At 47.7% G+C, this 144,179-nt stretch overlaps 5 protein-coding genes and 1 pseudogene across 9 annotated transcripts in view; 5 read left to right on the top strand and 1 right to left on the bottom strand.

Annotated features, from left to right (window-relative positions):
* LOC136468457 (phospholipase D delta-like) overlaps positions 1-954 on the top strand; it is a 4,443-nt pseudogene extending 3,489 nt beyond the window's left edge.
* Positions 955-42,958: 42,004 nt separating this feature from the next.
* LOC136468456 (uncharacterized) lies at positions 42,959-45,976 on the top strand. The gene is made up of 3 exons (XM_066467029.1): positions 42,959-42,963; positions 43,008-45,270; positions 45,360-45,976. Exons 1-3 carry the CDS (start codon positions 42,959-42,961, stop codon positions 45,615-45,617), a joined length of 2,526 nt encoding a protein of 841 aa, XP_066323126.1. The 3' UTR covers positions 45,618-45,976.
* Positions 45,977-48,336: 2,360 nt separating this feature from the next.
* LOC136470946 (uncharacterized) lies at positions 48,337-50,273 on the top strand. Of its 3 annotated transcripts, XM_066468673.1 has the most exons (5): positions 48,337-48,741; positions 48,806-48,866; positions 49,196-49,229; positions 49,473-49,544; positions 50,058-50,273. In XM_066468673.1, exons 1-5 carry the CDS (start codon positions 48,642-48,644, stop codon positions 50,136-50,138), a joined length of 348 nt encoding a protein of 115 aa, XP_066324770.1. In that variant the 5' UTR covers positions 48,337-48,641; the 3' UTR covers positions 50,139-50,273. The 3 variants fall into 3 exon arrangements, 1 of the variants encoding a protein (XP_066324770.1); XR_010761884.1 differs by having other exon boundaries at positions 49,178-49,229; positions 49,473-50,273; XR_010761883.1 differs by having other exon boundaries at positions 49,089-49,229; positions 49,473-50,273.
* Positions 50,274-55,551: 5,278 nt separating this feature from the next.
* LOC136475553 (serine/threonine-protein kinase STY46-like) lies at positions 55,552-114,415 on the top strand. Of its 3 annotated transcripts, XM_066473048.1 has the most exons (15): positions 55,552-55,657; positions 109,188-109,276; positions 109,384-109,503; positions 110,396-110,450; positions 110,738-110,848; positions 110,978-111,028; positions 111,347-111,522; positions 111,603-111,710; positions 111,891-111,964; positions 112,064-112,239; positions 112,552-112,647; positions 112,743-112,823; positions 112,939-112,992; positions 113,769-113,903; positions 114,067-114,415. In XM_066473048.1, exons 2-15 carry the CDS (start codon positions 109,236-109,238, stop codon positions 114,136-114,138), a joined length of 1,350 nt encoding a protein of 449 aa, XP_066329145.1. In that variant the 5' UTR covers positions 55,552-55,657; positions 109,188-109,235; the 3' UTR covers positions 114,139-114,415. The 3 variants fall into 3 exon arrangements, with proteins under 3 accessions (XP_066329145.1, XP_066329146.1, XP_066329147.1); XM_066473049.1 differs by lacking the exon at positions 110,978-111,028; XM_066473050.1 differs by lacking the exon at positions 55,552-55,657 and having other exon boundaries at positions 109,425-109,503.
* Positions 102,312-102,794, bottom strand: LOC136468455 (uncharacterized). Its single transcript, XM_066467027.1, has one exon. It carries the CDS (start codon positions 102,792-102,794, stop codon positions 102,312-102,314), a length of 483 nt encoding a protein of 160 aa, XP_066323124.1.
* A 26,357-nt stretch (positions 114,416-140,772) lies between the features above and the next one.
* The window catches only part of LOC136468454 (phospholipase D delta-like), an 8,942-nt gene continuing 5,535 nt past the window's right edge, over positions 140,773-144,179 (top strand). Inside the window, exon 1 of the mRNA XM_066467026.1 lies at positions 140,773-140,892. Coding sequence (XP_066323123.1) covers positions 140,773-140,892 — 120 coding nt within the window. The remainder of the gene's footprint in view (positions 140,893-144,179) is intronic.

Genomic DNA, 144,179 nt, shown 5'->3' with positions numbered 1-144,179 from the left:
GGCAGAACCAGACCATGGAGATGATGTACAGGGTCGTCGCGGCGGCGATGCAGGAGGGGAAAGGTGGCCACCCGCAGGAGTACCTCAACTTCTACTGCCTCGGCAACCGGGAGCCGGCGGAGGACGACGCGGCGGCCGGCGGCGACCGCAATAAATTGGCGCCGGCGGATCCGCCCGACGACAGCAAAGCTCCGCCGCGGCGCGTGCGCGGCGGCACCGGCGGTTCATGGTGTACGTGCACTCGAAGGGGATGATCGTGGACGACGAGTACGTCATCATCGGCTCCGCCAACATCAACCAGCGCTCGCTGGCGGGGTCGCGCGACACGGAGATCGCTGTCGGGGCGTACCAGCCGGACCACACCGGCTCCTGCCCGCGCGGGAAGGTGCACGCGTACAGGATGTGGCTGTGGGAGGCAAGGTTTTCATTTTCAGAAATTAAAATTTATCGAGGTCACAGATAAAAAGGATAAACAAGATATATTAAAAATATCGGACTAAATTCAAATAAAATTTAATTTAAATTTAAATACATTTAAACAAAATTTGTAAAAAAAAGATAGATATTTCCTTATCGACACCTACGGATAAAGAGGATATATCGGAAATATCCGGAGATTTCGGCCGATATTGGAAACCATGGTGGGAGGAGCACCTGGGGAAGGATGCGGTGCAGCGGCCGGAGGTGCAGCGGCCGGATTCGCGGGGCTGCGTGAGGATGGTGAACCGGATCGCACGGGAGAACTGGAGGAGGTACGCGGCCGACGACGTCGACGGCGGCAAGGGGCCGCTGCAGGGGCACCTGATGAGGTACCCCGTGCACGTCCGAGCCGACGGCAGGGTGGAGCCGCTGCCGGGGCACGAGTTGTTCCCCGACGTCGGCGGGCGGGTCGTCGGCGCGCCCAACAATCTGCCGGATTACCTGACAAGATTATATTTTGATGCCACTGCATAGGATTTTACAGAAGACCTAAAGGTAACCACTTTTAGCTCTCTTCGGAACGTTATTTTTTTTTTTCAAATTTATGTGGTTTTCTCTTGTGAAAATGGACTAATTTCTATGAAATTTCTATACGATTGTCTATGTTTCAGCACCGATAGCCTGCCACGGGGTACCCGGGGCAGTATGTTTCGGGCTTTGGCGTATGCTGAACTCGACGGTAAACGCAAGAGACAGTCGATTTATCCTGTTTCGGGCCCTCGATTGTGATCGAGTAATAGCCCTACGTCCAGTCGGCCTTAGCCTTTACGTTGGATTGATTATCAAGTGTCGTACAGTTGTTGTTCTCTGAACTCTCTTCTAAAAACTCCCGATCTAAGGAGCTCTGCCCTCCTTTATATAGTCAGGAGACCAGAGTCCTAGTCAATTTACAATGTAGAGTCCTAGTAGGATTAAAGGGTAGTATTACTACTAGGATTACATGGGAGGATTCCTAATCAAACTAGATCTCCTCTCTTCCTTGTGGGGTATCCTGTGGGTCCCGCATCGACAAGCCCCCGAGCACTTCATGGTTGAGCTCTGGAAGCCTCGTCTTGTTCCTTCAGGTCTTGTCGAGTAGGAACAAGCGTCGTCCGAGTGCTTTCTTAAGTGAAACCATGTAGCGCTTCTTGGGATCTTCGAGTGGTGAGTGCTTTTTGAAAAAAGTTCATCCATCTGGGTGTAGCCCCCGAGCCTCTTGCTATTTAGAACAAAAAGTTGGAGGGTCCTGAATCTTTATGTTGTTTGAAAATTCTTGTTCTGAAGAAGTCTTCTGAGTGATGTGCGCTTTTTTGAAGAAAAAGTGCACTCACTGAGTGTAGCCCCCGAACCTCTTGCTATTTGGAACAAAAAGTTAGAGGGTCTTGAACCGTTGTCTTGAAGAATTTGAGTGATGTGCGCTGTTTGGAAGAAAAAAGTGCACTCATTGAGTGTAGCCCCCGGGCCTCTTGCTATTTAGAACAAAAAGTTGGAGGGTCTTGATTCTGGGTTGTTTGAAGAATTAAAAACATTTCCTGTTGCAGCGCCCGAGCACATTTCCGGGTTCTTTTATTCAAAAAGAACTCGGATACAGGGTCTTCTCCTCTTCTTGCTTCTGGTGGTCCGTCTTTGGATGATGACGTGGTGCAGCAATTTGATGCCACTCATCGATTGTCGGAGCTGACCACCGCCTAGGGGACCTTTGCGTCTTCTTTTGGCGAAAAACTCCAGGTAAGTTTTTCTGAAGTTCTTTCTCTGGATGTTCGCCTTTCTTCTGTTCTTATGTCTTTTTTCTCTTTCTCCTTTTATTCAGTCTTTCTCTCGGGATCATACCGACTTCTTTTTCTCATCTGAAACCGAGAAAAAGTTGTCTTCCGAGGTTGTTGCCTTAAAAACAGAGCTTGATCTCTGTCGGGCCAAGATGGAGACTGAGCGTCAAACGCATCAGAGGGAGGAGCAGACTATCCGTGCCTGGGTGGTTGAGGCAGAAAAGCAGAGGGATGCTGCTGTCCAGGAGGCCTTGAAGAATGTGGAGGCCGTGAAGAATTTGGAGGCCATGAAGAATGAGTATAAAGGTATTGCGGGTTCTTTTTTATTCTTTCTGTCTTCAAGTTTCCCTTTCTGCTGACTTGTTTTTGTTTCATTGTCTAGCTCTCCGAGTTGAAAAGCAGAAGCTCTCGGAGGATATTGAGGAGATGAAGACACTTGTTCGCAGTAGTCAGAATAGGACCGAAGAGGTAATTACTCATGCTGAAGAAGAACTTGCGCTTGTCAAGTTGATTAGGCGTGGAGCTGACAGGGATCTTGTGCAGGTCCAAAAAACTGTTGAAGTCTTGACTAGCAAGTTGGCGACGGCTACTGAGAACTAGAATGCTTTGTGGAAATCTTTTTGGTCAGTAGCCGACCTTCTCCGAACTCCAGCAGATGATGGCCAATCTTGGGCTTAGTTGATTCCTCAAATTCCGACTCGTTTCCAAGAGTTCGTGAAGAGGTGCGCCCAACTATGTACCAAGAATGTTCTTGCCCAAGTCCAAGTTCTTCTCCGGAGGTGCCTTTATCCAAGATTACAGAGGAAGCCGAGAGTCAAGAGTATATTGATGCTGTTGAAAAGGTGGAGCCTGAGGTCAAAGATTTAGCCAGGAAGATTGTAGATAATCTTAATATTGATATTTCTTCTCCTGATGATGATGCTTGATGTAATTGACCTTTGTACTCCAACCTTTGTAATGGGATATTATACTTCTTTTTGAATGAAGATTTTTGTTGATGTCTTCTTTGTCTTGACGCTTTGTTTATTCTTTGAATGAGTTGTCCAAGTGATCAGCATTTTTCCAGGTAGTCGTTTGTCTGGCTTTCGTCTGTGCTAGGTGAACAACTCGGTATGTGTAGATCGTTGTCTTGATAAACTTTCTTATTTCATTGAGTGCTTGTCTGGCTTTCGTCTGCGCCATGTAAACAACTCGGTATATGTAGATTGTTGTATTGACAATCTTTCTTGATCTTGTTGGTACTGAAAAGTCTTAGGACTAGCGGGTGTTAGCTTATTAGCTACCCTCATCGGCGGGCTCAAGCATCTTTTGAGCTCTTTTGCTCTCGGCCGGAATGCTCAGGCATACTATTAGCCATTTTGCTTTTTGGTTCGGGTGTTAGCTTATTAGCTACCCTTATTGGTGGGCTCAAGCATCTTTTTAGCTCTTTTGCTCTCGGCTGGTATTTTCAGGCATATTATTAGCCATGTTGCTTTTTGATTCGGGTGTTAGCTTGTTAGCTACCCTCATCGGCGGGCTCAAGCATCTTTTTAGTTTTTTTGCTCTCGGCCGGTATGCTCAGGCATATTATTAGCCGTGTTGCTTTTTGGTTCGGGTGTTAGCTTGTTAGCTACCCTCATCGGCGGGCTCAAGTATCTTTTCAGCTTTTTTGCTCTCGGTCGGTATGCTCAGGCATATTATTAGCCGTGTTGCTTTTTGGTTCGGGTGTTAGCTTGTTAGCTACCCTCATCGGCGGGCTCAAGCATCTTTTCAGCTTTTTTGCTCTCGGTCGATATGCTCAGGCATATTATTAGCCGTGTTGCTTTTTGGTTCGGGTGTTAGCTTGTTAGCTACCCTCATTGGCGGGATCAAGCATCTTTTTAGCTTTTTTACTCTCAGCCGGTATGCTCAGGCATATTATTAGTCGTGTTGCTTTTTGGTTCATGAAATCAACTCAGGGAAAGCCATAATAGGACATGTTGTCGATGAACACCATCTTTATTGATCTTGAATGAAAATTATAATAATACATGTGTTGTCAAGGAACATCATCTCTATTGATCTTGAATGTTGATCTCTTGTGGCTTGTATATATATTCTTCCTTGAGTTGTTTTCATACGTAGAATCTTCTTAGTTGGCTGATGTGCCATGTATTGTTGACTTCTTTTCCACCTTCGGTTATCAGCTTGTACGTACCCGGTCCGGTGACTTTTGTGACAATAAAAGGACCTTCCCATGGACTGAGTAGTTTATGGCGTCCGTTAGTTTTTTGTATTCTTCTTAGTACTAAGTCTCCGATTTGGAGTGATCGAGGCTAGGTACTCTTGTTGTAGTGGCGTCTTAAACCTTGGAGGTATCTTGCTGATTGAAGGGTAGCGTTTACTCTGACTTCTTCTGTACTGTCGAGTTCTAATCTTCGGGTGTGTTCTGCTTCTCCTTCATCATATTGTTCTATCCTTGGTGACGTCTAGATCAAGTCGGCAGGTAATACGACTTCTGATCCGTAAACTAGGAAGAAAGGTGAATATCCGGTGGCTCTGCTTACTTGAGTTCGTAGCCCTCATACTACTTTGGGTAATTCTTCAATCCATTTGGATCCATAGTCCACTAGTTCTTCATACAATCTTGGTTTTAATCCGGCTAGTATGAGTCCATTAGCCCTTTCTACCTGTCCGTTGGCTTCTGGATGTGCGACTGATGCGTAATCTATGCCGAAACCACAATCCTGTGCCCAACTTTGGAATTCTGTAGCTGTGAAGGGAGAACCCAAATCTGTGATGATTCGATTGGGCATGCTGAAGTGGTGCATAATGTCTTGGATGAACTCGACTGCTTTGGCTACGCTGTATTTTGCGAGTGGTTTGTATTCAATCCACTTTGTAAACTTGTCAATTGCTACGAAGATGTACTCGAAACCGCCCTTTGCTTTCTTGAGAGGTCCTACTTTATCCAGCCCCCAGCAGGAGAAAGGCCAAGCGGGTGGGATACAGATAAGATTGTGAGCTGGTACATGATTCTGTCTTGCGAACATTTGACAACCTTTGCATTTTTTGATGAGTTCTTCTGCGTCTTTTAAAGCGGTTGGCCAGTAGAATCCGGTGCGGAATGCTTTGTCGACTAGTGTTCTTAAAGCGGCATGATTCCCACAGCAACCTAAATGTATTTCGTCTAAGATCTCTTTGCCTTTTTGGAATGAGACACATTTTAGGAGTACTCCTGATGATGCGGCTCTTCTGTAGAGCTTGTCCCCTACTAGGACGTAGTTCTTGCTTTTGCGAACAACTCGGGTAGCCTCTTCTTTTTCTGCTGGTAACTTATTCTCTTTGATATAATCAATAAAGACCTGGGTCCATGATGCTGTGACCACCAGAATCTATGCGCCTTTGGCTTGGAGTTCAGGGGTTATCTCACCGGGTTGTTTAATAGATGGAGCTAACAACTCCTCTATGAACACACCTGGTGGGACCCTTGCCCTGTCTGATCCGAGTTTGGCGAGGACGTCTGCTGCAATATTGGAGTCACGCATGACATATAGAATTTCTAATCCTTGAAAATGTTTTTTGAGCTTTCTTATTTCAGCACAATAAGCGCCCATGTTTTCTTTGGTGCAGTCCCAATCTTTGTTGATTTGGTTGATGACTACTATCGAATCGTCATATACAAGTAATCGCTTGATTCCGAGGGTAATTGCCACTTTGAGTCCGTGGATGAGAGCTTCATATTCTACTTTATTGTTTGTAGCTTGCCACAATATCTAAAGGACATACTTGAGTTGTTTTCCATCTGGAGAAATGAAGAGGACGCCTGTGCTGGCACCACCTAGCTTGAGTGATCCATCAAAGTACATCTTCCAATGGTCAAGGACGGTATTTGACATAGGTTGTTGAATTTCTGTCCACTCGGCAACAAAATCGACAAGGGCTTGAGATTTAATTGCCTTCCGTGGTGTGAAATTGATATTGAGAGCACCAAGTTTAACTGCCCACTTAGATATGCGCCCTATAGCGTCTTTATTGTGTAGGATGTCTCCGAGTGGGAAATCCGTCACCACGGTAATCTTGTGGCTTTCAAAATAGTGGCGAAACTTGCGTGAACTGATTAGTAGGGCGTAGAGTAGTTTTTGCACATGCGGGTACCGTATTTTTGATTCTGACAGTACTTCGCTGATGTAGTATACGGGGAGTTGTACTTTATATACGCGCCCTTCTTCTTCTCTTTCCATGACTATTGCTGTGTTGATCACAGTAGAAGTAGCCGCAATATACAGCATCATGTTTTCGTCTTTCTTTGGAGGTGTGAGGACGGGCGAGGAGGTGAGGTATTCTTTAAGTCTTTTAAAAGCTTCGTCGGCTTCTTCTGTCCACTCGAACTTGTCTGTCTTCTTTAGTAGTTTAAAGAAAGGTAGCCCTTTTTCGCCGAGTCTTGATATGAAACGATTGAGGGCCGCCATGCAGTCTGTTAGTTTCTGCACATCTTTGACACTTCGAGGAGGGTCCATCTCTGTTATGGCTCGAATTTGCTTGGCGCTGGCTTTGATTCCCCGATGACTGACCAAGAATCCGAGTAGTTGTCCTGATGGAACTCCGAATACACACTTATTTGGGTTCAATTTCCACCTCCACCTTTTCAGGTTTTCGAAGGTTTGCTTTAAGTATTCAATTAGTGTATCTGGGTTCTTTGTTTTTACTACTACGTCATCCACGTATGCTTCTACGTTTTCGCCGATCTGTTCACCAAGGCATGTTTGGATAGCTCTTTGGTAAGTGGCACCAGCATTCTTGAGTCCAAACGACATGGTCTTGTAGCAGTAGGCACCGAAAGGAGTGATGAAGGATGTCTTGCTCTGGTCTTGTTCCTTTAATGCGATCTGGTGATATCCTAAATAACAATCAAGAAAGGATAATAGGGCAGATCCTGCTATTGAATCAACTATCTGATCAATGCGTGGTAGTCCGAATGGATCTTTCGGGCAGTGCTTATTGAGATCTGTGTAGTCAACGCACATGCGCCACTCGTCCGTGTTCTTTTTCTGTACTAGAACTAGGTTTGCTAGCCAATCTGGATGAAGGATTTCCCTAATGAATCCTACTGCCATTAGCTTTGTGATTTCTTTTTTAATTGCTGTCTTCTTGTCGGGTGAAAACCGTCGTAGCCGTTGCTTCACAGGCTTGGAGCCTTCGTTGACATTGATTTCGTGCTCAGCCAACTCCCTTGGGACACCTGGCATGTCGGCCGGCTTCCAGGCGAAGATATCTTTGTTGTCCCGAAGAAAGTTGGTGAGCGTGAGTTCCTATTTTGCCAAGAGGTGGGCGCTGATGGTTGCTGTTTTGGAGGGATCACCAGTGCCCAAGTCGATTTGCTTGACGTCGGCTTCTTTTGGTGGTGCGAGGATGCTGGGCTTTTTAGCCGGTATCTCTAGTTCTTCTGGGCTTATTTCTGCGGTAATAGTAGCTATCTCTTTTCTTCCACTGGCGGTTTGTGCTTTTGCTGCAATTTGGATTGCTTGAACGTCGTAGTCAAAAGCGCGCTTCAAATCACTTCGAAGGGAAAGAACACCGTTAGGCCCTGGTATCTTAAGCAATAGGTATGGGTAATGCGGTATTGCCATGAATTTTGCTAGTGCTAGGCGCCCGAGGATTGCGTGATATGATGAATCGAAGTCTGCAACTTCAAATTTGATGAACTCTGTATGGTAGTTTGAGGGAGTTTCAAAAGTAACCGGTAGAGTGATTTGCCCAAGTGGCATGGCCGCCTTGCTGGGTACTATCCCATAAAAAGGGGTGCTTGTTGGTGTAATCATCCCGGTGAGTTGTAGTCCTATCTTCCTTAGTGTTTCTGAAAATATGATGTTGAGTCTGGCTCCCCCATGGATTAGTACTTTTGTGACAGTCATACCGGCGATAGCTGGATCTAGAACCAGTGGGTAATGGCCTGCGTTTCCTACGCTAGTCCATTGGTCTTCTCTTGAAAACTGGATTGGATACTGTGACCAATTGAGATATCTTGGAGTAGCCGATTCCGCTGCCATGATGGTTCATAGAGCTAGCTTTTCTTGATGTTTGCTTCTGGAATCTAGGGCCCCAGCGAAGATTACTGCTACTATCCCCCTAGATTTTTGGAATCCTTTGTCTTCGTGGTTGTCTTCATCTTTTTTCTGATTGCCTTCTTTATTGTTCCCCTTACTATTTTTTCTCGTGTATCGATCTTTGAAGGTGTAGCACTCTCCGATTGTATGATTTGATTTAGGGTGCCAGATGCACTGCATGTTTTCAATGTCATCATACCTCCTAGGTTTAGAAAACGTCCTTGCTTTGTCAGCTGTCGCTACGGTGTTGTCTGGTCCACGCTTTCTTTCCTGATGTCTGCTGTTTCGATGATTTCGCTTGTTCGGGTTGTCTTGGGCGTTTCTATCCGGGAACCTTTCTCGTGTCTTCTCCTCTGCAGTAATCATTCTTTCCACTGTGCGTCTGAATTCTTCATTGTTTCTCGGGTTTTCTTTGCAAAAATCCTAAAATTGCCACCTAGCCATGATTCCGTGAGAGAAAGCTTCGATTACTTCTCGTTCGGTGATGTCGTGTACTTGAGCATGTAGTTCGCCAAATCGTCAATAGTAATTTCTGAGACTTTCGCCTCCTTTCTGCTTGAGTCCTTTTAATTCTGTGTGGGTGATGGGGTGCGTAATGATACCTACGAAATTTTCACAGAAAGATCTTTGTAAGTCTTCCCAATTTCTGATCGACCCTGGATTCAATTTGTCGAACCATTGGAGGGGCATGGTTTCTAGGGCCATTGGGAAGAATAAAGTCTTGATGTCGTCGTTTCCTCCGGCTAGTTCGATTGATTGCGATTAGATCCTGAGCCACTGCCTTGGTTCGGTCTTGCCATCATACTTAGAGTGGTTGGACGGCTTGAACTTATGAGGTAGTCGTATTGAAGCAAGTCTGTTCGCAAAACAGGGGAATCTATCGTGCGCTCCGGCTTCTTTGTATTCTGATTCGCCACCTCCTTCTAGCCAACTGTCATCTTATCGAGAGTAGTTCTGCGTGGCTGTCTGAATGGGTACTTTGCTTCTGATCTTTCTTGGTTGTTCGACTCGGTAGTTTTGACTATGGTCTCTTCTACTTTCCTCGTTGTGACTTCCACTTGGTCCAAGTCTCTCGAAAGCGGACTTCCTTTGATTTTGATCTTCTTGCGCATGAGATGTCGATCTGGCAGGTAGTTTTGAACGGGTTCTTCCGTCGTGCGTCCTTAGGGCTGTTGACCGGAGCTAGTCCCGGAGTTGTTCCTATTTTTCACTGGGATGTGAGATTGCTCTGAGTTCTTCTAGTGCTTCTCGGATCCTGTCGTAGGGTGTATTTACCGCGCGTCTTTCTTCGACTTCTTGTTCTGAGTTTCTTCTATCGTACTCAGCTAGATCTGACTCATATCTGATCCATGCTTCCTTGCGCTGCCTAGCACGGCGTTGGCGTCCTTGTTTCAATTTGTTTTTTCTTTCTCTAGCTTGCTTTTGATTTTCGGTCTCACCATCGTGCCCTTGGATAAAGGGTGATATGTTGGACTCAGATTCATCTGATGACCTGATGTCGGGTGCTTCTGGGGGGCCAATGGTGATCGAGGATGGCGAATCATGAATACTTCTCGTGCGTGAGTTGTTCTGTCATCGGCGTTGGTTTCTGTACTGTCAGACTTATTGATAACTTCAGTAGGGGCTTTAAGGTCGTAGATCGAGTCTCCTTCTTGGTAGGGTAGAGCTATTGTCATTGTTGTGTCAACTAGCCGGGTACTGCTATCTTCAGGAACATAACCTGGCCAGTGGATGATGCAGTCTTGAGATGTTACGATTAGTACGAGACCTTCCTGAGCTCCTGTCAGTGGTATTCCAAGCTCTGGATTAAGAGATCTTTCGAGCTATGCCTGATAAGACGTTGCCCTGTTGCGGAGACCGAACAGAAAAGGACCCGTCTTCTTTAAAGTACTCTGAGTGTACTCCGAGTTGTATTCTTGATAGGTTGATGTCGTGTTCCGGAGCCTTATCGAAAAAGAACTTGGTTTTCCGAAAGAACTCGGATAAGACTCCGTCTCGGAAGTGGAGCCTGAGTTTGAATCGGATGCGTGAAGCCGCAAAATCTGAGTTGGATTGGACATCATGAGCTACGCGAATCTTCCGGCAAGCTGATCTATCGTTGTCGCCGAAATGGAAAGGTCTTGATGATGATCCGAATCTTCGAGGAGACAGCCTTGGAGCTTGTCATCGTCGCCTGCCTCGCAGATCCACGAACCGAAGATGAAGGTTGATCCCTTCGAAAAAATCATGTTGTCGAGGTTCGTCGAGCTCTCGGATGCAAAGTCACCGAAAGCCCCTACCTGGCGTGCCAGCTGTCGATGTTTCACCACCGATAGCCTGCCACGGGGATACCCGAGGCAGTTTGTTCGGGCTTCAGCGTATGCAGAACTCGACGGTAAACGCAAGAGACAGTCGATTTATCCTGGTTCGGACCCTCGATCGGTGATCGAGTAATAGCCCTACGTCCAGTCGGCGTTAGCCTTTGCGTTGGATTGATTATCAAGTGTCGTACAGTTGTTGTTCTCTGAACTCTCTTCTAAAACCCCCGATCTAAGGGGCCTGTCCTCCTTTATATAGTCAGGAGGCCAGAGTCCTAGTCGGTTTACAATGTAGAGTCCTAGTAGGATTACAGGGTAGTATTACTACTAGGATTACTTGGGAGGAATCCTAATCAAACTAGATCTCCTCTCTTCCTTGTGGGGTATCCTGTGGGTCCCGCATCGACAGCGATCCTTGTGAAATTCATGCGAGCTCTTATTGTTATTGTTCGGGAGGTTAAGGGAAATTCTTTTCTTTACTTCTTTTTTACCTATTTGGTTATTCATTCAATTGTAGATGATGTGTTTGTTCTTGTGCTTTGTACTCCCTCCGTTTCAAATTACAAGGCATTTTGGCTTTTCTAGATATATTGATGTTACTATATATCTAGACATAGTGTATATCTAAGTGTATAGTAAAAGTTATATATCTAGAAAAGCTGAAATTCTTATAGTTTGGAATGGAGTGAGTAGTTTTTTTTATAAGATTGCCCCTGTTGACATTTAAATTGGACCCAAGGCCGATTTTAGAATTGATCCATGTCAATTTTGGCTAAATTCAAGAGAAACGCTACAAAAGAACATAGAATTGTACCATATTGGTATTCTAACCGGATAAGACCACCCCTAATGTGGTATCCAACTACACAATCAACAAAACAATCTATTGTCTCTCTTTTGCCCTTCAAACCACCATGATGTTGTTCATCGCTTGATCTGATGATCAAGGATGATGCTATAGACTTATTGGCCGCTTGGCCGATCTAGGTCAACCTGTCAATGCCCTTGCCCCGACGGGGTCCCTCTCGAGCGAGAGCGTCGACGGTTCCTTTGCTAGTTTTACCTAAAAAATAGTCGTTCTTTGCCACGTAAACACATGATAGCTATCCTCGATGCCCTTGCCTCGACGGGGCCCCTCTCGAGCGAGAGCGTCGACGGTTTCTTTACTAGTTTTACCTGAAAACTAGTCGTTCTTCGCCTCGTAAACACATGATAGCTATCCTTTATTGGTTTCCTTGTAAATCTCGCCGCTCTACACCGCGAAAACGTGTAGGTTATTCCCTGTGTTATTCGGTCCGTGACGATTTGGACGATTAGTTCTTACTAGTGTGATCGATCTCACGTCAACATCCTTCAATCGCCCTTGCTCGGCACTGCAGCACTTACTTGGTTGGCGCGTCAATGGCCACGACCACAGCTGCATTTCCGTGGCAGATGATGGTAGAAGAAAACATGCTTCCAAGTGTTTAAGTGCGGTTTGACAGTTAGCATTGGAACTATGTTATCTTCTGCGGTTCGATCTGCCCCACCTAAAATCTTGCATTAGACGACCAGAGCATGCATGACGTTGGTTGTGTGCATCCAGTCTTGTTCATGTTGATGAATTCCGATTGGATCGATCACAAATTTTGCCTTTGATTTGTCTGCGCTAATCAAGTTGGCAAGTTCTGGTGTAATAATGTTTTAGCTTCGTGGACAAAGAGCGTGGAATCATCTCTTTGTTGTCTGCGCCTTGGGCCGTTAATTCCTATAGGAACTTTGTGCTGGCGCGTGAAGGCCTAGCCCAGCTGTCCCCGGACTAATCAGATGCATATATTGCATTGGGCCTCCGAGCAGAGGTAAGTCGTACCTGATTCGGAAGCCGGCAGCGATGATATATAGGTCTTGTTCGCTGGTCTGTTTCTAGCGAACCAGCCGGCTGTTTCTCCTCTGCACAGCCAGTTTCAGCTGCTACAGTGTTTTTCTCTCACAACAAACTAGTTGGAACAGTATTTTTCAGTCAAGTTTCAGACCAGCGAACGGAGCGTCCTTATTTTTTACAATTTAACCCTTTTCTCGAAGAAAATTTACATTTGGCCCTCTGAGAAACTTAAACTCATCTTTGGACCCTGGGGTCGGCGCCAGGACTTATGACGTTAAGGTAAAACGTCTCGGCGACACAGATCTTGACGCCGAGATCGAAGACCAGATGATAACATGGCGCTGATGTGGCTCCGACGTGGCGCCGATCTCGACGCTATAATACATGGCGCCGAGATACACAAGGCGGACTGCAGACTGCGGCGTGCGGCTGCTGCAAGCGCCCTCCCTCGGGACGCGTGCACGTGCAGTGACTGTTTGCGGTGGAGGGCAAGTGCGTGCACCTTTGCTGCTGGTGCAGTGCTTGGTTGCAGGCCTAGTTTATTGTGCGCTCAACTGTGAGTGTGGACTTGGCTGGCTTTCGCCGACGAGCGCAGGCACAGAAGATCTCCTCGATCAGTGAAACGAACACAACACATATGCGTCACTGCTGCTTGCAAAGTTGCGATTATAAGTGTTGCTTGTCATATTATAAAGAAAAGATATGTTTTAGGGAAGAAATTAATTCATATATTAAAAAAACATAGGTTTACGTCCGCATATCTTTATCGACTTGGCATTTGATTCATGCCAAATATCTACGAAGATTTTGCAAACTGAACCACCCCATTCAAAGCAAGACAGGTGTTCCCAGCCATAACATTCAATTCTCGTAAATAAAGATACGTATATCTATGAAGATTTTGCAAGCCCTGCACCAGCAGCAAAGCGTGCGGTGGGTAGCAGGAACAGCAGAGCGCCCTGCGCAGGCTGGTGTTGATTTTACGTGAGAGAAATACCGTTCGCTAGCTGATTTGAACTGATTGAACAACAAACGAACAGGGTGGATGATTGTTTACGGGTAACGTCTCCACCCTGCCCTGACCCTCTCTCTCTATCGCTGCGCCTGCACCCTGCCCTGACCCCTGCAGCTGCGCGTACGCCCGCACTGTGCCGCGCCTGGACTGCCCTGCCCGCGCGGGTCTCGATGCGCTGCTCCTCGCTAGCCGCGGCGCCGCGCGCCGAAAGTTTCTTTTTCTTTCCCGTGCCTGGGTCGGCTGCAGCCTGTAGCTAGATGTGCCACAGTACTGGGCGTCTGGGAATCTGGCCGGCAATGCATGCGCCATATTCTACTGGTCCATCACGCGCGCCCCTCGCGCGCGTAGGTAGTCGGTTGGAACTGCGATAGCAGATCTAAACGTGTCTATATATTTTTTAAGATCAGAGCATGGAATCAATGGGACAATAAACAATGAAGGCCACTGCATATAACGTTTTTAACAATGCAGGTTTATTTAGCAGAGGCTAACTGGAAAACAGACCCATGATCATAGCAATTGGTATGTATCTCATAAACCTGTGGTAGAAAAATCTGAAGCAAGGCTGTTGTAGTTGTACTACTGGAACAAAAAAAATTACTTTCTTTGTTATAAGGAAGTTTTTGTCATGCTTGTCCTAGAAAGACAATTGAATGATGCAAATTGATTCTGGGGGTGTTTAGATCCCTTCCAGTTTGGAAAATGAACACTGTAGCACTTTTGTTTTTATTTGACAAAAATTATCCAATTATGGACTATTTAGGCTTAAAAGATTCGTCTCGTCAATTACGGGCAAACTGTGCAATTAGTTATTCTTTTTACCTACATTTAATGCTCCATGCATGAGCCGCAAAATTCGATGTGACGGAGAATCTTGGGAAACTTTGGATTTTGGGTGGGATCTAAACAGGGCCTCTGCTAGCATGGACGAAAACTTTCTTATAATAAAGTGCGAGCGCCCATGACGAAAACAATATAACAACGCTACCGTGGACGAAAACTTTCTTATAACAAAGCGCACGCGACCGTGGACGAAGCAAGAGCGTCGTAGTTGGACTACTGGAACCAAAAAATTATTTTTAATTTAAACAGTTGGACAAGCCACACACATGTCTACACTATTCTGAAAGTGCTATTCTACTCATCGATACTTTGGCTACAGACTTGTCATATAAAGATAGGTACCATGAAAGCCACAAATTGAAACTATACACAAGGGTACCATCCTAGGTACAACAAATAGATTTTAGGCTTAGTAACTATGCTTAAGCGTGAGAGGTAAATTGATGGTCTTTTCTGCAATAAAAAATAGCAAAACAATTCCTACTGTAAATAGATATCAACCCAACTGCAAACCTGTAACTAAAGCAACCTAAGCGTGTTGCAGAATAGAAATTTGCCTATAGCAGCCTACATAATATTTCCTCAATGAATCATTTAATGGGTAACTGATCCACAGGAACTCATTTAATGGAATAGAAATTTGCTTATAGCAGTCTATAAAAGCAAATGAACTCACCAGTTCACTTTCCAATCTAGCTGATCCACAGGACCTTATTTCCGGCTGTTTCAGACCTGCAAGAAAGTGGATTATGTAAGAAAGTGGACAGAGATGGATAGAAATAGATACATCATTGGCTATGGGGTGTGGTCAATAATAGAACAACCAACAAATCATGTGAAGACATCACCGACAATGGACCTATGCTCAGTGACAAATGCACAAAATGTAGCGAGTAACGAAAACGAAACAACACATGCAAAAGCACATTGGTAAGATATAATGACATTGTCATCACAAAACTAATGCAAATAACAAGGCTCATAGAAGATTGAAAGAACTAATCATCATTGCACAATTCCATTGTCTCCGTCTAAAAAAAAGGTCATCATCCCACAACCCCAAAAGCTCAGTAAATAACATGGAGAATGAAACAACTAATCATCATTGTACAATTTAGGATATCAGTTCTGCACATGGTCTGTGCATTTGAAAACAGTAAAGTGGAAGAAGCCAATGGCCTCTTAGGGGTGGGGCCAAGATCCTTGCAGTGAGGAAGGAGCTAAGGAAAGGGCGCCATGCACAATAGGCCAGATGCACCGGTGTGGGGCTCCTCCAGTGATGAAGGCCGGCGAGCCAGATCCACACATTTGCCCGGGCCTAGCGTTTGCAAGGAGAGCACGCACTGGAGAAAAAGGTCTTTTCCAGCGCACGCAGCGCAGAGAGCTCACTCGTGCCACAATGAAGAGGAACGAAGGGAAGCCTCATACCCAGTATTATACATAGGTCCGGTGAGGAGACAGACAGAAAAGCATAAATTTTGGCCACACACCAAAAGAGCACAGTAGTCACCTAGGTGGCTTAATGGAAGGGTGCAGATTCGGTAGGCCTGGACCTGAACGTAGCAACGAATAGACGTTATATAGGTATAAAACAAGATAGCAATGATGCTCTTAAGTATAAGAAACCAGGAAGTATCCAGCTAACGATCCTGCAATTCTATTGATTGAACTTCAGCACATAAAATTCAGATGCGTTGTAGACTCTAGAAAGTACATATATATCGGTGCATGGTACCTCAATTCTGGAAAGATCAGAACAGCAATAAATGATCATGTAAGAGAAAAAAATACACATCACACACTACAGTCAGAGTTCCCATTTAAAATCAACTATTGGAATCATTTAGGTTTCAGTAACTAATTAAAAAGCAAGGCATTCAGGTATGGCAAGGTTTGAACACAGAGGGCTTTGAAAATAATGGCATCACAGATGGACCGATGGGAAAAAAACAATATTATATTTAAACTCCAGAATGTGTATAAAGAATCTATTTGCTTCTTAGCAATAAAAAATCTTAATTCTAAACACGGAGCAGACACACCATGCACATAAAAAGCCATCTCAGTAACTAATTTTGGGAAAATACTAATAGTTCGCTTGGTGAAATAAACCAGTGAACAATCAACAATAACGATATTGCTCCACGGCATACAATTTTAATATTTATGTTGAAAAAGTGGCAGGTCATGCTGAAGACATTCAGCCATGACAGTTTGAAGACAAGGAGATGAAAATCATCATGGACTAAATAAGAATTAGGCACCTTCAGTAACACATGAGATAGAAAAGGTAATAAGCATCATGTATAAACAATCACATGGATTAAGATGGTAGCTGCAGTCCTGTACTCACCGATGCAAAGTGACTAAGGCCCTAAACAAAGTCCTAAAGTCACCTATTTCCTGGAGATATCCTACTAAGATCATGTTGGATAGCACACTCCAAGAACCCATATGCCTTGAGAAATATTTCAACAGAAGCTCATCTGTTCTTCCGAAAAGTGGATGGAATTGACAAGAGTTTAATTAGCATAATGCGAATGACAAAAACCACAGCCGCTGATATCTGTAAATGCAAATCTGCATACCTGTAAATGCACCTATGCATAATTCCAAATATTGTTCATCTAATTCTTCTCATACCTAATACGAAATTAAAAAATCAACAACGTAGAGCCGATAGAGAACTTGCTCTCCTTTAATATCAGCATGTTATATGCGTATGTTGAATTCCCTTGTACACAGGCTCATGAATTTTCTGTTGACCAGAAGATCTAACTATTACAAAAGGTATGTCTTTTCTATATTCTACGAAGCATGAAAGGCTAGATCTATGAAAGCAGATTACAATATTGCCATCCATCACCACCCTTTGATTAACATTTTCAAGCAACCTGGCCTGTATCAATATTGTGGGGACAATAAATTTCATTGGTAGTTAATTCTAAGAAAAAGGGGAAAAGCAGACACATAAATACCTTGCTGACTTAACTGAACAAAGATGAGGCCTAATAATATATTAACAATTCCTATTCGCTCATGACAATTAGACATGTACACACATGATGCAATCATTAGTTGGCTATTGCAAGCTCTATGAGTGCAGAATAGCTATTTAGAATGGCTAGATATATACTACTTATAGACATGGAATTCCGTTCACTTTACGAGCATGGAATTTACTCATGACAATTAGCTATCCATATAATTTTGTATGCATTAAGTAAATATAAAATTGCTGTAAAAATTATCACTACAGGTAAGACAAATGTTTATAAATTATCAAAGCAATTTTATAAACGTATTAGTAATTTATGACGCAGGGTATATGCTCAGACTTAAATAATTTGTTCAGACTTAAATAAATGGTTTTATTTATATAATTAGCAAGGGCAACTAATATCATTAGTAATTTAACCTGCGACATATTAAACTCATATCATTAGCAAGGGCATATGCTCAGACTTAAATAAATAAAACAGCACCATAGTCACACACTTATAATCCAGAAGAGGCACATAAAATAAATTTATTTCCAGGTAGGCAGTGATTAACTATTTTGGCAAACTTTTTTGCACAAGACAGTGCGCCTGTTGTGAACTGTACATAATTTGTTCAAACATTAGCAGATGAAAATATTAGTGGCTGCAATATTTGGCTCTCAGCTAATAATATGGTGCTTCAGAATTCTGTGGAATGCCAGAAATGCTCTATAAATATTAAGAACTATTTACAAGAATTAAAATATGGCCATACATTTTGAAGCTGATGTTGTAAGACACAAGGAAATGAAGGACTATTTCACAGTTATGATCCCCTTAACCTATCAAAAAGTCTTGTCTCTGTCACAAGACTGGTATAATATAAGAGCATTGTCTTATATACTGACTGAAATAAGAAAGAAGCACCTTTTTTTTAATTCTGAAAAAAAAAACTGGGATGCAGAAATATTGCTGGCCTTTTACTTTTTGTACATCATCACTAATCTACATGCAGAGCACATATGGCAAGATGCAGCACCTGATTACTCGAGGTGGTGCCTACTGGCCAGTGTATCCATGTAGACATCTCATCAATCATCTTTAAGGCATTTCGCCAAATGCTGTACCTGGAGAACACATGTCAGTATTTGTGAAACACATTAAGAGCTGAGGAGGCACCAGCAATGAACCAGCACGCTAATGGACTCATTCAGCACGTGCTTTGATTTATGTTCGAATCATAAATTGTATGTAACCTTTATTGAAATTGGAAAGCACAGAGAAGATAAACCATCTTACAAAACACATGTTGTCCGTACACGTCAACCCAGAACACACAGTTAATCTAAGAGATGCGTAGTTAATATAAGAGGAAACAAACAACGGCACAGACAATAGCATTAAACAAATATTTCAGGAGACATGAAGTCACTAACCAATCCTGAGAGGCCCTAGGGAGCGATGCATGCAAAGAAATTGAGATCGAGATGATCACATTCAGACCTGTAAAGACCAACAACTGTAACCAATCTGATGGCAAACACACATCACTAGATACTACATGGGAAATCAAAACGAATAAGAACAAACATATACCTGTCAAATTTAGGGAGCACTACAGATACCTCACCCCGGCATACGAAACAAATTTAGGGATTTTAGTCACACCTTTCGGGCCCTCATAGTATACACTTGCAACAATAAAGATCAATTCGAGACCTGTGAAACCAAGCTTAAATGAGCTAATTGGAATATAAAACTGTCAAACTTGTAAGACCTGTCTTGTATGAATGCTTGTGGCATAGTAGTCAAAATTCACATAAAAGGAAGCACTACAGATACCTCAGTCTAATCTGTTGTATTACTCTGTAGTCTGCAGTACTAAATAAATATAGACAACAAAACTATCTTGAGCATGTAGTGCTTCCGGGTAGTTGACTGAAGAATCAATGGCAACAGCAGCACCAAGGCTGGGCCCGACTGACACCATAGGGCTTTTGATGTATGTTTTCCAGAGCTAGACAAACAAGATAAGTTGTAAGGGTCACATCACTGTAACCAAGAAAATAACAGATCAATGTAACCATTAGATAGCAGCATCGGTTCACGACAACTCGACAAGAACTGCCTGGCCTTAATTGGCTGGACTGTTAGGCATGGGGAGGAGCGGTGGGTGTGCTGTTCATATTGTCTGGTACGTTGTCTTTTAACGAAATGATAAGCAACTGTCGTAGGTGTTCGAGAAAAAAACACAAAAGTGGAAAATAAACTGAACACTATTGTAGCAACTCAGGAGAAAGTTGTTTATTTTATAGCATGCCTGGCAAGGACGGCGGTTCAGCTATTCTTATGCAAAGTAAGTTGTTACTCTCATGGTAAGTAAGTTGTTGAAATCAGCTACTATAACGCTCTAATGTTATAAGCAAGCTGTTCAAATCAGGTACTATCAGTACTCGAGTAGCATTGTAGCGTTTGCCATATTAGAATCAGGAAATTAGGTGACCACAAGGAAAAGGACACACAATGTGGCAATTAGCAAAAGGTACAGATAAGCGAAAGAGGACGAACAAGGAGAGCAGTGGCGTTGGGTACCGGTGATGGCGTGTAAGCGGTAACCCTAGCGCTCCCACGCGGGTCGCTGTCGACGACCGAGGCGGACGGAGGGGCCCAGAAGGCGACGGATCCGACCAACCAGGCGACAGATCCGGCCACCCAGCAGGCGGATCCTATGGAGACGGGGAGGGCTCGTGCTGGATCCGGCTGCTGGTCGCAGATCCACCGCGTCCGTTGGCTGCGCGAGGTCGACGCCGTGCTCTAGCCTCAGATCGCCCGCCGGGAGGGGCCCCGCGAGTGGCCGCTCTAGATTCACCGCCGAGGTAGCTGACGTGACCTCCCCGTCATCATGCACGCCCAGCACGGAGGCTCCTCCGCCGCCAGAGGCCTTCGGCGCGTCAGGGCATCCGCTGGCTCGCCGCGCGGCCGTGAGGACGACCGGCGACGGAGGGCGAAACCCTAGGCCGCGCGACCCAGCGCGTTGCGTCGCGAGGAGGAAGCGGCGTGGTGGTGGTGGTGGAGGAGGAGGAGGAGGAGGCAGAGGAGGGAGGCTGCCGCCGCGCGGAGGGCAGGCCACCTCCGAGGCCGTCCTGCACCGTCGCCTGAGCCGCTCCACGAGTCGGTAGCGAGGGAGGGAGAGAGAGAGAGAGAGAGCAGCGAGGAGGATTGTGTCGGGCCGTCGAGGGTTTCACAGCGGGCGGGGCGTGCTGTAGCGAAAAGGTGGAGCCAATAGGGGCCGTTGATGGGAGAATCGGACGGGCAGCGGGAATTCGGCCGACGTGGCCACGCTGGTTGGCGGCCAAAGCTTCCCGGTTTGATAATAAGAGATTCCTAAACTATGTTTATCAAACCATAAGAACTATAGCTGGATAATATAAAGGTTATTTTTCACCATCTCTGCACTTAGATTCATCCACAACAGTAAAATCGCCCGTCAGCTTGTCGCCGATGAGCCACGCCTTGCTGCTGCAGTGAAGATAGTTGGTGAGCGCATCGAGCCCGCGCGGGCAGGCCAGCGCCTGGCGGTATAGGCTATAGCCGAGGTCACTGAGCTCCCTATCAGCTTACGGCGCAGAGAGTTGGCCATCCCCCGCGCGAATCGAAGCATGCTGCATACCTGGTCACTAAAGGCCTATTTAGTTCCACCCCAAAACATCAATTTTTTCAAGATTCCCCGTTACATCGAATCTTTGGACGCATGCATGAAGTATTAAATATAAATAAAAAATAAAACTAATTACACAGTTTAGACGAAATCCACGAGACGAATCTTTTAAGCCTAATTAGACTATGATTGGACACTAATTACCAAATAACAACGAAAACGTTACAGTGCTCATTTTGCAAAAATTTTCGGATCTAAACTGAGCCTAAGCTCCCTAACAAGCACGTGGTGCGGCTGCTCCGTCCTGATGGAAGGGCACTGCTACACGCCTACACGCTAGTTTTTTAATTATCTGAGGTCGGTGCCAAAGTCCGTGGCGTCGAGGTCGGTGCCAAGATCTGTAACGCCAACCTCGGCGCCATGTATTATGGCACCGAGGTACCGGCCACGTAGGATTTCCTCCTGTGCATGGCCAGGTACCTCGGCGCCAAGATATGTGGCGCCGAGACGTGTTACCTCGGTGCCATGACTCATGGCGCCGACCCCTAGGGTCCAAAGATGAGTTTAAGTCTCTCAGGGGGCCAAATGTAAATTTTATTCAAAAAAAGGGTTAAATAGTAAAAAATTAGGTTTGGCAGTCTTGTGTTGCTTCATTCATCAAATTTAATCAGGAAACCATGTCTCAAAAAGAATTTAGCGACAAGTCTTTGAATTTGAGCGCTCGAGATGCAGGCAGTCTTGCACGTTTCTCGATCCCATGCCTTGCCACCAGTACTATAATTATAGGATATTAAAATATATCGACGAAATATGGTCGGCAGTCTACCTAGGGGTATGCCCAAGGTAGTAGATTGTCGGCAGATAGATGCGCAAGCCACAAACAAGATGGTGACGCAAGACAGGCACGAGGTTTTATCCAGGTTCGGCCGCCAAGAAGGCGTAATACCTACGTCCTACGTCTGATTGTATTGCTGTATGTCAATGAGAGATGTTTTTCAGAGGGGTCCCCTGCCCGCCTTATATAGTCTGAGGGGCAGGGTTATAAATCTGGAAACTAATCCTATTCGGTTACAATTGCCATAGGTGGCCTGATAAGGATTCCTATTCTAACCGACCAGGATCTTGCTTGATCTCCAAGTCTGTCTTGACTCCTTGCGCGGTACTTCGAGCAGATCGGTCTAGCCGCGCGTCGTCTTTCAATGGACCGGACCCCTTAGACTGGGCCGGCCCAAGCCTAGCCGTAAGGGTATAGGGGTTGATACCCCCACAGCTAGTCCCCGAGCACCATGTATTATGCTGCGACACGCCGTTCGATCTCCTTCGGCTAATGCGATCCGTCTTCATGTCATCTCCAACTAGTTGAAACATTGACCAAGCAAATGTGCCAATATTCTGGTCATAACAGAAAGCAGTAGACCACGATTGTAGCCGAAGATTCCGGTTGTCCGAAGAATGCATGGTGCTCTAAAAAAGAAAAAGATTTCTTTCCTGGTGAAGTATGCCCACTTGTATTTCTAAAAAGAAATATAAGTGATCCTCATACAATAGTAGTAATGGCCAACAGTCAAAGCGTAGGGGTTGATAAAATAAATGCATTCACCGTAAGGTGAAGTGTGCCCACTTAGTCCCCGAGCCTGGTAGTAGGTGACGTAGGCACGTGGTGCCAGGGTCTAAAAAGAATCCCCAGTTAAATTGAGAATCCAATCGTCGTACAGGCGATACGAGATGCACCGGCAGGTGTATCGTACCGATGTAGTCCCCGAGCTTGCTAGAAGGTGAAGTATGAGCCTTGTAGTAAGGTCTAAGTAAATGCCTCTTAACTGTATGTGAGTACAAGTCACATGTAGCTGAGGAGAGCTGTCTCCGAGCAATGTTTGAAGAGTGAGCGGGGCAGTCCCCGAGCATGATAGTGATCGGAACAGTCCCCGAACATGATAGTGGTCTGGCAATAGTAATTCTGGCAATCTGTCAAAGCGTAGGGGTCGATAAGATAAACACATTCACCGCAAGGTAAAGTGTGCCCACTTAGTCCCCGAGCCTGGTAGTAGGTGATGTAGGCACGTGGTGCCAGGGTCTAAAAAGAATCCCTAGTTAAATTGACAATCCAATCGTCGTACAAGCGATACGAGATGCACCGGCAGGTGCATCGTACTGATGTAGTCCCTGAGCTTGCTGGAAGGCGAAGTATAAGCCTTGTAGCAAGGTCCAAATAAATGCCTCTCAACTGTATGTAAGCACAAATCACATGTAGCCGAGGAGAGCGGTCTCCGAGCAGTGGTCGAAACAATCCTCGAGCATGGTAGTGGTCGAAGCAGTCCCCGAACATGGGAGTGGTCTGGACAGTCTCCGAGCACGGTAGTGGTCTGGGCAGTCCCCGAGCACGGTAGTGGTCTGGGCAGTCCCCGAGCACGGTAGTGATCTGGACCATCCCTGAGCACGAGACGTGCGACGAAGAACCAAATGCCACTTGTACTATTGTTTGGTGTATTTATTTATCTGCTTACTCTGTCTAGTCCAATCTGACACGTCTGGTCAAAAAAGTAGACGGGTATAACACGCCATACTGCCTTCTTGTCCCTTCAATCAAACAGTCACTTGACACCTGTAAGGAGGTGCGTCAGTGTGGGCCCTCTCACACTGGTAATGAAGAGGCGCATACAATGGCATAGATCTCAAGGTTGTGAAATCAACCATCTGCGACGCGTGCGCACGTCTCCCAAGAATCTCGGGCAGACAAAACGGCGAAACTCTTGGTTATTTATAATATAGAACTGTTAAGTTACTTTTTACCGATCTCCATTACCATTCGCTGCCGCAGCCTTCTTCTTCCTCTTGCCAACCCTAATACCTTCGAAATCATCACTAATCACCCTGCCACCATATCCACCTCCATCAGCAAGGGCGGATTCATGGCGAAGAGTGACGCCCAGAAGAAAACCGAAGTCATGGCGAAGGAGTGGTGGAAGTCAAGAAGCAACGAGCAGACCATCGAAGACCTTGTCTTCATGGGAGTACTCCACAACAAGGCACTCGCAGGATGGCGCATGCCGAGAGGAGAAGGGTACCCCGATCCACAACCAGGTGAGATTGTGGTTTTTGAAGATTTCTTCAAGCGGGGTTTTGGGGTTCCAGTGCACCCTTTCCTTCAGGGGCTCTGTTTGTATTATGAGATTGGGATTTGCAATCTGCATCCCAACTCGATTCTTCTCGTCTCCACCTTCATTCATCTTTGCGAAGCATATGGTGGCTTCCAACCCCATTTCGACTTCTTTCGCCATCTTTTCTGTCTGCGGAAGAAAGGAAGCGGCGGCTCGAAGATAGCCGGAGGTGTGTACCTCAATCTACGTGATGGGATGAAGGCCCAGTACTTGCACTGCCATTGGAACACATCGCTGGATGACTGGTACAAGAAGTGGTTCTACATCCGCGAAGAGCCGAACACGATCACACCGTGCGACGTAGGATTCATTCCGGAGAAGAAGAATAGCTGGTCGGAAAAGCCCGAGCACCTGAAACAGATCCAAGAACTACTTGGGATGATCCCGTGGAGGAAACTGGACGGTCCGAGCGTGGTCGGAAACTTCATCAGCCGAAGGATCCAGCCCTACCAGAGGAGGGTACATCCTGGCTTCGAGTACCAGGGTAGCGCAGATCCAACGAGGACCAGGCAAGAGGCGCTTGACAAGGTCAAAGTCAAAGCCAGAATTGGAGAGCTATTTAACTTAACTGATCCAAATTATGTCCAATTGAGCGACATCGAGCATGCTTTCAAGCTTGCCCGACCTCCCCCAAAGGTAAATCATTCTGCCTTGTACCCATAGTTTTATGTTATAACAAAAACTTACTGTGTTATCTCCTTTGTGTTTCCCAGATTAATGGTCATGATAGAGCAACGGTATATGTGTCTCCACCCCCCGGTGTAGATTGGCCGCAAGTACCAGACCCAACTGCCCAGACCAGCGCCGGGATCAAAGACGTCGACTGGGGCATGCTCGGAGTTAGGGAGGAGACAGCGACCAGAGCTGCTGGGAAACGATCAGCGGCCAGCAAGCGTCGTCAAGCGATCTTTACATTGTCGGACAATGAAACAGAGGATGCAGACATCTTTTGACTCGTCCCTCGAAAGAGGAGGAGGCAACTGGAGTCGATGGAGCAAGGTGGCTCCTCTGTGCCAAATAAACCCGCATCGCTGACCACTACAGTGCAGAGGACAAGCGACAAAGGGGTCGAGCATCAAGCCCCGGCGCTGATGCTGGTCGTAGAGGGAGACCAGGTGGCACCCGCAGAGCATGTGGAGCAGGCGCGGCCGAAGAGACACGCCTTCGCCACATCATTCCGTGGTTCCAAGCTGTAAGTATTTGTAACCTTGATGTAAGCTTACAATTTATCTTGAATACTGTTGTCTTCTGAACTTATCTCGGATATATTAGGTCGGCGTCCACCAAAAATCCTGACCAACTAGCCGGAAGCGGCGTGGCTCCGCTAGCAGTGTCAGAGAAAACTGCCTAGCAACCGGCTATGGAGGAACCTATAGCAGAAAATCCGCCAGAACCCCAGCAGACGAGCGGCCAGACAACAGTCCCCGAGCAGGTGGTCGAGGGGAGAGCCGAGCCAAGTACAGGTGCTCCGAGCACTAACCCTGCTGAGGGGGACACTTCAGCGCCAATAGTAATAGACCCAACCGAGGAGCAGCGATCGGAGGTGGCACAGAGCACATTTGCCGATGCTACGGCCCGTGGGAAGGCTATAGTGATCGCAGAAGCTGCAAACTTCGAACCAGCACCGCTTCCCGAAGAAGAGGCTGAAGAGGACGAAGTAGAGGAGGTCCTGGGCCATCCCCAGGACAAACGACAACATGTATATGTGTCGCGCTGGCGGAACGACCAATGGGTTGTGCATGAGGAAATCCCAGAGGTCGAAGAGACCATGAAAGTTGAACGAGCGGTAAAACGTCTGGTGATGGAAGTCCAGGTATGTTTTGCTTGACCACTTGATCCTGTTATCCAGTCAAACTGTCTGACTTAGCTTTTTTACATGCAGGACTTAATGAAGACCGCAAGGTACCGAAAGAAGTGCTTCGACCAGATTGAGGGGATCACAGCAAGCAACAAAGAACTGGCGGCCGAGGTGGAACGCTTGCGCCACCAACTTGAAGCCGCCAACCAAGAGAGGATGGAACAAGAGGCACAGAAACAGAACCTGGTCGTCCAGCTCAGTAATAAAGAGCAGGAAAAAACAAGTAAGTTGTCACTTTATCACAACAAGTGCATGACACGTGTTGTTGCATTGTTGGTAATAACAGCTGTAGTGCAGGCTTAGAAGCCGAAGTAGTCCGTCTCCAAGGGGAGAATAGCCATGTGGCCATAGAGTGTGGTCGCCTAAAGGAGGACAACAAGAAACTGGCGCACGACCAGTCGCAACTCCGGGACCGCACAACCAAGATGAAGGAGGAACTGAAAAGTAAGTGTTCTAGACCACCTTGCTCACTCTGTTGCCTGCCTTATCTTGTCGTGGCATGACATTTTTAATGTCTTGTGCGGTTTGTAGTTTTAAAAGTCAATGCCAAGAAGCATCTGGAAACCGTGATGAAAGATCGTGACGGCTGGAAGGCACGATGCCTAGAGATCACCGAGGATCGGGACACATGGAAGAACTAGTGCCAGGAAGTGGCAACTGGCATTTTGCTCGTCCTCAACCTTATCGACCCAGCGCTTACAGAGGAAGTGCCAAGGACGCCGCAGCTCGGACTAGTCGAGAGATGCCGAAAGGCATGGGGATGGTTCCAAGAGTTCGTGAAGGAGGCGGGTGAGTACACAGGCACACATGTGCTAAGCATGGTGCGTGCCCACTACCCCCTGATCGATCTCAAGCGCCTAGAGGCTGGGTACCCAAAGGAGGTAGACCCAGACAAGGCTGAGGAGCTTCGGATGACCCAGCTGGACCTGTCTTCAAAGATAATTGGCGACATTAACCTATGTGGAGGTGGGACAGCACCTGTACAGGGTACGCCATCAATAAGTCAGCTAGAAACGCCATCAGTTGTGAGCCAACCGGCGAAGCCTACGGTCTCGACCAGCCAGGCAGCGGTGGGGCCATCCTCTTTAGCTCGACCAGTACAAGAGTCCCCGAGACTCGAGCAGGATGTCGGAAGCAGCGAGTAGCAGGTGCCGTGTGACCCGACCAGTCAACAGGATAGGCTAGAGCTGTAGAAGAAGGATATAGTTGTGTTATTGTAAACTTGTACCTCTTCAGGCAAGTTTGTAATAACGTAACTGTATATCATTATAAGCTTGTTTGTTTTGTATAAAACATATTTAAGCTTGAAACCCGTGTTGGTGTAACTAGGTGAGAACATGTTACCGTTCTGTTTAGTTGTACCAGTTTACTCGACATGTCATCCTGAAAAGTTTGTACGGCCCTGATTTGCCATGTGGTCGAAGTGTGAGGTGCGTGACCTGTGCACACGTAGACGCGGACAAGTCAAACTAGGGGGGGACCTGCCGATCACCCGTAGCGTAGAGAGCAGATCCCATGCACGCGTTGGGAGGAACCGGAGACAGGGCCTGGTCCAAAAACCCGGGAAGGAATGGTGGTTGGCTTTGACTGGCAAAGTTAGAATAACCATAAAATTCGAAGTGACACATCAGAGTGGTCGGAGAAATTATAATAGCTTTATTGAATTAATTCGAAAGTACAAGAGGAGTACATATCTTAGTAGTTAAGCATAGAAACGCCTAAGCTTGTCGATGTGCCATGAATTAGGTACGTCCGTACCATCTAGGTGAGCTAACCTATAAGACGTTGGTCGTGTGACTTCCTTGATCATGAATGTAACACCCCAGGTGTTTATCACCAATTAAGCAATGGGTTTAAGCTCAACCATGGCATGTTAAGTGGTGATGGAGATGTTAGGTCAAACATATGAAATGAGCCACCACTTAAACTTGGACCATGCACCATTGCTTACATGTTGCCCTTTCCAAAAAAGTATGCTTGAGTAATACTGGATGTACTTGTTTCATGTGTCTCACATCAATATCCATCTATATTGATCCATGGAAAAGTTTCATAAAGTTTGGAATCAAGAAGTCACATGAAATGACGAGTTATGTCCTTGCCTGAATTGCTTTATAAAGTGAATGGAATTCTAGGTCACCAACCAAACCTTGCAACCTTGCCCAAATGACTCTAGATGAACTCTACAACAAAAGGCATGAAAGGTTCATGTTGAGCAAATGCCAAGAAAATGCTCCAATGGATCACAAAGGGTAATTTAAGCTTTATCGTGATGCTGCGTTGACATGGTTTGAACTGCAGCTTAGAGTGTTTCCATGGTAGTGGAACCTAAATAAAAGTTGTAGTCCATGTTATGTATAACAAACTTTGTTTTTGGACCAAGAGCTAGATCAACTTGGAAATAAGTCAAACAGAGGCTCGAAGATTGAATCAGCGGCTGTTTTCAGACTTAGAATTATTCTAAGGAATTCATCGTCATCGGTGTTGGCATGTCGCGTTCTCGTGTATTCGTTAAGCAACTCGATTTGGTCCAAAGATAAAAGTCGGAGTATACGTTGTGGAGAAGAGCGTGCAAAAAGGTAGCACCAGTTTGACTTTGGTTGGACGATCAATTTTTGCGTTTACTTAACTGCTGTCAACACGTTGATAGTGTCAACTTTGGACTTGATTAACCGCTAATCTACAACTCTAATGAATGTACACTTTAAATAGAAAATGTAGAGCAGTTCATGGGCTTCAAATTTTGTTTTGGGCCCGAGGTCTAAATCAGCCCAGATCTGGCCCAATCTGGCGTCCACCTCGCCCACTCCGGCGCCTGCCACCTGTTCGATGGAACGCCAACGTGGTCGCCATGCAGCAGTTCACGCCCCACCATTGCTTGCCCTGCTGCCATGCGCCCCTGTGCCTTGCTCGACGTAGTGGAGCACCAGAGCACTCGCCGAGCTTCTCTCCCACTCGCCCTAACTCCCTTTGGCACTCTCTCGCGCTGCCTCTCCCTCTCGCTCGGAGCTGCTGCCATGGCCGCCGTGGAAGCTCCGTGGCCACCACTCATTCCTTCACTACAGCTCAGCACATAGCCCGCTGCCACCACCGAACCCTCCTTGACCCTTCCTGAACCTTACTGCACCCTTTCCCAGTCTTGTCTGCCGCCGGCTGGCTCCGCCGACGGAGCAGCCATGAGCAGCGCCACCTCAGCGCGTGGCCGGGCCGCCTTGGACCGTCTCTGGCCGGGATGTGTAGCTCGGTGGGTGCGCACGACTCCCCTGGCCATTCCACGCCACTCCACCGCCGCCGACGAGCAGCCTCCGGCCGCAACAGCGAGCTCCGACGGCCGCCCCTGCTCTAATTCGCGTGAGGGGCTGCGTGCAACAATTAGAAGAAAGGGAAGGGCTAAACTGCAAACCGTAGACTCATATGAATAGTGCAGTAAAGGATCGGTTTGTTTGGATTTAATTTGTAGAGACTTCAGGGTCCTAGATGCAAGATTTATGTTTCCTTTCTCTGATTTTTGCAGATTTGAATGCTCCACTTTGAAAATTCGTAGTAATTTGTAGGAAAATCGTAAAATAGTAAATGAGGACTTTTTGGAATCCTTGTGAACTTATATATACAGTAGATCTATAATATAGCATGTTTTAGTTTAAATATTTTGCTGTAAAAATAGATTTATGCAGTTAGGTTTTTAATGTTAGTTATGCCTTGTCTTTTTCATAACTGCAGTTTTTATGCTCAAATAAATGTGAAATTTTTGTGGACTTCTACTAAGGTGATTTTTGTTGCCTAGTAAAAATTTCAGGAGTTTAGGATTTATAGTTTAAGAGTTATAAAAATAACAAATGCCCTATATTGCTTTGCTTCTACTCTGAACAGTTCTGCATGTTTGAATTAATTGGCTCAGTTAAGTTATGAATCATGACTTGGTGAAAATACATGAGTTGTGGTAATTTTATTAAGCTTTTGAAAAAGTTAAATATCATGATTTGTGTCTAAGTAGATCTTGAGTTATACTTGCTTAAATCTCTGTGGCTATTTCTGCCCAAAACCAGAGAGGGTTTCCTTGTTCTTACTGTGGGGCCTTCTTACTAGTAGAGTTAGCTTTAGCTGTTTACAACAAAGTTGTTTGGAATTTGCTAATCTTTCTAAAAAGTCTAGAACCACATTTATTGGACATGTATAACTCCATTTATAGCTGTTTAAAGTGGCATGTCAGTTTCTATCTGTGTTTTGGACAGAGGTGCAATTATTGGATTAATTGACCCTTCTAACTGTAGAATCATCTTAATATGAGAATAAGAAAGTTGTAGGTAACTTCCTAAGATTTTCAAAAAGTTATGGTTCATGTTTGTTGGAGGTTTAGAACTCTAGTTATACTTCTCTGAAGTTCCTATCAGTTTTCTGTACCACTGCTGTTGGGCTGCATTTGCAGTTTTGCTTGTGCAATTATTTTCGTGGTGTAAATGATGTTTGCTATGGTTGTAGTAAATACAAAAGTTGTAGCAAATTTCATAATCTTGCTTGTGTTCAAATTGTAAGACCATAGGCCTGATAGTTTAGGAGTTACATGACTTTTAAGTCTTCTGTCAAGTTTTGATTGTATTCGGAGAAGATCTGAAAGATGCTAGTGTTTGATCTAGTTAGGATTTGAATCACACCTAGATGATAATAAGAAAGTTGTATATAATTCATGTGTCTATCTTCTGTTAAAATTTGGTGTCATTTGGCTAAGTAGTTTAAGAGTTACAGTTGTTTAAAGTTGGGTTATACAATTGATTGCTCTCTGTCTTGTTTAGACCAGTTTCGGTAAATGTATAATTTCGACCTACTTAACTTGTGAATCATGCTATGATGGTTATAGATGAAATGTATATAATTTCATAAGATTTCCAGAATGTCTTCTTGCAAGTCATTTGGATTTGTGTAACTCCAGTTATAGCTAAATCTTGTAGCTGCTGTTTGCATGTCCAGAAATTGACATATTCCAATTATAGTTGTTTGCTTGTATATTGCTAAGTGTGGCTCATACCTTTGATGATGGTTGAGTTAGAGTACCTGAGATCTTGGGAAAACTTGTGTCATGCTTGGTGTTGTCGTCTTCTTTTCTATCGTGGCATGATAAATTGTGCGATATTTAAAGTAAGCAATGCAAAGTGCTTGTGCATGTTAACGTAACCTTGTGCTTGTCTTACTTACTGCATGCGATGCATTGTCTATTGCACTTCCATGTATTCATACACATGCATCTTGCATCTCATTTAGGTACGCTAGATGAACCACGTGAAGGACGTGAGGTTGGAACCGAACCCGAAGACGGTGTATGGTGGACTTTTCCCAAAGATGGAAGGATCCCTGGAGTACATGCCTGAGCAAGAGATGCTCACCAAGCGAGTGTCATCTAACAAGCACTAATCTAGTGTTGGATTCCAGGCAAGCCCCAGAGCATTCTAAGTCTCCCAATATTTTACAAATGATTACTTAAGTACTTATGATTGATGCATTAGGTTATAAGAGTTGAATGGAACCACTTGATGCATATAAATTCCTTGTCCAGATATATACACCGTTAACCCTGTGTAGGTCCAGGATCGAACATATGCGTAGCCATACTTAGACCGGTAGAAGTCGGGTGATTTCCTGTCACCTGCGAGAGATAGGTGAAAACCGGAGCACGGTTGGCTATATTTGCTACCGTGGAACAGAACCATGGGGTAAAAAAAATCAAGGCCAGGCGAAGTCTATGCATAGGTTGACTCATGTGATTCCGTCTATGCCGATTAAGGACCGTACCGTTGTTGGCGCTTCTGACAAGATTGAACGCATGCCTATCACTTAGCTGGCCGGATAACTCGTTCCGACCGCGAAGCCGAGTAGCTCAACTCAGGCCGGGCCCCATTCTGTTGTGCGCTCCTTGTGGGGGGCGATCAGACTGAGCCCAAGGGCAGGCTAGGCCTGAACGTCCTGGCATCTGGTGTCCTAGATTGTGCGGCGCGGTACGGACCCGCGAAATATGGACCTGAGTTGTACCAAAGGTGACCTAAGGTGACCGTTGATCTAGTCTGCCTGGGTTTGTGTTAGGAATAAATTCCCAGCTGGTTAAAATTGATTCGAATCACTGTCTCTCCCGGATAGTGAGAAACTTGGCTAGTCCCAACATCGTAGTAATTGGATTATGGAAGTTGATGGTTCGGATAAATATGGAATTACTACACCTGCTATGGTTACTATTGTATGCTCTAAAAAGATATACCACATGTTTGGCACAGGATAGTTGCTAATCTAGAAATGGATAGTTATAATTAACTTGATAAAAGAATCATAATTGTACAACTAAGTCAAACGCTTTTATGCAAAATGTTGTCAAGCTACCTCCACTTGTAAAGCCTTCCATACTCCTTGGAGTCAATTGTATTTCTGGTTTATGACGGGTAAGTCTAGCTGAGTACATTCGAGTACTCAGGGTTTATCCCACCATATTGCAGGTGAAGTTCTTGGCCTGCTGAAGATGGTGGCTAACCGCCGGTGGGCTCGGTGACTCTATAATTACTTCTCATCTACATGCTTTTGTCTGAGGATGTCACTTATGCTAGCAATGTATTTGGAACTTATATTAATGTAATCCTTTGAAAGCAAATGTTGTTTTCACTAATCAGTTTTGAAACCCAAACTTATACTATTATTTGTGAAACCATTTGTAATATTATTTCCGCTGCAACTCTACGTATGTGATGTATATTTGCTTAATCACGCGATCTTGGTTGTGATGTTGATTTACCGAGGTCCTGCGTGACACTCGGCGGACTACCGAGTTTATATAAGTGAAAGTATGCGCGTGTCAACGTGTTAGCGGGGACAGCCGTACTTGATCTTGTATAAATTGGGCGGTTCTGTCACAATGAAGGGCCCTTCCCATGGAGTTGCGAGTTTATGGACACCAGCCTGATTCATCTTCCACTTCAGGACCAGGTCCCCGACCACGAAGAACCGCTCTTTAACGTTCTTGTTGTAGTACCTGTGCAAAACAGCAAGGTATTTGGCCGTACGTATGCAAGAATCGAGCCGCTTCTCTTCTGCACTATTCACTTCTAGCTCCCATACTTCATTGACCTTGCCTTCGTCGAAGTTCTCTACCCGTGCCGATCTGAAAGCTATATCTGCTGGGAGGACTTTCTCAGCACCATAAACCATAAAGTATGGTGAGACGCCGGTGTTACGACTGGGCTAAGTTCTGAGGCCCCAGACCACGGCTGGTAACTCTTTGAGCCATCTTCCGGGAGCTTTATCGTTTTCTCTATACATCCTCTTCTTCAATGCGTCCAAAATCATACCGTTTGCCCGCTCAACCTGTCCATTAGCTCTAGGGTGCGCCACCGAGACGTATTTTACCACTATGCTCCTTTCATCGTAGAAGTCCCAAAAAGCATTCCCGGTGAACTGAGTACCTAGATCAATGATGATGCTGTTGGGTATGTCGAAGCGGTGGATGACCTGGTCGATGAACATGATAGCCTTTTCTGAAGATGCCTATACCAGAGGCATGTACTCTATCCACTTGAAAAAGTTGTCGATCAGCACCAATACGCATGTAAATTTCCCAGGGGCCGGTTTGAAAGGCCCGATCATATCCAGTCCCCAGCATGCGAAGGGCCAAGAAGTTGGTATTGTCTGAATCTCATGTGCGGGTACGTGGGTTCTCCTGGCGAAGAACTGACAACCTTCACAATGGCGGACTAGCTTTTTTGCACCGGCTACGGCTGACGGCCAATAGAGCCCTGCTTGGAAGGCCTTGCCAACCAGCGTTCTCGAGGCCGTGTGGTCACCGCAGGAGCCAGAGTGGCTTTTGTTTAGGAGACGTTCACCATCCTCCTGGGTTATACATTTTATCAAGATTTCCTCCTTCGCATTCTTGTGCCATTCCGGGATCTCTAGGTGGTCGACTAGGGTCTGCCTAGCGTCGAGCGTGGTCTCGGTCATGGGAATAGAGAGGTCGTGAGCCTCTGCTATTTTGAAGCTATCATCTTCGCAAGTGTAAGCTGCATATACATTGCCCCTGAGAGTTAGAACCCCCTTCTCAGTAGGCATCTTGAGCACCAAATACCTGTAGTGAGGTATGGCCATGAACTTGGTGAGCGCTGGTCGGCCTAGGATAGCATGGTAGGTGCCTTCGAAGTCGGCGACCACGAAGTTAACGTAGTCGGTGCGGAAGTGGTCTGGGGTACCAAATTGCACAGGTAGCGTGATCTGCCCGAGAGGTGTGGAGCTCTGTCTGGGGAGAACACCCCAGAACCGCGCCTCGTATGGCTTGAGATCAGCCTGGGTTATCTTCAGGGCTGGCAAACTGTTCTTGAACAGTATATCGATGGAACTGCCGCCGTCAATCAGCACTCTATCGAACTGAACCTTGTTGATACAAGGATCGAGAACCAGAGGAAAACGCCCTGGCTCAGGTATTGCAGCCCATTGGTCCTTTCTGCTGAAGGAGATCTCGCGATGAGACCAAGGAGGGAGCCGTGGATCGACGATGAGGTTGTCGGTATTGGCCATGTTCAAGCAAGCGTGGGCGAGCAGCTTGCGCTCTCGTTTGGTCTCGATAGACACTCTGCCCCCAATGATGGTGTGGACGCGGTCGGTTGGCTTGACCTACTGGTGACGGGAATCTGCGTCTTCATCATCGTTGTCCTTGTTACACTGCTCCCCTATGTCGTTAGGCTTGTCGGACTTATCCAGAGCCTGTTGGCGTGTGTAGATGGATTTGAGAGCACGGCAATTCTCCATGGTATGATTTGACTTGGGATGGAGCTGGTAGGATCCTTTCAATGCTTTGGCGTAGTCTTCTTCGCAGCTGCGTCGTCTGCCACCTTTTTTAACGATGTTGACCTCGCTGTCACCTTCCCGAGCACGCTTGCCCCTGTAATCGTCACGGCGATTATGCCGCTGATTACGCCGGTCGTGGTGGTTGCGAGAATCATTGCGCTGGTTGCGGCGATCAAAATTGTCGTTCTGACCACGGTTGCCGTGGTAGTCGTGGAAGCGGAGACCAGTGATGAAAGCTTCGATTGCCTTGTTGTCGGAGGTTGATGGTACCTTGATACGCATCTCCAAGAAACGTCGACTATCGTCCCGGTTGTCGCGGCGGTTGTCATTCCGACCACCATCATGACCACCGTTTCTGCCTTAGTCGTCTGGTGGGTCGCTATTGCGCGAGCCACGTTGGTTGGATGGCTGTGGATGACTTGGGTACTAGCGACTGCGACTTGATTCGACTGAGAGGGACAGAGCCCGGGCTGGGTTTGCAATCTCTTCGGTCTGGGCTATAGCAGCCGTCAGGTAGGCTTGTACATCATCACGAATTGCCTGGATTTCCGGGGTATTGGGTAGTCGTTGCATTGTCGCCATAGCAACAGCTACGTTGGCGCTTGTAGTGCTGAAGACCTGCTTTTCCCTTCTATCAAAGGCGTTGTTGAGATCACGTGGCTAGAACCTTATGCGTCGTGCCTCCTCTTCTGCCTCGGCGTCGGCTTGTCGGCGATTAAACCGGTCAATATTGCGTGTTTCGCGTGCTACCCTTTCTTATTCTGTTTCGCCAACTGCCGATGGTTCGTCATTACTGACGACGTTGATCAAGTCTCCTCGCCTTGGTGGGAAGGATGGGAATCGTGGGAACCCAGGGGCGTGGTCTGGGATATCCAGATCGTATTCAACGCCTTCATCGTTGTGATGCTGGAGCTCGGTGTGAACGGAGGCATTAGATGCGATGCCGGATGAAGAGCTTGAACCACCCTCTTGAACTGTGTGGACCGATCCTTCTTGATAATCCTCAATCCGAACCATGCTGACGAAGTTGCGCAGGCCATAGGGCTGGGCCTGGTGGTTCTCCATTGAGGCTTTGTACTCGGAGAGCCGGAGACCCGTCGCAGGGGCTGGCCGGCGCCGAACGGAGCGCCCTTCAGGAGTAGATGTGACCACGAGATCCGTACCGAGTCATGCAGGACGACTGGCCCGAGCTGGTCGGGTAGATCCGTTGTGGGTGGTGATTACCTGCTCATTAGGTTGACTTTGAATCGAACTTACTAGAGCTAGGGTTTCAGAAAGTTTGGTGCTGACCCGATCGATGGAGTCGAGCAGGTCGGTGTTGTCGATCTGCTTCCCTGTGTAGCAAGGAAGCGGACGACGAGTTGTCGGCGTGGCTGAAGATGATGCGGGCGTGGTCGGAGCCATATCCACCGTGGTTGGAGCCAGATCCACCGTGGTCGGAGCCGTAGCCGATGCAGGCGATGCAGTGGTCGACGCAGATTGAATCCGCATCTCCTCTGTGGTCATGGCGATGAAGTCATCGGAGCCAGTGGTCCAGGTGATCTGGCCGACGGTGAACATGAGGCCGTTCGGCGTAGCCATGGAGCCGGAGATGATGACCATCTTGTTCGCTTGGAGAACAGTACGCACACCCCCTACCTAGCGCGTCACTGTCGACGAAATATGGTCGGCAGTCTACCTAGGGGTATGCCCATGGTAGTAGATTGTCGGCAGACAGATGCGCAAGCCACAAACAAGATGGTGACGCAAGATAGGCACGAGGTTTTATCTAGGTTCAGCCACCAAGAAGGCGTAATACCTACGTCCTGCGTCTGATTGTATTGCTGTATGTCAATGAGAGATGTTTTTCAGAGGGGTCCCCTGCCCGCCTTATATAGTCTAGGGGCAGGGTTACAAATCTAGAAACTAATCTTATTCGGTTACAATTGCCATAGGTAGCCTGATAAGGATTCATATTCTAACCGACCAGGATCTTGCTTGATCTCTAAGTCTGTCTTGACTCCTTGCGCGGTACTCCGAGCAGATCGATCTAGCCGCGCGTCGTCTTTCAGTGGACCGGACCCCTTGGACTGGGCCGGCCCAAGTCTAGCCGTAAAGGTATAGGGGTTAATACCCCCACAAAATACTACAACGATTATAGCAATATTTAAATACTAAAAGCTAATATCGAGCTAAAAATTAGCTAAATTAAATTAGACTTAGACCACCCAAATAGAAGGGCTAATAGGTAAGTTGATTTCTTAGCTAAGCCTCCAACTAATTGTGTTAGTTAACTAGCTGACCAACTCCAACTAAGTGTCTGTTTGATACACATATAGCTTGTTACTAGTTATTAGGGTAAAAATTAGTCCCAATTAGCTATGATTGGCTAGCTAGTTGAATAATGACTAGTTAAAGACTTGGTTAAAAAATTAGACTACCTATTAGCTTTCCTATTTAGATGCACTAGAGCTATTTTTAGCTAGCTAGCAATTAGCTCATGTATCAAATAGACCCTAATTAAAGCTAATTTTTAACATCTAACGGGTGATTATACGCTTAGCTCATCCAAACAGACACGTATATATATCCACCTGTGGATAGTACTAGCTGGCTATGTATTCTCTTGGTCCTAAAAAAAATTGTAATCCTGCAATTCAAATCTTGTGAAAACAATATAATCTTGGGTTTAAAACTAACTTCTTTTAGGCTGCGTTTGGTACTTTGGGAATGGTCGTCACTAGGAAGCATTTCTATCAGGAATTCTTGTGTAATTTATATAGTCAAACTCCCACCAGGAACTATTCCTACCAAGAATAGCCTTAACCGAACAAGCCGTTGGTGAAACGCCCAGCTATTAAAAACCACGGCATGCATAAGGGAAACCACCGCACCCTATCCAGTTAGTCGGGCCGTGCGCTTTGCACCATGCCGGCAAGAGTTCGAACCCCCTCGGGGACGGATTTGTTGGCCTAAGGAGGTGCAGTTTATCTGTGCGTTAAAAAAATCTCCTCATCTACCCCACGTCAAAGCACAGGTCTAAGGCCAGCCCAGTCTCACGAGAGCTGCGGTTCCGCTGTGTATGGGTGGGGCAGAGGTTCGGGGGTTTTCTCGACCCGCGTAAGAATGTCTTCTTTTTAAGCACAATGCCTGGGATCTATCTTACCCCACGGGTCGAGTTTTTTTTTTATAATAAGGAGATCTAATCATCATCCTATTTTATTATTAGTGGCTTCAAATTACAACAACACGAAATTCCATGAAATATATAGTTATTATTGTGTTATTAAATTAAACTGGCCATACCTGCGTGGCACCGCTTGGCACACGACATTGGTGGTGAAGGTGTACAACACCTCGCTCATATCCACCGCCTGGCCCGCGGCTTCCGCGTTGCGAATGCGTGCGTGCGGAGGTGCACGGCGGTCGCAAGGCGAGGGCATGGTTGTGGGTTAGGGCAGACCCAGTACACAAAGAGTGAGGCCCCACTCAAATTTTTTGTTTCCAAAAAAAATATGTCTTTCACTACCAGAGAAAAGAAAATTAATTCCTGATTGCCAAAAACCGTTAGGAAACAGTTTCCTGACGGCGGCCGACAGGAACGACTCTACAGGACCCGTTTGGAACGCAGGTGAAACGAAGGAAAAGCGGAGGATTCAGCTTCCGGAGGAAAGGAATGACACAACCACGTTTGGAATACAGGAATTGGAGCCAAACTTTCCAGCTGGCCGTTAGAACAAGGCCGACAGGAACAGCTCGACAGTAAAGGTTGATTTTCCCCAAAGTTTTTTCCCCAAATTATAGCATATTTAAATACTACAACAATTATAGCATATTTAAATACTAAAGAGCTAATTGTTATTGAGCTAAAAACTAGCTAAATTAAATTAGCCTTAGCCCACCCAAATAGAGAAGGGCTAATAGATAAGTTTAACCTTTTAGCTAAGTCTTCAACTAATTGTGTTAGCCAACTATAGGTGACCAACTCCAACTAAGTGTCTGTTTGATACACATACTTAGTTATTAGTGGAGTAAAAATTAGCCCAAATTAGCTATCTATCGTTGGCTAGCTAGTTGAATAACAACTACTCTCTCTCCAAATAAATCAATTCTTAGAATCCGTGCAAGTCAAACTATCTTAAGTTCGACTAACTTTATAGGAAAGAGTAACGACATCTATGATATAAAATGATCATATTATGAACATATATTCTATGGTATATCTAATTATACTAATTTGATGTCATAAATCTTGATGTGTTTTTCTATAAATTCGGGTAAAGTTTAAAAAGTTTGACTTAAGACAACTCTAGAAATCTATTTATTCATGAACAGAAGAAGTAGTTAAAGACTTAGTTAGAAATTAAATTAGGTAACCTATTTGCTTTCCTGTTTGGAGGTACTAGAGTTATTTTTAGCTAGCTAGCAATTAGCTCATGCATCAAACAAATCCTAATTTAAGCTAATTTTTAACATCTAACTAGTGACTATAGACTTAGCTCATCCAAATAGACATGTGTATATATATCCACCTGCGGATAGTACTAGCTGACTAGGTATTCTCCTCGTCCTAAAAAGAATGGAATCCTCTCCAATTCAAATATTGTAAAAAAAATGTAATCTTGGTTTAAAACCAGCTCCTTTTAGTAGGACACACCTATTAAAAAACCAATGCATGCATACAGAAACCACCGCACCCTATCTATTCATCGATTCTCATACACGGTGTAGAGGTGGCCGCCAAGCTCCCTGCGACCATAAAATACTTTGAACTTCGACGACCTTCCAGATGCAACAATTGCTTTTGAGTTTTTTTTTTTGACTCAATTGCTTTTGAGTTTTCGTACGTGGAAATAGGATATATATAAGACAAGAGGATACATGCATAATTTTACATGTATACGATTTCTGATATAAAAACTAAAAGTCACATCACTACCGAAAACGTTAAATTTGCCGAGTGTTTTATGTTTGCCGAGTGTATTCTCTCGGACACTCGCCAAACAAGTTCTTTGCCGAGTACTACGCTAAAAACACTCGGCAAAAAAAAACACTCGGCAAAGAGGGAGTTTGCCGAGTGTTTTTTTTTTTACACTTGGCAAAGAAATAAAATCTTTTTTCTGGGAAAGAAGGAGAAGAAGAAAAAATAAAAAAAAAACTTTGCCGAGTGCCTAGATCTAGGACACTCGGCAAAGGAAAAAAAATCTTTTTTCTAGGAAAGAAGGAGAAGAAAAAAATGAAAAAAAAACTTTGCCAAGTGCCCAGATCTAGGACACTCGGCAAAGGAAAAAAACCACTTAATTAACCGCCGTCGCCCCTCCCCTCCCTCCCCTCAGCTCCCCTCCCTCCTCTCCTGCCTCCTCCCAAATCCGCCCACCCACGCCCTCTCTCCGGCGCCGCTGCGCCGCTCCCCTCCCTCCCCTCCTCTGGCGCGCCCCTCCCCTCCCTCTCCGGCGCGGCCCCGCCCTCCCCTCCCTCTCCGGATCCGGGCGCCGCCCCTCCTCTCCTCCTCCTCCCCTGATCCGGCCGCCGCCGCTCCCTCCCCTTCCTTTTTCCCCGCGGGCGCCCCTCCCCTCCCTTCTTCCCCCACCGGCGCCCCGGCCCTCCCCTCCCTTCTTCCTCGGCCGGCGGCCCGCCCCCCCCCCTCCCCCTTCTTCTTCCCCGGCGGGCGTCCCTCCCCTCCCCCTTCTTCTTCCCCGGCGGGCGCCCCTCCCCTCCCTTCTTCCCCCGCCGGCATGGAGGGCCAAGGCGAGCTCCAGGCCGACGGATCCGCGGCGGGTGGTCCTCGCGACGGTGGCTGGCATTGGATCCGGCGAGGAGGGCCAAGGGGAGCTCCACGGCGGCGGATCCGCGGCAGTTAGGCCTCGCGACGGCGGCATGCGTCGGATTCGGCTGCTGGGGCTCGGATCCGACGACGATGGGGTTGCGGCGGCCGGCGTGGGTCCGAGGTAGGTCAGCTCCCCCCATCTCCCTCTCTTTTCCTCTCTTCATCTCCGTCACTCTCTCCCTCGCCGGTGATCAGATCCACGGCGGCGGCGGGCGGATCCGATGGGGAGCAGCAGCGTGGAGGCGGCGGATCCGGTGGGGAGGTGCCCTCCGATGGCGGACCCGGCAGGGAGGAGCGCGCCGGCGGGCGACGTGGTGGTGGCCGGCGGCGGCGGCGGCGGTGGCCGACGGCTGTGGTGGTGGTAGTGGTGGCGGCGGCGGCGTGGTGGTGCCGCCGGCGACTTGTTTTTTTTCCCAAAAAATGTTTGCCGAGTGTTTTTTTGGACTCGGCATAGTCTTTGCCGAGTGCCCGACGTTTGACACTCGGCAAACAGCTCTTTGCCGTTAAAACCTTTGCCGAGTGTCGACAAACGCTTTGCCGAGTGTTTTTGGGCGTGTATCCCATAGTGCATCCTTTTATGGCGGGGGAGGGAGGGAGTATGTATGGTGCCATGCTGCCGCTGTCAAGCAGCCGTCTGTCCATCCCGCCCTCACGTGGCCATGCATGTGATGAAGAGAAATTGAAGAAGGTGGTCAACGATCGAGAAGCTGCATGCGAAGCGGCCAGTCGAGCCCGTCCAGTTAATAACTTAATACCACCCGCCCCTCCTGAGCGCCACGTATATACACGCCCACGTACTAGCAGTATACGTAGCATCACTGATTTTTCTACCATATCCTACAAATATACGTAGCATACTCCCAGCTAATACATTGTCAGTCGTGGAGACGACAATTGCGTGCTCTCTACAACTACACCAAACGACGGTACTAAGCTAGTTTGGATCCAACATATACTACTGCCAATTAACTCTCTCTTTTTTTTTGGAGAAAAGTCTATTTTTGGCCATCGAACTTTTGGCGAAGTCCGGGAATGACCATCGAACTCGAAAACCAGGAATGTTTCACCATTTATTTTCTAAAACCGGACACAAAAGGCCATGGACCGCAGTCCACCTACACATTCCTGGTTTTGACAGAACTCCTCCCCTTCTCTCATTCTTCTCCTCCAAACCAGCCCTCTCCTCTTCTCACGTTACTCTCTCCTCCCCTTGCTCTCCCATGGCTGCCACTCCCTAAATCCCCTCTACAGCACCAAATCCTTGGGGGAAACTTGCAAATCGGATCGAGGACAACAACAGGAGCAAGAAGAGGTGCATCTTGCATGTGGATCGGTCCTTCCCCATCCCTTCCCGTCGCCCTAGGGTTTGTGGCTGACCAAGGTGAGTTGGATTTCCCCCTTCTCTACACAAGTTTGGTGTTTAGGGTGGATTTTAGCCATGGGAATAGGTGGCCTAGTGGGGGAGAAAAGTTGCTTGAATGTTGTTCCTCGGATTTCAAATGAACAGTTTCTGCAGATTTTCTTGGGGAAACGATTAGGGCTACTTAGAGACCGAAATAAGTGTTTTGGTGAACTACAAAGTTGTAGAGGACCTTCAGATCTATTAGCTCGTGAAATTTCATGATTTTATCTCAAGCAGTTTCAGAGATATGTATTTTCGAAATTAGGTGTCATGCTGTGACGAAGTTCTGGACAGAACTGGATGTAGGGGCCTTTCGAAACCCTTAAATGTCTTATTAGACTTTCCAAATATGAGAAGCTTGTAGTACTTTCCATTAGCTTTTCAGATTGGTAAAGATTATGTCGTTTTGTTTGTTGTTTTGCTTGTATATCGGGTTGGGGGGTAGGAGTGCTAAATCCATTGTTTAATGCAGCCACAAACTTGTTTGTCATACAGGCAAGTGATAAAGTGTCCTGGGGATGAATCCATTTGAGTATCTTCCAGTCCGGTTCCATTTTAATGGAGAATTCATAAGAACAGGAAGACAAGTGCAGTACATCGGTGCTCGGATGGAGGTTTCCTTCATAGATAGGGATAAAGTGTCCCTGCCTGAGATTATTGGCCACCTAAAGGACCACTGCAATGTAAGTGAAAGGGCTCTTTTGCATTGGCTTCTTCCTGGGAAAGAGCTCAACAATGGTCTGAGGCTGCTTCTAGATGACAAAGGCTGCTTAGAGGTAGCAGGTACCATTGGGGATGGAGAGGTAGCTGAAATCTATGTTGAAGAACTTATTGCTTCGGAAGAAAGTGAATGTGACGAAGGCAGTGAATATGAAGAGGAGGAAGGAACAAGTGATGAAGATGACTCACTGAATGAGCAGGAAGTGCAAGAGGAATTGGATGATGAAGGACCTGAGATAGAAGAGGATACTCAGCCTGTGCATGCAGCCAATGAATTTTTAGGTGCAGCCATTGTTCCAAGTGGTAATAGAGCTAGGATCCAACAACCAATACAACTTGATGAGGGATGGAAAAATTCAAGGAAAGACAAAGGCAAGCAAGTAGTTGTCCATGATCCAAAGTCTGGGGATAGCAGTGACAGTGACTACTTACCTGGTGATGAGTGTTCTTCTGAGGATGATGATGAAGTTGTAGAAATTCTGACCAAGTTCAGGGTGTTTAAAAGGAGGTTAAAGGCTGGACAGGTAGCCAACTTAGATGAAGTCATATTGGACAGTCCCAAAGAGGTGCCAAATTTGTATGAGATAGAGGATGAAGGAAATTTGACCCCATATGATGGCAGCAGTGATGATGAGGATTCAGTAGAAGAGATGAGTGATGGGGATATTCAGAAGTGTACTAGTAAGTGTCCAAGATTTAATAAGAAGGAACCAATTCCTAAGTTTGAGATTGGAATGAAGTTTAGTGGAAAGAAACAATTCAAGAAGGCATGTATCAAACATGGTCTAGTTGAGAGGAAGCTTATCAAATTCTACAAGAACGAGGCATCAAGAATGATTGCAGTATGTGACTGGTCCACATGTAAATGGAGGTGCATGGCTTCTGTCAATTCTAGGAGTAGTAGTTGGCAGATTGCTAGCTACAATGCTGAGCATACATGTCCACCCAGAAGGGACAATAGGTTGGTCACTGCTGGTAGAATTGCTGCCAAGTATGAGAAGATGATCATTGCCAACCCTGCTTGGGGTCTTGACTCAATGAAAACAACTGTGCAAGAGGACATGTTTGCTGATGTGAGTTTTAGCAAGCTTAAGAGGGCCAAGTCCATGGTAATGCAGAAGGCATTAGATGCTACTAAGGGTCAGTATCTACTCTTGTACAATTACCAGCTAGAGTTATTGAGAAGTAATCCTGGAAGCACAGTTATTGTGAGAAGACAAGGTGATACAGACATTTTTCAGAGGATGTACATATGCCTTGATGCTTTGAAGAAAGGGTTTAAGGCAGAATGTAGAAAAGTTGTTGGGCTAGATGGGTGCTTCTTCAAGGGAGCTACAAATGGTGAGCTGCTATGTGCAATTGGCAGAGATGCAAACAGCCAAATGTATCCTATTGCATGGGCTGTGGTGGAGAAAGAAAATAATGATAGTTGGGATTGGTTTTGTGATCTTTTGTTTAGAGATATAGAGGTGTATGGTGGCACTGGATGGGTTTTTATATCAGATCAGCAAAAGGGAATTTTGAATGCAGTGCAGAAATGGGCTCCAGATGCTGAGCATAGGAATTGTGCTAGGCATATATATGCCAATTGGAGGAAAAAGTTCAAAAAGAAGGAGTGGCAGAAGAAATTTTGGGCTTGTGCAAAGGCCCCTTGTGTCACATTGTTCAACCTAGCCAAGGCAAGACTTGCAAAGGATACACAAGCTGGAGCTCAGGCTATAATGAACACTGATCCACATCACTGGAGCCGTGCCTGGTTCAAGTTAGGTTCTTTTTGTGATTCAGTTGACAACAATATGTGTGAATCTTTTAACAAATGGATTGTAGAGGCTAGATACTTTCCAATTATTACCATGCTTGAGACAATTAGGAGAAAAGTCATGGTTAGGATTCAGCACAACAGGACCAAATCAGATGGGTGGAACACAGTCATATGCCCAAATATCTTGAAAAAATTGAATGCATATATTAATTTATCTGGAGTTTGCCATGCAATATGTAATGGACAAGACCAATTTGAAGTGGTTCACTGGATTAACAGGTTCACTGTGGACCTGAACAAAAATGAGTGTTCCTGTAGATATTGGCAACTATCTGGAATGCCATGTCCTCATGCCATATCTTGCATTTTCTTCAAGACAAATGATCTGTCACCATTCATTGCTAGCTGCTACTCAGTGGAACAGTTCAAAAACACATATGACCATTGTCTATTGCCGGTGGAAGGAATGAATGCATGGCCTGTTTCAGAGAAAACACCACTGAAGGCTCCTGGATATGTAAAGATGCCAGGTAGGCCAAAGAAGGAAAGAAAGAGAGAAGCACATGAGAAACCAAAGTCTGAAAAGGCCTCAAAGGTGGGCACAATTATCAGGTGTACGAAATGCATGCAAATTGGTCACAACAGGTCCACATGTGACAAAAGGAATGGCCAGTCCCATAATGCTTCTCAGGTTTCAAGAGAACAAGGTGGAACTTCATCAAGTGCACCTCACCATAGCACTGCTGCATCCATGAAGAGGAAAGCAAATACAACTCCATGTACACAGAACAAAAGGACAAGGACAACCAAGGTATGGTTTCAAAACCAGTGTAACATTATTGCCAATTTATGATCCTCACAAAATATGTGTGTTCAATGATTTATTTTTTCTTTTGCAAGGCTGGAGGTTCAAATACATTGGCCAAGACATCTGCAAGTGCCAAAGTTGATACAACTCCTTCTGGTTCAGCAACTATGCACCTGCACTCCAATGTGCCATTTACCAAAGCTGGCTCAAGTGTGTCTATCACTATAAACTCAGGGAAAGCTGAAGTTCGTTTGAATGCTCAAGGACCATCCCCTCCAAAGAAGCTCCCGGTTAGAAGACCAGCCAAAGGCCCTATGTTCTTTCTGCCAGCACCTGGTGATGCCATCTGAAGTATCTGTGATGCCCATGTGTAATGCCAGAATGCTGGCTTAAGTTTATTTTGCTACCATCTGAACTATGGATTGTGAGGTGTAATGCCAGACTGTTGGCTTAAGTTCATGTTGCTACCATCTAAACTAGGAATTGTGATGTGTAATGCCTGACTGATGGCTTAATTTTACCTGACAGCATGTGAACTATGAATGTCATGTGTAGGTGGCGTCAAAACCGGCGTGGCGTCAAAACCAGGTGGACTGCAGTCGATGGTCCTTTGTGTCCGGTTTCAGAAAATAAATGGTCAAAGATTACTGGTTTTAGAGTTCGATGGTCGTTCTCAGACTTCGCCAAATGTTTGATGGTCAAAAATGGACTTTTCCCTTTTTTCGAGACTAAGTTATAGATGCAGACACTCAAATACACGAGCGCACACTCTCTGGTTGAAAGGGCAAATGTACATTTAGTTGCTATCTTCGTTTCTGAATAAATCAGTTTCCAAAGTTTTCTTAAGTCAAACATTTTTTTAAGTTTGATCGGATTTATAGAAAATAGTGCCGACTCTCCTGTCTCCTTAAGTTTCTTTCCCTACTGTCCATCCCCTCCCTCGGTGGTGCGCCCCTCCCTCTAATCTCGTCACCTACACTTCCCTCCTTCCATTTTTTTTTGAAATCCTGGCAGATTTATTACTCATAAGATCCCAGCTAAATCGTTGGTCACCAAGTCCTCAACAGAGTCAGGAACACCATCCCAAACAGTTCGCAGACCGCTAGCTAGAAAGATTACATCCAAGAAGAGTAGCTAAGCCACGTGCTACTTTGTTACAATCACGATTACAGACGACTCTGATGTTACAAGCACTAAATTCTGAATTCAATAGAAGTTTCAGCTCAGTGATCACGCCCCGCATCGCCGATAGCCGATACTCATCGTCCTCCGGGGCCACCTTTACTAGGGAAGCAGCGTCTGTTTCCACGCAAATGTGCTGAACACCCATGTCGTTGACAGCCGCCTCCTGTACACCAACGAGGCAGCCAAGCAGCTCGGCATGAAAGGGGTCAAGGTCCCTGCTTCCATTTTTGGCGCAGTTCCTGAGCTCCCCCTCCCTCCCATCCCATTGATTAGCCTCGGCTCCCTTTGGTCGTAACCGAGACCGAATGTCTCGATCGGCTTGAGATCTTAAAGATTGCATGAAAAAACGTGGCCGGCCCTTTTCATGCATGCACACTCCACGTGCCATGCAGTTTTTTTGTTTACCATTTTCGCGGCACTCCTATGTTTGGTGCTTTCACTAGGAAACCCATTCTTTGTCGAGGGCTTCTGGGTTTGTCGAGGACTAGATCTCGGGCACTCGGTAAAGGCTCTATTTGCCGAGGGCCAGCCCCAGGAGCCCTCGGCAACGGCAAAGAAATGGCCCTCGGCAAAATAAATCTTTGCCGATGGGTCACGGCGGCCACTGGCGTCAGTCTTTGCCGAGTGCCCGCCGTCAGGCACTCGGCAAAGATTTTTTTTAAAATTTTCTTTGCCGAGGGCCATTGGCCAGGCCCTCGGCAAAGATTTTTTATTTTTTTTAAATTTTCTTTGCCGAGGGCCATTGGCCAGGCCCTCGGCAAAGATCCCCTTTGCCGAGGGCCAGGCTAGGCCCTCGGTAATTTTTTTGGTTTTTTTAACCCAGTTTTTTTGTGGTGCTATAATACATTATTTAAAACTCAATTTTAAAATTTGGGCCAATTTTGACTTTTTTTGATATATTTTCCTAATTTATTTCTTTTCGTTGATTTTTTTCGAATATTTCAAATTTGAATTGCAGGTGGATGGAATAATGCAATTTAGTGATTAGAAAAATGTTATTCATGGTATTTGGTGTATGTTGAGTCCCTATCCATGAACTCGCATCAAATTTCGGGCATATTCTTCACGTAACATGACGATGAACTTGTTGGAAAAGTGTTTTTAAATTATATAAAATCCATACGAAGTCCAAAAATCACGAAACTTGTCGAGGTGTCATGTTATCGCATGTGTAGGCTGTGGTAAAAAATTGAGAAGGTTTCAAGCAAGTTGTGATGTCAGATGGCTAAAACCCAGACATCTCCACATGTGATCGCATGTGATCACATGTGGAGATGTCTGGGTTTTAGGCATCCGACGTCACAACTTGCTCGAAACCTTCTTAATTTTTTTACCACAGCCTACACATGCGATAACATGACACCTCGACAACTTTCGTGATTTTCGGACTTCGTATGGATTTTATATAATTTAAAAACACTTTTCCGACAAGTTCCTCGTCATGTTACGTGAAGAAGATGCCCAAAATTTGATGCGAGTTCGTGGATAGGGACTCAACGTACACCAAATACCATGAATAACATTTTTCGAATCACTAACTTGCATTATTACATCCACCTGCAGTTCAAATTTGAAATATTCGAAAAAAATCAACGAAAAGAAATAAATTAGGAAAATATATCAAAAAAGTCAAAATTAGCCCAAATTTTAAAATTGAGTTTTAAATAATATATTATAGCACCACAAAAAAACTGGGTTAAAAAACCAAAAAAAAAATTACCGAGGGCCTAGCTTTTCCTCGACGAAGGGGATCTTCGCCGAGGGCCTGGCAATGGCCCTCGACAAAGAAAATTTTAAAAAATAAAATAAAAAATCTTGGGCCTGGGCTACATTAGCCTTTCAACCGCTCCAAAAACGTGTGTGTTACTCCGCGGTCGTATAAAACCAGCGCCCCCAAACCGTAGCCCCACATCCCACACTCCGTCGTTCGCGTTTCCCGCACACCGCGACGGCGGCGAATCCGGATCCCTCGTTCCGCGGCGGCGCTACCTTCAAGCGGCGGCGCCCTCCCTCCCTCGGCCCCAAGCGGCGGCGGCGCGCGCTGCTAGGTGGGTGACGGCGGAGGATCCGCCTCTACCGTGACGGTGCGGCCGCGAGCGGCGGCACGTGCGGCTAGGTTGGCGACGACCGCAGATCCGGCACGCGCGGCTCGTCTCCACCTCGTCCCGGGCCACTCCAACCCTGCTCGAATGCTAGGTGGCGTTCGCACGCGCGGGCAGCTCCTCTCCGGGGCCGGAGGCGTGGTGGCTTACGGCGAGCAGCTCCTCTCCAGCGCTGGCCTCTCATCCTGTAAGTTCTCCATCTCCCTCTCTCGATTTCATCTTTCCTGATCTCATGTGTCTGATTTTTGTAGTTCATACGGTCTCTGTACTGATGACTTCAGCAAGCAGATCTCCGAGCTCATCGTTGCCAAGGTGAAGCCCACTCAATCCTCGTCACTTTTTGTCTCCGTTACCATTTGCTTTATGAGCAGCAACGGAACAAGCATCTAGTCCATTATTCACTAGTGAATCAAGTTACTAATTAGCCTGAAAGCATGAACGACTTAGCTGACTACTACATATCGTGGCACTTAAATAAGGCACAACGACAGCAGTACAAGTTGAATACATTCGATGCTTGATTTATTCTTGCAGATCTATAGGCTAGAGTGGTAAATATGAGCAAGAAAGAACAACTATAAGAAAATGATGAGATCAGTACTCAGTTTCTGAACAATTCTTAGATTTGGTTGTTGATGCAGTGTAAACAAAGCTTTATTGGAAGGCGACCTAGAGGTGAGCATGCTCTAGTCTACCTGCAAATCCTCATTAGTTTACTATGCACTAATTTCTGAGATAGCTACATATCAAGAGTGCGGTAGTACATTTACCTGTTCTCTATTTATCTAATTTTCTGAACATTTAATTTACAGCTTTCCTGATTTTCATACCACTTTATTATGATATACAGTGCCACAGGGATGGCATTGTATCCAATGAAATTAGTTTTAATCTTACAGATTTCTAATTTATGTGCAGTCAACATCTGAAATACTAAAACGCGGAGGAAAAGTTAGGCAACTCAAAGCTTCCAAGTTCTTGTGTCAGCAGGTATGAACTGCCTTCTACATATCTCAACACTTCTCATAAATGAAAATGTTGAAGTTTTGTTATTTCAAGTGACTGATGCTAATGTATACTGCAACCATTATGTATGCATTTTACCGCTAGTTCCTTTATTAATGCACATAGTTCCTTAATATTATTTTGAAAAATGCAATATGCATTGCCTTTGTCATTGGACTTCCTTTATCTTCACGGTTTAACTTTTTTTCTGCCATAGACTCACAAGGTCTGTTGATTAGTGATTATCTTGCATAGAGAAAACTGGAATAAGTGTAGCTGCAGAACTGAGACATTACTTAGTTGTTTTTCCAGAAATCACTTTCGATTGAGCATTTACTTAGTACTTGAGAAGTTGCGAACACAAGGTTGATATATACCTTTGTGGTTCGGATTTGTGATGAGTGATAGTAAACATGATTCATGTCCTGGGTTGAGTTTGTGAACTAACCGTGGTGTGAGTTGGTTTGTGCGACATGTCTCTTGGCTTGTGGTGCGCAGGTATGGAGCTCGGAGGCAGTGGTCGATGGCGAGATGAAGGCAGTTCACCACCGTCTCATAGGCTACCTTGATGAGGACTAGTGCTAGGTGATGTGGTTGGACTTTATTGTAATATTTGTGGTTTATGGTTCTGACTTGTGCTTGGATTTCATGAACTTGTCGTAATAAACATGTGAATGATGTGACTTGTCGTTGTAATATATTGTGATTTGTGGTTCACAATTATGGTTGTGATATATTGTGAGAAAATAGGTTCTGTGTGATATATATATATGTGATGGTTGATATATATATGTATATATATGAAATGCTTGTGTCGATGGAATGCAAAAACCAAATTTTTTTTTAAATTTCTGCCTCTTTGCTGAGGGCAATGACCAAGGCCCTTGGCAAAGAAGGGTCCTTTGCCGAGGGACGTCCCATTGCCCTCGGCAAAGATTCATTGGAAAAATTCTGGAACATTTCTTTGCCGAGGGCCATGGTTGGAGGCCCTCGGCAAAGATTTTTTTTAAAAAAAAGAATAATTCTTTGCTGAGGGCCCTGGAGACGGCCCTCGGCAAAGACTCCATCCCATGCGCCGTGACGGCTGTTTTTCTTTGCCGAGTGCCGGTCCAGCCCTCGGCAAAGGTTTTGCCGAGTGCCCGATAAAAGGCCCTTGGCAAAGACCTTCTTCGCTGACTCAAAATTCTCCGAGAGCTCTTTGCCGAGGGCCGCCCTCGGTAAAGCTTTTGCCGAGGGTTAATGGGTATTTGCCGAAGCTGCCTCAGGCCCTCGGCGAAGAGGCCGTCTCCGGTAGTGTTTCCTCATGCATGCTACAGTACTAATTTGTACAGATTTTTGTTCGTCGTAAAAGCAGAATGCATTATTTAGGTCTGTACCAGGTTGCTGGGGATAAAGAAACACATCATGTACATGAATGACTTTAGTGTACTCCACTAGGTTCGTTAAGAACATTAATTGGTTTCATAATTCATAATTGTGATACATAATAATATGACTCTTTCTAATTGAAATGTCATGATATTTAGTTTTAAATGACTTATATTGGGGGTTAGAGCGAGCATGTCTCATAATGCAATGGTGTTAGCTTTGTATTGACCTTTTTTCTCTCTCTAATGCTCTAATCTTGTATAGCTTCAGATCCGAGATCCGGATTGTATATGTACTTTTACACTAAATAAAATGATTTAAATATTTACATATTAATATCAATTAACTATAATCAAAATGATTCATCTAAATGTGTTCTCTGAGTCTCATCCGTACTTAAAGTCTAAAATATAGTAATCTTTGAATCTACATATTTTGATATGGGTCTGTTTAGATCATCAACTAAACTTTAGCCGGCTAAAGTTAACAACAAGGGATCCAAACGGCCTACCTAAAATACCAACGAAAGTTTAAAGTTAGCTTAGCTACTTCAACCCAACTAAAGTTTAGCTGAGTCTATTAGCTGAAGGATCTAAACACCATAGCTAAAATTTAGCTGTGATAACTTTTAGCTGGCTAAAGTTTAGCTTTGAAATTTTAGCTAGCTAAACTTTAATTGAGTGTATCCAAACAGGCCCAAAGAGCTCTGCCAAATAAGCCCCTTAATGCTGGACGATCCATGGAGTGCCCACCCAACACCTCATCGATAGTTTGTAAAAAAAAAAACACCTCATCGATAGACTAATTCAATTACACTAAGTACAGTGTCGGCTAAAAAATCAAATAATTAAATACTGACCATTTGAGACGCGGAGATCCGTTGAAAGCATAGGCATATTCTAATTTCTAACCCATCCAAGGCGGGCGCGCGTAGCGATGCTTATCCTCGAATAGATTAAAGTTTATTAACCGACCAATTAACTAATCACATTCTTAATTCATATATATATCTAATATACATGGAATGGTTCTGTGATGCGGCGGATCGGTATAAGCATATCCTCCACTACTCCAATTTTTCCCCTTTTTTTTGGAGGGGGTAGTGTGTCTGCGAGCGCCAAAGTCTTCTAATGATTTTATTTTACTCCATTGGATCTCACTGAACTGATTATTAGAAAACGAGAAGCATATACTAGTATAGATTAGGAATGGTTCTGTGATGCGGCGGATCGGTATAAGCATATCCTCCACTACTCCAGTTTTTTCCCTTTTTTTTAGGGGGTAGCGTGTCTGCGAGCGCCAAAGTCATCTAATGATTTTATTTTACTCCATAGCATCTCACTGGACTGATTAGTAGAAAACGAGAAGCATATACTAGTATAGAAGCTGCCACGGTAATGGCCACGTTTACCTATTGCACCTGTACACTTTCCTGTATTGAATGCCCACGACAGGAAAATAAATCCTTTCTCTGTCGGTATAAAAACAATTTTTCTGTCGACTTCAGGGCAACAGGGATAAAAGTCTTGACCCGGCGGCCGGAAGTTCCCCTGTCAACACCTAACCGACAAAGAAATTATCATACCGACAAAAAAATAGTTCACGGACGGAAATTTTGTATATCCCTGTCGGTTCAGTTATGTCGGCAAACCATAAAATGAAAGTTTTCAGGGAAAGTGCGTGTGTCATTTTATTTTATATGACATGACAGTCCTGCAAACAATTCCATAAAACTTCTTACTGAGACTGGCTTTATAAATCTTAGAGTGGCCCATACCTTTTCTTTTTTCCAACTTCACTATCTTCTCGCGTTTTTCTATTCGCGTTTGTCGGTGTTCTTTCCCTCAGAAGAGTAATTAGCGCATCACCCACAGTAAATTAGAGGGACAACACACAAATTTATATTGTTTTAGGTACACATATCTTATGTCCAATACTTGGAAGAGTTTTATTGCTTGTGTGCCGCGCGCTGAGTTGTAGGGGTGTTGAAGCGAGTTGCAAGATGGGTAATGGAATGCTTTATGTGGATTACGACAGTGCTACTGTCGCTCTCCACCTCCATCAATTGTTCACTCAACCACGTCGCCCCCACCTCCTTTAATTTGTCTCCCCACCCGGATACCAACCTAATCTCCGAATCACGACGCCCTCTCCCTCCTCAGTCACAGACTCGCGGTGGTAGAGCTCCCACCCTCGCAATGTCTCCCTTTCCAATCCAGCTAAATCAGACGTCTCCGACGCTGGCTCCATCCAGCTACACAGCACCACGAGATACAATGCCCCACAACCTAGTCATCTAGTCCGATCCACCTTCCACCATCATCGCCGGACCAATAACCTCCTAGTCATCCCTCTATCGCTGCCGAAGGGCAAAAAAATCCAAGCCCCAATCCCCTATCCACAAACCGGAAACCCTAACTTCGCTGGAGTTCATGTGGTGCTTGTAGGAGAAGACCTACACAAATTTTTCCTCCTAAAATCTATCTGACATATAGTATAGAGCAAATCCCTGCTTCATTCCCAAGATGGATCTTTTTCACGAGTGGTTAATATATATGGTACAAAGTTGTATACCTTTTCATTTTAGGCATGTTGAATATTTTTATCTATTTGCATGACTGCTTTGCTTTTGTTCCTTCTTGATGAAACAAGATGAGCTTAGTCCAGTCTCACTAGAAATTTCATTAGTTTTATATTAAATAAGTTACCAACTTAGTAAATATACTAGTACGGTATGATATTAATGAAGAGATAGATAATCAAAGTTTTATAGGATGAAATGAGTCCACACTATTTTCAACACGTGAAAGTTTTGAAAACCAAGACACAAAACTCCACTGAAACTGGCTCAGTGACTTATAGGTGTTTAGCTTGTCAGTTTGTCAAATTAATTAAATTGGTCTGGCATTGACTCATATACAGATGCTAGGTAGCTAGCTCAAGATCCAAAAACATCTGTGGAGTTAATAAACCATTATTGCCCAACTTAGGATTTATCTGTGCTATCACGTTGTGTTTGATACTAAGACCCCGTTCGCTTCGCTGAAAACTGACTGATTTATTGTGAAAAAAACACTATTTTAACTAAAAAGACACACTAAAGAATACATATTATAAGATAAGCGAACGGCCTAATTTTAAAACATAATCCTACTACTACCACCCCAAGTTGGGTGCCTACCTAGTCAGCTCGCTGGGTGTCCAGGAGGGATGAACCTCCACTGCTCCCTCATCCAGGAGGGATGAACCACCATCCACCAGCTCTTGAACTTTCCTTTTGCATGCATGCGTACCTGCTGGTTTGCTCAGCGAACACGGTACTAGCAAATATACATGTGCCATGGAGTGTTGACCTGTTGTTCCTTGCAGTTTGCAAACAAAGAATGGCTTGTCGTACATCCATGCAGAGCAACTTCTTCAGCTCTCCACATCACATTTGACTTGGTTTCCGGCCCGGATTATTTTACTTTCTTAATATATCGTCCTGGGCAAAAGGCCCTGTTTAGTTCCACCTCATTTTGCCAAATTTTTCAAGATTCTCCGTCACATCGAATCTTTGGACACATACATGAAGCATTAAATATAAATAAAAAATAAAACTAATTACACAGTTTAGACGAAATCCACGAGACGAATCTTTTAAGCCTAATTAGACTATGATTGGACACTAATTACCAAATAACAACAAAAAGCGCTACAGTTGTATTTTGCAAAAAAAATTACATCTAAACTGGGCCCAAATCAAAATCCTACCAAAGCAAGGTGAGATAGCCACCTCATTCGGCCTTATCTCCAAAATTTATTTCATTGATTTCTAGATTTCTATAAAATATATGCCCTCTTGGAAACACAAACCACTGCAAATTTAAATAATATATATAGTGATGAAGCGTAGAACGAATACAAATTAACAGTCAGTAATTTCTTTCCGAAAATCTACTCTGATTTCCTTCTTTCTGAAATCTACTCTGATTTCCTTCATTCATCCCCAACCTTGGATTGGATCTCACTAATTATTTTTTCCTTTATTTACTGATGATCCAAAGGTTAAGGTTTACTATTACACAAGTAGTGTTCTTCTCCGAATTAGCCAAGGCGACCGTCTCCGACTCACTACTCGCTGCCTCTCCTCTCCGTCCCGTCGCTATAAAGCTCTAGCCTTTGTCGCCGCCTCTTCACGTGCACGCCACCACCTCCCATGCAAGAGCAGTAGGCGCAGCACGGCCGTCTCGTGTCCTCCTCCGTGCACGCCGCGCGACCGCAGCTAGTCGTTCTTCGGTAGATCCGTGGCCGTGGATAGACCCCCGCGGCCGGCGCCGCAGCGGCGGCAGTCCGAGGCCGGCGCGGGCGGGCGCCGGACGGACAAGCACGGCCGCTGCCTCGAGGTGTACAACGAGGTGCTCGCCCGCCTGCGCTCCTCCTCCGCCGCCGCGGTCTCCCCGGCCTTCGAGGATGCGCTTTGGGCCCACTTCCACCGCCTCCCCGCCCGGTGAGCCGCTCGCTTCGCATCGCTTTGGGGATCGATCGAGATTTCCCGTGATCTGGAAGGCCCGCTGCGTTGCGTTGTTCCGATCGGCTGAGGGCCTGACACGCATGCGTTCGATCGCTTGCGCAGGTACGCGCTGGATGTGAACGCGGAGAGGGCGGACGACGTGGTCACCCACCAGCGGCTGCTCGAGGAGGCGCGCGATCCGGAACGCCGGCCCGCCTTGTCCGTCCGCGTCTTGCAGGTCAGAAATACATCCGTCGGTGCGTGGCTGGTTCGGATGATGTGTTAAAAAGACCTCGGGTAGAATGTCCCTACGTTCAGTTCGTGGCTGCTGCTCGTGCTATTAGCACTGATTTAGTTCGTAGTAGGGGTTACAAACGGACGAGAGATGGACATGTCCCAAGTCTCTAATGGAAAGATTGAATGGGTGCCGAGAGCTTGGTCGCTGCTCAGCTACGTGTTCGAGGTTCGATGCTAGTGGATCTGCTGTGATGCGGTGTGATATGCGATATCTTTTAGTGGGGTGCCCTGCTTTCTCTTTTATAGGTTAAGTGAGAGCATCGGTTACAGATGAGAGAAAAAGAAAAAACGAGAGGCAAAGAAAATCCTTCAGGGTCGTCAGGCCTTCCTTTTCCTCCGTACGGGCCCCGCTGATATGGCAGGCGGTAACAGGGACAGCTCCACGCCGGGCGCACGTCCGCTGACCATGACAGGGCCACGCCGGGCGCCTATCCGCTGGCATCGTCAGCGGGCTGTCACTTCCCATTCCGCCCCGGCGGGCGACGCGGCGAACCAGCGTGCTGATCAGCGGCCATACAGAGAGTAGGCAGCACAGTGACCACGCGTCCGTCACTGTGGGCGATTTGAGTTCCCTGGAATGACATGTCACGGGAACGGGTCGTGCTAAGATGTGACCGTTCCCTTTACGATTGCAGAAGTTTGACCTTGGGTCACACCTTCTGGACCGTAGTGGTGTCGTGAGCTTCCGTAAGGATCCGTGCTCGAGGACGTCGGGCGAGACGGAGCCAGCCCGTAGACGTCGGGCGAGGCAGAGCCAACCCTCGGGGGTCGGGCGAGGCGGAGCCCGCGGCCCAGCGCCCACCGAGGCGGAGCCAACCCTCGGGGGTCAGACGAGGCAGGGCCCATGGCCTCGGTGGCCGGATGAGGCGGAGCCCGGCAAGAGGCGTAGTTGCGCTCTTGATCGCGCGGACGAATCAATGTTGATGGTCATTAGCTCCTCCTCTTCGGGTATCCTAGTATTGGTCCCCGACAGTACCCCCGAGCCCCCTAGCGATTCGAGTAGAATCACATGGGGGATTTTTCGACTTGCCAGCAGGTGCGCGTGAGCGCACCCGGTGGGTGTAGCCCCCGAGCCTGCGGAGGAGTAGAATACTCCTTCGAAGGTTTTTCCTAAAGAGAGGACTCTAAAGGCCCTGGCCTTCTATTGTTGCCCACGGCGTGTCCTGAAGACGGTGATTCCTTCTTGCCAAGGTCGTACCCTTCGCGGGTGTGGTCGTTGGATTTGGTGGTTCGTTAGCCGGATAGTTTGATTGGGGTCCCGACATCCCATTCTCGGGGATCCGGCTAGGGTCAGCCTGACTGAGACTCGATCGTGGGCCGAGATGCCCGTGGCGCTCGTGCGCCTATGTACTGGCCGCTTGCGGGGCCCATCCCTTTCCATCCCTTATTGTAGGGGTCTTGGAGCGGCTGTCGGATTCGTTGATGGGCCAACCGTCGAACTCCTAGGCCCAGACGGGCTGTAGAGGCATTTTTTGATCCGTATTCCTCTTACTTGTAACGAGTCCAGGTCCGCCCGGAGAGGCAAAACGTCCGGCGAGTCTTCCGAAGGAAAGGATAGGGATTGCGTGCGCATATCCCGTGGCGTGACATTGTGGCAGATCGTGGCAGACGCGAAGATCTAGGCGGACGGTTGGTTTCCTCGCATCTGTCGCCCCTATAAAACCAAAGGGTTCACCCCCAGGGTTTCATACTTTGCGTCCTCGCCTTCGCATCTGCAACATCCGCCTCCAATCGCCTAGGCTTCCCGCATCCGCGTCTTAGCCGCCGTCGAGCTCGCATACTCCCACCCCCCATCTTCCAATGGATCCGTGGTGCCGCACTAACATTACCTTCCAGCGCTTGGAGGGCCTCGTCCGCCGCGGTCTTCTTTGTGCGCAGACCGCGACCGAGGAGTGGCTGCTGCCCGGCGAGGAGGACATGCCGTCACCGCCCGACGGCTATGCCGTCTCATTCGCGCACTTCCATGAGCGGGGGTTTGCTACCCCTGCTCACAGATTTCTTGGGGGGGGCTGCTGCACTACTATCAAATCGAGTTGCAGCACCTCAATCCCAACGGAATCCAGCACATGGCGGCGTTCGTCGTCCTGTGTGAGGGATTCCTAGGGATCAGTCCCCACTTTGATCTATGGCGGTACTTCTTCGTCGTCACCCTCCAGAAGAAGAGGGAGAAGAAGCAGGAGCTGAACACGCCGATGGGATGTGCCCGCATCCACCTCCGAAACAACCGGGTCAGCGAGTACCCGTCGATGCATCTGTCGACCTCCAACAAGGGGTGGCATTCGCATTGGTTTTATCTCAAGAACGACGCAACCGCCCCCCTGCCGGAGTTCACCGGGCGCCTAATCGATAAGGCCCTGGATTCGTGGAGGAAGTGGGGTGTCCCAGAGAAGGACAAGAAGAAGTTCCAGGCAAAGTTATTAGGACCGGACCGGAGATTGAACCGGCGAGGCCATCGGTTCACTAGTTCACTGGTCCAACCGTTTAGAACCGGTTGAATCGCCGGTTCAATTGTTTTGGACCGGACAAATTGAACCGGCCACAGTTACTTTGAACCGGTATATATATACATATATATATATATATTTGCTATAATTAATAATTGACAGATGATAAATAAACAACACAAATTTAATTGCATAAGTTTTTAGATTCAAAACAAAAGTGCATGATAACTGATAAGAAATATAGCTCATCTGTTACTACTTTAGCCATGTCATGGAAAACCTAGAAATCAATCCTAAATTAATCAAATCTGGAGAAAAGAGATGCCTAATAACTAATATACTCTAACACGAACGTGAGCTTCATATATTTATGAATCTTCACATTGATAGATCATAGATGCCTAATAACAACCCTAAAGAGGCATTTGGAACCAATTTCCAATAATACCCCTAACTAGATAAAGTCGTCCTGAGTGCACAGAGGGGTAATTTTGGAAAAACTCAAAAACTCACCGGTTCGTAAGGAACCGGCCGGTTCACCGGTTCCATAAAAAACCGGCCGGTTCAACCAGTTTTTAGCGGTTCGATTGCACAGACGGTCTTTTAAGTGAACCGGACCGGTCTAGGCTCTGGTTCGGTCTTTTAGCGGTCGAACCGCTGGTCCGATCCGGTCCTATTAACTAGGGTTCTAGGACCACCTCGCCGCCCTCCGCATCCTAAAGGAGAGAGGCCTGAAGGGGTCGGGCATCATCGGGGCCCACCACACGAGGAGGGTGGCACCACTGATGAGGCGCGCGCTCCTGCTGTACGCGATGGCGCCCGAGGCAACATTCGATGGGACGGCGCTTGCCGAGGGAGCGTTTTCCCCCTCTGAAGTCACGCAGCGCATCAAGGAGGCGATGGAGCCTTCGTGGGACGACGCGGGCGCTCCCCTTGATTTCATGTACCCGGTGCCAGGGGACCCTCCGATGCGGCCGGAACCGGGCTACATTGTCTTCGTAAGTTTCCTTTCCTCATGCCTCCTCTTCAATTGATCTCACGACCCCTTGACACTAACATTGAGATTGGGGGACCAGCCGAGGGACCTCGTCCTTACGGATCACCCGGCTCCGCTATCGAGGGATCCGTCTGTGAGGGCGGCGAATCACGCCGAGGCCGAGCGGCAGAGGAAGGAGAAGGAGGACGAGAGGAAGAAGAGGCAGCAGAAATTATGGGCGCAGGAGCGAGGGGAGGACACTGACAGCGATGACGACGACGATGCGGTAGTCGACGACACCGAGCGTGATGACCTGGAGAGCGAGGATGTGCTGATAGTTATCCGCTCATCCTTGCAGGGGTCGGGGCCCTTCCTGTTCCATGGAGGGGAGGGCTCGTCCAAGCGGCCAGCAGAGATGGGCCGGACCATCGGCCTACCCCAGGAGCCAATAGGGGCGAGCGGGCCTACCACCACGCCCGAGGTGCCAACGGAGGGTGGCTCCGCCGTCGCGCCCCAAGATACAAAGGGGGCGAGCCCCTCTTCCCTGGAGCAGGGGCGGGCTCGAAATGGCCCCACCCCGACGAGGTGGAGCAGGGATCTGGGGGTTCGCCCCCCAAACGTATACGCCGCCCAACAGCGCCAATGTAAGTCACCAATTGCTCTTTTTTCTTTGTTTTCATCGTGACTCATGCTTTTCTTTCTCCTCAGCGTCTTAAGGTGGCATAATCTTTTGGCGCTGGCGCCAAAGAAGAGCGTCGCCCTCCGATCGGGGCGGCAACCGTCGGTTGGTGTTGCGCCCGTTTCGGTTGGAGCGACGCCGGTGCGACTGCCTCACCGGCCGGTCATGCGCCGCCCACAGTGGTGCCCGTGCCCTCGGTGGGACAAGCGGGTGCTGGGGCTCGAGGGACGCCCTCAGAGGTCGCTGAGCAGCTGGCGATGGAGGTGATACCGTTGTCGACGATGGGGCAGACGGAGCTGCCGGTCACCCTTATGACGCCGATCGCGGCGGGCGCGACGCCGCCGGTCGAGGCCCGTCGACGTAGGCGGAGGTGGCAGTGGCTGTGATGGGTGGGACAGAGCCGGATGTAGTCGTGGTGGTGACTGAGGCAGTGGCACGACCCGCACCACCGGCGGCCCAAGTGATGGCGCCCAACGTGACCCGGACAGAGGGGGACGCGGCCGGGGGGTCCCCGGATATCGTGGCGGTGGTAGAGAGGACCGGCGGGGAATCGTCCCTGGCCCTAACGTCGGGGGGCAACCACTCGCCCGTGCAGGACGAGCCCCTACTCCGGTGGACGAATTCGTAGGATCCGATGTCGACACTCTTCACCCTCAATGATGCCGCCGCGAGCGTGGAGCAGGAGAGTCTCGACGAGGGGATTGCGGCCGTGCTAGAAGCTTGAACCATGCTAGGGGCGCCCTGCACAAAGTCGTCGTTCCCATTGGCCGGGTATTCACTAGATCTTGCCTCTCGCCCTCTTCTTTCTTCTTGTATTTTTGTGTTCTGACCATCATCTTTTTTCAGTCCCTTATCGCTCACAGCCGGGAGAAATCCTGGTTCCTTCGTGAACAGAAGGAGAACTAGGACCGCCTCGTCAAAGAGGCACGGCTGCGCGGGGATGTGACCACCCTGCTCGTTGCTGCCCAGCAGAGGGTGGCCGAGCTGACTCCCCTTGCCGAGGAGGCAGACAATCTCTGACTGCGAGAGGCCGAGGCCCGTCGGCTTATGGACGAGACCGAGAGGGCGTAAGAGGCCCTGTCGGTGAGGTCATAGTAGGATGACGAGGAGGCCGCCAAAGTCAAGAGGGAGCAGGACAAGCTGCTCCAGAAGGACGCCGAGACCCGTCGGTGGATCCTTGACCTTGTGGCCAAGGTTGAGAGGGAGCGGGAGCTAAGGCTGGGAGCCAAGGAGAAGCTCATGGCCCTGGAGCGGAGGGCGAGTCAGGATGCCGAGGCGGTTGCCCGGCTACGCAAGGAGCGAGACGAACTGCTCCAAACTACGAAGAGGCTTCGCTCGGACCATGGCGCGGCCCGTGAGGAGCGCGACTAGGCCGTCTGAGAGCGCGATGACGCATAGCAGAAGATCGGCTCCCTCCAGGCCGAGCTTGGAACTGCGACAACCCAGAGGCTGGAGGCCGAGGGCGTCTCTACCAGGCTGGCCGCGGAGCTCACCGAGGCGAGGAGGAACCTTCAAGCGGAGAGCGTTGAGCTCGGTATCCTGAGTGCCACGCTCGGAGTGGTTTGTGGCGACCTAGAGGTGGTGTGGTCAGAGGGGACCAGTTCGCTCGCAGCCCGTGCCGTCGAGATCACGACGCGGGTGCGCTAGCTTGAAAGGAACACCCTTCGGGCCAGGGTCAACCAGGCCTTTGCAATTGCTCATTCTCATTATGCGGACAGCATCGACTTGGAGACAATGAGCCTCGGCTTCCCTCCTGGCTATGAAGCCCATGAGCTGGATGAGATAGAGACGGCGGTGGCTCCTCTTACGCGGGACCTGGCGGACAAAATCAAAGACATAGTTCTCCCCCGGAGGGCTAGTTAGTCAAATAGGTCGGATGATTATTATTGTAATCAGTGGACAAGTGCCGACCCTTATGTATCACAAAAAACAAACTCGTCATTTTGTTTCATTTGATTGAACTTGTTTTCCTCCCTTTTTGTATGCGAAAAGGGGGCTCACGTATTCCGACCCTTCTGTTCGTTAAGACTGTAGGGCCCGTGGTGTAGTAGGGAAACTCTGTTTACGCTGGTGAGTAAAGATACCGTAGCCGCCGAGGCGTAGGTTTCTTGCAGTCCGACCAGGCCTGTTCAGCTGTTCATTTCCGCAATCCTTGCCACTAGGTTTAACGTGAGGAAGAGGCCGGGCATGGCGACTGTTTCAAAAAAGGGTGTATTTATATCCTTATCAGCCCTCGAGTGAGATCTGACCCCTTGCCGTTGTTGGGGTTGGATGTCACTGAAGATTGAGGAGAGGATAGCGACACTAGTAGGAGAAAGCATCTCTTGTATTCACGCATACCCCCTCCCTAGGATCTGAGCTATTATTCTACGACCGCGCGTTCGGTCTCCTTGTGAGTTCAACTTTCCTTGAGCCCCTGCGCATAGCAAGGGTTTGGTCGAGGGTCGGCTTGTCTTTGTCATTATCGCCTCATCCGTGGTTTTTGCAACTGGAGGGGTTGAGTTAATCGTCACTCGCCTCGATAGCTCAAGTGACGCGCTCGGTGAGCTCGCTAACGGACATGTTCAAGTGGAATCCGGTTCCATCGTTCGTGACGGGATCAGTAAAGCCCTCGTGTGGCATTCCGCTGCTCCTTAACCCACCTTCCAACAGATGCCCCCTCAATGGGGATTCTATGGGCTCGGCTAGAGGGTAGGATCGAATGAGAAGGTCGAGATGAGGCCGTAGGGGCTCATCTCCGTGGGCTGGCCTTCGAACCTCGATCTCCCGATTTAGGGTCGGGTGGCTCGAGCCCCCGAGCCTAGTGGCTCGAGCACCGATTTAGGGTTGACCGTGTTTCATGCGTCACCCTGTCCTCGGTTTCTACAACCGAAGGGGCTGAGCTAACGACACTTGCCTCAATGGCTCGAGTGTCACGCTCGGTGAGCTCACTAACGGGCATGTTCAAGTGGAATCTAGGTCTATCATCCGCTGACGGGGTCAGCAGAGCCCTCATGTGGCATTCCACTACTTGTTAACCCATCTCCCGGCAGATGCCCAAGCCGTTCGATAGGCTCGGGTGGCCCGTTGGCCTCTCCTCGATGGAGATTTTGTGGGCTTGGCTCGAGGTTAGAATCGAACGAGAAAGGTTGAGGTGTTTGAAAGGTTCTAATATGGCTAGAGAGGGGTGAATAGCCTATTTAAAAATCTACAAACCAACTAGAGCAATTTGATTAGTATGACAAATAGCCAAATGCAAACTTGCTCTAGCTCTACAAAGGTTGCAAGCCACCTATCCAATAATTCTAGTTGCTATGATCACTATACACACAATTTGCTATGTTACTACTCACTAAGAGCTCTCACACTTGCTACACTAAAGAGCTCCACTAGATGACCTTAAAACAACAAAACAAGCTCTCAATTCTAATTACACTAAAGAGCTTGCTATAACTAGTTTGTAAGAATATAAATGAGTGAGTAGAGTGATTATACCGCCGTGTAGAGGAGTGAACCAATCACAAGATGAATACTAAATCAATCACTGGGAGAATACCAAAGGGTAAGAGACAACCAATTTTTCTTCCGAGGTTCACGTGCTTGTTAGCGTGCTAGTCCCCGTTGTGTCGACCAACACTTGGTGGTTCGGCGGCTAAGAGGTGTTGCATGAACCTCGTCCACACAATTGGACACCACAAGAACCTACCCACAAGTGAGGTAACTCAATGACATGAGCAATCCACTAGAGTTACCTTTCGGTGCTCTATTGGGGAAGGCACAAGACCCCTCACAATCACCACGATCGGAGCCAGAGACAATCATCAACCTCCGCTCGACGATCCTCGCTGCTCCAAGCCGTCTAGGTGGCGGCAACCACCAAGAGAAACAAGTGAATCCCGCAGCGAAACACGAATACCAAGTGCCTCTAGATGCAATCACTCAAGCAATGCACTTGGATTATCTCCCAATCTCACAATGATGATGGATCAATGATGGAGATGAGTGGGAGAGATTTGGCTAAGCTCACAAGGTTGTTATGTCAATGCAAATGGCCAAGAGAGAGAGCTTGAGCCGGCCATAGGGCTTAAATAGAAGCCCCCATGAAATAGAGCCGTTGGCTCAATTATTGGGCAGACTGCGCATCGACCAGACGCGCTGCTCGAGTGCACCAGACGCTGCACTGAACGCACCGTTCGTGAATACCGGACGCGTCCGGTAGGTCGACCGAACGCGTCCGGTCGCCCCTAGACCGCCACGTGTCCAGTTTAAACCAAAGTAGCCATTGCTGCCCACACTTATATGCGACCGGACGCTCAGATCGGACGCTAAAATAGAAATGACCGGACGCTGAGCCGCAGTGTCCGGCCGAGTCCAGAGAGTACTCGAGGCCGATTGGACGCGTCTGTTAGAAACTGACCGGACGCTGAGCCTCAGCGTCCGATCGAGTCCAATAAGCACCCACGGTCGACCGAACGCGTCCGGTCACTCTGGATCGGACGCTGCCAGCGTCCGATCAACTGTTTCACCAAACAACGACTTAGCTGATTCACACCGGACGCATCCGGTCACTGAGTTCGTCGTTAATACCGGACGTGTCCGGTCGCCATACCGGACGCGTCCAATCATTCTGTGACCAGTGTGACTAACTCCTTTTCAACTCTACCTTCTTCACCCTTGCTCAAATGTGCCAACCACCAAGTGTACCACCTTGTGCACATGTGTTAGCATATTTTCATAAATATTTTTAAGGGTGTTAGCACTCCACTAGATATTAAATGCATATGCAATGAGTTAGAGCATCTAGTGGCACTTTGATAACCGCATTTCACTATGAGTTTCACTCCTCTTAATAGTACGACTATCAAACCTAAATGTGATCACACTCGCTAAGTGTCTTGATCACCAAAACAAAATGGCTCCTACCACTTATACCTTTGCCTTGAGCCTTTTGTTTTTCTCTTTTTTCTTTTCAAGTCCAAGCACTTGATCATCATCATGCCATCACCATCATCATTATGTCATGATCGTCATTTGCTTCACCACTTGGAATAGTGCTACCTATCTCATAATCACTTTGATAAACTAGGTTAGCACTAAGGGTTTCATCAATTCACCAAAACCAAACTAGAGCTTTCAATCTCCCTCTTTTTGGTAATTGATGACAACCTTTTTCACAAAGATATGAATTGAATTTTAAATGAATCCATGTTGCTTGCCCAAGCATATTTATCATGTGTAAAAGGATATGGACAAGTTTCATGAATCACATATGGTAGCAATTGCTCCCCCTATATATGTGCTAAGAGTTTGGATTGTAGCTTGTACATATGCTTAGATAGGAAATATAGGAGACAATTTCTACCAAATGATGCTAAGGTATAAGAGATAGGCCTTTGAAGCGTGATACCAATCGGAGTGCACCAATATACCATCCTTAGCACCATTAGTAACTAGACATACACAAAGACTAGAATACCCCATGAGATCAACATTACTAGCAAGGGTCTAGTTTTCATAAAATGAACATAAGTCTAGTTAGTTTAGCCTATGCATGCTAGTTTTTCATTTCATCATTCAAACCTACAACTAGCATACATCACACAAGCATGGATATTGAAATTTAAAACTTGTGCCATGCAAGTAAATATATGAAATGCACATTCAAATGCAACATACAAGTTTATGAGCTTGCTCCCCCTACTTGTGTGCATTTTTGATTGATCCCCTTATAATGTTATTTCATTTATTTTCATTTGTTTGCTCTTACTGTCTTTTTGAATTTCTCTCCCCTTTGTCAACAATTATCACAAAAAGGCGAGCTCAAATTATAGATAGGTTAGGCTTAAACCATGTGAAAAGAGGATCATTTTCCCAATTTGGTTCAATCTAGATCACTTGCAAAAGATATTTAACTCGGTTTGATCCAAGGACAAGCTTTTTCACACCTCCAAATAAGGGTTATCTTATACCATGTTGAGTTAAATACTTAGAGCTCATTTTCTAGATCAAACACTAGGTTTACAAGCCCACAAACATGTCATATGCTACCACTAGACCAAATTAAGCATAGAAGCAATAGTGGTACCATACAAGCATCAAATTCATTTGTTTTTCATGAATGAGCCTATTCAAATACGAAATATGTCTAGATGCACTAAACATGTCCTTAGCAAGGATGTATGCCATGCCAATCAATTTTTACCTTGAATTGCTCGAAGGAGAGACATGTCATATAAGTGGGGGTGCATCAACACATATTTGAGAAGTCAAGTATGTTCAATTCATTCCTTAGTTTGTAAAACCTCTTCTCATCAAGTGGCTTGGTGAAGATATCAGCAAGTTGATCTTCGGTGCCCACACTCTCAATGCAAATGTCCCCTTTTTGTTGGTGATCTCTTATGAAATGATGGCGAACATCTATGTGCTTTGTTCTTGCATGTTGAACCGGATTGTTGGTTAACTTGATTGCACTCTCATTGTCACATAGCAATGGTGTCGGATACCGTGAGAAGGGGTACCCTAAGCAAGAACCAAAAAACGACTGCTTAGGCTTCGTAAAGATCGAAACCAGCTAACAACCACTGGCCTCGGCCGATTCTCCGACTCGCCCGAGGCCCCCTCACCGCTGACCTCGGGCGATCCCCCACCGAAGGCCTCGGCCGACCCCCTCTCGTCGCAGGCCTCGGCCGGGTCGCCGACCCTCCGCCTCGTGCGAGGCGGGCTCGGCAGCACTCCGCTGCCTCTTCCTTCACCCGTCCCTCTGACAAAACGTCGTGTCGCATTAACTCAGCCAACTGCTGCCCCTGACATCGGCCGCATGCTCGGCACAGTACAGCGGAATGGCCGACGGGACAGGAGGCAGGACTGGGCAGGGGTTACCCGCCACTGTGCCCACCGCTATGCACATGGTTGACGCCCATGCCTCACTATGCTGCCAACTCCTGCTCCGAGAACAACGCGGCGTGGGGAGCCACGTCTGGGATACTGTGGCCTCGGAATCAGTACCCAGGACCAATAATTCCCTCCAAAGCCTCGGCAGTTTGCTTCAGGGGCTCGGCAGCCTGAGGATCCATGTCCGCCGAGCCCCCCACGATGGCTCGGCCTCGGCATCTGCAGAGCCATCGGCTCCCTACGACGTCATCGCACGATGACCAGCACGTCGCCCGCCATGTCCTGCCTCAAGCTGTACTGGAGCCCCACGACGCACAAGATCAAGTATGACCGGCGCGTCACTTCTGCACGACAAGGACGGGGCCACTCCATCGACCATACCACAACAGTGGCCGGCTACAGGGCTCGGACACGCCATCCCCATTTATAGAACGCTATGTAGCAACATATGTAGGTTCCTGGTTCTCCCTTAGAGTATAAAAGGGAGGGACCGGGGCCATTTCTAGGGGGGGAGAACGAGGGGCAGAAGGAGGAACTCACCAATAGAACTACACACTTCCACGCTGCTTAAGAACAACGCCTCAAGCAGCCCACACCACCCCCGCCGAGACCTGGGGCTAGCTCCCTCTCTCACCTAGCTTGTAACCCCCTACTACGAGCACTCCGGTGCAAGGAATACAAGATCGATCTCCCAGACTGGACGTAGGGCCTCGATTGCCTGAACCAGTATAAACCTTGTGTCTCTTTGCATCACCATCCGGGACTAGGGGCACGCAGCACAAATTCACTCGTCGGTTGAGGGACCCCCGGTTCCAAAACACCGACAGTTGGCGCGCCAGGTAGGGGCCTCTGCGTGTCAGCTTCGTCATCCTAGCAAGTTCCGGATGGCAGACCCCGTTCAACCACTACGTCTCGGCACGATAGTCTGGTTCGGGAGCCTAGAGTTCATTTCTCTAGGACATGAGTACGATATGGTACTCCTCCCACCCAGAGCCTCATCGACCGACGACGACGCCACGCACCAGCAGCCCGCGCGCAGGCGGCGCTCGGGCCAACGCTCCCGCCGCAACCGACAAGCACGGCGCGCGCGGGACCGCCTCAACATCACGCAGGACCAGGGCGACACTCCACGCACCGCTGGCCCCCCCCACCCGGCTGTCGGTACAGAGTCCCTGGCTGGGGACCTGCCCAGCTTAAGTCTGGGTGAAAGGGAGACGCCGGCAACACGCAGCAACGCCCCGTCAGCAAGCTCTGCCCCGCCGCCTCCCGAGGAACCGACTCCGGCGGAGCTGAACCTGGCGGTGGCCCCATCTCTGTACCCCTTCGGGTTGAGAAATACCGCCGCCACCTACGCTCTCGCCTACGCCTCCACTCACGCGGAGCCCTCGGGAGACCAACGTTTCACCCTTGACTTCTCCGCCGGAACTTCGGCCTGCACCCGCGCTGAGTCCTCGGAAGAGGACGAGGAGTGGGCCGGAGCAGACTTCTCGGGTCTTTGTGACCCCGAAGCCATGCGCCGCTTCATGACTGCAAGCAACTACTACTTCGGCTACTCCGACTCCGACGACGAAGGGACTTACGATCCGTCTCGTGAGTGCTTCCACGTCGGGCTCGGGATGCCAAGGGCGGGCGAAGAGGACGAGGGGACAGGCAATCATTCCCCGCCCCGGGCAAGGGCGGGCAATGCCACACCTCCGCGTCTCGAGGCCCCGGCAACACGGAACGAGAATCCATAAACGGGGAGCATCGATGCCCAGACCTGGAGCAGCTCCGCGAGCTTCAAGCCAAGGTCGAACGAGACCGACTCCTTATGCAACAGCTTCGGGACACTCTCGAGCAGGAGCAGCAAGGGCGCGGCGAGGGCGGAGGAGCCCGACGGAGGGCCCGCGACGTCCATCACCGCATCAACGACAACGAGGGGGGTGAGCCACCCCCGATCTTTAATCGCGCTAGCCAGAATGTCGCGGCGGCTGCGATGCTGGTCCAAGCAATGCCCGAGCCCTCCACCACCGAGGGGCGACGGGTCCGCGGAGAGCTCCGCGACCTCCTCGAGACCGCTGCGGTCCAGCAGGCCGAAAGTTCCGCCTCCCGCCGGTGCGGAGGCACTTCGGAGCAACCCACGGCGCAACCTCGCCAGGGCTAGGATGCCTCGGTCCGTCCCGAGCCTGCTCGCACGCCGACAGCCAATAGGGCCCCCTCGGTGCGCGATCGACCTGGAGACCAACGCGAGGCACAAGGCAACCATGAAGTAGTTGGCAGGCGACGGCGCCACGACGACGGAGCCGCCCGGGGCTACCACCCACACCGAGGCGGTCGCTACGACAGTGAAGAGGACCGCAGTCCTTCTCCCGAGCCACCTGGCCCTCGGGTCTTTAGTAGAGCCATCCGCAACGCTCACTTCCCAGCCCGGTTCTGGCAACCTGCCAACCTCACAAAGTATAGCGGCGAGACAAACCCCGAGCTATGGCTAGCCGATTATCGCCTGGCTTGTCAGCTAGGTGGTGTGGACGACGACCTGCTCATCATCCGCAACCTCCCTTTGTTCTTGTCAGACTCAGCGCGAGCCTAGCTCGAACACCTTCCCCCCGCACAGATCCACGACTAGCGCGACTTGGTGAGGGTCTTCGTCGGGAATTTCCAGGGCACCTACGTGCGCCCCGGGAACTCCTGGGACCTCAAAGGTTGCCGCCAGAAGCCGGACGAATCTCTTCGAGATTTCATCCGGCGCTTCTCCAAGAAATGCACCGAGTTGCCCCGCGTCGGTGACTCGGAAATCGTCCAAGCATTCCTCTCTGGCACCTCCTGCCGAGACCTGGTCCGAGAATTGGGCCGGAACGTACCAACCACAGCGGCCGCACTCCTCGACATCGCCACCAACTTCGCCTCGGGCGAAGAGGCGGTTGGGGCCATCTTCCCCAACAACGACGCCAAGGGGAAGCAGAAGGACGAGGCCCCCGAGGCCTCGCCCACCCGCGTCCCCAAGAGAAAGAAGAAGGGTCGCCCAGGGAAGCAGGAGGTCCTCGAGGCCGGCCATGTCGCCACAGCAGATCGCAGGAATCCCCGAGGCCCCCGGGGCCCCGGGCTATTTGACGACATGCTTAAGAAGCCCTGTCCTTACCATCAAGGTCCGGTGAAGCATGCCCTCGAGGAGTGCACCATGCTCCGGCGTTACTACGCCAGGCTTGGGCTCCCCGACGACGATGAGGCCAGGAAAAGGGGCGCCGGCGAGAGGGACGGCGATAAAGATGATGGGTTCCCCGAGGTACGCAACGCCTTCATGATCTTTGGCGGACCCTCGGCATGCCTCACGGCGCGCCAGCGAAAGAGGGAACGCCGGGAGGTCTTCTCGGTCAAGGTGGCCACCCCCCGGTACCTCGATTGGTCTCGGGAGGCAATCACCTTTGATCGGGATGACCACCCCGATTATGTTCCAAACCCCGGGCAGTACCCGCTTGTCGTCGACCCGATCGTCGGCAACACCCGGCTTACCAAAGTGCTCATGGACGGAGGCAGCGGCCTCAACATCCTCTACGTCAACACTCTGGAGCTCCTGGAGCTCGACCAGTCACGGCTCCGAGGCGGTTCCGCGCCCTTCCACGGCGTCGTGCCAGGAAAGCGCACACGACCCCTCGGGCGCATCGACTTACCCGTCTGCTTTGGCACTCCCTCCAACTACCGCAAGGAGGTCCTCACCTTCGAGGTGGTTGGATTCAAGGGGGCTTACCACGCCATCTTGGGGCGCCCGTGCTACGCCAAGTTCATGGCGGTCCCCAACTACACCTACCTCAAGCTCAAGATGCCAGGCCCCAACGGCATCATCACCGTCAAGTCCACGTACGAACATGCATACGACTGCGACGTCGAGTGCATCGAGTACGCCGAGGCCATCGTGGAGGCCGAGACCCTCATCGCCAATCTCGACCAGCTTGGTAGCGAGGTTCCCGACGCCAAGCGGCGCGTCGGGACCTTCGAGCCCGCGGAGGTCGTCAGGCTCGTCCCTGTCGATCCCACCGTCCCCAACGGCCGAGGACTGAAGATCAGCGCCACCCTCGACAGCAAATAGGAGGCCGTGCTCGTCGACTTTCTCTGTGCGAACGTCGATATGTTCACGTGGAGTCCCTCGGACATGCCGGGCATACCAAGGGAGGTCGCCGAGCATGCCTTAGATATCCGGGTGGGCTCCAGGCCGGCAAAGCAGCGCCTACGCTGGTTCGACGAGGAGAAGCGTAGGGCCATCGGCGAAGAAGTGCAGAAGCTCATGGCAGCCGGGTTCATCAAGGAAGTATTCCATCCAGAGTGGTTGGCTAACCCTGTATTAGTCAGGAAGAAAAGTGGCAAGTGGAGGATGTGCGTGGACTACACTGGTCTAAATAAAGCGTGCCCGAAGGTCCCATTCCCACTACCACGAATTGACCAAATCGTCGACTCCACTGCAGGATGCGAAACCCTCTCCTTCCTTGATGCGTATTCCGGTTACCACCAAATCAAGATGAAAGAGTCCGACCAGCTCGCGACTTCTTTCATCACTCCATTCGGCATGTACTGCTACGTAACCATGCCGTTCGGCCTCAGAAACGCAGGGGCTACTTACCAGCGGTGCATGATCCAAGTCTTTGGCGAACACATCGGGCGAACCGTCGAGGCCTACGTGGATGACATCGTAGTCAAGTCCAGGAAGGCCGGTGATCTCGTCGGCGACTTGGAGGTTGCCTTCACATGTCTCAGAGAGAAGGGCATCAAGCTCAACCCCGAGAAGTGTGTCTTCGGGGTTCCCCGAGGCATGCTCTTGGGATTCATAGTCTCGGAACGTGGAATCGAGGCCAACCCGGAGAAGGTCTCGGCCGTGACCAACATGGGCCCAATCCGAGACCTCAAAGGGGTGCAGAGGGTCATGGGATGCCTTGCGGCCCTAAGCCGCTTCATCTCGCGCCTCGGCGAAAAAGGCCTGCCCCTGTACCGCCTCTTGAGAAAGTCTGAGCGCTTTTCTTGGACCACCGAGGCCAAGGAAGCCCTCGCCAGGCTCAAAGCACTGCTCACCAACCCCCCCCCGTCCTGGTTCCGCCCACCAAGGGCGAGCACCTCTTACTCTACGTCACCGCGATGACCCAAGTGGTCAGCGCGGCCGTAGTAGTCGAGAGGCAGGAGAAGGGACATGCTCTACCCGTCCAATGACCTATCTACTTCATCAGCGAAGTGCTCTCCGAGACTAAGACGCGTTACCCCCACATCCAGAAGCTGGTGTACACCGTAGTCTTGGCTCGACGCAAGCTGCGTCACTACTTCGAGTCCCACCCGGTGACTGTGGTGTCGTCTTTTCCTCTGGGAGAGATAATCCAAAACCGGGAGGCCTCGGGTAGAATAGCCAAGTGGGCTGTCGAACTCATGGGGGAAACCTTGTCTTTCGCGCCTCGGAAAGCGATCAAATCACAGGTCCTGGCCGACTTTGTAGCCGAGTGGACCGACACACAGCTGCCACCCGTTCAGATCCAATCAGAATGCTGGACCATGTACTTCGACGGGTCTCTGATGAAGACTGGGGCTGGCGCGGGCCTGCTCCTGGTCTCGCCCCTCGGAGTACACATGCGCTACATGATCCGGCTTCACTTCGCCGCCTCCAACAATGTGGCCGAATACGAGGCCCTCGTCAACGGCCTGCAAATCGCCATCGAACTTGGAGTGCGACGTCTCGACGTACGGGGTGATTCGCAGCTCGTCGTCGATCAGGTGATGAAAGAGTCAAGCTGCCATGACCCCAAAATGAAGGCGTACTGCACGATAGTACGTCGCCTAGAGAACAAGTTCGACGGCCTCGAACTCAACCACGTTGCGCGAAAGTTCAACGAGGCCGTAGACGAACTGGCAAAGATGGCGTCGGCGCGGACCCCGGTCCCCCCGACCGTCTTCGCCAGAGACCTCCACAAGCCATCCGTCGACTACGCCTCGGCGACGGAAGAGGGCCCATCGGCCAAGCCCACCGCAGGGTCCGAGGCCCCCTCTGCCACCGAGACCCAGCCAGCCAAGCCCGAGGCCATGGCGATTGACGCAGAGCCTCCCAAGGCCGACCAAGGAACGGACTGGCGAGTCCCTTTCCTTGATCGCCTCGTTCGAGGGGGGCTTCCTGCGGACAGAACCGAGGCCCGACGGCTTGCACGACGAGCCAAGACTTACGTCCTCTGCAACGGCGAGTTGTATAGGCATAGCCCATTGGGTATTCTCCAACGATGCATCACCACCGAGGCTAGCCAATCCCTACTTTGGGACTTGCACGCGGGAGTCTGTGGGCACCACGCGGCGCCTCGGGCGCTCGTGGGTAACGCCTTCCGCCAAGGTTTCTATTGGCCAACGGCGGTGGCCAACGCCACGAAACTAGTACGCTCCTACGAGGGATGCCAGTACTACGCTCGACAGACACACCTCCCGGCCCAGGCCCTCCAAACCATCCCCATCACATGGCCATTCGCTGTGTGGGGGCTGGACATGGTTGGGCCTCTGCAGAAGGCACCCGGGGGCTATACCCATCTGCTGGTAGCCATCGACAAATTCTCCAAATGGATCGAGGCTCGTCCGATCACTCAGATCAAATCTGAGCAAGCGGTGCTGTTCTTTACGGATATCATCCACAGGTTCGGGGTTCCTAACACCATCATCACTGACAATGGGACACAATTCACCGGTCGCAAGTTCCTAACGTTCTGCGACGACCACCACATCCGGGTGGCCTGGTCGGCCGTAGGACACCCAAGGACGAATGGCCAAGTAGAGCGTGCCAACGGCATGATCCTACAAGGCCTTAAGCCAAGAATATTCAACCGGTTGAAGAAGTTTGGCAAGAAATGGCTTGCCGAACTCCCATCAGTCATCTGGAGCCTAAGAAACACCCCGAGCCGAGCCACGGGATTCACACCGTTCTTCCTGGTCTATGGAGCCGAGGCCATCCTCCCCACTGACTTAGAATACGGTTCCCCGAGGCTACAGGCGTACAACGAGCAAAGCAACCGCACTGCCCGCGAGGACGCCCTCGACCAACTGGAGGAAGCCCGAGACGTCGCGCTGCTACACTCAGCCAGATACCAGCAAGCCCTACGACGCTACCAAGCCCGGCGCGTCCAAAGCCGAGGCCTGAAGGTGGGCGACCTGGTGCTGAGACTGAGGCAGAGCAACAAGGGCCGCCACAAGCTGACCCCACCCTGGGAAGGGCCGTACATCGTCGCTCAAGTGCTGAAGCCCGGGACCTACAAGTTAGCCAACGAGAAGGGCGAAATCTTCACCAACGCTTGGAACATAGAACAGCTACGTCGTTTCTACCCTTAAATTTCCAAACGTTGTTTACATTGTTTCTCGAAATACAATAAAGAAGCGTTCTTAGTTGTTATAGTCTTTCGAGGAGCCCCCTTATAGACAAGTCGGTTGTATAGAGCCTAAGGACCGTATGATCGTCTCAAAGGCGAAAAGGCTGGCCGAGCCGTGAGAACGGCCTACGCCTCCGGGCTACGGTAGCTCCCTCACCACCTTTTCACCCAAAGGATAGCGTAGGCTCCAAGGAAGTTCTGTGTAGAGAGCTTGTCTATCAATAGGGGCTCGACGTCACAATAGCGCTATAAGGGAGACTCGGCTCTGCCTCTGCAAAGCCGAGCCTCCCTCGGGGGCTAAAAAGGGGGAACCCCCTAAGTCCCGAACACCGTTTGTTATTGGTCTTTCAAAATTTCAAAAAATTTCTACGCCAAACTCTCTCGCGCTCCGACGGGACCTTCACAAGAAACCCAAAGACCAAAAGCTTGTCTCGAGGCCAAAGGGCCGGTCGAGTCGTGAGAACGGTCTACGCCTCTGGGCTACGGCAGCTCCCTCACCACCCTTCGCCAAAGGACTGGCTTAGGTTCTGAGGAATTTCTTTGCGGGTTCCCAAGATCGAGACAGAGGGCACAGGCTCAGAAGTAGAACAGAAAATGGTTAAAAGACGCACATACACAAATACTTTAAAGGCCTCGACGGCCACAAAAATGTCACTGGTATGGCAACTAACTCAATCCGGTTACATGGCCCCTTTTGGCCTAGGTCAAAGCTCAAGGATCGGCGGCCGGCGCGGGAGGGACCACCTCTTCTTCAAATAGACCGGCCAGCGCTGTGCCAGGTGCCTCGGCCGCCTCCAACAGCTTCACGACCTCTGCATCAGCCTCCTCGTCATCTTCTGGCAACACGTAGCCGTCGCTGACAGCCTCGAGGTTGATGGCGTAGTGCGAGGAGACGACGGCCAGGGCGCGCTTGACACCCGTGTGCAACGCCCCCCGGAGCCTCTCGTGGACGCGGCCGCTCAACGCAATCAGGCGGCTCCCAAGGGAGCTGGCTGATTGGACCCCCTCGACGTCCAGGGCCTCGCAGGCGGTACGGACAGCGCTGCGCAGCGCCTCGTGCTCCCGGACCTCAACATCCAGCGCCGCTTGCGCTGCGACGGAGGCCTCAGCCGCCTAGGGAGGCCTCTTTCTCTAGATCTACGTAGCGACGAGGGGTCAGGAGTCAAACGCGAACCAGAACAAAAAGAACAAGGAGCACGGTTCAGCGGAACTTACCCTCGGCCTTGCTCTTACAGGCTAAGGCCTCGACCCGAGAGGCCTCGGCCGCCTTGGTAGCCTCTGCCAAGGCGACTTTCGTCAGCTGATGCTCGCTCTGCTCCGCACCCAGCTGCCCGGCTATGGCCTTGGCAGAGGCCGTCGCTTCTTGGGCCCGAGACCTGAAGGAGTCTCGCTCCTCCTCCAGTTCCTTGATCTTCGCCACCAGAGGGGCAGACTGCTCCTTAGCCGTGGCCAACTCGGCCTAAATGTCAGCACAACGAAGGCGGAGGTCCTCCACTTCCGCACTCCGCGCCGACAAAAGCCCCTGGGCATCGGCAAGCAGGCCCTTCTGCCGCCGGAGCTGGTCCCAGATATCCCTCTCCCTTCGTAGGAACACCGATTTCCCAAGGGATCGGGTCTCGAGCTCCTAAAGAGGCAAAACAAAAAACGCACGTCAAACACTGCAAGGGGGCTCGGAGAGAAAACAACGCGGCGCGAGAGAGGAAAGTACTTACCTAGGTGACACCGGGCAAGTCCCCTTCCATAATAGTCATCGCTGTCTGCAGCGACTGCACTGCCAGTTGGCGGTACTGCTCGAGGGTATCCCATCGCCCCCCCTCTGTGATATCTTCAAGGGCGAACACGGGCTCCCCCTCAGGGTCAGCCCGGTTCCGCCAGAAAACACGCGGGAAGTTCCACCCACGGGGCTCGGGCCGTAGCCGGACAAGGGCCGAAACTCCCCTCGGCGCGATCTGGGACTGGCATGCTCCGCGGTACTAGGCCGCCTCGACGTCCGCCGCCTCCTTCCCATGGGAGCAATCATCAGACGAGATTGTCTGAACCAGGGGCGGCGCCAAAACTTGCTCCGTCTCCATCTCCATCGCCTCGGCCTCGACGGACCCGGGGGCTCTGGCCTCCGCCGTCTCTACCTCGGCGGCCCCGGCGTCCACCGCCCTGACTTCGGAGGTCTTGGGGGCTCCGACCTCACCCTCAATAGCCTTGGCAATGGTGGACGCCCCAGCCTCATTCACCCCAAGACCCACGACATCGCGGGGCGTGGGCTCCTCCTCCTCCACTCGCTCCGCGGCCGCCTCGGCCCCCTTTTCCTGGGCAGCCGCCTCCTCCGAAACGGCCCTGCCCGACGCCACGCCACGCTGCACGCCAGCCTGCGCCTCCGCTGCCTGGTGGGCGGAGGAGTTAACGTTCACCTTGAGTGCCTTATGGGGCGCCAAGGCAGGATCTTCCACCAGATGCTTTTGGCTGGAAGCAAAGACACTCCCAAGGTCAGCATGCGACCAAGGGGCAAACAAGAAGTACTACGGACTCCACCAGAAAATACGCTTACCGTGAACGGGGATGCAACCGCTTCGGCACCGCCAGCCTCCTCTGCAACGGTGGCGGTGGTGGCAGCAGCACGGCCTCTGTGTCCATCGGTGCCAGCTGGCCTCCGCCAGACCCCGACACCTCCTCGACCCTTTGCGGAGACAATGGGGTCACCCCCACCGTCGCTCGCTCCACCTCCACCGTCGAGCCCATCGGGCTGACGGCACGCTCCTCCAACACCCGCGCCTCGGGCGGTTCGGCCTCGGCCCCGGGACGGGCCGCCACCGGCCCCGGGACACCTCCTCCTCCTAGGAGCGTCAGGCTCCTTGCCGGCGCCTCGGGCACCATCTCCCTAATGTCGGGGAGGTGTTCCAGGCAGGCCGTCCCCACCTCACGCCCACCGCCGTCGCCCGAAGAATCCGACACCGACGATGAGGGAGACGGCTCCAACGGGAGACCGTCGAGCTTCTGACGCCGGCGACGGGCGTCCAACTTTTTACGCGCGAGGAGCTACTTCGTGCGCTTCGCCTCCTTGGTATCTTTCTTCTTTTTCTGCTCCTCGGTGCGTGCCCTGTTCACAGCTCGCCGCCGGGCGTCCTCGGGAACGGGCGGCGAGGAGTCTCGCACGTCTCTTATCCCCTGTGGGAACGACGAAGTAAGACAACAGACAAAAAGGCAAAAAACAAGAAGGCCACGAAAGCCTCGGCAACATCCAACTTACCAGTGAAACGTGCCCCCGCGACGGGCGCATCGGGAACGGCGTCAAATCATCAATCTTTGGCTTCCCGTCTACCGCCTCTCTCACCCGACGCAGGGTCTCGTCGTCGGTAAGGGCGAAGGCGGACATCTTGATACCGGCGATCGGATCGCTCGGGGTCATCTCGAACAGTCGCCGCCACCGGGCCATCAGCGGCAACACCCTTCGGCGGTGAAAAGCCGACACGACCACGGCCGCCGAAAGGCCGCGGTCACGTAGCTTCCCCAAGGCCCTCAAGAGCGGTTCCAGCCTAGGCTGATCGACCTTGATGATGCCGTATCCCCATTTCTCTGGCTGACTCTCTACAACCCGCCCGGTATAAGGGGGAAGTCCTCCGTCGTCGTTGCGGAGGTAGAACCAGCTGTCATACCAACGACGGTTGGACGATGACAGCTGGGCCGGGACGTAGAGGGACTGCCGGTCTTGGCGCACGTGAAGAGTGCAGCCGCCGGCCCTCAGCACCTTCCGAGCCCCCTTCGTTCCCCCCTGGCTTGGTGGTGAACGTCGCTCGGAACAAGTGGAGCCACAGCTCCCAGTGGGGAGCGATCCCCAAGTACCCCTCGCAGACGGCGACGAAGATGGCCGCCTGCGCGATGGAGTTGGGGCTGAAGTTGTGAAGCTCCACGCCATAGTAGTGCGGGAGCACCCGCATGAACTGATCCACCGGCGACCCGAGGCCTCGCTCGTGGAAGACGACGAAGCTCACCACGTAGCCATCATGCGGCCTCGGCTCCGACTCATTCCCCGGAGCGATCCACTCTGGCTTGTCAGGGTCGGTGATCGGGCGAAGAAGACCGGCCTCCACGAGCGACTACAGCTTCTCCTCGGTGATGTCAGACCGCTCCCAGGGATCCGCCGGGAGGATGACGGGACCACCAGCCATTGCGCGGTGGAGGACGCTGCTACGGCGGTAATCTCTCTCTCTCTTTCTTTCAGTCTCTCTCTCTCGCCCTTCTCCTCCCCGCTCTATGCTCTCAGCAACGGCACGGAGGCAGCGAAAGCGAACGCGGAAAAGGTAAGGAGGGGGAGGGCGAGGCTCTTTGCGTATTTATGCAGGGACGAGACGAAACCACCGGGCGACGAAATCGGGGAAGTTTCCCCCAAAAAAATCCGCTGCTGGTTACCCAGATCCGGTCTTACCGCCCACGCGCCCACTCCCTCCTCATTAATCGCGCGTGCAGTTACGTCCCGTCGGCTGACGCCACGTCGCGTCCAACCGCAGCAGCAGCAGGCGCCGTTTCGCCTCCCCGAAAAAGCCGCCTCAAAAGATGCGCCTGCCGTTGTTAGCCGTAGGGAGAGAAATGACCCCCACCCGATTCCTTTCAGGCAAAGGAACCGGGCACCGAGCCCACTACGGTCCAGGGGTTCAAAGGCTGGGCCCTTAGGGGTTTCGACAGCCGCCCCAGGGCAACAGAGTCAGGGGCGACTACGGGCGAGCCTGTACGAGGCCGAGACCCAAGCAAGCGAAACGCTTGGGACGCCCTGTGTCGTGTCCGAGACCGGCAGGGAGGTCTCCGAATGGGATCCCACCGTAGGGAGGCACCGAGCCACCGAGGCCCAGCGAACGGCCTCAGCACCCACTAGAGAAACCCTCCGGTACTCTTGGAGCGCGTCTCCGGACCGCTAGCCGACCCCCAGCGAACGGGGTATGGGCCTCCACTCGGACTTACCCGATAATAGCTCACCGGAAATGCCATCGCTCGCGCCCACCGAGGGTAGCATGGCACATTCCACCCCTCCTTCCGAGCGAAACGGAAGCGCGAGGGTCGAACAAAAAGTCAGGAGAACCCCTGACGGCCCTCTTGCCCCGTGCAGAGGCTAAGGGACTCTTCCTACAAAACATTGCCAAGGCCTAGTGACTTAGGCTCGCACACGAGGGGGCTCAGCAAAACAAACCCTCCTTCTGAGCGAAAAGGAAGCGCGAGGGTCGTTCAAAAAGTCAGAAGAACTCCTGACGGCCCTCTTGCTCCGTGCCGAGGCTAGGGAGCTCCTTCTGCAAAGACACCGAGACGCCGCGACCTAGGCTCGCACCCGAGGGGGGCTCGGCAAACAGACCCTCACGCGCGAGGGGCGAACCAAAAGCCAGGGGGACCTCTGACCGCTCTCTCGCTCCGTGCGAGAGACTCAGGGGCTCCCCCTGCAACTTTGCCGAGACCCAGCGGCTCAGGCTCGCACACGAGTGGGCTCGGCAAACAACCCCCCGTCCGAGCGAAAAGGACGTGCGGGGGATGGACAAAAAAGTCAGGAGGACCCCTGACCGCCCTCTCGCTCCGCGCGGAGGCTCGGGGGCTCTTCCTGCACCCTAGATAAAGACAGGCGACCCAAGCCCGTTATGATCTAGGGGTTCGAAGGCTGGGCCCCCAGGGGTTTCGACAGCTGCCCCAGGTCAACAGAGTCAGGGACGACTACGGGCGAGCCTGTACGAGGCCGAGGTCCAAGCAAGCGAAATGCTTGGGACGCCCTGAGTCGTGTCCGAGACCGGCAGGGAGGTCTCCGAATGGGATCCCACCGTAGGGAGGCACCGAGCCACCGAGGCCCAGCGAACGGCCTCGGCACCCACTAGAGAAACCCTCCGGTACTCTTGGAGCGTGTCTCCAGACCGCTAGCCGACCCCCAGCGAACGGGGTACGGGCCTCCACTCGGACTTACCCGATAACAGCTCACCGGAGATGTCACCGCTCGCGCCCCATCTTCCACCCCTCCTTCTGAGCGAAAAGGAAGCGCGAGGGTCGTACAAAAAGCCGGGGAAGCCCCTGACGGCCCTCTCGCTCTAGGCGGAGGCTAAGGGGTTCTTCCTGCAGCATCGTCGAGGCCCTGCAATCCGAACTCACACCCACGGGCCCGGCAAACACAATGAAAACCCCTCACCCGAAAGAGAAAAAAGCCCCTGAAGAAGTGAAATCACTCCTCCAGGGCCTCGGGGGCTACACCCGGCGGGTGCGCTCGCGCGCACCCACCGAAACCTTGAGTACGAAACACCATCCCGACAGGAACTATCAAGAGCCGATTCTCGTCAGAACCTCAGGGGGAGTGCCTCCACTCCCCCCAAGGCTCGGGGGCTACTGTCGGATACCGTGAGAAGGGGTACCCTAAGCAAGAACCAAAAAACGACTGCTTAGGCTTCGTAAAGATCGAAACCAGCTAACAACCGCTGGCCTCGGCCGATTCTCCGACTCGCCCGAGGCCCCCTCACCACTGACCTCGGGCGATCCCCCACCGAAGGCCTCGGCCGACCCCCTCTCGTCGCAGGCCTCGGCCGGGTCGCCGACCCTCCGCCTCGCGCGAGGCGGGCTCGGCAGCACTCCGCTGCCTCTTCCTTCACCCGTCCCTCTGACAAAACGTCGTGTCGCATTAACTCAGCCAACTGCTGCCCCTGACATCGGCCGCATGCTCGGCACAGTACAGCGGAATGGCCGACGTGATAGGAGGCAGGACTGGGCAGGGGTTACCCGCCACTATGCCCACCGCTATGCACATGGTTGATGCCCATGCCTCACTGTGCTGCCAACTCCTGGGGAGCCATGTCTGGGATACTGTGGCCTCGGAATCAGTACCCAGGACCAATAATTCCCTCCAAAGCCTCGGTAGTTTGCTTCAGGGGCTCGGCAGCCTGAGGATCCATGTCCGTCGAGCCCCCCACGATGGCTCGGCCTCGACATCTGCAGAGCCTCAGCTCCCTACGACGTCATCGCACGATGACCAGCACGTCGCCCGCCATGTCCTACCTCAAGCTGTACTGGAGCCCCACGACGCACAAGATCAAGTATGACCGGCGCGTCACTTCTGCACGACAAGGACGGGGCCACTCCATCGACCATACCACAACAGTGGTCGGCTACAGGGCTCGGACATGCCATCCCCATTTATAGAACGCTACGTAGCAACATATGTACGTTCCTGGTTCTCCCTGAGAGTATAAAAGGGAGGGACCGGGGCCATTTCTAGGAGAGAGAGCAACGAGCAGAAAGAGGAACACACCAATAGAACTACACACTTCTACGCTACTTGAGAACAACGCCTCAAGCAGCCCACACCACCCCCGCCGAGACCTGGGGCTAGCTCCCTCTCTCACCTAGCTTGTAACCCCCTACTACGAGCACTCCGGTGCAAGGAATATAAGATCGATCTCCTAGACTGGACGTAGGGCGTCGACTGCCTGAACCAGTATAAACCTTGTGTCTCTTTGCATCACCATCCGAGATTAGGAGCACGCAGCACAAATTCACTCGTCGGTTGAGGGACCCCCGGTTCCAAAACACCGACAAATGGTACTTGTTTGAATTTGATTCCAAAGTCACTCAAAGTAGCCTTCATCCAAAGTAATTGAGCACAACAACTATCGGCCGAAATGTACTCCGCTTCGGCGGTTGAAAGTGCTACACTATTTTGCTTCTTTAATGACCAAGACACAAGTGATCTTTCCAATAGTTGACATGTGCCCGATGTGCCCTTTCTCTCAACTTTGCATCCCGCATAATCGGAGTCCGAATATCCAATTAACTCAAATCTTGCTCCTTTGGGATAACACAATCCAACATTTTATGTACGCTTCAAGTACCTCAATATTCTCTTTGTTGCCTTTAAATGACTTTCTCTTGGTGAGGCTTAAAATCTAGCACACATACATACACTAAACATCACATCCGGCCTTGATGCGGTCACATAGAGTAGGCTTTCAATCGTAGACCGATACATCTTTTGATCCACCATGTTGCCACTAGCATCACTATCCAAGCTTCCACTTGTCCCCATTGGTGTACTAATAGCTTTAGCATCATCCATTCCAAACTTCTTGAGCATGTCCTTGATATACTTGCCTTGACTCATAAATGTGCCATTCTTCATTTGCTTGATTTAAAGACCAAGGAAGTAACTAAGCTCTCCAATCATGGACATCTCAAATTCACTTGCCATCATCTTGCCAAACTCTTCACAAAAATCTTAATTTATTGACCCAAATATGATATCATCAACATAGATTTGCATTACAAACAAGTCATTTTCAAGCTTTTTGGTGAAGAGAGTGGTGTCAACCTTTTCCATCTTGAATCCCTTTGAGAGTAGGAAATCCCTCAATCTCTCATACCATGCTCTAGATGCTTGTTTCAATCCATACAAAGTCTTTCTCAACTTGTAAACATGGTTAGGTTTCTTTTCATCTTCAAAACTAGGAGGTTGCTCAACATACACAAGCTCATTGATGTACCCATTGAGAAATGCACTCTTCACATTCATTTGGTACAACTTGATGTTGTGGGCACAAGCATAGGCTAATAAGATCCTAATTGCTTCCAATCTTGCAACCGGGGCATATGTTTCTCCAAAGTCAAGACCTTCAACTTGAGTGTAACCTTGAGCTACTAATCTTGCTTTGTTCCTTATTACTATCCCATATTGATCTTGCTTGTTCCAAAAGATCCACTTTGTTCTAATCACATTATGATCCTTAGGCCTCTCAACTAACTCTCATACTTGGTTTCTTGTGATGTTGTTTAGCTCTTTATGCATAGCATTGACCCAATCAATATCCTTCAAAGCTTCATCTATCTTTTTAGGTTCAATGGATGACACAAATGAGAAATGCTCACAAAATGAAGCCAATCTTGATCTAGTTTGCACGCCTCTTGAAATATCACCAATGATAGTGTCCAATGGATGATCTCTTGCAACATTAGTTGGTTGAAGCACTTGCACTTGATTGTTTGCATTTGATTGATCACTTGGTTGAGATGATGAACTAGCCACTTGTTGATCTTGCACTTTGTCGTCACTAGTCCTTGCTTGAACTTGATCATGAGAACCACTAGCTTGCACATTTGAGTTAAAGAGCACTTGATTCTTGTCATCTTCAACATCAATCACTTTTCTAGGCCTTATATCACCAATGTCCATGTTCTTCATTGCATTGACCAATTGAGTGTCTCTTACATCATCTAGATTCTCATCTTCCTCTTGGGAACCATTTGTTTCATCAAATTCCACATCATGAACCTCCTCAAGAGTACCACTAGCCAAATTCCAAACTCTATATGACTTGCTAGTAGTGGAGTAACCAAGCAAGAAACCTTCATCACATTTGTTTTCAAACTTGCTCAATCTAGTGTCTTTCTTCAATATGTAGCATTTACAACCAAAAACCCGAAAGTATGCTATATTGGGCTTTCTTCCATTCAATAGCTCATAAGGTGTCTTCTCCATCATGGGGTGACAATAGAGTCGGTTGCTATAATAGCAAGCCATGTTGATTGCTTCAGCCCAAAATGAATGACTCACATTGTACTCACTCAACATTGATCTTGCCATGTCAATCAAAGTTCTATTCTTTCTTTCAACTAGGCCATTTGATTGTGGAGTGTACTTGGCCGAGAATTGATGTCTAATTCTAAATTCATCACACAACTCATCAATTCTTGTGTTCTTGAACTCACTTTCATTGTCACTTCTCACTTTCTTGATGGTTGTTTCAAACTCGTTGTGAATGTCCTTGACAAATGATTTGAATGTTGTAAACACATCAATCTTGTCAACAAGAAAGAACACCCATGTGTATCTAGTGAAATCATCCACAACCACAAATCCGTATTTGTTTCCACCAATGCTAGTGTATGTGGTTGGTCCAAACAAGTCCATGTGCATCAACTCAAATGCCTTAGATGTGCTCATTATGCTTTTCTTAGAATATGTGTTACCAACTTACTTTCCGGCTTAACATGCACTACATAGCTTATCTTTCTCAAAAGTGACATCTTTCAAGCCTCTAACTAAGTCATGCTTGATCAACTTGTTTAATTGTTTCATTCCAACATGACCAAGCCTTCTATGCCATAACCACCCCATGCTAGACTTAGTGATCAAACATGTTGACAATTGAGCCTCTCTAGCATTGAAATCAACCAAGTATAGATTCTCATATCTAAATCCTTTGAATATCAAGTTAGAGTCATCTACACTTATGATCTCTACATCATCCACACCAAATATGCACTTGAAACCAAGATCACATAATTGAGCTACCGACAATAGGTTGAAGTTCAAGCTCTCTACTAGTAGCACATTGGAAATGCTCATGTCATTGAATATTACAATCTTACCAAGCCCTTTGACTTTGCCTTTGCCATTGTCACCAAATGTGATACTATCAATCCTATTGCTCTTATTTTCATTGATTGAATTGAACATTCTTGGATCACCGGTCATGTGTTGTGTGCACCCACTATCAAGCACCCAATGCCTTCCTTCAGCTTTATAATTGACCTACAAAAGAAGATTAATTATTTTTAGATACCCAAACTTGCTTGGGTCCTTGAAGGTTAGTTACCAAGGTCTTTGGTACCCAAATGGCCTTCTTCTTTGGGCCCACAATAGGTGTACCAATGAACTTAGCCTTCACACCATTGGCACCCTTAATAAGCATGTAACAAGAATCAAATTTAATTGAGGATACATTAGGTAGCTTGTTCTTGTTAATCTTGCAATATTGCTCTACATGCCTAACTTGCTTGCATCTATTGCAAAACCGACCATTGCCCTTCACAAAGCTAACTTTGGGAGTGACAAAGGCCGCCTTGCCTTTCTTAGGGTCATTGCCTAATCCCTCTTTGTTGAGAGAAAACCTTTGGCTACCCAAGCACTTTAGCAAGCGGTATTTCCACCATAGGCATTGCCTAAGGCACGAGTGAGCTCATTCACCTCCTTCTTGAGGGTCTCATTTTCCACCATTAGTGAGGCATCACAAGTGAGACCATCACTCAAAGGTGAAGTAGAAGTAGTAGTGCTACAAGAAGTATTAGTGGGAGCAACTACAATGGGCTTATAAAAAGATTCATCAATAAGATCACATGTTAGTCCCACATTACAAGACACGATAACTTGCTCCTTCTTGGCCTCCTCCTTCTTGACTTGCTCAATGAGAGAGGAGTGAGCCTTTTCAAGCTTAGAGTGAGCTTTGCCAAGCTTCTTATGGGCTTCCATTAGCCTCTCATGAGTGGCATTGAGCTCATCAAGGGATTGCTCAAGAAATTTGACTTTCTTGTTCAATTCCTTGCGCTCCTTTCTCTTCATCTCAAAGCAAGTATGCACTTGCTCACACATGTCCATAAGCTCCTCCTTGGAGTACTCCTCATCATCATCATCACTCCTATAAGCATCACTTTCACATTGATCATCATCACTCACATCATATTTTACCTTGGTAGGCTTTGCCATGAGGCATGTCGATGGAGTGTCGAAGATGGAGGGCTTGTTGTTGATGGCAATGCTTGCTAGTGCTTTCTTGATAGATTTCTTGCCATCATCACTAGAGTCATCACTATCCAAAGAGCCATCACTATCCCAAGTGACCACATAGCCTCCATCCTTCTTCTTTTGAAAGGTCATCCTCTTCTCCTTCTTTTTCTTCTTTTCTTTCTTGTCCTTCTTGTGCTTCTTCTTCTCATCCTCATCATTGTCATTATTGTAGGGACAATCTGCTACAACGTGATCGGGGCTCTTGCAATTGTAGCATCTTCTCACATATTCTTTGCTTTTGGTGTGATCTCTTCTCTTTCTTTCACCATAGCCCTTCTTTTTTATGAATTTGCCCATCTTGCGCACAAATAGAGCCATGGCCTCATCATCAATGTCACTAAGATCCTCATCATCACTTCATTCTTTCTTGGACTTGCCCTTGTTCTTGGATGATGAGCTAGCCTTGAATGCTACACTCTTCTTCTTCTTGTCTTCTTCTTTCTTGTCATCCTTGTCAACCCCTTCCCTTTCCACTCGGTATGTCTCTTGTGTCATGACATCACCTAGTACTTGGTTAGGGGTAATCTCCTTCAATCCTCCTCTTATGATAAGCAATCTCAACATCTCAAATCTCAGAGGTAGGCACATCAAGAACCGATGAGAGACATCATCATCCTTGATCTTTTCTCCCAAAGCCTTCAAGTCATTGACAATTACTTGCAACCGATGGAACATCTCTGGAATGCTCTCATCATCCTTCATCTTGAAGCTTGTCAACTTATCCTTGAGGATGTACAACTTAGCACTCTTCACCGCCGGTGTGCACTCATATGTTTCCTCTAATCTCCTCCATACCTCATTAGCTCTTTCACAATCCTTGATTTGCTCAAACACCTTAGAATCAATGGCATTGTATATGGTGTTGAGAGCCATTATATTGCATTGCATTGCTTGTTGGTCTTGTCTTGGTTGGTGGGATCATCGGGATCAATGATAGCATAGTCATTCTAGGTCACATCCCATAATTGATCATTGATTGAACCAAGATACATCCTCATTTTTCTCTTCCAATAATCATAGCAAGTGCCATCAAAGAACGGTGGTTTGCCCCCCACATGGTTGAACACAACTTGAGCTATCATTTGACACTGAGGTTGTTAAGCCTTCAATTATACGGTGACCACGGCTTTGATACCACTTGAAAGGTTTTAATATGGCTAGAGGGGGGTGAATAGCCTATTTAAAAATCTAAAAACTAACTAGAGCAGTTTGATTAATATGACAAATAGCGAAATACAAACTTGCTCTAGCTCTACAAGGATTGCAAGCCACCTATCCAACAATTCTAGTTGCTATGATCACTAGACACACAATTTGCTATGTTACTACTTTCTAAGAGCTCTCATACTTGCTACACTAAAGAGCTCCACTAGATGACCTTAAAACAACAAAGCAAGCTCTCAATTCTAATTACACTAAAGAGCTTGCTATAACTAGTTTGCAAGAATATAAATGAGTGAGTAGAGTGATTACCGCCGTGTAGAGGAGTGAACCAATCATAAGATGAATACTAAATCAATCACCGGGAGAATACCAAAGGGCAAGAGACAACCAATTTTTCTCCCGAGGTTCACGTGCTTGCCAGCACACTAGTCCTCGTTGTGTCGACCAACACTTGGTGGTTCGGCGGCTAAGAGATGTTGCATATACCTTGTCCACACAATTGGACACCACAAGAACCTACCCACAAGTGAGGTAACTCAATGACACGAGCAATCCACTAGAGTTACCTTTCGGCGCTCTACCGGGGAAGGCACAAGACCCCTCACAATCACCGCGATCAGAGCTGGAGACAATCACCAACCTCCGCTCGACGATCCTCGCTGCTCCAAGCCATCTAGGTGGCGGCAACTACCAAGAGAAACAAGTGAATCCCACAGCGAAACACAAATACCAAGTGCCTCTAGATGCAATCACTCAAGCAATGCACTTGGATTCTCTCCCAATCTCACAATGATGATAGATCAATGATGGAGATGAGTGAGAGGGCTTTGGCTAAGCTCACAAGGTTGATATGTCAATGCAAATGGCCAAGAGAGAGAGCTTGAGCCAGCCATGGGGCTTAAATAGAAGCCCCCACAAAATAGAGCCGTTGGCTCAATTATTGGGCAGACTGCGCATGGACCAGACGTGCTGCTCGAGTGCACCAGACGCTGCACCGAACGCACCGTTCGTGAATACCAAACCGACCGAACGCGTCCGGTCACTCCCAGACCACCACGTGTCCAGTTCAAACCAAAGTAGTCGTTGCTGCCCACACTTATATGCGACCAGACGCTCAGACCGGATGCTAAAATAGAAATGACCGGACACATCCGGTCACTCCGGACCGGACGCTGCCAGCGTCTGATCAACTGTTTCACCGAACTATGACTTAGCTGATTCACACCGGACGCGTCCAGTGTGGCGACCGAACGTGTTCGGTCACCATACCGGATGCCTCCGATCACTCTATGACCAGCGCAACTAACTCCTTTTCAACTCTATCTTCTTCATCCTTGCTCAAATGTGCCAACCACCAAGTGTATCACCTTGTGCACATGTGTTAGCATATTTTCACAAACATTTTCAAGGGTGTTAGCAGTCCACTAGTTCCTAAATGCATATGCAATGAGTTAGAGCATCTAGTGGCACTTTGATAACCGTATTTCACTATGAGTTTCACTCCTCTTAATAGTACGGCTATCAAACCTAAATGTGATCACACTCGCTAAGTGTCTTGATCACCAAAATAAAATGGCTCCTACCACTTATACCTTTCCCTTGAACCTTTTGTTTTTCTCTTTTTTCTTTTCAAGTCCAAGCACTTGATCATCATCATGCCATCACCATCATCATTATGTCATGATCTTCATTTGCTTCACTTGGAATAGTGCTATCTATCTCATAATCATTTTTATAAACTAGGTTAGCACTAAGGGTTTTATCAATTCACCAAAACCAAACTAGAGCTTTCAGTGTCCCTGTCCGCTTCTAAACGGGGTCGGGCAAGGCCGCTGGGGCTCATCTCGGTTTTCTCCCCTGACTCTGTTTGACACGAGGTGGCCTCGAGCCCTTCGCGGGCCGGCCTTCGAACCTCAGTCGGTCGCCGCTCATATCGAATGAAACGACTACCACTTCGTGACACGACACGAAGCGTTGTGATGCAGCAATTGCATATGCAATGTTTGGATGTATGGGATGAATGTATGAATGAATGAATGAATGAATGAACGTATGAATGCATGCGTGAGAATGAATGATCATGCAATGGAAAAGAAAAACTGGGGGTCGATAAAGTTACCTCGATGGCTCGTGTGGGGATATGACCTCCGGTATCCACAAGACAAGGCATGGGCCGCACCATCAGAGGTGGCCCAGCCCACAAGATCAAGGCGTGCACGGCACTGGTCGACGTGCACCGCAAGGTATTGTATAGTACTAAATAGGATACTTTCTTTGTAACCCTACCCCTCCAGAGTATATAAGGAGAGGTAGGGGTCCCCTAGTCGACATCCTACATACATCCCATATTCAATACAATACAACAAAGACACAGGACGTAGGGTATTACGTCGATCAGACAGCCCAAACCTATCTAAATCGTTGTCTCTGCGCCTTGTGTCACCATCCGGTTCCTGATTACAGCACCTCCACCGATCAATCTTCCTTCATGAGATACCCCTCGGAGGACTACCGAGCATCTTTTGTCGATAGTTGGCGCCCACCGTGGGGCTGTGCATGCTGATCCATGGCAAACCAGATGGAAATTTCTCTACCAACATCATCCGTGGCAATTTGGCTTCAGGAGGCGATGTCCTTCACCTACGATGGAGCCGTCATCTTGAGGCTGTTCGTGGCAGCTCAACATCGCTATGCAATTCATCACGACACTTCCGCCGCTTTCGTCGCATGATTCTGCATCCTGTAGTAGCTCAACAGTTCGACACCGGGATCTTGTGCACCGTCATCGCTGACTTCAACGACCAATCAAGAAGACCGGGCGTTGGTTCAATCTATAGAACCATGCACCCAACTGGAGATTTCGATCCAGATGCATCTCTCGACAAGTTAGAGTTATGGGCAGGCAAACTCTGGCATGCGACGCTGAGCACATCCTTGCGCATTGAAGTTGTTGCCGGCGGTGCACGGTTGCGACTTCATGCGATATTGTTTCTCGGCCTGTAACGAATCTTGACTTCCTTAGATCACAAGATGGCTCGAATCAGTATCCGAGTCAGCAAGCAAGGCTACGTCCGAATCCTCTTAACCAACAAGCAAATAAGGAAGGAGGCGCTCGTGTACATCTTTAGAGCCATGCAAATACCACATGCCAACAAACATCCGTGACGTTGATCTCTAGAGCCATGCGGGCTAATTATAGAAAGCATGCATGTATTCAAGCATATACATCTACAGAGCCATGTCGCACACACGTACAACATATGTATGCATGCATCATACCCAATCACCACATCCAAGCCGAGTGTAGCGAGTCTTGAAGACGACTACTTTCATCTTGTGGCAACAAGCTCTCCGACGCCGACATGATCGCCGAGATGAGCTTCCAACCATTGAACAAGCTATCCGACCGCATCAAGCGACTAAGTCCGTTCAACTATGACTCTGCGTACCCATCCAAGCTGTCAAACGAACTGTCCGAGCCGTTAATCGAGTCGCCGACCACTGATATAAGGATGACATCGCCCAGACTACTTACTCCGACCACCTGCCGCGTCGTAATGATGATCGCCGCGAAGAACGGTGCCGTGACAACCGCGACCGCTGCCATGACGATAGTTCGGAAAGCTCGAGGGCCGGGCAATTTCTTCAACGCTAACTAGATAACGCCATACACCATCGACCAGGCGTTTTGACTAAAGCTAAGTACATCTCCTATATCTGCATTTAATACAACTTTCTCTAATTATTTTCTCTGAGTTTTTGCCATGCTTCTCCAATTATTATTTCTCCAGTTATTCTCCATAATTAAATGTCTCCACGTTTAATATCTCCATGTTTAAGATGCTCCATAATGTAATGTCTTCTCCATAAACTCACCGACCAGCCACGTTCTCACTTGCGTTACCAGAAACAGCCTTGTTCTTGATCTCACTCCTACATGTGCACGAGCGCCAGCCCTCTGCGTTATGGGTGGTAGGCAGTGGCTCCTCGGTAACGCATGTGCTCTTACGCGTACACGGGTGCCAGCCACTCCACGCTATAGAGTTTGGTCTAGTTGGGCCTGGTGATGCGATACAGAACCAACTGGTAGGAAGTTACTCATATTTAAAATATGAACACTTCATACAAACATAATTTTTATCTACTCTGCTCTGTTGCCTTCGTCACCGAGTTCATATATATATTTTTACATCATGTTACTACACGTTCTACATATTTGTATTGTAGGATCATCGTCCAGGTGATCGGACCACCTGGTGCTCGGACTTCTCTACCGATCAAATGGTTGGATCACTAGGTTCATGGACTTTGTCGCCGACCAGTTGATCGGATTGTTCGCCGATCGCTTCTACTCAATGCTCACTTCATCGCCGACCAGTTGACCAGACTGTTCGTCGCTCGTGCTTCATCGCCAGCCACACCGGGGACTCCTTGGTGCTCGGACATCGCCAGCTACACCGGGGACTCCTCGGTGCTCGGACATCGCTAGCTACGCTGAGGACTCCTCGGCGCTCGGACATCGCCAGCTACGCCGGGGACTCCTTGGTGCTCGAACATCGCAAGCTACGCCGGGAACTCCTCAGTGTTCGGATTCTTCGTGCAAGCGTCGCCAGCTAAGCTGAGGGCTCCCTTGGTGGTTGGATCTTGCTACGTTTCATCGGTGTGTTATCAAGCTGCTCGATGCTATTCGGATTAGGGTGCTGATCTTGGGCAACACGTCTGGGGTCTTGATACGCGCATGTTAGATGACGTCGGTAAGCTTTCAGACTTCTTTTCTTTGACCCTGCTACAAGATTCATTCTTCATCTTCCAGCAGGCTCGGGGACTAAGTGGCTACACTTCACCTGGTGGTGAATGTAGTGCTTATTTCTTGATTTACCCTCCTTATTGACGTCGTTCATCACACCTTTTGGTGCGTATTGCTATACCACCATGTCCTTCGGACTCAAGAACGCCGGGGCGACCTACCAAAGGGCCATCCAGATGTACCTCGATCAACAGATAGGCCGCAACGTCGAAGCATACATCGATGATGTGGTTGTCAAGTCCAAGACCACCGATAATCTCATCGCCGACCTCAAAGAAACGTTCGCCAACCTAAAAAGGTACAGATAGAAGTTGAACCCCTCAAACTGCATCTTTGGAGCTCCATCCGGCATACTCCTAGGCTACATCATCAGCGCCCGTAGCATCGAGCCCAACCCCGACAAGGTCTCCGCTATCACCAACATGAAACGGCCAACTTACGTAAAGGACATACAGAAGCTTACAGGCTACATGGCTGCTCTCAGCCGCTTTATATCACGCCTCAGTGAAAAGGGACTATCGTTCTTCAAACTCCTTAAGGCCTCCGAGCGCTTCTCCTAGTCGAAGGAGGCAGATACAGCTTTCGAGCAGCTCAAGTTATTTCTAATGAAGCCTTTGATCATGACGGCGCCTCGACCAGATGAAACACTACTAATCTACATCACCGCCACTTCTCGCGTCGTTAGCACAACTATCATCGTTGAGCGCGAGGAAGCCGGACACGCCTATAAGGTACAACACCCGGTCTACTTCATCAGCAAGGTCCTTAATGAGTCCAAAACTCGTTATCCTCAAGTTCAGAAACTGCTATACGCAATTCTGGTCACGTCGCACAAGCTCTGCCATTACTTTGAGTATTACAAGATCGCCATGGTCACCGAGTTCCCTCTAGGGGACATCCTCCGCAACAAAGAGGCCAACGGTCGCATCATCAAGTGGGCTGTCGAGCTTGACACTTACTCCATCGAATTAAGAAGCAGGCCTACCATCAAGTCACAGGCACTCACTGTCTTCGTTGCTGAGTGGACCGAGATCCAAGAGCCCATCCCCACTACTTGCCCTGAGCACTGGGTGATGTACTTCGACAGCGCCATCAACATCAACGATGCTGGTGCTGGCATTTTATTCATTACGCCGACCAAAGACAAGCTCCGATACGTTCTCCAAATACATTTTCCAGCCTCCAACAACGCCGCCAAATATGAAGCATGTCTCCATTGACTCCGTATAGCCGTCGAGCTCGGTGTCAAATGCCTCATGGTATACGGAGACTTCGCGCTGGTCATCAACCAGCTCAACAAAGACTGGTCCTGCTCCAGTGAGAAGATGGACGCATATTGCGCCAAAATCAGGAAACTCAAAGGGAAGTTCTACGGTATCGAGTACCACCACGTGGTACGAGATCAAAATCAGCTCGCCGACCACCTATCTAAGATAGGCACTTCACGCACCATGATTCCTCCTGGGGTTTTCGTTCAAGACCTCTTTACGCCGTCTATTAAGGAAGAGAAGGAAGTTCAAGAAATTCCCCCCGCCGAGCAACTGGTACTTACAGTACCTTCGCCGACTGCCGATTGAAGGGAATAGTTCATCAAGTACCTCACCAGGGCCGACATACCCACCAACAAGACTAAAACTGAACGCCTAATCCATCACAGCAAGCATTATGTGCTGGTGGATGGGAACTTGATGAGGAAAAGTGCCAAGGAAGGAATACTACAGAAATGCATCACCCAAGAAGAGGGAGTGAAACTACTTCTCAAAATTCACTCTGGTTCCTGCGACAACCACGTAGCCTTGAGAAACCTAGTTGGCAAAGCTTTCTGAGCTAGTTTTTACTGGCCCATGGCCATCACTGATGCAGAAGACCTCATCTGACGTTGTGAAGGATGCTAATTTTTCGCCAAGCAAATACACGTGCCGGCACAAGAGCTGTAGACCATCCTAGCTTCCTAGCCTTTTGCATGCTAGGCATTGTACATGATCGGGCCTTTTAATCCAGTGCTAGGTGGTTTTCGGTACATGTACGTCGCTATTGACAAGTTCTCCAAGTGGATCGAATACAAACCACTTGTCTCGGCTATTGCTAAGAAGGCAGTCGAGCTCTTTGAAGATATCATCTACAGATTCGGTCTCCCGAATAGCATTATCACTGATCTCAGAACTACATTCACTGGTCATCATTTTTGGAACTTCTACGAAGACCGATGCATCTCCGTTAAATATGTCTCTGTTGCCCATCCTAGAGCCAACGGCCAGGTCGAACGGGCGAACGACATGATCCTCTATGCCCTCAAAAAGAGGCTATATTAGAAAGAGGAAAAGCATCTGGGCAGATGGCTCAAAGAGCTTCCAGCTGTGGTCTGGGGACTGCGCACTCAAGCTAGTCGCAATACCGGTGTCTCTCCATATTTCTTGGTCTACGGCTCAGAATCCATACTTCCAGCGGACATTGCCTTCCGAGTACCTAGGGTGGAACATTATAATGAAGAGCAAGCCGTAGCTATTTGGACAGAGGACGTCGATAGGGCTGAAGAAGAACGCTTGATTACTTGCATCCACACAGCCAAATACCTAGAAGGCTTGTGAAGATACTACAATCGCAACATCAAAGATCGTTCATTTGCTATCGACGACCTCGTTCTCCGCAGAAAACAAAAAACCGAAGGGATGCACAAGCTCTCCTCCCCCTAGGAAGGGCCTTACATGGTCAAAGAGGTTACCCGACCAGGGTCTTATCGGCTGTGTGACTTGGACGGAATTGATATCCCCAATTCATGGCACATCAAGCACCTTATACGTTTCTATCCTTGAAATGCTCCAGATATGTATTCTCCACTCCATAATGAATGAAGTTTTGGTCGCCATAATTTGTCTCCATTATTTCTCCATTAAGATTAAATCTCCATTTGTGGTCGCCGGCTCTAAGCTACTCCTTAACGAACTCCAATACGTGATCTCTATAAACGCTCCGTCATGTTTCTCCATATCTCCAAGATACTTCGCCAACCGCCGAGCAGCACACGTTCTGCTCTATGCTCTTTAGAGAAGACCCAGTCTCTGATCTCTCCCTACACATGCTATGGGCTTCATGCTCTACGTTATGGGTGGTCGGCTATGGTTCCTTGGTCACGCCTATTCCTCCTACACATGCACGGGCTCCACGCTCGATGTTATGCAATACGGGCTAGCCAAGGCTAAGAGCTCAGTAATGAACTAACTGCTCAGATGCTACTTATACTATGTATAATCGCGTTAGGGTTAACACTACAATGATTTCTCACCAAAATACTGGCAAACTGTATAAACATGCACATGTCACTTTACAACATTTATACACATACATAAATGATTGTCTGCGCCCTCGCATGTTTTAACTATCCTCTCCAGCTGTTATAGATCACTCTCTGAGCAGGTCATTATGTTTGGCTCTCCCTGTCCACCTCGCCGAACAGGTCAATGTCTCCGGTCAACCTCTTCACCGCGTCCTCCACCTCATCTTCAAGCTCCTGCTGCTTTGTCGCACCAGTCCCTCTGGCGAATCTGGCCCCTATCGCTCACAGATCGATGGTAGGGTAATGAGACTGGACTACCGCTAGGGCATGGGTCACGGCGGAGACAGTGGCGTCGCTGTTGAAGCTTTTGAAGTTCTCCCACGCCGCCTTGCACCTGTCGATGATGGTGTTCGGTCGAGGCGGCCTATCGCTAGGCTAAGGAGCTCCCTCCATGTCGATGCAGTCAAGCACTGGCATGACTTCGGCCACCATGGTGTTAAGCTTTCTCCTCTGAGTCTGCGCCTCCTGCTCTGGCACGTCAAACTAGACTTTGGTCTTTCAATGGTATTCTACAGGCACCAAAAGGATCCATCAAACGAAGAAGTCACTTCAGCAATAACTCCGACCATGAAGTACTCACCTTTTAGCTCCTCGGTCAGCTTCTCTGCTTGCCCAGACGCTTTCTTCTCCTCCTCCTGGAGTTGACCAATGACTTGGCGCAACTGACCGAGCTCCGCATCTTGCTCTACAAGCATAATGGTTGTCAGCAACAATAAGACTGTTCAGCAAATACAACGCAAATTCACCGATCCACCATACCTTTTCTCTGCTCGGAGATGTTTTTTAGCTGCTCGAATTTGTGCTCCAGCTGCTCAGAAAGACTCGTCAGCTACTTAGAGCTCCGTTCTAGCTGCTCGGAGCTACCACGCAACTATTCAGACACCGTCGCCAGCTACTCAGATAGGATGCCCTTCTGGTATTCCCGATCCCGCGCGTTAGATTCGGCAAGATCCCGCTCGCGCTGGGCCCTCTAGACGTTTTTTCCATAAGCTTCACCGCCTCCTTCAGTTTTTCGTTCTCCTCGGCGAGGGGTTCCATCCTCTTGTTCAGCTGTCGCCGTTGTTCGGCAGTTTGTGCTATGCCCTGCAAAAGCAACAAGATTATGAAGAACTCTAATCTCCGATGACACAGACAGACATTGCCGACACAATACTAACCTTGATCTGCTTCATCACTGTGGTAACGGTGGACTCTAGCCTTCTGACTTCCCTGGTGGTGTCCTACTCTTCCACCACCACAACTTTGTTGCCCCGCTTGCAGAGGCTCCGGACGGCTTGAGGTTGAGCTTCCTCATGCTTAATCTCTTCCACTTCGTCCTCCTCCATAGCCGGGGCACCACCAGGGGGCTCGGCGGCCACACAACGTGTCCGACCACACCCTTCGGTGCCTCAAGGAGCATCGTCTGCTCCTCTGGCACCACCGGCTTCTCCGCTCTAGACTCTGGCACGGCATCGGCAACTCCAGCTTCTGCCTCTAAAGACCCAGCGGCTCCCACCGTTGCCCCGGGCACCGCCGCTAGCTCGTCCACCGTCGGCGTCAACCGTTCTCCACCGCCAAGTCCATCAGCAGCGGCGGCTGACTCCTCCACCGGCCGCCGAGCGCCTGGGGACTCCAGGATGGGGTCTGCCAGCATTGCCTCCGTGCCGGGACCAGCCCTCGGCTGTTCGCCAGTTTGGATGGATGGATTCAGATCCTCCGTATGCCTCGCTCTGCATCAAATTAGCTCGTCAATCGCCGTAATTATAAGGATCCGACAACAAGCTAAATCCAAGGAAAAGAAACTTACACGTCGGCCTCCTGGTACACTTTTCTGAACTGGCGCTGCCTACCTGAGCCCCTAGGTGCGGCCCTGGGGTTGACCCGTGCGCCCTGGGGTGGAAGTCTCACGGCCTCTAACGTCGGCCTCTCTTCTGCTTGTTGCTTAGGGACTCCCTTTGCCTATTGCTCGGGGACTCCTTTCGCCTGCTGCTCAGGGACTTCCTCCCCTCCCTTCGATTGTACCTCCACGCGCGTGTTGCACGGAGGCGCTTCAGTGCTCGGAGGAGCTACTAGAACCCCATCGTCATCCGACCATTCGGACATCGCCGCACTCTGCGTCCGAGTGGTCTGGTCACCGCCAAGCGAGATGCCGCCCGGCTTGTGGGGAGCAGCACCCGCCGTCTTCCTCTTCTTTCGGGACGGCTCATCTACCACTGCCCTCTTCCCCTAGACTTTCTCCGAAACTGAGGTGGGACTCTCCGTCCGACCAGCGTTCGTGCCTCCGGACTCCGACGAGGCGCTGACGGCACCTTCCTCAGGCTGAGTTGTTGGCCGGGCATCCACTACCTTCGGCCAATTGCTCCTCGGCGTGTCTAAGATGTACGCCGCTCGTTCCTACGAATGGATCTTTCCACAAGTGAATTAGTTCACTGCTCGACAACAGTATAGGATAAAAAGGATCAGGAACAAACAATTAAGATGTTTACCTAAGGAGGCGGGTTCGTACAGTTGAAGACCCTGGACTGCCCTAACACGTTGAACGAGGCATTTGGAGCAAATAGCTCTGTAGCTCGCTCTACCACATCATCCCTCGTCAACCTCTCCATCCTCTCCTAGGTGCCGTCGGTGTCCCCCTTGAAGTCAAAGCCCATGTGGGCCTTCTTCTTGTAGGGCTAGACGCGGCGCACTATGAAGCTCAACGCCACCAGTGCGCAATTCATTTTCACGCCCTTTATTAGGCTGAGGAGCTCCCTCACCTGCTCCATGTCAGCACTACTCGGTTTCTCTAACTAGCCCCTCTGGTTCTCCAGAACATGGTCGACGTCGCAGCGGATGGCGGGATGGCTCTGCTTCATGTAGAACCACCTGGCGTTCCACCCCTTCAGCGAGGTGTTCAGCGGTACAGTGATGTACTCACCCGTTATCCCATCACGGAGTTGTAGATACACGCCGCCGACCACCTTGGAACCGCCGCCACCCTTCTTCTTCAGCCAGAACAGATGACAGAAGAGGTTGAAGTGGGGAAGAACTCCAAGATACGCCTCACAGAAATGGATAAAGATAGAGATGTGCAAGATGGTGTTTGGGTGGAGGTTGCACAGACTAACTCTATTGAACTCCAGCAGATCCCTCAAGAAAGGATGGATGGGAAATCCTAATCTGCGCCAGAAGTAATCCTAAAAAACTATAGCTTCGTCGGTATGAGGCATTGGGTAGGGCTCACCGCTGGCTGGCCACCATCCGACGGTGACACAGTTCGGCAGAACACCCGCCTCCACCATCTTGTTGATCTCCGCCTCTCCCATGAGTGATGGCACCCACTCATTGTCATGACTTGCTCCGGTGGTCGCCTTCTTCGAGTTATCAGATCCCTTCTTCGGCGCCATCTCTCAGATCTAGATTGGGACTGCCGATGGAAGAGCATGTGGATGTGATTCGGGAAGCGCTAGGGCTAAGGAGGAAGATGAAGTGGCAAAGTGTTAAAGGTGGGAGCATGGAGTGCGGCAGCGCAATTATAAAGCACTCCCCCCTTTCGCATTCGGGGGTTTTTGGGAAACCGCTCCACAATTTGCGCTTCTCCGAATTCTCCGAACGGGGTGGTGGGCCGTTACCTAGGCTTTTGCGCAACTACAGCCCGTCACGCCCACTTTATCACCGTAATTTGTTACTACTCACCGAATATTCGCCAACTTCTCCACAATCCATTAAGGCTTAGTAACTCTTACTGTACATCCGTTACTCCAGTTTTTTCTCCACGATTTGTTTTCTCCAAGATTTCCACTTGTGGCTCGGGGACTGCGTCATCAATACGACTTAGTTCCTTACCACACTAGGGACTTTCTTCTGTTCATTGTTTCTGACCCTGGCACCACGTGACCATGTCACCTACTGTCAGGCTCGGGGACTAAGTGGGCACACTTCAGCATGCGGTAAATGTGTTTTTCTCATTTCGGGGCCATGCCTAGGGACTGACTGCCTGCTCGGCTGGTCTTCTACTTTTCCTCTACTTTGGACCCTGGCACCATGTGACTACGTCACCTACTATCAGGCTTGGGGACTAAGTGGGCATACTTCACCTCGCGATGAGTGTGTTTGCTTTAATATGGAAGACTCCACGCCTCCTGAAGTTGAAGAAGACTATCTCTCTTTCTCGTGGTCGGACTCTAAGTGGGCACACTTGGTCCACTACGGGGAAATTTTTGATATTGAACTTGAGCTCCTTACATCCTTATGGCAAGCCTTACTTGGGATACACTGCTCGGTGATGGTTCACACTGCTCGGCGACGGCTCACAGCTGCTCGGCGATGGTTCACGCTACTCGGCGACGGTTCACAACCGCTCGCCAACTCATCACGGTGGTCGGACCATGAGTTTGACTGCTCGGCTTTGTTCACACCTGCTCGGACAAGCTCAAGACGGCGTTGCACAACGGATACAAGGCGCTCGGGGACTAGCTATGGGGGGTATGACCTCAGATACCCATGGCAGACCACATGGGTTGTGCCCCCAGGGACGGCCTAGCCCACAAGACGAAGCCTTGCGGGGCACGGCGCTGCTTGGACCATCCCGCAAGACACCGGGAAGATATCCTGAAGATACTATGAGATCTGTTAGGATACGTATGATCCAAAGATTCCTATAATCTGTTATTACTTTCCGGTTATCTTCTAGATCTAACCGACTTATAACCCTGCCCCCAGACTATATAAGGCGGGCAGGGACCCCCTTAAAACACATGCAATATCATACGATAGCCAATACAATCCAACAGACCACTGGAGTAGGGTATTACGTCATGCTGACGGCCTGAACCTATCTAACTCGTGTCTCTGTTGCCTTCTTGTTCTCGATTACATGCATCTCTGCCGATCAATCTACCTTCATGGGATACCCCTTAGAGGACTATCGATGATATTCTATCGACAGCTCGAGTGATGGGTTTAGGGAGCTCTTATCGGATATATCCGTGTGGGGTCCGAGTCCGACGTTCGTGATGGAGCCGTCATAACCTGCATGGGGTATCCCACTACTCCCTATCTATCTCTCGGTAGCGGCCCGATCCGTTCGATCGACTTGGGCGACCTACCGGCCCCTCCTCGATGGAGATTCCACAGGTAGGCCCCTCCAAACCCTTCCCGAGAAGGTGGAGGCTAGAGCTCGGGGTGCGGAGACAAAGACTCTGATCATGCTGGTGAGCAAAAACACCATAGCCGCTGGGGCGTAGGGTCCTAGCGATCCGACCAGGTTTACTCAGAGTTTGTGTCCACACACCCTGCCTCCAATTTTTAATGTAAGGAGGGGTCGGACATAGAGAATGTCTATCAGATAGACACTCTCGCTAACCCCCGAGCGATGTCCGACCCCTTGCCGTTGCTAGGGTCGGAGGCTCGGTAGCGAAATTAATGCGTAAAGTAAAGGTGCTTGTCTCTTGGCAATGGCTTTGAGCCGTTCGATCGACCTAGGCACCGGTTTTACCTCGATGGTAAGAGTGATGGGATCAGGAATCCTCCACCGGATATGAGCGGGATCCTGTCTGCTCCCTACCCATTTCTCGGCGGTGGCTAATCCATCGAGTCGACTTGTGCTACCTGCTGAGACAAGACTTTCCTACGGAGATAAAGGATGAGAACATCCCATGCAAAAATTTAGTTAGGTAGATAAGCCAGGTGGAGAAACTTGTAACAAATGGACAAGCTTTTAGGTTTCATTGTAGCAAACGGCTTTTTAGCTCTTTTCTCCTTTTTGAATAAAAAGGTTAGCGCACTCCGACCCTTTTTGTCGTTAAGGTCGTAAAAACTCGGAGTGCGGGTGAGCTAATTCTGATCACGCTGGTGAGCAAAGACACCGTAGCCGCTGGGGCATAGGTTTCCCACAGTCCAACCAGTTATACTCAGAGCTTGTTCCTGCAAACCTAGCTCCTAGGTCTTAACGTGAAAAGAGGGGCAGGCATAGAGAATGTTTGCTGGATAAATGTGCTCATATCGGCCCCTGAGTGAGGCCCGACCCTTTACCGTTGCTGGGGTCGGATGTCACGAAAGATTGGGGAGTTTGATAATAAAACTGGTAAGAGAAAGTGTGCGTTTATTAAGGGTAAAAACGACGTAGCTGCTCGATGTTCCAGGCATTGGCAAAGACCTCGCCGTCGATGGTCTTTAGCTTGTAGGCGCCTGGCCAGAGCACCTCTGTGACGACGTACGATCCCTCCCATGGCAGGGAGAGCATGTGGCGGTCCTTGTTGCTCTAGACAAGGCGAAGAAGCAGGTCTTCGACATTGAAGGCCCGACCCCGCACTCGACGGCTATGGTATCATCGTAACGCCTGTTGGTACTTGGCCGAGCAAAGGAGGGCAACATTGTGCGCTTTGTCCAGCTAGTCCATGGCATCCTCTAGAGACGCCTCAGCTCCTTGTTCATCATACGCCCTGACCCTTGGTGCTCCATAGTTGAGGTCGATCGGGAGGATGGCTTTAGAACCATAGACCATGAAGAATGGCGTGTAGCCGGTGGCTCGGCTGGGGGTCGTCCTCAGACTCCAGAGCACCACGGGAAGCTCGGCGACCCATCGAGCGCTAAACTTGTTCAACCGGTTGAAGATCCTAGGCTTGAGGCCCTGTAGTACCATGCCGTTTGCACGTTCGACCTGCCCGTTCGTTTGGAGGTGCGCTACGGAAGCCTAGTCGACGCGGATGTGATATTCATCGTAGAATCAGAGGAATTTCTTTCCGGTGAACTGCGTGGCATTGTCCGTGATGATGGAGTTTGGGACTCCGAAGCGATGGACGATGTCGAGGAAGAACAACATGGCCTGCTCGGACTTGATCGCTGAGATCGGCTAAGCTTCAATCCACTTTGTAAACTTGTCTATGGTGACAAGCAAGTGGGTGTAGCCTCCGGGCACTTTTTTGAGAAGTCCAACCAGATCGAGCCCCCAGACCGCAAATGGCTAGGTGGTGGGGATCGTCTGGAGCGCTTGGGCTGGTAGGTGGGTTTGCCAAGCGTAGTACTGGCATCTTCACAGGTGCGTACGATCTGCTCGGCGTCGGCTACTGCGGTAGGCTAATAGAAGCCCTATCGAAATGCATTTCTGACTAGGGTTCTAGGCATGGCAAGGTGACCATAGACCCCACCGTGGATATCACTCAGCAAACGCTTCCCCTATTCGATGGGGATGCGGTGCTACAGGATCCCGATGTGACTTCACTTGTAGAGTTCTCTCTCCACAAGAACAGAGGACTTGCGTGATGCGCGAGCCGTCAAGCCTCCACCTTGTCCGTCGATAGCGCATCACGGAGGAGGTAGTCGATGTAGGGCGTCCTCCAGTCGACTAGAGGGTCAGGCTCTGTCGCTGGTCCTCTTCAAGCTCTATGACTTTGGGACCAGATGGAGCCATCGGTTGGTCCACCCCCGAGCCTAGAACGGGTGTCACCGGCCTATTCCGACCCCTTGTAGCGAACCAAGGGATTGTGTTGGTCGCTGGCGAAGACACCCGTTGGCACCGGCTCCCGGCCGGACACCACCTTGGCCAGCGCGTCGGCCACCTCATTGAGGCACCTCGGGATGTGGTTGAGCTCAAGGCCATCAAACTTGTCCTCTAGCTGGCGAACTTCTCGGTAGTATGCAGCCATCTTGGCATCGTGCCAGCTTGACTCCTTAATGACTTGGTCGACGACCAGCTGGGAGTCGCCTCGGACGTCGAGGCGTAGGATGCCCAACTCAATGGAGATGCGCAGGCCGTTGATGAGCGCCTCATATTCGGCCACATTGTTGGAGGAGGGAAAATGGAGGTGAACCATGTACCTCATGCGTACCCTAAGGGGTGACACGAAGACTAGCCCCGCCCCGGCGCCTTTCTTCATCAGCGATCCGTCGAAGTGTATCATCCAGTACTCTTGGTAGACGATCGCTGGTGGCATTTGGACCTCGGTCCACTCTGCCACAAAATCAGCCAATACCTAGGATTTGATAGTAGTCCAGGAGGCATACGTAATGCCCTGACCCATCAGCTCGAGTGCCCACTTCACGATTCTTCCTGTGGCATCCTGGTTTTGGACGACCTCACCGAGGGGGAAGGATGTCACGACTGTCACCGGATGTGACTCAAAGTAGTGGCGTAGCTTCCTCTTGGTGATGAGGACGGCATACAGGAGCTTCTGATTTGGGGGTAGCGGGTCTTAGAGTTGGATAGGACCTCGCTAATGAAGTACACAGAGCGCTGTACTTTGAGTGTGTGCCCCTCTTCTTCTCGCTCCACTACTAGGGCGGCGCTAACCACCTGCGTGGTGGCCGCAATGTAGAGCAGGAGGGGTTCTCCTTTGGTAGGAGGAACCAGGATTGGAGCCTTTGTCAGAAGCTGCTTGACCATGTCAAGTGCCTCCTGGGCCTCGGACGTCCATTTGAAGTGGTTGGCCTTCTTCAGAAGTCGATAAAGGGGGAGACCTCATTCGCCGAGGCGTGAGATGAAGTGGCTCAGCGCGGTGAGGCACCCCATAACTCGTTGTACCCCCTTCATATTCTAAATCGGGCCCATCCTCATGATGGCTGAGATCTTATCCGGGTTGGCTTCGATGCCACTCTTGAAGATAATGAAACCAAGCAGCATACCCCTCAGGACCCTGAAAATGCACTTCTCGGGAATGAGTTTGATGCCGTTTGCTTGGAGTTTTGCGAAGGTTTACTCAAGATCGGCTACGAGGTGGTCAGCCCGTTTGGACTTGACCACGATGTCGTCAACGTAGGCCTCAACGGTCCACCCGATGAGGTCCCTGAAACACTTGAGCATACAACGCTGGTACATAGCCCCAGCATTCTTCAGACCGAATATCATTGTGACGTAGCAGAACGATCCGAAGGGGGTGATGAAAGATGTCGTGAGCTGGTCGGACTCTTTCATCGTGATTTGATGGTACTTGGAGTACGCATCAAGGAAGCAGAGGGTTTCACACCTTGAGGTAGAGTCGACTATCTAGTCTATGCGCGGCAAAGGAAACGAATCCTTTGGGCACGCTTTGTTGAGACCCATGTAGTCAACACACATCCTCTATTTCCTACTCTTCTTTCATACGAGAACGGGATTGGCTAACCACTCTAGGTGGTACACTTCCTTGATGAATCCAGCCGCCAAAAGCTTTGCGATCTCCTAGCCAATGGTCCTGCGTTTCCCCTCGTTGAAGCGATGCAGGCGCTATTTCACTAGCTTGGAGCTGGGTGGATCTTCAAGGCGTGCTCGGCGACTTCCCTCGGAATGCCAGGCATGTCCGAGGGTTTCCATGCAAAGATGTCTTTGTTGCCACGGAGGAAGTCGACGAGCGCGCTTTCCTATTTAAAGGAAAGCGTGGTGCCAATGCGCACCACCTTGCCCTCGGGGCTGCCAGGATCTATGAGGACCTCCTTGGAGCCCTCCACTGGCTCAAAAGACCCGATCGACCTCTTGGGGTCGGGTGCTTCTTCGGTGACCTCCTTCCTGATGGCCGCTAGCTCTCCGGAGGCGATGATTGCCGTGGCACGATCGCAGCACTCGACCTTGCACTCGTAGGTGCGCTGGAAGGAGGTGCCGACGGTGATGACCCCACCGGGGCCTAGCATCTTCAGCTTGAGGTAGGTGTAGTTGGGGACGGCCATGAACTTCGCATAGCATGGTCATCCTAGGATGGCGTGGTAAGTTCCGTGGAACCCAACCACTTCGAAGGTGAGGGTCTTCATCTTGTAGTTGGACAGACTCCCGAAGGTGACAAGCAGATCGATCTGCCCAAGCGGCACGGCCTGCTTTCTAGGCACGATGCCATGGAAAGGTGCTCCGGTTAGCCAGATGCACGCTCGGTCGACGCCCATAGCGTCGAGCGTCTCGGCGTACATGATATTGAGGCCGCTACCTCCATCCATCAGTACCTTGGTGAGCCGCTTTGTGCCGACGATCGGGTCAACCATGAGCGGGTATCTCTCCGGTTGTGGGATGCTCTCCGGGTGGTCGGTTCGATCAAAGGTTATAGCGGACTCTGACCACCGGAGGAAGGTAGGTGTGGCTGGTTTGGTCATATAGACCTCGCGGTGTGCGACCTTCTGGCGGCGCTTGGAGTAATAGGCCGTCGACCCCCCCGAAGATCATGAGGCAGCTATCCGGCGTCGGAAAGCCACCGTCCTTCTCCTCGGCGTCGTCCGTGGTCGGGTCGGGGTCCTTCCTGTGCTCCCCTTTGTTGGAGCCTCCGGACAAGAACAGCATCATGAGGCCGCAGTCCTTGTACAGATGCTTGACGGGGAAGGCATGGTTCGGGCATGGCCCCTCGAGTAGTTTTTTGAAGTGGTTCGGAGTGCCCTCCGTGGGCTTCCGACCACCCCTGCGGTCAGCGATGGCCATGAGCGAGCCCTCGCGCCGCTGCTTGTTCTTCTTCTTGGTGGGACGATTGGAGGCGCCTTCGCCGGCGTCCTCGTCCCGCCTCGCCTTGCCCTTGAGGCGGTCGAAGATCGCTCTGACCGCTTCTTCGCCCGAGGCATGGCTGGTGGCGATGTCGAGGAGTTCTTTAGTGGTTCACGGGCCCTTACGTCCTAGCTTGTGAACTGGGGACTCGCAGGTGGTCCTAGATAGGAAAGCTCCTATAACGTCAACGTCGGCGATGTTAGGTAGCTCGTTGCATTGCTGGGAGAAGCACCGGATGTACCCACGGAGGGTTTCTCCGGCCTTCTATCGGCAGTTCTTGAGGTTCCATGGGTTCTTAGGGCGCTTATATGTGCCCTGAAAGTTTCCCATGAAGATCTGCTTCAGGTCCGCCCAACTTTGGATTTTGTTGGACGGAAAGTGTTCCAACCATATTCGTGCCGAATCGGCCAAGAATAATGGAAGGTTGCGGATAACGAAATCGTCATCATCCACACCACCAGCTTGGCAGGCAAGCCAATAATCCTCGAGCCATAGTCTGAGGTTCGTTTCCCCAGAGTACTTCAGGATGTTGGTTGGTGGTTGGTACCTTGGTGGGAAGGCAGCGTTGAGAATGTGTCGGCCGAAGGCCTGAGGCACCGGTAGGCCGGGGCTTGGGCTTTGGTCCCCGCCACTATCGTAGCATCCGCCATGACGAGGGTGATAGCCGCAGCTAGCTCCCTCCCTTAGGTCATCGTAGGTACACCTACGGACATCGAGGGTGTTTCGTGCATCACGGTTGCGGCCGAGACGCTGATGCACTGGGACCGCGATACGCTGCCTACCGCCTTATACCGGCTGGGGAACTGACGCATCCCTGCCAGGGCGCTCCGAGAGTGTGCGCTGGCTGGTGTCGAGCTCGCGTCGCCGAGACAACGAGCTCTCGGTCTGCTGCACCGCCACACGCTCGAGCAGCGTGTGAATCTCGCGGTGGGCTCAATGATCCTTGGGCGTCGTGGCCTCTAGAAGACCATGGAGCAAGGCCGCCGTAGCGGCGATGTTCTGGCTCACCCAGGCGAAGTGAGGGAGGGCTTCATCGTTCACGATGATCCTCCGGTTCATGTCGTGGGCCATGGCATGTGCGCACCCACCGTCTCTATAGCGCTTGATCTCCCGATCGAGCTCCGTGCGTTCCTGCTCGAGCTTCAGTCGCACTTCCTCGAGCTCTTGGTGTCGGGCTTTCAGCTGCTCCACCCGCATGCGAGGTGGGGCCGCTGTCTCCCCCTTGGCTTCGTCGTTGACGTCGTTCATCGGGGTAGCCTCCTCCTCGTGGATGCTTTCGACGTGTCCCTCGGGGGTACCTGTCATGAAGCATTCACAAGAGGGGTGATGGCTCCCCCTGTTGGAGTCAGAGCCAAAGGGCGACTCCGGCTCCTCTGCGAGGAGGTCGTGGAAAGACTCTGCGACATGTTTGATCACCCCCACGAACTTGTCATTCGCGGGGGATGGGATCATGCGCTGCGCCACAAGGTGGCCAACGGTCTCTGCGGCGTTGTAGAGACCGAACGAGAGCACTGTCGGGGCGCTCCGGATGAGATACTCCGGGGAGAACGGCTCTTTCCCGATAAGCTGCGCCATGACATTGGCGAATGAGAAGGTAAGGTGGCACAGGTCCTCCCGGGACGGTTGGGGTCCTAGGAAGACGTCGAGCTGACGCTCCAACCTTCCGTAGTCAAAGTCGAGGAGCTGGCTGCTTTCGAGGGCGCGGGCCTCCAGCGCATGCAGCCGTAGCTCCTCGAGCATCTCGGTGATCGCGTCGAGGCCGATGGAGTGGAAGGGTTGAACAACGACGGGTGCCCGCGCCAGCTCTTCCTCCGCCGTGACGATGAAGTCCTGGTCCCCGAAGCGCATGTGTGCGCCCGGGACCCAACTGATGCCGTGACTAGCCATCCGTGGCCTGATGTTAATGTCAGGACGCACAAAGGCCCCTACTTGGCGCGCCAACTGTCGGTGTTTCGAGTAAACACCAACGGGTAAATTTGTATTATTGCGCGTCTGGCCCGGATGGTGTGCTAAAAAGACACAAGGTTTATATTAGTTTGGGCAAAATGTCCCTACGTCCAGTTTGTGGCTGCTGCTCATGTTATTAGCACTGAAAAGTTCATAGTAGGGGTTACAAACAGGCAAGAGAGGGACAGGTCCCAAGTCTCTGATGGAAAGATCGAACGGGTGCCGAGAGCTTGGTCGCTGCTCAGCTACGTGTTCGAGGTTCGATGCTAGTGGATCTGCTGTGATGCGGTGTGATGTGCGATGTGGTGAACCGGTGCCCCTTAGTGGAGTGTTCTGCTTTCCCTTTTATAGACCAAGGGGAGAGCATTGGTTACAGATGGGAGAAAAAGGGAAAACAAGAGGCAAAGAAAGTCCTTCAGGGTCGCCGGACCTTCCTTTTCCTCTGTGCGGGCCCCGCTGACATGGTAGGCGGTGACAGGGACAACCCCATGCTGGGCGCATGTCCACTAACCATGACAGGGCCATGTTGGGCACCTGTCCGCTAACGATGCCATGTCCTGGCATTGTCAGCGGGTTGTCACGTCCCATCCTTCGGGCGGCGCGGCGAACCAGCGTGCTGATCAACGGCCATATAGAGAGTAGGCAGCACAGTGATCACACGTCCGTCACTGTGGGCGATGTGAGTTCCCTGGAATGACATATCACGGGGATGGGTCGTGCTAAGATGTGACCGCTCCCTGTACGATTTCAGAAGTTTGACCTTGGGTCACACCTTCTGGACCGTAGTGGTTGTCGTGAGCTTCCGTAAGGATCTGTGCCTGAGGGATCGGACGAGGCGGAGCCAGCCCTCAGACGTCGGGCGAGGCGGAGCCAGTCCCCAGACATCGGGCGAGGCGGAGCCAGCCCCCAGACGTCGGCCGAGGCGGAGCCAACCCTCGGGGGTCGGGCGAGGTGGAGCCCTCGGCCGTACCACCCACCGAGGCAGAGCCAACCCTCGGGGGTCAGACGAGGCAGTGCCCATGGCCTTGGTGGCCGGACGAGGCGGAGCCCGGCAAGAGGCGTAGTTGCGCTCTTGATCGCGCGGACGAATCAATGTTGATGGTCATTAGCACCTCTTCGGGTACCCTAGTATTGGTCCCCGACACCATCCGTCACCCATTGGATCGAAATGGATCCACTGTAATCACATGCTTGCATGTCGCACACGCGTCAATCTTGATTTGCGCTTCCTTCATAAATCTGTGCATCGTTTCCTGACCAAGTACCAAGTAACCTGTTCGATAATACCAAAGCTTAAGATCGTAAGGGCACTCACAATGCAGAAACTACATAGTTTCTATAGATATTAATTGCACTGCCACGTAGGCAATTTGCTGATGTGGCAAGTGATTTAATGAGGAGAGAAGGGATAAATCCAAGAAACCAGATCTAACTAAGAAACTTGGTCTTCACGGTTATCGATGGACAAGAAACTACTCGTAGCCCATTGGGAGAGCAAACATGGTTTCTATAACTACTTATATCCTGTAGTGTAGAAAATCTTGCACTGGGAATGATAGTTTCTTGGTACGATGTCCTATGCTACAGAAATTGCTAATAGTTTCTTGCATTGGGAGTGCCCTAAAGATGCACTTTTTATGATGTTAGTATCCTTTTGTTCTAGGAGTTCACACACCTTTTCGACATGTTTGATCCTACCAATGAGTGTATGTAGAGCTTGTAAAGATGTGATGCACCTTTGTGTTGATGTTTTTGGTTCAGCAATTTGTACATTAATTCTTTAACCTGTTCGATGGCGCTAAATAAAGTTTGGAGGTTACAAGAGAGCATTGATCGTTTCTTTTTGGTCGTTAAACTCATTTCTTGGATAGGATAGATTAATTAAAGGTGATATGCGATCGTCCATGATTTCTGAAGCAAAATTGTTATTTCCATGCTTGCTCATCAGGTTTCTAGGATTATTGATGGTGATACGGCCGATTCTTGTGATCCTGACATGGAGACGGTTGCTTCTAATAATCATGTGGCTAGCCAGATGTACGTATCATCATATATAGATCTGGATAAAGTTTGTTTCTTTCATGCGCCTATAGATCTTCTTGGTTTCTTTTGTATGTTATAACGTCGTGCACAACGTTTTTCAGGGCTCACCCACCCCCTGCATTTGGTTCTTCCTCCAATCTAGAGGCGCTCGGGCTCGAAACAAATGAAGGTGATGTAAGGAGCACCAATGATATTGATCACAGTGTACATCTCATTTCCAGGTAAACAATTTCCTATGGGATGCTGGATTTTCGGTTTTTTCTTTCCTTATTTGTTTAGCATTTCAGGATGTATATTATAGACAGGTTAAAGATGAATAAAATCACCTTTCTGGACCCCCAATAGACTGTTTATGATATTTCGGAGTTGCAGTTTTACAAATGGCTAACATGGCTAAATTGTGGTAGTATTTACCTTTCGAAGAATGCATTTTTTCTTTTAAAAAATGAGTGCAGTAGACAGTAATCTCTAATGCTTTGCTGCGAATCGGCTCCATATATGTCTTGACGTGCCTTTTCTTTAAGGGTAAAGTCCAATTTACAACCTTCAACTCTCGCCAAAGTCCGGACTTTGGCGAGAGTTGAAGGTTGTAAATTGGACTTTACCCTTTCTTTAAAAACACTGATCTTAATATGTGGATATGTACTATTTTCCTTGAATACAAGAAAATCCACACTTTCTTAAGTTTGATATATATATATGGATCCTGGTTAGGGGTGGAAGCATCTCCAAAAAGGCCGATACTTGCCTTAGCTAGCATCTTTAAGCTTTTTGTCTCATTCTGGTTTGATGACATTGCATGAAACTGGTAGATTATCATACGTGGAGGCCTTCACTTTTTTTTTTGAAGCGAAAGGCCTTCACTTTTACCGAGTACTTGCCTTAGCTAGCATATTTTAGCTTTTTGTCTCATTCTGGTTTGATGACATTGCATGAAACTGGTAGATTATCATACGTGGAGGCCTTCACTTTTTTTTTTTGAAACGAAAGGCCTTCACTTTTACTGAGTACATAAAACTTAAGCTGACAATATTTAGGGACATATTTGAGCAAACAATTTGAGCAGTTATATTCTCTGTTAACTCATTGTTCTCTCTGTTCTGAATCTTGCAGGCCGATGCATGAGATAACTTTTGCAACTATTGATAAGCCAAAGCTCCTTAGTCAGGTAGTCACACTTCTTTTTCCTTGGAGTGTCAAAATTCTCTGACACGGCTACTCACAGAATTAGCCCTGGCATACTGTTGATAGAGCTAGCTAAATTCAGTAAATTATAAGAAGCCAGCATGTAATATACATATAATGAATGAAAAAATAGTTTTAACAAGGAACTTGGTAATAGTAGGAAGAAACTAACAAAAAACATTAAGGCCATTTCCAGAGTAAACTTCTGTTCTGAACTGGCAACTACTTTCCACCTGACACTCTATCATATATATCTATACATTTTTACAGCTGACCTGTTTGCTTGCTGAGCTCGGTCTTGACATCCAAGAAGCACATGCATTTTCAACAATTGATGGCTACTCATTGGATGTATTTGTTGTCACTGGATGGCATCTTGAGGTACATGTTTCTCTCTGCTTCCATTATATCGATGAAATTGGTTATTTGCAATTAAGGCTTCTTTTAGTTCAGCAACGTGTAATAATTTGTGCTACTATATTAATATTTTTATTTTGCTGCAACTTCTAGAGTACTGAGCAGCTACAAGGAAAGTTGCTTCAGAAATTTCACAATGCTGAGGTATAAGCTTCCTTGTTCCCTTTCTTTTGTGAAGCTGTTAACTCCATAAAAAGCAACCTACCTTTTGCTCTCATGGTATTACTTAAATTGTTCTCTCTGCATTTCTTGAGAAGTTAGTTTGTTGAAGCAGATAAAAAACTTTAATTCTATCTGAAACAAATGAATACAAAAGATCTTGTGATTGGCAAAGTGCAAACCTTGATGGATACCATCAAAAGTGTTACTTTGAACGTTTCATATATGGACACAGTGCTTCTATAGTCATTTGTTCTGAAATTATGAGCAATTGTTTAACTGTGGTAAGTTAGCTTTCTACAGACACGAGCTTGGCCTGTATCAAGCTCATCATCACCATCATCAGAAGGCCCTCAAGATGGACAAGGTGTACCATCTACAAGTGTTGAAATTCCAACAGATGGTGCAGATGTTTGGGAAATTGACCTTAAACTGCTCAAGTTTGGAAGCAAAGTTGCTTCCGGATCAAATGGCGACCTGTAAGTTTAAGTTTTCCTTACTCAATAACGTGGAAATGGGAACCTATTCAGAGCTTCATTTGATACTTGGGCTTGCTTAGGTACCGTGGAACATACTGCAATCAGGACGTGGCCATCAAAATAGTGAGGCCTGAGCGCATCAGTGCAGATATGTACCGAGATTTTGCACAAGAAGTGTACATCATGAGGTTCGTTTGAAATTTTTTACTGACATGATCTTCTTTCCAAAGACAGTTGCATCTCCCAGCTACAATTAATTTCAGTAATGTTGAAGATGTAAGATGTCAAATCCCTAGTGTAGGTTTTAATAATAGTTCATAAATGCCTCTCAACATTGTTAATCATGCAAGATTTATACATGCTTGCAGAAAGGTCCGTCACAGGAATGTCGTGCAATTTATTGGTGCCTGTACAAGACAACCAACGTTGTATATAGTAACAGGTATACTATAATAATGAGATTCATCTCTGCAGTAGGCATGCCAATAAATTTCTAAGGTGTTTGATCCCCTTACCCCATTTTTGCATTTCCTTGTCTCAGATTTCATGTCAGGAGGGAGTGTCTACGATTACCTCCACAAAAATAATAATGCTTTCAAGCTTCCTGAAATACTGAAAGTGGCAACCGACATCTCTAAAGGAATGAACTACCTGCACCAAAACAACATAATTCACCGTGATCTCAAGACTGCAAACCTTCTAATGGATGAAAACAGGGTCAGTTTTTTTTTCGAAAGCCCTAAATCATGTTTTTTTTTAAGAAAAAACTTCGTAAAAGGGCATGGAGTTCCTGGACTTCACTAGAGGAAAGACTTAACCCAGCTTACGAGTGAAACTGGGCACCAAACCATGCAACTACACAGTTAATTAAAGGGAAACCAGCGAAAAACTTGAGCATGACAGTCTAGATGACTAACTCACCAACTCACAACAGAATCATATTGTCTGTTTGATTTAGAATGTGCAAAGCTATCTTTGTTGTGATTGATGATTGATAGATCTCAAAAAGTAATAGGTCATATTTTGCAGGTTGTAAAGGTTGCAGACTTTGGTGTTGCACGTGTGAAAGACCAATCTGGAGTGATGACTGCAGAAACTGGAACTTACCGTTGGATGGCACCTGAGGTGCACTGTCATGAATATGTATTTCAGAAGAAAAAAACAATGCATATTTGTCCGTTTCTTAAATAATGATAATGATGCTATTATTGAAATTTCAGGTCTTAGAACATAAGCCCTACGATCACAAAGCAGATGTTTTTAGCTTTGCTATTGTTCTGTGGGAACTGCTAACCGGTAAGGTAACTGCAGTTGCATTCTTCTACATGATTATGCACAGTTTCTGTTTTCTATTTTTAGTTTGTATATAAATTACTCATAAGAGTCTATTCATTTTCAAACTTTTTGATTCCTCAGATCCCTTACGAGTACTTAACACCACTGCAAGCAGCAATAGGTGTTGTTCAGAAGGTAAGTGCATTTGGCTTCCGTAGTTACGTTATTAGCAGCCCTAAGGATTTGACCTAATGGAGTATATTCGATAGATACATACATCTAGGTGACGCTGTAGTATTTTATTCAGTTCTTATTTTAGGTAACTGCATGTGCAGACACTTGGGAACAGGGAGCAGTGCAATTCTGTTAGGAAACAGTCTTTTTAGAAGTGATGCCAGGCTTTGCTCTTTCAGGAAGAGCCATTTAAATACTGGACCATCATCCTTGGCTATGCATTTGTTTATTAAAAGATTATATATATAGATGAGATTAGAGGAACAGGTTCATTCTGTATGCTACAAGTTCTGATGGAAATAAGAAAAGTAGAAAACTTTATCACTAAAGCACATATTTGAAGCAACGGGAATTGCATTACTGCCACATAAAAAAAAAACTGTGTACAAAACATACTCTTAATTGTTGATTTCAAGTGAAACAGGTAGCCGTGACAAGCTAGTTCCTCCTTTCTTTTCTTTTTTGTTAAAAGAAATATTGAAATATTTTGTTTCAGAGCTTTTTGTAGAGATTTTTACAGTTTCTAGTAATTTTTTTGGGTAAGGCCATATTATCTGCTCATTTTGAGAGTCACATTTTTTCTCGATCACGCAAAAGGTTTGCGCGTCTTTGTATTAAGATAGAGAAAAAGTTTAATATATCACGCCTTAGCGGCGCCCTAGAGGGTCAGAAGAATTGTACATGGACGCTCAGATCCATTATGAACAACTTGATTCATCCACACGCGTTCTCTGCAGGGTATTAGGCCAATGCTCCCAAAAGACACCCATCCCAAGCTTATCGAGCTGCTTCAGAAATGTTGGCATCGAGATCCAGCTGAAAGGCCTGACTTCTCCGAGATACTGGAAATCCTTCAGAAACTCTCCAAAGAGGTCAGTCCTGCATTTCCGGTTCTCACTTCTAGTTTATCAATCACACGTCTAAACAAAATTATCATGATTTTATTCTACAACGCGAAGACCAAGTCGTCAATGTTTTTGCTGCTTAATATTACTCTCCAGAACTGAGCATTGTGATGTCTTAACTTTGAAACAGGTGAGAACTGACCCTGAGGGTCGCCACAAAACCAGGTCAGGTTTTCTTGCAGCGCTGAAGAGAAGCCACTGAACTCTGAAGGGCATGCACGATAGTTACTCCAATGCAATGTTGGTGCTTGATGCACACTGTAATCACAGCATGCTTGTGAAGTTCTGATGCAATGGAATAGTGTGCTTGTACAGTCACGATTTTCTCGTGTAATTGCAGTTGCTTTTCTCTTTTTCGCTCAATTGCCTTTTGTTTTGTTTCTTTGTCTCATGTATGTAATCGTAGATGTTTTTGTTGAATGTCCTAACGACTGACATAGATGAAATGTGCTGAAATAAATTCCTACTAATGAGATACAATCCTCTTCATGTCATAGATGATAAATTACTGTTTCAGCGATCAGTTAATCAAACGTAGCTCTTGACTGATACATTTTTGACTTCTGGCACAATCTCAAGTGCAGGATTGTAAACAGACCGCATAATGCTTTGAGGAATGCTTCAGCAAATCAAAGATTCGACTACATGTACAGCTGAACTCTTCATCCTACTCCCCTCGGAAATCCTAGCTAGCTATCATTCGTCACCTTTGAGCTTCCTGACCTTGTCGAGGAATGCTTGACGGCCGGGGAAGGGGCTGGCGCCCTGTCCGCCTTTTCCCGGCGTCCTCTTCTCGTTGAGCATCTCGCCGGCGTGGCTACCCCGACCCAGCCCTAAAATCTCCTTGGCCGTCCTGATCCGAGCCTGCTTCCTCGCCGCCGACGACCCCAGGACGCCGCCGTCCGCCACGCCGGCATTCACCCCGAGCATGTCCATCTTGGCCGTCCTCACCTGCTCCTCCCTCCTCTCGTCGCGCTTCCCCCCCGGCGCCGTCTGGGGCGTCGAACAGGGAGCCCTTCTTGGCGCCGCCACCGGTGGAGCTGTTGCTCTGCTTCTTCCGGGCGCTCTTCCTTGGGATGCGACCGCCATGAGTTCAACAACTTTTATGTTCGTGACTTTTATGGTTGAAATCATTTAAGGTTTTAAAATTTTGTTTGGAGTTGTCATTTATTAAAATTCAAAATTTCAACTGTTTAAATTTAGTTAAATGAAAAGATGATCAGAATAAAAGCTGTACATATTGATGACTTCTATAACTTTGGTATTCATGAGTTTTTCAGCTGAAATCATTTACTCTTTCAAAATATTATTTCAAGTTGAAATTGTTTGAATTTTAAATTTTGAATTGTTCAAACAAAGTCACATGACAAGATGACCAAAATAAAAGTGTTTTTCTCACTCAATACACTCTCCAATCACTCAAACCCTTTAGGAATTGAAGTTGGAAGCAAAGGAGTGAAGAGTGGCGAGCCTAGAATGCTTGGGGGCTGTTTTGGCCGAGTGTTCGTCGCAATGAAATGAGTGGGTAACGGTTAGAAAAGAGGAGAGGGGTATATATACTCCAAGGCAAAATCTAACCGTTCAGATCTACGTCGGGAGTTCCGACGCAGATCTCGGGACTTCCGACGCATGAAGAAAACACTGTTCATGGGAGGTCAAAAGTCCACGGGTGCAAGTCAGTGTCGGAACTCCCGGCAAACGTCGGGACTTCCGACGGTCGGAACTTCCGACGTTCGTCGGGACTTCCGACGTGCACAGTTGAACAAACAGTCAGCACCACTGATGCCGGGACTCCGGCCTAGGTCAAGTCAGTGTCGGAACTCTCGACAAACGTCGGGACTTCCGACGGTCGGGACTTTCGACGATCGTCGGGACTTCCGACGGGCACAGACAGCAGGTCAGTAGAACCATCGATGCCGGGACTCCCGGTTTGGGTCGGGACTTCCGACGTCCACAATCACCGCGCAGGCTGTGACTGGGAGTCAGCACTTCCGGCAAGAGTCATGACTTCCGACTGGCGGGAGTTCCGGCTTACGTCGGGACTTCCGACACCGACAGTCACAGAAAATTATTCTATGTGCTCGTGAAGTGCTAGAGTGTCTCTCTTTTGATTTAATTATTATGCTTGAACACTCTATCTTCCTCAGACCACCTAAACTTGCATCCCTCTTAATAGTACGGCATACCTATTAACTCAAGATCAAAAGAAAAATGAAATTAAACCTTTTGAGTTGATCTTCTTTAAATTGATGCCGTGTCTTTCAATCTTCATCAAGTGAGGGTGCCAACATGTCAATATTGATCTTGTCACTTAAGCATAGCCATCTTGAGCACGTGACTTGATTCCATTCATCAAATATGAATAACTCCAAATGCATCAAGTCACTTTAATCAACTTGTCCAATATAGATTTGATCCTCCACAACAATATGACCATCATAGCTTGATTAGTACCTAAACTAAATGCAAGTACTTCCTTCTTCACCCTAGCTAGGTTCTTCGGCCGCCAAGCCGTCGCTTGCCCTTCACCCTTGCTTAGTACCTCGAAGCCTTTCCTTGCTATCTTCACCATCTCAAGCCATCAAGTCACATCTTGTGTTGAATCATCCATTCATGTATTGTCATCTTTTTCATTTCAATTTAGCAAGCTTCAAATATGAGACCATTCCATATGCAATCCCTTATGTCTCATTAGTTAATTCTTATAAGCTTGCTTTCATATAGTACATGGAAATCCCACAATAATTAAGCCTTTGCATGAATTCCATTTGCATTGTTGTCTTGTGCTTGATCTAGATTGTTTACACAACAACACATCATTTTGGCTTTTATTAAGTACCTGTGAGATAACCTATTACCTGTCCACACTTAGCAAACGGGTTAGTCCTTTAATCACGTTGTCATTCAATCATCCAAAACCCACTAAAGGGCTAGATGCACTTTCAATCTCCCCCTTTTTGGTGATTGATGATAACTTGATTAAAGCTTACAAAAGAATATAAACATTTAAACTTTTGGGTTCAATGATTTATGAGAGGCTCCCCCTCAATATGTGCTTAAGATTAGAATTCACAAAATGACCTCAAATGTCAATTGCACATACTAAAACATATAGGAGACTCCCCCTAAATCATTGCATCTGTGGGGTGCATGTGTGTGTGACAAAGTAAAACCATGATGCATGTGACAAGATATATCACACAAGAATAAATATAAAGGCATCACATCAAGTATTTTCATTTTAGCATGTAGAGTCCTTATGAAAATAAATATAACACATGTATGTCACACATAGCACTCATTACACAGATTTCTCAAGTCATATCTCTCCCCTTGTCATAGCTACTCTCCCCCTTTCATAGCTAGACACAAGGTTGCACTCCTGAAGCTTTAAACATATCCCCTTAAGCTTTCATCTCTCTCCTCCTTAAGCTTTAATCATATCTCTCCCCCTTTATCATCTATCGCCAAAAAGGGTCACACAAAGCACAAAGGGTGCTTAAGGTTCAAACTTTGTACTAATCTCTCCCCCTTTGTATTAAACTTGCCTCATTTGTCATGGCGTGGGTCATATTACTTGTCACTCCCCCTTTGTCATCTTAAAGAGGTTGTACTTGTCACTTGTTTGCAATTCAAAATAGATCAAGTACATGGGTTCACTAGCTCATGAACAAACTCATACACTAACCACTAGACCATATAATCATTCAAGCAATAGTGGTAGTCTATGAATCTAAAAATTTTCATTTGTAATGCATGATCCTATAAGCATGTACTATATGCACTAACCGCATACTAGTAAGGGATGAAAAATAATCATGCACAATACAATGATACCTTTGCTATGTTGGAGAGAAAGATAGTCATATAGATTTCAATTCATTTCTCCAATAGCACCATGAAGTCCAATTATAAGCTTGGTGAAGACCAATAGATACCAATTCTTTGAATTCCTATTCTTCACCATATGAATTGAGAATCACTAATGATCAAGTGCACTCTTCTTGTTGTGGTTGGCTTGCTTCTTCTTTGATCATTGCTTGCTTGAGAGAACTAAAAGATGCACCACTTGTAATACCACTTGAAATTTTATGATACCACTTGAAATTTCATGACTTGTTCTCTTTTGGGTGTTGCTTGCTTTCTAGACCAATCTCTTGATTTTCTTCAACCAAGTACCTCAAATGTCCCTTTAGATTACCACTTCGATTTTAGCCATCCAGGCCTAGGGCGAAGTGACCTCTCTCCAAAGAACCATCATTGATACTCACTTGAAATAACTTGAAAAAAATCACTTGATCCACTTGAAAGATTTTGTTTGATTGATTCATATTGTTGGACTTAATATGATGAATAACTTTGAATCCTTATTTAAGTCTTTTTCTTTCTACTTGTTTAAGTCCTTTTCTTTCCATCAAAAGATCTCCAATTATCACTAGAACTTAAACTCCATCTTCATCTTGATCTTGGTCTTGATCTCTAGCTTGAGTACCAAATATGTACCAGATACACTCTTCAAACAAATTGTCTTGTACTTATCATTTGTCATGCTTCTATATCAAACCAAAACTAAAACATAGGTACCTCAATCACTTATAGATATGATTCTAATTTGAGGACCTTTGAATCTAAGTGACTTTTGATCAATCCAATAATTGTCACTTTCCTGGCAGATTCTGTACTCTTCAAAGAATAAATCATATCTCCCAAAGTACATATCCAAAAACCATGAAATTCGGTGAAGATGTGACACACTAAGTCTTCTAGTAGCTGTAAAAATTTGAACTTCTTTTGACTTCTATATTGCTATCAGATTTCACATCTTTCCACACTACTACATGCTGAAAACTGCTGCATTATAGCTGACAAGATCTACTCCAAATCCGAAGTATCACTTATCCAAATCTCATGAAATTTGCACAGCAACTAATACCATAAGTGTAGAGTATGCAGACCAAATTTCAAGCCAATACAAATAGATTTGATTACTCAAACATGTCTATGATCACTGCTAGCTCAGATTTTCAATATTGGACAGATTTCAATAATTGAGCTATTTTTCTTCAAATTGAACCAAACTTAAAATCAACTTGTTTGAATACTCTCACAAGACATGTCCATTCAAACCACTTACTAGAAGAAATCTTATGAACATATCCAATCAAACCAACTTCAAACTTGATTACTTAAGCATTTAATCCATTCAAACATCTCATAGCAAGCAACATATGCATATATATCCAATTCAATTAACTCATATGCACACAAATAAACTTTGATCAACAAGAGATATACCTTGATAGCTTATGATCATCTTTGCAAGCTTCAACTCCACTTATTTGCAGGCCTTCAAATATATCAATAAATTCTCACAACTTGAATATGACACTTGTATGTTGATAGCATATGGACTTCACTCAATTTTGACTTGGCATTGGGATAGAATTGCACTAGGCTTCAATACTTGACTCAACATATGATGAACAATAATAATTCCATTGAACCAAGTCTCCAATGCCATGGTACCTACAAATGATAATCCACTTTTCGATGATACCCAAACTAGTTTGGGTCCTCTCATGTTAGACGCAACATACTTAGGCATAGCCTTAGTATGAATAGCGGAATATTTTTGCAATACTAACCAATAGGGTACCATAACAAACCTTCCTAGACATAATATTTGCATTAATTGAAATAAGCTTAGGATTCTCACTTAGGGGACATGAATTAGCCAAGAATTGATTTTCTCTTTTTTGAATATTTGGCAAATTTATGATTTTTAAAACTTGAGAGAGATTTTAGAGGGACATAGGGATTTTTATGGACTTGAGAGAACCATGTCACATGTGATTAGGCAAATAATCAACCAAGGGTAGCAATAATCACAATATGACATGACTAGGTCACAAAGACCCAAAAACCACATGATTTTCAAAAACCACACCACCTACACATGCTAGTTAGAGATTTTGAAAAACATCTATCCCATATCACACAAATGCACACACTAGCATATAAAGGGCCTTAGATGCACTTACAATGCATGTATGTAAATACATACCTTTGCCTTGAGCCCACAATATCACCACTGAGATAATACATGGCATGACAACATCATGTTGACCTCACTTGTCAAATAATCATACCATATATGAAATCAATTTTCATCCAAAGGACTACAAGTAATGCTAGATAAATTTGTTAGTCCACAATATCACCACTGAGATAATACATGGCATTACAACATCATGTTGACCTCACTTGTCAAATAATCATACCATATATGAAATCAATTTTCATCTAAAGGACTACAAATAATGCTAGATAAATTTATTAGTCCACAATGGTGCAAAATAGAAACTGAGCTCCCCCTAAATAAGTACCACAAGTAATTTGAATGACTTTCAACAAGCACTTTATTCTTTTAAGAATTTGGGAGTCAATTTTCTATTTTGACCAACACAAAGTAATTTGCCATATTTAAATTTCATTGAGACATACTCACAACCCACTTAGGTTTGATAGATCACAAGCTTCTGAGCAAATTAAGGATATATGAAATCATATGGATCAAACCTCAATTTCATCCCAATTAGTGCTCTGGTTCCTGCCATACCAGACATGTCCGGAAGACATACCGGACACGTCCGGCATGTGAAGAACATAAACACTTTTCCTTTCTGCCCTGGCCATACCGGACATGTCTGGTAGGCGCAGGACAGAAACAATTGAAGCGCTGCTTGTGATTCTTTGTTTTAGCTCTAGTACTTCTTGTATGCCTGCATCTGAACAAATGCATTGCTCTACTAGAGAGCCATTAAAAGCATCACATGGCAAATATGATAATGATTAAATAAAACTAATTAGTCACTTCCAATTATTTCACAAATATGCTTATTTGTGAGCCATTTAGCACTAAACACAAAGTGGCTATCCTATAAGGTTTTTAGGTACTTGTTACCAATGGTAGAGATGAAGTAAACGATATGGTCATTGATTTATCTTCGGGTCAACCATATATGAGATTATGATAAGAATTAATTGATAGATTGAGTGAGTATTTTCAATTTACTTGCTCAACCACCCTGAAGTCTTCATCTCATCACCAAGTACCTACATCATTAACCTAAGCACACTTTGGTACCCAACTCTTGTTGGGTCCTTTTGGGTTAGTCAACAAGTGCTTAGGCACCCAAATGGCTTTAGCACTAGTTTGTGGTGAACACATCACCTTGCTAGTGTTAACTCCATTTGAGGTCTTCCTGAGCATATCATTATAAACAAATATGTTTGGCTTAGGAGCATTACCATTTGGGCATTCATAGCTTAAGTGCCCCTTTTTCTTACAAGCATAGCATATGCGGCCTTTGTTTGCTCTATGCTTGTTTTGCTTGTATGGACATCTATCAACCTTGTGGCCCATCTCATTGCATCCATAGCATTTTCTTGTTGCAACTTAGGCTTCCTTTCTTACCTCTTTGTACATTGGGCATTTCTTGGTAGGATGCCCCAATTTCTTGCTCATGAGACAAGTGCTTTGTCCATCACTTTTCTTTTGGTTGGCCAACTTTGTAACACCTCGGGTGTTAGCCTTGCATAACTTGACTTGCATAACATGAGCATGAGCATCAAGCATTCATAAATCATCATTTACAATTGAAACATTTCGTCGAAACATATGAAACATTGCTTGTTATCTCGTGTTTCTTGGAACATATGCATATGATCATGTGCAACTAAATGCAAGTGTGTAATGTTGGTCACTAAAACACCTTAGCTATACTTAGGTTAACAAAAGGAACCTTGTTGATGAAGGCCACATTCATGACCAAGCACTTAAGTGATATTTCATGTGATGACCTGAATAGCTATATGAGTGACTACTACATGAAATGCTTAAATGACTTTGCAAATTGCTTAAACATGCTTAGGGTATCATTATGAGCAACTTTGGTATTTAGTGCTAGGGCTAGTTTGGTCATTTAGCCATGGTTTGAATGTGTATCATGGTTTCAAAGTGACATGTTTGACTAAAGTTGAACTAGGTGTTAGGGACCTTGCATGGAAGAGTTCACTAAAGCAAAGTTGTAGTGTTTGACATAAGGAACAACTTTTATTTTTATGTCATGGACTGATTTAGCTTCTAACATGTTTGAATTGGACTCACAAAAATCAGCTTTTCACTGTTTTCATGACTTAAGAAATTTTTCTAAGTGGTTGATCGACTGACCGACTGACAGCCAAGGTTGGGCACGAGATTACTCCGTCTCCGTTGCGAATTAGAACGAGGTACTTGAACCAAAGTTGTAGCTGGTACATAGGACTACACAAGTCGTGAAGATCGCTTGCACATTGGAGCCTTGGTTTAGTCGATAAATCAACGTGAAAACTCGTCGTCAGGCTCGGCCATCGCGTTTCTGAATGAACTGAATCGCGACGTCAATGGCCGACCGGTTTCAGGCTTCGCACGCCGCGTGTCCCCGGCGACGGCCGCGCGTCGCCAGCGCTCTGTCCGCGCAGGCCACGCCGCGCCCAAGCATGCCTTCATCACCGCCAGCACCCGCCCGAGTCGCCCCACGCTCCCATTTCCCTTCTGGCGTCCTTTCTTCCCCGCTGCAGCAGCCGCCGAGCGCCCGCAGCTCTGCCGTCGCCATAGCCGCGCGCAGCCCGCGCCTAGCCACTCCAGCACCACCACCAAAGCTTCACCGTCTCCCCAGCGACCCACTGCTCCCTCCTGTGTTCGCTGACCAAGCTGGGTAAGCCATCGCCGCGCGTTTAAGCTCGCCGGAGCTCCGCCGCAAGCCCCGTCACCGTGGCCGCAGCGCCACAGTCCACCTCTCCATGCGTTAGCTAGCGCACTAGGTCCGCCGTAGTACCCTGGTGCTCGTCCGAGCCTTAGATCAAGCCACCGAAGTCGTCACCGGCGTTTTGCCGTGGTCCAGCTCCGCCGTTCCGCCATGGTCGCCGCCGCCAGCTCTAGAGTCGACCATAAGCCCGGCCACGTAGCTCAATCGATGCGCGTAGCCGAGTAGATCATCGTGTGATGATGTCACCGCCGGCGAGTTCGCCGTCGGCGAGCTCTGGCCGCCCCAGCACCGCGCAGCGCCGCTGCTCTGCTCCGTGTCGATGACGCGTGGGGTCACCTGACCACCAGGTCCCACCTGTCAGCGACAGCAGTAGTGTAGGCTAACTCATTTTGAATCCAGTTTTTGATTTGTTTTGTTATTTTTGTATCTTTAGTTTGGTAGCTCCTAAAATGGTGAAATAAATATGATTGTGTTGCTTAGGAAGTGTAGTATTTAGGAAAAATATGTTCTTGGTTTCAACAGTAGGAATTTCTGGAGATTTAAATAGGGATTTCAAATGTGCTTTTGAATGCATTCAAATTTGTTTATTTTATATCTAGAGTTCCTGTGCTCCAAAAATTATGAAATTTTTGTGGTAGGCTATTCTTGTTATATATGAGCTTGGATAAAAATTTGAGGACCAGTGCATGTGTAGATCTATAGTTATAGATTTTTCTTTTATAAATAGTTAATCCTTGCATGAATTTTTATAAATTAATTATGAGTCCAAAATTCATGAAATTTGTTGGAGGTGATACTAGTACCATATGGATGTAAAGAAAAATAAGAAATCTGTTGCTTGACACTTTTCGATAGGATTTTCCATTTATGATGTTTCAAGCCTTGCTTCCTTATCATTTTTGTATAGGATGTTCTACTTAGCAAAATGACATGAAATTTTTGTAGTAGTCCTTTGACAGCATTATTAAGGCTCTATAAATTTTTGAGAATTTATTCAGCACATCTGATATATATTTATTATTTAACCTAGATATCTAAATAAAATGATAAAGGCAATTTAATAAATAGTTTGGGCTTTGACATTATATTATCTTAACTATGTTTGGTATGCTTAAACTGTTGGTAGGTTCTAGGTTGTCAATTTGTGGATGATTACATAAAGTAGAGGTGCTATTACTTTATATTGCATGTTAAATCATTTCCGGACTGATTCTAGAGTATGAGGAGTTACAGGTTGAAACTGATGTAGACTGTAAAAATGGTTAATAACAAAGTTGTAGAAAATTTGATAAGCTTTCCAGAAAGTCCAGGATCACTAGATTTGGAATTGTAGAACTCCAGTTATGAGTGAAACAAGTAGATACTGTTTATGGCATAGTCGATGCTTTGTAGAAGTAGTTAAGTAGTAAGCGAGAAGAGATATGCACCTACTCAACAATGCGATGTACTTGTTAACATTATGCCTTCATAATACTCATACCATACTCATGCATCTAGGATCGGAGGAAGAGATCACGTTGCTGGAATTCGAAGAAGCAGAGGAAGGGAACCAGCAGGAGGATCCGCAAGCCGCAGCTCCCGAAGGCGTGGAGCAGAACCCTAAAGAGCTGCCGGAGTGCCCTGACCATCGCCCTACTTCCTTTCTGCGAGGCAAGCCCCGGAGCATTATAAGTCTCCCAGTAATTTATAAATGTTTACTTACGTATTTATGATTGATGCATTAGGTTATAAGAGTTGAATGAAACCACTTGATGCATGTACCTTCCTTGTCCAGAAATTACACCTTTAACCGGTATAGGTCCAGGATCGAATATATGCTTAGCCATGCTTAGACCGGTAGAAGTCGGGTGATTTCCTGTCACCTACGAGATATAGGTGGATACCGGAGCACGGTTGGTTATAATTGTTATCGTGGAGAAGAACCATGGTTAATGTAATTGGAGACCGGGCGGGATGTCGATAGAAAAGCAACAAGACATGGAGGTCTTGGGTGTGGATCTATCCCCGTCTGTGTCGATCAAGGACCATACTGTTGTTGGAACTTCTGACAAGATTGAACGCATGCCTCTCACTTAGCTGGCCGGATAATTCGTTCCGACCGCGAAGCCGAGTAATTCAACTCAGGCCGGGAATCGTTCTGTTGTGCGCTCCTTCCGGGGAACGATCAGACTGAGCCCAAGGGCAGGCTTGGCCTGAGCATCCTGGCATCTGGTGTTCCAGATTGTGCGGCGCGGTACGAACCCACGAAATGTGTACCTGAGTTGTACCAAAGGTGACCTAAGACTATCGTGGCTGGTAGATCTGGGTTTGTGTTAGGAATAAATTCCCAGCTGGTAGAAATCGATTCGAATCGCCGTCTCTCCCGGATAGTGAGAAACTTGGCTAGCTCCAACATCGTAGTAACTGTGTTATGAAACATGATGGTTCAGATGAATATGGAATTACAATACCTGCTATGGTTACTATTGGATGCTTCTAAATGATATACCACCTGTTTGGCACAGGATAGTTGCTAATCTAGAAATGGTTAGTTGTAATTAACTTGATAAAGGAATCATAATTGTACAACGGGTAATTGCCTTTTTCGCAAAATGTTGTCAAGTTCCGTCCACTTCTACAGCCTTGCATGATCCTTGGAGTCATTTTATTTCTGGTTCATGACGGGTAAGTCTAGCTGAGTACCTTCTTGTACTCAGGGTTTATTTTCCCATTGTTGCAGATGGCACTGTGTATCATGGTTATTGCAAGAGTTGCTTCTATCCCGCTGTGGATGAGGAGTAAGCCTTGGGCAGGCTTCCTTAGTAATTCCTATCTTTGCTTTTGTGGATCGTGATCGGGTTTGGCACTATATCAAACTATGTTGGAAACTTTATCTTTGAACTTATTTGCTTCCGCTTAATTTATCAAACTCGGTTTGTAATGACTTTTATTCGTACTCTGATGATGAAAAGTATCTGTGAACTTTATGTAATATGTGGCATGTATGTTGAATCCTGTACGATCTTGGTTGTTGTAAATCGTTTATCGAGACCCGTCGTGGTACTCGACGGACTACCGGGTTTATATGGGTTCAAGTATGACAGTGCAACCGCTTGCGGATTGCCATTATACTTGTATTCTTATAATTTGGTCGGTTCTGCCACAGCTGGTATCGGAGCAAGATTCAACGTTAATTGTTACAAGTGTATTTAAAACAAAAGTTTTGTTTTTCAAAAACCCTTCTCTAGCAACAATTAGTTATATAATAGGTATCTGAAATCTAAAGTGTGCCAATGATCACTTTCCTTATGCCCAAATTAAGGACTATTAGGTGGCTATTTAAGTACTAACATGGGGGTTTTTACTTCGTCGTCCATACGGCGTGCTATAGTATGGATGCCATTCACTTGAGTGGTAATGTATGGATCAAATGCCTCTACGCCAAGGTAAGATGAGTGTATGACCGCAAGATGTGAGCGTGCGGTCGGGAAGAGTTAGCCTTGGTACGACTATGTATACATGCTTGCATGTGTATATGGTACGTATTTAATTGTGGGTTTAAATTCTTAACGGGTAGATTGATACGGAAGTATATGTATGGGTATGCATATATGAAAGTATTTACAATTCCATTCTGCATATTTCATTATGGGTTTAGGGCTGAAATGAAATTTTATGCAGGTACACTAACAACGAAACGTGTAGCTCGACTAGTTACGCTATTTATGAGAGAACGTATGTATGCCACCGTGTCTACCGTTAGAAGCAAATTTTTCCTAAGTTTGTGAGGACATACGGAACGAGCATGCATCATGTTAAATTACCATTCACATAACTACATTGTTCCTCCCCTTATAAAATTCTTACTCGGTTATGTAACTCTTATCCAGTATGGCATTGTCTCACCAAGGGTACATGTTAATGGTGCAGATGGCACGCACCAAGCAGACTGCTCGCAAGTCCACCGGAGGCAGGGCTCCTAGCCGTCAGCTTGCTCCACGTACCCGTCAACGTCACACGTTCCTTGGAGAGTTTGGGATGCCTACACTCTTGTGGAGAGTGCTTAGCTATGTAGGTTATCCTGATGGAATGGAACCCCGCTACTTCTGGGCGAATGAGCGGTTGGGAGAAGGTCTCTTAGTTACTGTGGAGGCCGTTGTTCGTCCCCGAGGTGACGATTCTCAGTGGACAGGCTGGTGTTATGAGTCAACTGGTAGGACTGCTGAAGAAGCAGCTGGCAGGGCAGCCTTTGGGATCTTGAGGGATATCATGGATCGTTTTCCTCAAGAGCTGGCAGCCGCCTTGGTTGGAGTCTTTCCCAGAGGTAACCCATCCACTGACTCATGGCAGCAGGCAAGAGGAAGATCTTTGGAAATTGGTGCAGCAGAAGGGCAGAGCAGTGATAACCCTGCAATGAGCGCCATGTTCGCAGTGATGAGAGTGTTGGATGGAGTTGAAGGTAGCCTCAGACGAGTGTCTGGTGCTCTTGGTCATGCCCGCGAAGACCGACGTCAGCTTCAGAGGGAGCACGACATCGAGATTGAGAGGCTCACCGAAGAAATGACTCGGTTAACCCACCAACGAAATGCAGCCTGGTCCAGGGAAGATGTCCTGAGAGCTCGACAGTTTGAGCTGGAACAGCAGCTGGCCAATGCGGAAGAATACAATGATAATTTGTATGAAGAGGTTCATCTACTGCACAATCAGCTCCACCCTTATGTCCCACCGGGAGCCGCAGAAATGGATCTAGAAGGATACGAGGAAGGTGAAGAAGAAGAAGTGGCACCTGAAGAGGAAGTCAAACCTGAGGAAGGAAATGATTCTGCGTCTGACCTCGATAGTGATCATGATCAAGAAATAATAGAAGTAAGTAAAGGGGGTTTTAACATAAGTTCAGCAGGGGGTACTGTTACTACCAAAAAGATAGTCAAAAATGTACTCATTTTGATACAAGGGAGGGAGTACACAACAGATTTGATAATATTGCCAGGATTGTCGATAAGTGTAATCTTAGGCATGAATTGGATGAAGGATCATGGTGTTCTTATCGACACTAGCACCCGTACTATCATGTTGAGAGAACCCATGGGAGGGAATGCTTTTCTAGTTCCACTCTCCCGCGAATTCGAACCCCAACATCTAGCCTGTGCTATCCAAGCCACCACCATATGTGATATTCCCGTGGTGTGTGAGTTTCCGGATGTATTTCCAGAGGAATTACCAGGTCTACCACCGGATAGGGACGTGGAATTTAAGATTGAATTAGTGCCAGGTACCGCACCCATATCCAGAAGGCCCTATAGAATGCCACCCAATGAGTTAGCAGAACTTAAGGTTCAATTGCAAGATCTATTGGACAAAGGTCTTATCCAACCTAGCTCATCTCCGTGGGGATGTCCAGCACTGTTTGTGAAAAAGAAGGATAAGTCACTGAGGATGTGTGTAGATTACAGACCACTCAATGCTGTAACCATCAAGAACAAATATCCGTTACCCCGCATCGACATCTTGTTCGATCAGCTAGCGAAGGCAAAGGTATTCTCCAAAATTGACTTGAGGTCAGGTTACCATCAGATAAAGATTAGACTGGAGGATATACCTAAGACTGCTTTCTCTACTAGGTACAGCTTATACGAGTATTTGGTTATGTCTTTCGGACTAACAAATGCTCCAGCCTATTTCATGTACCTGATGAACTCGGTATTCATGCCCGAACTTGATAAGTTCGTGGTCGTGTTTATCGATGACATATTGATTTATTCAGAAAATGAGTCAGATCACGAAGAGCATCTGAGGATTGTCCTATCCAGACTGAGGGAGCATAAGCTATATGCCAAGTTTAGCAAATGTGAATTTTGGATGAGCAAAGTACCATTTTTAGGTCACATTTTATCGAGAGATGGAATCTCAGTAGACCCATCAAAAGTACAAGAGGTCATGGATTGGAAAGCCCCAACTTCGGTGCATGAAGTTCGGAGTTTTCTAGGGTTAGCAGGATACTATCGCCGATTTATTCCAGATTTCTCAAAGATAGCTAAGCCTATGACCAGATTACTTCAGAAAGATGAGAAATACAAGTGGACACCAGAATGTGAAACAGCTTTTCACACCCTCAGAACTTTGTTGACTACCGCACCAGTGCTAGCACAACCAGACATTGAGAAGCCGTTTGATGTATTTTGTGATGCATCAGGAATAGGTTTGGGATGTGTACTTATGCAAGAAGGGAGAGTAATTGCATATGCCTCTCGGCAACTGAGAAAACATGAAGTCAACTACCCTACACATGATTTGGAACTTGCAGCCGTTGTCCATGCATTGAAGATATGGAGACATTACTTGTTGGGCAATGTATGTCATATCTATACTGACCATAAAAGCCTCAAGTATATCTTTACCCAGCCAGAACTGAACATGAGACAACGTAGATGGTTGGAATTGATTAAGGACTATAATTTAGAAGTGCATTACCATCCGGGTAAAGCTAATGTAGTAGCCGATGCACTTAGTCGAAAGTCCCATTTCAACATTGTGGAAGCACTATTAGAAGATGGATTCAACTTGCTACATCCTGCTGTGCTACACAATATTACAATCAGTTGTTCGCTTGAGGGCAGAATCATAGAGCTATAGCAGACTGATGTAGGAATAAGTCACATCAAGAGAAAAATGCAAGAGCAAGAGACCAAACATTTTAGGTTGGACGAAAGAGGTGTATTATGGTTTGAGGACCGACTAGTGGTGCCAAAAGACCGTGGGCTAAGGAATCAAATTTTAGAAGAAGCTCACTCGTCCAAATTGTCTATCCACCCGGGTAGTAGTAAAATGTATCAAGATTTGAAAACCCGTTTTTGGTGGACTAAGATGAAGAAAGAGATCGCAGCCTATGTTGCTAGGTGTGATAACTGCAGTAGAGTGAAAGCCGTTCATATGAAAACCGCTGGATTACTTCAGCCATTGCCTATTCCAGGATGGAAATGGGAAGAGATCAGTATGGACTTTATTACAGGCCTTCCAACAACGCCCCAAGGTCACGATTCAATCTGGGTCATTGTTGATCGTCTCACCAAGTCAGCACATTTTGTACCAGTTCACACAACATATCACGCGGATAAATACTCTGAGTTATATGTTTCCCAGATCGTGAAATTGCATGGAGTACCCAGGACTATAATCTCAGATAGAGGACCACAGTTCATAGCTCGTTTCTGGGAGCACTTACACCAAGCTTTGGGAACCAAGCTAATCAGAAGTTCAGCTTATCATCCTCAAACTTCAGGACAGACAGAGCGAGTGAACCAAATCCTAGAAGATTTACTTAGGGCTTGTGTTATATCTTCAAAAGGTTCATGGGAGAAATGGTTAACTTTAGCTGAATTCTCCTATAACAACAGTTATCAAGCGAGTATCAAAATGGCTCCATTTGAAGCCTTATATGGCAGAAAGTGCAGGACTCCATTGAATTGGATTGAGCCCGGTGAAAGGAGATATTTTGGTATTGATTTTGTCAATGAAGCCGAAGAACAAGTACGTATCATCCAACAACACATGAAGGCAGCTCAATCAAGACAGAAGAGTTATGCCGATAGAAGAAGAAGACCACTAACTTTTGAAGTAGGTGACTATGTGTACTTGAGAGTATCACCCATGAAAGGTGTGAAGAGATTTGGGATGAAAAAGAAGCTTTCACCAAGATATGTAGGGCCATACAAAATTTTGGAACGAAAAGGAAATGTTGCGTACAAGCTACAACTACCACCAGAGATGAGTGCAATTTTTGATGTGTTCCATGTTTCGCAGCTAAAGAAATGTCTTCGAGTACCGGAAGAAGCTATTGCACCCACCAACGTGCAGCTTCAATCGGATTTGACCTATGAAGAAAAGCCAATTCGAGTATTAGAAGAGATGGAGAGAGTGACAAGGAGTAAGATTATTAAGTTCTATAAGGTGGTGTGGAACAATCATAGTGAACAAGATGCTACATGGGAAAGAGAAGATTATCTGCAAGAAGTTTATCCCGCCTTTTTCCAAGAATGGTAGGTCTTGCAAATCTCGGGACGAGATTTTTATAAGGGGGTGGGGCTGTAACACCTCGGGTGTTAGCCTTGCATAACTTGACTTGCATAACATGAGCATGAGCATCAAGCATTCATAAATCATCATTTACAATTGAAACATTTCGTCGAAACATATGAAACATTGCTTGTTATCTCGTGTTTCTTGGAACATATGCATATGATCATGTGCAACTAAATGCAAGTGTGTAATGTTGGTCACTAAAACACCTTAGCTATACTTAGGTTAACAAAAGGAACCTTGTTGATGAAGGCCACATTCATGACCAAGCACTTAAGTGATATTTCATGTGATGACCTGAATAGCTATATGAGTGACTACTACATGAAATGCTTAAATGACTTTGCAAATTGCTTAAACATGCTTAGGGTATCATTATGAGCAACTTTGGTATTTAGTGCTAGGGCTAGTTTGGTCATTTAGCCATGGCTTGAATGTGTATCATGGTTTCAAAGTGACATGTTTGACTAAAGTTGAACTAGGTGTTAGGGACCTTGCATGGAAGAGTTCACTAAAGCAAAGTTGTAGTGTTTGACATAAGGAACAACTTTTATTTTTATGTCATGGACTGATTTAGCTTCTAACATGTTTGAATTGGACTCACAAAAATCAGCTTTTCACTGTTTTCATGACTTAAGAAATTTTTCTAAGTGGTTGATCGACTGACCGACTGACAGCCAAGGTTGGGCACGAGATTACTCCGTCTCCGTTGCGAATTAGAACGAGGTACTTGAACCAAAGTTGTAGCTGGTACATAGGACTACACAAGTCGTGAAGATCGCTTGCACATTGGAGCCTTGGTTTAGTCGATAAATCAACGTGAAAACTCGTCGTCAGGCTCGGCCATCGCGTTTCTGAACGAACTGAATCGCGACGTCAATGGCCGACCGGTTTCAGGCTTCGCACGCCGCGTGTCCCCGGCGACGGCCCCACGTCGCCAGCGCTCTGTCCGCGCAGGCCACGCCGCGCCCAAGCGTGCCTTCATCACCGCCAGCACCCGCCCGAGTCGCCCCGCGCTCCCATTTCCCTTCTGGCGTCCTTTCTTCCTCGCTGCAGCAGCCGCCGAGCGCCCGCAGCTCCGCCGTCGCCATAGCCGCGCGCAGCCCGCGCCTAGCCACTCCAGCACCACCACCAAAGCTTCACCGTCTCCCCAGCGACCCACTGCTCCCTCCTGTGTTCGCTGACCAAGCTGGGTAAGCCATCGCCGCGCGTTTAAGCTCGCCGGAGCTCCGCCGCAAGCCCCGTCACCGTGGCCGCAGCGCCACAGTCCACCTCTCCATGCGTTAGCTAGCGCACTAGGTCCGCCGTAGTACCCTGGTGCTCGTCCGAGCCTTAGATCGAGCCACCGAAGTCGTCACCGGCATTTTGCCGTGGTCCAGCTCCGCCGTTCCGCCATGGTCGCCGCCGCCAGCTCCAGAGTCGACCATAAGCCCGGCCACGTAGCTCAATCGATGCGCGTAGCCGAGTAGATCATCGTGTGATGATGTCACCGCCGGCGAGTTCGCCGTCGGCGAGCTCTGGCCGCCCTAGCACCGCGCAGCGCCGCTGCTCTGCTCTGTGTCAATGACGCGTGGGGTCACCTGACCACCGGGTCCCACCTGTCAGCGACAGCAGTAGTGTAGGCTAACTCATTTTGAATCCAGTTTTTGATTTGTTTTGTTATTTTTGTATCTTTAGTTTGGTAGCTCCTAAAATGGTGAAATAAATATGATTGTGTTGCTTAGGAAGTGTAGTATTTAGGAAAAATATGTTCTTGGTTTCAACAGTAGGAATTTCTGGAGATTTAAATAGGGATTTCAAATGTGCTTTTGAATGCATTCAAATTTGTTTATTTTATATCTAGAGTTCCTGTGCTCCAAAAATTATGAAATTTTTGTGGTAGGCTATTCTTGTTATATATGAGCTTGGATAAAAATTTGAGGACCAGTTCATGTGTAGATCTATAGTTATAGATTTTTCTTTTATAAATAGTTAATCCTTGCATGAATTTTTATAAATTAATTATGAGTCCAAAATTCATGAAATTTGTTGGAGGTGATACTAGTACCATATGGATGTTAAGAAAAATAAGAAATCTGTTGCTTGACACTTTTCGATAGGATTTTCCATTTATGATGTTTCAAGCCTTGCTTCCTTATCATTTTTGTATAGGATGTTCTACTTAGCAAAATGACATGAAATTTTTATAGTAGTCCTTTGACAGCATTATTAAGGCTCTGTAAATTTTTGAGAATTTATTCAGCACATCTGATATATATTTATTATTTAACCTAGATATCTAAATAAAATGATAAAGGCAATTTAATAAATAGTTTGGGCTTTGACATTATATTATCTTAACTATGTTTGGTATGCTTAAACTGTTGGTAGGTTCTAGGTTGTCAATTTGTGGATGATTACATAAAGTAGAGGTGCTATTACTTTATATTGCATGTTAAATCATTTCCGGACTGATTCTAGAGTATGAGGAGTTACAGGTTGAAACTGATGTAGACTGTAAAAATGGTTAATAACAAAGTTGTAGAAAATTTGATAAGCTTTCCAGAAAGTCCAGGATCACTAGATTTGGAATTGTAGAACTCCAGTTATGAGTGAAACAAGTAGATACTGTTTATGGCATAGTCGATGCTTTGTAGAAGTAGTTAAGTAGTAAGCGAGAAGAGATATGCACCTACTCAACAACGCGATGTACTTGTTAACATTATGCCTTCATAATACTCATACCATACTCATGCATCTAGGATCGGAGGAAGAGATCACGTTGCTGGAATTCGAAGAAGCAGAGGAAGGGAACCAGCAGGAGGATCCGCAAGCCGCAGCTCCCGAAGGCGTGGAGCAGAACCCTGAAGAGCTGCCGGAGTGCCCTGACCATCGCCCTACTTCCTTTCTGCGAGGCAAGCCCCGGAGCATTATAAGTCTCCCAGTAATTTATAAATGTTTACTTACGTATTTATGATTGATGCATTAGGTTATAAGAGTTGAATGAAACCACTTGATGCATGTACCTTCCTTGTCCAGAAATTACACCTTTAACCGGTATAGGTCCAGGATCGAATATATGCTTAGCCATGCTTAGACCGGTAGAAGTCGGGTGATTTCCTGTCACCTGCGAGATATAGGTGGATACCGGAGCACGGTTGGTTATAATTGTTATCGTGGAGAAGAACCATGGTTAATGTAATTGGAGACCGGGCGGGATGTCGATAGAAAAGCAACAAGACATGGAGGTCTTGGGTGTGGATCTATCCTCGTCTGTGTCGATCAAGGACCGTATCGTTGTTGGAACTTCTGACAAGATTGAACGCATGCCTCTCACTTAGCTGGCCGGATAATTCGTTCCGACCACGAAGCCGAGTAATTCAACTCAGGCCGGGAATCGTTCTGTTGTGCGCTCCTTCCGGGGAACGATCAGACTGAGCCCAAGGGCAGGCTTGGCCTGAGCATCCTGGCATCTGGTGTTCCAGATTGTGCGGCGCGGTACGAACCCACGAAATGTGTACCTGAGTTGTACCAAAGGTGACCTAAGACTATCGTGGCTGGTAGATCTGGGTTTGTGTTAGGAATAAATTCCCAGCTGGTAGAAATCGATTCGAATCACCGTCTCTCCCGGATAGTGAGAAACTTGGCTAGCTCCAACATCGTAGTAACTGTGTTATGAAACATGATGGTTCAGATGAATATGGAATTACAATACCTGCTATGGTTACTATTGGATGCTTCTAAATGATATACCACCTGTTTGGCACAGGATAGTTGCTAATCTAGAAATGGTTAGTTGTAATTAACTTGATAAAGGAATCATAATTGTACAACGGGTAATTGCCTTTTTCGCAAAATGTTGTCAAGTTCCGTCCACTTCTACAGCCTTGCATGATCCTTGGAGTCATTTTATTTCTGGTTCATGACGGGTAAGTCTAGCTGAGTACCTTCTTGTACTTAGGGTTTATTTTCCCATTGTTGCAGATGGCACTGTGTATCATGGTTATTGCAAGAGTTGCTTCTATCCCGCTGTGGATGAGGAGTAAGCCTTGGGCAGGCTTCCTTAGTAATTCCTATCTTTGCTTTTGTGGATCGTGATCGGGTTTGGCACTATATCAAACTATGTTGGAAACTTTATCTTTGAACTTATTTGCTTCCGCTTAATTTATCAAACTCGGTTTGTAATGACTTTTATTCGTACTCTGATGATGAAAAGTATCTGTGAACTTTATGTAATATGTGGCATGTATGTTGAATCCTGTACGATCTTGGTTGTTGTAAATCGTTTATCGAGACCCGTCGTGGTACTCGACGGACTACCGGGTTTATATGGGTTCAAGTATGACAGTGCAACCGCTTGCGGATTGCCATTATACTTGTATTCTTATAAATTGGTCGGTTCTGCGACAAACTTGTTTGAGGCCTTTTGTTCGGCCACTTCACACTTGTTGGCCCAACTCTTATGTGGACACATGGCCCACTCATGTCCATTTAATCCACAACCATAGCATAACCTTTTTCCATGTTTCTGCTCTTGGTTGTGTTGGCCTTGCTTGAGATGTGATTCTTTTGTTGGGTTTTGGAGGAAGCACGGTTTGAACCCTTCTCAAGCTTCTTCACCATGTTAACACAGTTATCTTGAGAAGGTTGTGCTCTCTCCTTACCCTTCAATCGAATCACATCATTTCTTAGCCTTTCCACTTCTTCCTTAAGCTCTACATTTTCTATAAATTTTTGCTCAATCGAAGATTGGCTTGCTTGAGAAGCACACTCATTAGCACGAAATATTCAATTGAGATTGTGTACAAGTGAGTGTGTGAGTGGGAGGTTGAAATGATTTTACCACTGTAATCACAACCTCATGAGCCACCTCAAGCATGATGCTTGATTCGACTAATTCTTCATGAGAGCACTTGAGATGAACATAGTTTGCTTGTAACACATTATATTTGCTTGAGAGTTCATCTAATTTCACCTTGAGCTCAAAGTTTTCCTTCTCTAGTTGTGAAACACTAGAAGAGGAGTTAATAACTAAAGCATGCTCAATTGATAATTTTTCATACCTCTCATTTATGGCCTTTAGTTCTTGCAATTTGGAGATGAGAAACTTTTCTTGATTTTGAAGTGATTGCTCTTGTTTCTCATTCTCTTCCTCTAGTTCATCATTCTTCTCAACTAGCTTCATGAGAATGAGCTTGTCTTTGTTGCTTAGATGATCAAGAGTGTAGCTATCTTCAATTTCAATATCACTCTCTTCTTGATCATCTACTCGTGCTATCTCCTTGGCTTGATCTTTCTTGCTAGCCTTCTTCTTGCTTTTCTTGGCCATGAGACACAAGTGATGAGTATCATGAGATACTGAGGTTGACTCATCACTTGGCCGCCACTGGGCTTGAGCCTCATCATCACAGACTGCCTGCTGTCCGGCTGCCTCGGCCATACCGGACACGTCTGGTAGGGATACCAGACACGTCAGGTATGTGCTTGCAGACAGCGCAGTCGCCTTGGCTTGCACCTCTTGCTCCGTCTCAGCGCTATTAAGGTCTTGTGAGGCTTCTTCCCTGCATGAAGACATAATGGACATATTTTTCATTGACTCAACCTCAAGTGCATCATCGCATTTGGATTTTCCATATAACTCAACGAGTTTGGTCCAAATGAGATGAGCACTCTCCGAAGGTGGTTGTCCATTGAATATTGCCTCATCTTAAACCTCTGCACTCAATGTACTCAAAATGATATTAATAGCTTGAGCATTGAGTTGCACGCATATCTCTTCCTCTTTTGATAAATTCTTATAGTTGCTCCAATCAACTATAGGAAGAGGTATGCTTGCAAACACAATATGCTCAACAAGAGAACTAATATCTCTAAAAGCATTGAGTACATGAATTGACCAAGATAGAAAGTTTGAACCATCATTTTGGAGAAGCACCGGCTCCAACACGATAGGCGTCGACATCCTTTTCTCACAGCGGTGAAGCTTGTAGTGAGTCCTGGCTCCGATACCAATTGAAAGGATCTAGGATGTCGCCTAGAGGGGGATGAATAGGCGTTTCTAAAAAATCAACACCTTTAAAAGCGGAAACGATTAGTAATAGGAGTTTCCAAAATGGAAACTCCAAGTCAGAGTAATACCACCTCTCATAAGTTAGCCACAAAGTATATAAAAGATACTAGATAAACCTAGGGAGCCAAACAGCGGCAACCAAAGAGTTGAATCAAAATGCACTAGTCAGTTAATGTTGGAAGTCCCGACAGTTTGGGTCAGAACTTCCAACGTGTCAGAAGTCCCGACGTTTGGGTTAGAACTTCCGACGTGTCAGAAGTCCCAACAGTTTGGGTTAGAACTTCCAACGCAAACTGTCAGCACTTCCGACCCCTATGGGAAATGAACTACAAGTGCTAAAATGAACTTTGTGATGCCGATAACTTACAAACCCACTTCCTAGTGGTAAGATAAGGTGTTGGGTCACTCTCTTGACGTTGATAAGCCACCACTCCATAGATCGAGGCCCAAACCCTAAGAAATAGCTAGAGAGAGACAACCAAATACAAGTAATTTCAAGCAAATCACAATAACAACAAGCACGCGGGAGACAAGAATTTATCCTGAGGTTCGGCAGCCCCACAAAGGAGCTCCTACGTCCTCGTTGTTGAGGTGACCACTTTGGTCGGAGTCTCTTCCACCTCCTTGCCTCACTCAAGGATACCACAAAGGTCACTTGAGTTTCTTCACTAGAAATCAAGGGTAATACAAACTTCCTAAGGCTCTTCCACAAGATGGAAGCTCTTGGGCGACGCCTCGCCGGCTAGGGGAAAATCCCCAAGAGTAACAAATGCAAATCAAACCGGCTTGACAAAGAAATCAAGTGCTCAAGCTTGCTCAAAGTGTTTTTCTCACTCAATCCACTCTCCAATCACTCAAACCCTTTAGGAATTGAAGTTGGAAGCAAAGGAGTGAAGAGTGGTGAGCCTAGAATGCTTGGGGGCTGTTTTGGCCGAGTGTTCGTCGTAATGAAATGAGTGGGCAACTGTTAGAAAAGAGGAGAGGGGTATATATACTCCAAGGCAAAATCTAACCGTTCAGATCTACGTCGGGAGTTCCGACGTAGATCTCGGGACTTTTGACGTATGAAGAAAACACTGTTCATGGGAGGTCAAAAGTCCACGGGTGCAAGTCAGTGTCGGAACTCCCGGCAAACGTCGGGACTTCCGACGGTCGGAACTTCCGACGTTCGTCGGGACTTCCAACGTGCACAGTTGAACAAACAGTCAGCACCACTGATGCCGGGACTCCCGGCCTGGGTCAAGTCAGTGTCGGAACTCCCGACAAACATCGGGACTTCCGACGATCGGGACTTCCGACGATTGTCGGGACTTTCGACGGGCACAGACAGCAGGTTAGTAGAACCATCGATGCTAGGACTCTCGGCTTGGGTCGGGACTTCCGACTGTCGGGAGTTCTGACTCACATCGGGACTTTCAACGTCTACAGTCACTGCGCAGGCTGTGACTGGGAGTCAGCACTTCCGGCAAGAGTCATGACTTCCGACTGTCGGGAGTTCTGGCTTACGTCGGGACTTCCGACACCGACAGTCACAGAAAATTATTCTATGTGCTCATGAAGTGCTAGAGTGTCTCTCTTTTGATTTAATTATTATGCTTGAGCACTCTATCTTCCTCAGACCACCTAAACTTGCATCCCTCTTAATAGTACGGCATACCTATTAACTCAAAATCAAAAGAAAAATGAAATTAAACCTTTTGAGTTGATCTTCTTTAAATTGATGCCGTGTCTTTCAATCTTCATCAAGTGAGGGTGCCAACATGTCAATATTGATCTTGCCACTTAAGCATAGCCATCTTGAGCACGTGACTTGATTCCATTCATCCAATATGAATAACTCCAAATACATCAAGTCACTTTAATCAACTTGTCCAATATAGATTTGATCCTCCACAACAATATGACCATCATAGCTTGATTAGTACCTCAACTAAATGCAAGTTCTTCCTTCTTCACCCTAGCTAGGTTCTTTGGCCGCCAAGCCATCGCTTGCCCTTCACCCTTGCTTAGTACCTCGAAGCCTTTCCTTGCTATCTTCACCATCTCAAGCCATCAAGTTACATCTTATGTTGAATCATCCATTCATGTATTGTCATCTTTTTCATTTCAATTTAGCAAGCTTCAAATATGAGACCATTCCATATGCAATCCCTTATGTCTCATTAGTTAATTCTTACAAGCTTGCTTTCATATAGTATATGGAAATCCCACAATAATTAAGCCTTTGCATGAATTCAATTTGTATTGTTGTCTTGTGCTTGAACTAGATTGTTTACACAATAACACATCATTTTGGCTTTCATTAAGTACCTGTGAGATAACCTATTACCTATCCACACTTAGCAAACGGGTTAGTCCTTTAATCATGTTGTCATTCAATCATCCAAAACCCACTAAAGGGCTAGATGCACTTTCACACTTAAATAACTAAATAAATTAAGAAAGGCATTAAAAGAAATGAATTGGTGGTGAACACCTTACTTTCTGGTGATCTTATATCATGTGTGAACTTGTGATGCACTTGGTTTGGTCAGAAATCATGTTTGGCACATAAGTAAATATTTAATTTTAGCATTTTTATAATTCTGGACAGTTTCTAGCACTTGGTGAATTAGGTTTGATAATGGTGTTTGTTGGGAATCATGTGAATACCAAAGTTGTAGTTAACTTACTAAAATAGTTTATGTTAAAATTTGGTGGCATTTGGCCAAGTAGTTTAGGAGATATGGCTGTTCTCAGTTTGAGTCCAATTTTGGCTGCTCTCTGTCTTGTGAAGATAGATTTCTGTTGTTAAGTGATTTCGACCTGGTAAAATTTGGAATCATGCCTTGAGGTCTAAAAATGAATTTTAGGCAATTTCATAAGCTTTCCAAATTGTCTTGTTGTATGTCATTTGGATTTGTAAATCTCCAGTTATGGTCAGTTTACTATGCTGTTGTTGCTCTCTTACTACTGCTACTGCTCTCTTACTACTGCTACTACTCTGTACTATACTCCATTCCTCTCTTTTGCTTGCTTTGCTGTGCAGCTACTACTACCTAACTACTACTACTCTGCTTTCCTATATTTACTACTCTACTATGTCTCCATCTCACTCTTTTCTGGTGCTTGTTGTGCCTGCTCTCTCCATCTTTGGTGCTGCTGGTGTTGTCTAGTGCTTGCTGTGCTTCCTCTCTCCCTCTCTAGAGCTGCTGGTGCAAATACCAGAGATGGCGTGTTTGTTTTGCTTTGAAGCATGTTTTGGTGGGATGACAGAGACGGCGTACAAATACAGACGCACGCTAGTTGCTAACTTGCTACCCTCCTCGGCTCCTCCACTATGCTACCCTCCTCTCCTCTATTTTTGCCACATTTCCTATCCTCTATGTTTGAGAAGCAGCAACTGCTTTTTTTTATACCTTTTCCTCTCTATGTTTGTTAAGCAGCTGTTGTTTTTTTTTTTGCCAAATCTCCCCTCTCATTTGTTTTGCCGATGATGAAATTGTCTAAGTCCATATATTATATGGAATATGAGCTGATGATCAAGAACTTGTGAGGAACTTGGCATCATTAGCAGCCGCCCCTATATTACCTTCTCCTCTCTTCTCTGTTATGATGCCTTGATGCTCCAAGTTCATGATCAAATGATGATTGACATGTTTCTGAGGCCTCTACTACTGCTACTACTCGTTTTTTTGATATATTGTTGTTTTATAGGACTACTTTGGTTTATAGACCTTTTTGATTTCTTATACCTTCTCGCGTACCTAAAGCACACTTTCTTGCATCTATTAGAACAAAGCGCGAAATAATGTCGTGGACACCAGACAGTGCAGCCCGATGCCCTGAGCATGATTAGCAGCCAACCTATGAGGGGCAAGCACTAGAGGACCAGCTTACTCAGGAGCAGTTCGATAACGAGTTAGAAAAGGATCTAGAAGTGATGCTTACTCAGGAGCAGTGTGACGAGGAGGAAGGAGGAGCAGAAGGAAAAGCAGGAGAGGCTGCTGAAGGTGAAGAAGAAGATGATGATGATGATGATGATGACTCAGAAGAGGGATATGTAAGTCCCGAGGATCCTTTCCCATGTGAAGCTAGAAGGAGGCCAACGGAGGAAGATTTGGACAAGGATTTTGACCCAAATGAAGAGGTAGGGATAAAGCCTTAGCTTGTAAATTTTGCTAAAGCTTTGGCTGTGTTACCTCTGCTAACACTTTGACATGTCGTATATATAGGTCCCTCCTAAAACTCAGAAAAGACGACGTCAACGTCCGCGACATCTCGCTAGACAAGACAGAGTATAGGAAAGGAGAGCAGAGGCAACAGCCACAGAGACGGACATTGAGGCCTCTGCTCCACAACCTCAAGACACAACCACGACTACCAAGCCTAGGAGGAAACGAGGTGATAGAAAAGCAAATCTATATCCAGATAAGGCATGCTATGTGATAACAGAGGTCGGGCCAGCAGGGGAGATCCTTGAGCCAAAGGAATTAAGATGACGATTCCATAATGCGATCGGGGCCCTAGTAAGAGATAAATTAAACCCAACAATCCCTAACTAGAAAGAGGTACCAGAGAAGAAAAATGATGAACTATGGGATAGGTAGCTGAAGCTCAATTTTAGATTTCTGGAGGATAAGCATGAACTGGTAAAAATGCTTTAAGGATGATGGGAGAGTTATTCTGACGTTGGAGGTCGGAGCTCAACAAGAAGTATATCCAAAAGGGGTTAACTCCCTTCAATGAGTTTGGCAAAATAACCCCTAGTCAATGGGAGGAGCTCATGGCTTAGAAGACTTCATCGAAGGCATTGGAGCTCAGTGCCCGTAACATCGAGCTGGCGAAGAGGAACAAACACCACCATCATCTAGGCCTCGGTGGCTACTATGTCAAGGAAGAGCAGTTTAGGAAGATGGACGGAGAGGCCGCAGCTGCTGAGAATATCGATGTGACGAATTTGAAGGTACGCTCAAGGAATTGGATATATGCGAGGAGTATAGAATCATCCGGCGGTAATCTTAAGTTTGATAAGCCGGAGACCCAAGAGGCAGTATCAAGGATACTGAAATATGCTGAAGACAAGAAGAAGGGCGCATTCAATCCTTCCAGAGAGAGGGACGAGCTTAGCCTTGGCTTGGGAAACAAGGAGCACACAGGCCGCACCAGGGGGCTAGGAAAAAGGACGACCTGGAAGTACGAATTCAAAGAGGACAGGCACATGTACAAGAAACATGGCAGAGACTGGGAGACTAATCTTGAGCTCCAAGTAAATGCTCTAGTTGCGAAGGCGTTGGAGGAGCAAGGACTATCTACGGAGCTACGGACATTAATGACACCACGGGGACAACTGGCATTAGTTGGCAGCCCTCCAAAAGTTCCTAGCAGCCAAGGTTCCACTACAGCCACAACCCCCATCGATCGCATACGGGAACCAACTAGTTGCACCTTAGTGTTTCTCAGCGGCCGGCAGAACATTGTGATGGAGGTGGCAACGGGTGTGGCACATCCTCCCGATGGCTTACACCACAATAATAAGATACCGCCGGACTACACTAGGGTCAAGGTGCATACCGTGAAGCCCAAGTTCATGCGGTAGAGGATAGACTATGCAACTCTCGAGGGACTGGTGTTACTCGGAGACGTAATGGGGCAGTTCATCCTCTGGCATAAACGTGACATTATATTGACTGCTTTTTCGTCGCCTCCCCCTCTGCCAAATTTAGAGCAAGTTGTTGAGGTCGAGGAGATATTTTCATCGTCTTGTGACCAACACATTCCTGAGATGCCACATTCTTCCCCGCCTCCTAGCGAGCATGTGCCTGATAAGCCACAACCTTCTCCAGCTTGTACCGAGCAAGTGCATGATGAGATGCTACAGTCTTCTCAACAAGCACAGTCGATACATGAACAACGAGTGCCTCCTGAAGAAGGTGATGCACAAGAAGATGAGGACGTGCCTGAATGGGAACTTCGAAAGAAGCATCCAATCACCATAAGACCAGTTTATGTTCCGATGAAAGACGTCTCGTCGGTGCACAAGTGGTATTCCCATGACCACTTGAAGCCTGAGAACCAAGTTAAAAAAGTCACATCACGGGGTTCTGAGGAGGCCATCACTAGCAAACTCCACCAAATAGCAAAGCAGTATCCAAATATTGATGCCATCAAATGGTCAAAGGATTGCCCGAAAACATATGAAAGAGGCAAGCCCTTCCTACCAAACCGGGACATCCGGCGCCTACCACTTGGAATGAGAAGGTTCAATGATTGGTACTTGCGTGTTCTCCCAATGAGCATAGACCTCGTACAAGCACGCTTCCTGAAAGGATCAAGATGCCCAAGAGGGGGGTGAATTGGGCTAATTCTATTTTTTTTACAATAAATAAACTCTATGGTTAGCCCAATTAACCCCTTGTGCCTAGAAAATATTTCTATTAATCTAACACACAAAAGTTTAGCACCCTAAGTTCTAATCCTACTCTAGCATGGCAATTCTAGGAATGTAAATGACAAGAATTGAATTGCTCAAAGTAAATACTCAAAGTAAAGAGAGAAGGAGGAACGCGGTGATGTTTTGCCGAGGTATCGGAGAGTCGCCACTCCCCACTAGTCCTCGTTGGAGCACCCGCGTAAGGGTGTAGCTCCCTCCTAATCCGCGCAAGGATCAAGTGCTCTCTATGGGTTGATTCTTCGACACTCCGTCACGGTGAATCACCCACAATCGCTCACAACTTGAGTTGGGTCATCCACAAGCTCTCTGGATGATCACCAAGCCCACAATCACCACCAAGTCATCTAGGTAATGGCGATCACCAAGAGTAATAAGCACGAACTCTCACTAGACCATGACAAGCCTAATGAGAAGGGTGGATGCACACTTTGCTACTCTTGATCTCACTAATGAGGGCTCTCTTTGGGATTCTCAAATCTCAATCACCTCACTAGGACCTTGCTCTTCTTGGCACTCTCTAAGGTGTTTCTCAGCTATTGGAATGAGCAAAAGTACCTCCACACACGAGTGGAGGTGGTATTTATAACACCGGCTGAAAAACGAACCGTTATGTGCCTCTGCGGGGTGACCGGACGCTCCGGTCATGTTGACCGGACGCTTCGGTCAGTTCACCCCGAACTCCGGTGTTTAAACTATGACCGGACGCTGGACAGCGTCTAGTCAGCACTGACCATAATTTTTCCTCTCTGGAACCTTACTGGAGTCGACCAGACGCTGGCTCTCAGCGTCCGGTCACTTCATCTCTCAGCGTCCGGTCGCACCAGACGAAATCACCTTGGTCAAATGAACTGACCGGACTCTGAGCCAGCATCCGGTCACACTGAAGCCAGCGTCCG

Source organism: Miscanthus floridulus, chromosome 8 (genome assembly GCF_019320115.1).
Source record: "Miscanthus floridulus cultivar M001 chromosome 8, ASM1932011v1, whole genome shotgun sequence".
Classification (NCBI taxonomy): domain Eukaryota; kingdom Viridiplantae; phylum Streptophyta; class Magnoliopsida; order Poales; family Poaceae; genus Miscanthus; species Miscanthus floridulus.
Note: the sequence above shows the minus strand (reverse complement) of the source record. Positions and strands in the feature narration are given on the sequence as shown.

Coding starts and splice junctions, on each gene's coding strand:
- LOC136475553 (XM_066473048.1), top strand. CDS start 109,236: ATGGAGACGGTTGCTTCTAATAATCATGTGGCTAGCCAGAT. Junction 109,504..110,395: donor AGTGTACATCTCATTTCCAG/GTAAACAATTTC, acceptor TGAATCTTGCAG/GCCGATGCATGAGATAACTT. Junction 111,711..111,890: donor CAAGAAGTGTACATCATGAG/GTTCGTTTGAAA, acceptor ACATGCTTGCAG/AAAGGTCCGTCACAGGAATG.
- LOC136468456 (XM_066467029.1), top strand. Junction 45,271..45,359: donor AAAGGACAAGGACAACCAAG/GTATGGTTTCAA, acceptor TTCTTTTGCAAG/GCTGGAGGTTCAAATACATT.
- LOC136468455 (XM_066467027.1), bottom strand. CDS start 102,794: ATGCCACCAGCGATCGTCTACCAAGAGTACTGGATGATACACTTCGAC.
- LOC136470946 (XM_066468673.1), top strand. CDS start 48,642: ATGCTAGGTGGCGTTCGCACGCGCGGGCAGCTCCTCTCCGGGGCCGGA. Junction 48,867..49,195: donor CCGAGCTCATCGTTGCCAAG/GTGAAGCCCACT, acceptor TTGTTGATGCAG/TGTAAACAAAGCTTTATTGG. Junction 49,230..49,472: donor TATTGGAAGGCGACCTAGAG/GTGAGCATGCTC, acceptor ATTTATGTGCAG/TCAACATCTGAAATACTAAA.